This window comes from Ahaetulla prasina, chromosome 3 (genome assembly GCF_028640845.1).
Source record: "Ahaetulla prasina isolate Xishuangbanna chromosome 3, ASM2864084v1, whole genome shotgun sequence".
NCBI classification, from domain to species: Eukaryota; Metazoa; Chordata; class Lepidosauria; order Squamata; family Colubridae; genus Ahaetulla; species Ahaetulla prasina.
In genome coordinates, this window is record NC_080541.1 from 78,247,730 (window position 1) to 78,366,152 (window position 118,423).

Sequence of the window (118,423 nt, forward strand, 5' to 3'; positions counted from 1 at the left end):
GCTCCCTCAGCCAAGTATATGTGATTACCGACCCCTAGAGTCAGACACGACTGGACAGGACCTACATATATATATGTAAGTCTTGGCATTTCCGGGTCTTTTTCCGTATAAGGTTGAGAGTAACTTGATGACGTTTCGACGAGGTCTCACTCATCATCTTCAGGCTGGTGTCTTCGGCTTCGTGCTTCTCGAGCAAAGAGTGGTCGGAGCTGCCGTCTCTCTATAAATACTGGTGGGGAGGTGGGGACTGTTGCTGTGAGCGGGTTGGTTGGCTCTGTGGTTGCATCCTGATTGGTAGATGGAGTGGGTGTTTACAGATTGGTTGGCTGTTTCATAGCATCCTGTGTGGGTGTGGTCCTGGTCTTTTGTTCCTGAGCTTTGGTGTTGTGGCCTCTGAAGTTCTGTGATGTGATGTCTTGAGCAGATGGCTGTGATGCAGCACCCCGGGCCCTGGTTTGGTTCTGAGTCCGAGGTCCTGTCAGAAGCAACTTACACAAAGAAGAACAAAAAGCACTCACTAACTTGAGGAAAGACAATAACATAATCATTCTCCCAGCAGACAAAGGCAACGCCACAGTGGTGATGAACACATCTGACTACCAATCCAAACTATCCAACCTACTCTAAAACCCGGCTTACAAACCTCTAAACATGGACCCCATCACCTACCTGGAAAAAACCATCAAATCCAAAATAAAAGCCTCCCCCATCAGTGAAGAGATCCAGCAAAGAATCATCCCCAGAGAGAAATCATCCAGATGCCCCAAGCTTTATGGTCTCCCCAAGATACACAAAAAAGGAACACCACTCAGACCCTACGAAAACACACACACACACACACACACACACACACACACACACATACATAGGTCTTTGGTTGTTCGGGTTTTCTCCTGCGTAAAATTGGAAGTGTCTTGGCGACGTTTCGATGAAGTCTCATTCGTCATCTTCAGGCTTCAGCTTCGTGCTTCTGGGAGCAATGTGTGATCGCAGCTGTTTCTTCCTTTTAACTGCTAGTGGGGGTTTGAACTGATTGGGTGGGAGTTTGGCTGTGCTCTGATTGGCTGGGGGTGTGTCCTGTTTGGGTGGGGGCTTGGTTGTGCTCAGATTAGTCTAAATTGCAGGGGGATTTGAGCTGGTGAGCTGCATTGCTGTTGTTTGGCTTCGTGTTTGTGGTCGTGCTACATCTTCATAGTAGGTGTTAGTCTGCTGCATGTATGGATTGGAGGGGTTTGAAATGGCTAATGTTGCAGCTGCAGTCTGGCTTCTGGTCCTTGGTCGTGCTTCATCATCAGTGTGGGTTTGGGTCTGCTTTCTGGGTGGATGTGTGGTGGTGACATCCTGTGTGGACCTCGTGAGTGTGGGTCTGGTGTCATTCCTCGTGTTAGGGACTCGTTTGTCAATAAGGGCGGGTTTCCAAATGGCTGGTAGGCGGGAGGTATCATCTCGTTTGTTCATGCTGTGTGGGCGTTTTTCTATCTCGATGGCTTCTCTGATTATTCTGTTGTTAAAGTGTTCAGTTTTGGCGATAGTTCTGGTCTTTTTAAAGTCAATATCATGTCCTGTGACTTTAAAGTGTTGGACCAGGGAAGAAGTTGGTTCCTCTTTTTTGAATGAGTTCTTGTGTTCTTCAATGCGTGCACTTATTCTTCTGTTGGTTTGTCCAATGTATGTGGTGGGGCAGGCGGTGCATGGGATTTCATATACTCCTTGATTTTCTAACTCAATTTTGTCTTTGGGGTTTCTTAGGATGGTGGATATTTTTTGGTTTGTGCAGAATGTTGTCTTGATGTTGTGTTTGTGGAGGATCTTGCTGATTCTGTCTGTGGTGCCTTTTATATATGGGAGGAGGGCTGTGCCGTTTTCTTGTTCTCTGTCTTGGATTTTAGTGGGGGGTTCTTTTTGGATTAGATTGGTAATCTTATTTCTTTGGAATCCATTGGATGTTAGTACGTTAGTGAGAGTGTGTAGTTCGGTTTTTAGGTGTTGTTCGTCAGCTAAGCGTTTTGTTCTAGAGATGAGTGTCTTGGCTACGGAGTTGATCTGTGCTGGGTGGTGGTGTGAGAGTGCATGCAGATAGCGGTTTGTGTGTGTTTTCTTCTGGTAGATGGTGTGTCCTAGGGAGCCATTGGGTTTCCTGTAGACTAAGACCTCCAGGAAGGGAAGTTGGTTGTTATCTTCTGTTTCCATGGTGAACTGTATTTTGGGGTGTAGGCTATTGAGGTGTGTGAGGAAGTTGTCAAGTTTTTCTTTCCCATGTGGCCAGATTATGAAGGTGTCGTCTACGTTTCTGAGCCAGAGTTTGGGTTTGTGATCAGATTTTTCTAGAGCTTGGGTTTCAAAGTGTTCCATGTAGAGGTTGGCAATGACAGGTGAGAGGGGTGATCCCATGGATGCTCCTTCTATTTGTTTGTATTTTTGTCCATTATGGATGAAGTATGTGTTGGATAGGCAGTGGTTGATCAGATCTAGGATGTGCTTGGGGGGTTATATTTGTTTTGGATAGCTGTCAAGGCTTCTTTGATTGGCACTTGGGTGAAGAGGGATATGACATCAAAGCTCACGAGTAGGTCGCTGGGCTGTAAGTTTTGTTTCTTTATGATATCTATGAACTGGAATGAGTTTTTTACGTGTGAGGTGATGGATTCTGCATAGGGCTGTAGTTAATTACCATTAATTCTCTGAAAGGATCCTCAGTTTTTCAATAGCAGGCTTTCCAACTTTAACCGATCACCAGCATTGTATCATCCATCACTTTACAGGTAGTTCACGAGTTGTGACAGCAATTGAGACTGGAATATCCATCACTAAGCGATGAGCTCATAAAAGAACCATATCATTTAGCATCGGAAATCCTTGTAACCATGGTTGTCAGCATTAACTGAATTTCACAGTGGTTAGGCAAGGCAACTTTCTGCCAGCGTCCCACAAAGGTAAGTGGGTGCTGCTGAGTTGAGGAAGGAGCGGGGTGGGTGGGTGGGTAAATGAGGGTGTTGCAGAAGTGCAGGTTGGGTTGGGAGCACAAGAGACATAGGCAAGAAGGATCAACAATGGGGTGATGTGGGTCAAAGACATTCAAGCCCCCACCCAAACAGGACACACACCCAGTCAATCAGAGCACAAAAAAAACCCCATCCAATCAGAGCACAGCCAAACTCCCACCCAATCAGTTCAAACCCCCACTAGCAGTTAAAAGGAAGAAACAGCTGTGATCACACATTGTTCCCAGAAGCACGAAGCTGAAGCCTGAAGATGACGAATGAGACTTTGTTGAAACCTCGCCAAGACACTTCCAATTTTACGAGGGAGAAAACCCGAATAACCAAAGACCTACATACAAACACCCGCGAAAACCTCAGAAAACACATACACATATACATATACATACACTGAACTGGACAACAAAGTGGAGAAGATATTGAAACAGCAAAGTTGTGAAAATAGTTATTGGATAATACACATCCAGGACAATTTAAAATTTTGCACAAAACCAATTTCTGTAAGGGTTTTCCAATTGATCTTCAAATCAGAAAGTATAGTATAAATTCATCCACATCTTTGAAAAGGATATAAAAAAACAAATACACCCTTTTATTCCTCAGTCGGTACTGATTTATGAGCCTGTATATACATCTTCTTACGTGAAAACTAGGTTTGGAATAAAGTGTGAGCGAAGCCACTAGCATTAGGTAGCCAGCAGATGGCAGAAAGATACTGAAATGAAAATAATTTCTAAATCTTCTCTGGTTAAGACAGGAATATTATCCAGAAAACTGTACTAGTCCTGTATTAAAAGACATGCTAAATTATTGAAAGGTTACTTGCTAAACTGTGACATGTCTATCCCCTGAATATTCATTTGAACTTTAAATTTCAACTAGCTAGTTCCTTAATTACTAACTGTACATCTCTCAAAGTCACAGTGAAAGTCATGTGAGATACACAGCTATATAAATTTATTTTATAAATAAACAAATCCCCACCTGGTCAAATTGGAGCTGAAAGAACAAGAGAAAACTGTGTGCATGTGTGTGCATGCATGTTAAAAAGGATTTTAAATAATGTGTTTTTTCGCTTTCCTGCAACAAAAATTTCCAGTGTTCTCCGAGATGTAAAACCTATGGCAGCCTGAAACCTCACCAGTTAATTAGGTAACCCAGTGCTGTTTCAGTTGAACACAATTCCCAAGGCTGGCATGACAGCTGCCCAGCAACTCCTTCACGAATTCCTGGCAGAGGCCATGTGTGTGTCGGAATCCTGTTTGGCTCTTGGTTCCCACTTTTCTGCCTGCCTTTGTAGCTGACATGCTTATTTTACAACAGGGGCCTCCAAGCTACAGGTAGTCCTTGACTTACGACCACAGTTGAGCCCAAAATTTACGTTACTGAGACATTTGTTAAGTGAGTTTTGCCACATTTTATGACCCTTTTTGTCACAGTTGTTAAGTGAACCACCGCAGTTAAGTTAGTAGTAACCCAGTGATTAAGTGAATCCGGCTTCTCCATTGACTTTGGTTGTCAAAGTCACAAAAGGGGATCACATGTTTTTGGGACACAGCAACGGTCATAAATATGAACCAGTTGCCAAGCATCTGAATTTGGATCACATGATCATGGAGATGCTGCAAAGGTCCTAACTGAAAAACAGTCGTAAGTCACATTTTTCAGAGCTGTTGTAACTTTGAACGTTGCTTGCAGGACAATTTGTCAAGGCCAACTTTGCCGCGGGACAACTCATTGCGGGTCGATTTATAACAACTGTGTTTAATTGTTTAAAATAAATAAAAATTATTTTAATTTTTGCCATTCACATTTCATTCTGTCCATCCTCTTGCATCCTTTCTTTAATGATACCACCATTTCTTTGATATTAGTGTAACTTTTGTCCCGCAGCAAGTTTTCCCTGTGTCGAACTGTCATAAATCTGACACTAAACGAGCTGTTGTAAGTCGAGGACTACTTGTAATCAATTTTAAGAGTTGTAGAATTCAACTCCCTGATTTTAGTTTTTGGAGACCCCCCTTTTATAAAAACAGCTGCTGGCGAAAATACCAGTTCTAGTCCAGGTTAGGAGCACGTACGAAAGGAACGCTAAGTTGTTGAAAAACCGACCCAACGTTATGTAAAAGGCCCGCGCAAGAATCGTGCCCGAGGATTTCCTCACGGCGGCGGCCAAGAAAGTATCACAACGCCCGAAGTCTGGGCCGACAACTTGCACAGCCTCTTTTACACCCAATTGGGAATCTTGAGTAAAATAAACCGCTCGTAATACCGCCCCCCCCCCACAGCCCTTTCTCTTTCAGATAGCGGCCGAAGGAGGAAAGTCGGGGGGAAGGATTGTCTGTAAGGGTCGGGGCCCGGGAAAGACACCGGCTGAGATGGTTCCGGCGCCCCGCCTGCCACCGCGGCCAGTGACGTTCGCGTTGCGGGGAGAAGGCCGTTCCGGGCGGCGGCCTGTCCTCCGCCTTCGAGCGAGGGCAAAGACAATTTGCTGACGGGCTTGCGCCTGCGCAGTGCAAAAGGCAAGGCCGCCACAAGCACGGCGCAGAAGGCTTTTGGGCCGGGCCATGGCAGAAGCCAGGGAGGCCCCGAGAGAGGATGGCGGCGGCGGGGGGAGCGTCCCCCGGACCCAAGAAGAACAAGAAGAAGAAGGAAAAGAGGCGATGAGCGCGGGGGAATACTCCAGGCGCGTGCACCAATGGCTCTGGGACTCGTACTGCGGTTACCTCAGCTGGCAGAGCGGCCTGGCCGCGCTCATGGCCGGAGCAGCGAACGCGGCGGCTTCGGCCCCGCCCCCCGGCGCTTATTACCACAGCAGCGGCAACCCCTGCTACTACCTCTTGGCCACCTCCGTTGCCCCCGACGCCGGCTCGGCTCCGGCCCGCGCGGGCCCGGCTTGGCCCCCGGCCGCAGTTCGAAATGGGCCCCCGGCCCTGCGCCCCGCTCCTCCCACCGCCGCTTCCCCCGCTGGCAGTTCCCAACGGGAGCCTGGCCGACCGGCAGGTGAGTCGCCCTTCCAGATGAAGAAGTGGTTGGGGGCTGGGGAAGGGGAGGGAGACTCGGCCGAAGAGCTTGAGGGTAGAAAGGATGGTGCGAAGGTGAGCAGTTGGATGCCTCAGGTGGGTTTGGAGCTCATTTCCGTGTTAACCGTGGCTGGATACAGGTAGTCCTCGACTTACAACAGTTCGTTCAATGACAGTTCGAAGTTACCATGGCGCTGAAAAAAGGGACTTAACGGCCGTTTTTCACACTTCACAACTGTCATAGCAGCCCTATGGTCACGTGATTAGACTTCAGATGCTTTGCCCCCTGGACTTGTATTTTATGACAGTTGCGGTGGCCCCCAAAGGTCGCGTGATCCCCTTTTGCGACCTCCTGACAAGCAGAGTCAATGGGGAAGCCGCATTCACTTAACAATCAGCTGACTAACTTGACAACTGCAATGATTCACTGAACAACCATGGCAAGAAAAGTTGTGAAATGGGGCAAACTCACTTAACGGATGTTTTGTTTAGCACCATCAATTTTGGTCTCGGTTATGGTCATAAGTGAAGGACTACCTGTATGGTTGACGTGTGTTTGAAGTCTTAACCCCATCTGGAAACACCAGTGACTTCCTTCCAACCACTAGTCTGGGGTTGAAGTAGAAAGAAGTCTGCAGAAGGGAGAGGTGTGTTTACTGCATAATGGGGTGACTTTCATAGAAGAAGTTTGTGGTATCTTAAAAGACTCATTTACTTTTTCTATAGCAAAAGGTTCTGCAGATTAGGATCCATCTTATCAGATACTGTGCACAGTACTTAAGATGTCCTAATTTTGGAGTGCATGAACCCAGATGGGCACAGCGACAAGGTGAACCCACTGAGATTGGGTGGAAAGAATACAGGTAGTCCTCAATTTAAACAACAATTCATTTAGTGACTGTTCGAAGTTACAATGGCACTGAAAATAGTGATTTATAACTGTTTTTCATTTATGACAGTTGCAGCATCCCTACGGTGAGGTGATCAAAATTCAGCTGCTTGGCAACTGTCTCATATTTATGATGGTTGCAGTATTCAGGAGTCATTTTGTGACCTTCTGACAATTGAGAACCCAGATTCACTTAACAACCTTGTTACTAATTTAATAACTGCGGTGATTCACTTAAATGTGACAAGAAAAGTCATAAAATGGGACAAATTCACTTAATAGGTTTCTCACTTAACATACATTTTGGGCTGAATTGTGATCATAAGTTAAGGACTACCTGTAATTAAGACTGTATTAGGACTACAAATGCTGCAAATCCCATTATCATAATGCAGCACCACTGCTCTTCCGTGTAATAGATTTATGCATTAACCCTGCAACATAAGGCCAGGTTAAACAGGAAGCAGTCATCCTCCTATCTTAGCCTCTTGCTAAAATGAAATGGCTCTTTTTGTTTGTTTTCTATGGATGTAATGGAAAGGAAGATAAAAAAAAATAATAGGGTTGCTCTTAAACTTCTGTCTCTTTTCAAAGGTTGGACTAGCCGGTTAGTCCCAATTCACTCTCTTGACCTTTGATTAACAAAAAGAGCACACCTAAATCATGTCATTCAATCTTCGGCAGGTTAAAATTATTGGGGCCGCTCTAGAAATATCTGGTAAAAGTTTGTGGAAGAATGATAGATGGATCAATAGCAATATGAAATGAATGCACCCTAAATATAGAAAATGAAATACAATGCTGCATATATGCATATAACTGCACTGATACATTTACTTCTGCCCTTAGAGCAGCCCTACTTTCCATCTCTCACTGAATTTTCTCAGGAGAAGCTTTTGGCCATATCCTCTTTCATAAAATAGGGAAGATGCTTGTTATGATATGCTGTTTTTCAGTTGTTGCTCTGTTCTTGTAGACTATTTTTTCCTTCAGGTTGAGACTTTTTCCATTTCTTCCAACCTTCCAGAAATGAATAAAGATAGAACTTTTTCAAAGATCATTTGGTTGAAATGTTTGTTATTGCTAACTTCAGTGTACATCATTATGATTATTTATTTGCTTTTGTGGGGGGGGTATGACTTGTTTTATTTTTCATTATTTATCCTTGTAGTAGCTTTTTATTACTTTACCATATTTGTGTTTATTGTGGATACCTGAAATATTGCAGATGTTTTTGTTGTAGATTGTGGACAGCCTGTATTGATTCCGTGGTATATAAACAGAATAAATAAGTGAAATAAAATTACAGCTTAGAGAGACAAAGGAACTTACATGATAAGAAAGTTACAATGAGCATAAGACAATCTTTGAAAATTGGGTTGAGGAATCTTTTGGGCTGGTGCTTGGAGGTACATCTGATGAGTTTCGAAAGATTTTATCCTACTGCTCCAGACTCTTATCCAGCAGTCTATCTATTAATGAGTTGTTTTCCCCACCTAATATCATTTTCGGTTATCTTGAAAGATTGCAGTGGGAATACTGTAGTGAAGAAGTCTCCTTCCATCAGTCCAGTTATATGAAACTGGATTCATTCCTCAATTTTGAATTTTTAAAAAATAACAGCAGAGAAATGAGCAGAGGTTTTTTCCTGTAGTTACCTCTATCTTGATCTATGACTGTAATAAAAATTTGATATGATATAGCTAACTCATTAGCCTTAGCAATTGGACAGTGGAGAACAGTTCCTGGTTTGCTGCTGAGAATGGTAGCCAGGAACTGGTACTTACTGAAATGCTTTAATAGGAGTAGTAGAGTAGCTTGATTATGGCTCTGCATGCCTGGTAACAGCATTATTATTGCTTAAGAAAATTAGGTAACAATACTATCGAGTCTTGAATTTTTCATTTCTGTATCTCTGGAATGAGAGATTCAACATCAGCTTCTCTTATCAGTCCCTGATACAAGGGCCTCTTAGTGTAAGGTGCTCTGCTACTCTTTTAAAGAGCATGGCTATGGATCAGATCGTCAATTAACATCAAGAGTCTCATGGTTCTCTATTTACAGTGATCAAATCCTGGCATAAACCCAACCCACTACACAGGGTGGTTGTTGTTATGGGGAAAATAGGAGGAGGAACAAGGCATGTTGGATAAGTTCACCATCTTGAGTTATTTGTTAAAATAAAGGCAGGGAACAAATTAAATAAAGGAGCAAGATCAGTCCTATAGTTGATAGAGAAAGGTTTATGGTGTCTCACGAGAGAGTGCTTGGTATTTCAGGTCAGGCATTAAGTCTCAATTGTCTAACAACAGCATGGCACAGCAGAATATGGCTAATCCTTTGTGAAAGTCCTTCTGTACATTGCAGCTACCTTTGGAAGGGCAGAATTATATGAAAAGATCTCATAATGATATATAGTAAAATGTATAACCTAATGCAATTTTCAGTTGTGTCCCTATCTTAAGCATGAGTTTATTGTATTATTGCTTGAAGTGTAAAATAGTGTGCAAAATGAAATGTTTAATTATCTGACCTTACTGATATTACAGAGTTCTATGATATTTAATGCAAAATAAATTATCTGTTTTTTTTCAGGTCGTGAATACATAATCCCGTCTTTGGCTCATCGATTTATAGCAGAGATGGTAGATTTCTTTATTCTTTTCTTTATCAAGGCATCAATAGTTTTGAGTATTATGCACTTAAGTGGAATAAAGTAAGTTGCACAGTACATAATCTATTTAATCAGTTTCATTATATCTACTGCTTGCTATGTTATATATTTAGTTCTAAGTTCAGTAAACTATTTCATTTTAAAGTGCAGGCATGGATCATATGAAATGAGTATATATTTCCTTCTTAAAGAATTTTAAAAGTAAAGGGTGTTTCATGGCAGCTTTAGCTATTTGTCTCCTGTGTTCAAACAGGTTAGAATAAAAGTTTTTAAAAAATATTGTTTCCATGTTTCTATCTGTTCTTGTTTTGGCAGTGATGCTGTCTAGATGTTTTGTTGGGATAACAATTGCCATGGGTCCCATTGATAAATTTCCCCGTTTCTGTACTTTCTCCAAAGAAAATACCACAAAAAATATGGACTTCCTCCTTTAAGCTGCAAAGGGAAATTAGCAGAAGTCTTGTTAATTTCACCCAATCTTAAAAAGAAACAGAAAGGTCTACCAGTATATTAGTTCACCTTAAAAAGATAGTCAAGTCTTTCTTCATGCCATCAATGAACCTATTAAAAGAAAAATGTTCAGCCAGCATTTCACCAGTTCACCTCAGAGAGGGGAAGAGCTCATCAATTCATTTTTCCACTGTGGAAAGGTCCCTTCAGAAGGGAGCAGGCAAACCAGGAGCTCAGGACAAAATGGCCCTGAAAAACAGGAATCGATGACCAGAGAAGACATTTCTGCCACAGGACACACCTTAAACATTGGAGCAGAAACATTTGCCAGCAGCCAAATGAAACAAAGCAGCCATGTCTGCCATCTAAAATAAAAAAAACCCACTATCTTTAATGCAGTGGTAAAATCCAATTTTTTTTACTATTGGTTCTGTGGGCATGGCTTGGTGGGCGTGGCAGGGGAAGGATATGGCAAAATCTCCATTCCCACCCCACTCGGGGGCCAACCAGAGGTGGTATTTACCGGTTCTCCGAACTACTCAGAATTTCCACTACCGGTTCTCCGGAACCTGTCAGAACCTGCTGGATTTCACCCCTGCTTTAATGCAGATCAAGAAAATATGGCAAAAGTTAATCATATGTGTTGAGGATGGTGTCATGTTTCTGTCCTCAAGAAACAATTGGTGAGCCATTATCTAGATACAAGCAAAATGTATAAAAGAGCTCTCAGATGCCACCTTCTTTGACAGTGTTTTATTATTAGTGCTTCCAAATTTAAAATACATATCTTTTGTACTCTGAATATTCTTCTGAAACAAAAAAAGTCCACTAAATAAAAATATTTCCATTTACAGTTTATATTACCTCTAAACTATACATAGAATAATATTGCTTATTCATAGTATTGTATTATACTTTTGATGCAGGGATATCTCAAAGTTTGCTATGCACTACATTATAGAAGAAATAGATGATGAAACTTCCATGGAAGACTTGCAAAAGATGATGATAGTGGCCCTTATCTACAGATTGCTGGTCTGCATCTATGAGGTACACAAATTTTACTTGTACAAACAATAGAGTATATTTTGGAGACTTATCTAAACCCATATGTTTTATGAACTTAATTTAATTTTTAGTTAGGTTAATGAGATTATATTAACCTAATAAATATTCAGAATATTTATAAAAGCCATTGACATCCAATACTGCCAACCATAAATAAGCGTAAATAACCTAAAATTTTCATTTCACCGAGAATTCACGATGACAGAAAATAAGCTATCCCTCCCATTACACAGGTAGTCCTTAACCACCATTTGTTCAGTGACCATTCAAAGATATGATGGCACTGAATGAAGGGACTTACAACTGGTACTGAAAGTTTAGACCATTGCAATGCCCCCACAATCACATGAACAAAATTCAGGTCCCTTGTACTTGCGCCCAGTTGCAGTGTCCCACAGTCATATGACCACCACTTTCAATCTTTCCTGCCATCTTCCTACACGCAAAGTCAATGAAGTGTGCAGGGAAGGTCACAAATCTTCTCCCACCTTTCTATGCTTGCATGCATTATGTACACTTCCCCTTTTACTTGCAAACACCTGCACCCTCTTTCTGCCTCCCTGCACTAACACACGTGTGCACACACCCCATTCCCTCTTTCCCCATCCTCCTTGCAATCATACACTCCACATGCCCTCTTTCCAAGGCCTATTACAAACACCCCACACCCTCTTTGCTCAACCTCTCTCTGCTTGCACATATCTCACCCCATTTCTTTGGCCTCCCTGTGAAAACATGCACCCTGCGCCCTCTTTCCTTGGCTGCCTTGTGCTTGCCCACACGTGTGCATCCCAGCCTCCCTGCAGTTGCTTTTGTCTTGCACCTCATTCCCTGTGGCTTTTCTAAGCTCATACTGCACCAAGCACCACCTCCTCAAATTTCTGCTTATCCTGGCCAGGCCTCCCGGGGCCCTCACATACCCCTCCAGCAGCCCTGCTCTTTACCCGAGTCTCCTACTTCACATTTGATGACTCACGCATCTCGAATTATGGTGACAACAGGGACTGCCTGGGTTGCCATTACAAAGCAATGTGATCACATAATGTTGCACTTTAGAGTCACATGGCAGTCTCGGTCCCAGTTGCAGTCATAATTTGAGTACAACCTTTAGTCATCTCTGTCATTATTTCAAATGTGTATTATATTTGGTTGATCTTGCCTCAAGATATCTTCATATCACGCATGGTAAAACATGTAATTTTAGTAATGAGATTTTTTTTCTTTCAGATTATTTGTATTTGGGGAGCTGGTGGCGCAACTCCTGGAAAATTTCTGCTAGGCCTTCGAGTTGTGACATGTGATACATCAGTACTTATTGCACCAAGTCGTGTGTTGGTGATACCATCATCTAATGTGAGCATAACAACGTAAGTTTTATTTTTGTCACTGCAATATTAGAGCTATATCAATCCTTAGATGTTTTCAGTAATTTTGTATAATTTACATAATTTTTATTCCCTACTTCAGCTTTACGTTTAAATATATTTTACAGCCTGACTAAACTCAATGCAGACTTGGGAGTGGTTTTTTTTTTAAGTGAACCAAACTAACAAAGCATTGTTGGCAATAAAACATACGTAATAAATCTACCTTCAGCCATTTTTGAATTATATTAGCTGAATAAATTGGGGAAATTATTTATAGCATACGTATTAATCTGAATTATTTGCCCATTGTTGGGGGACAATACATAATTAAGTCATGGTTATCTCCCTCAAAGCATTTTTATATTATTTCATTATATCATGTTTCAGCTTCACCTGTGCTAAATTGATTCCCAATCATAAGATTTATATTTTCAGTAATTCAATTCTACTTTGAGGTTTGCCTAATTCAGTGGTATTAACATAATTATGTAGGACTCTAAATCACCTGGAATGCTATATCACAAGTTAAGCTTTATCACTAACAATCAGTGCAAAAATGTTGCTTGACATCCTGTCTTTGGGATTTGTAAGGTAATATTTCCTTTCAGAAAATTAATTAAATCTACAGATATATCATTTTTTAAATGGTATCTTTTTCATAATGGCAGGAGAATGGTGTTCATTACATAATGCTAGAAATTAAACTGTGCAAAAAGTAAAAATATGATTGCAGAAATGTTGGCTAATTCAAAGTAGAAAGGACTCATTAGAAGAGTAGAAATAGAAAAAAAAACATGTTTATCGATGTATTTGACAATATTTTGAGCATTTTTATTTTTAACATGTAAATCTGTCTATAGTCTTCAGTTCAGGCAACAAATTCTAGAGATATGTCTGCTTTTTCCTTACAGGTCTACAATACGAGCTTTGATCAAGAATTTTTCTATTGCTTCCTTCTTTCCAGCATTCATTACTCTCTTATTCTTTCAACATAACAGAACAGCCTACGATATTGTAGCAGGGACTATAGTAGTAAAAAGACATGGTCTCAGATGATACTCAAGGACACCTTCATTCCACTGTTCAAATATACTGGAGCCACTTTGCTGGATTTCTGAATCTCACTCAAGAACAGTGCCAATTACAACACTGAGTCAAAACATGAGTGCAATGAGTCTTGGGGACCCGTGCTGAATGAATTTGAGAATATTTGAACAGAGCCAGAACACTCAAAATCTTCAAAAGTCATTGGCAGTTTTAAAGGAATAGTATTTCTCTTATGTGAGGAATATTAATTCTGTATCAAAAGATAATTTATTTTTTATGAAAACTAAACCATTGTCATTATTGGAGCAACCAAAGCAATTACAGTGTTTTTGAGAGAAATTTACAACAGAGAATTGTATGCTTTTGTTTTGGTGGATTTGTAAGTGTTTGCTACTCATATAGAAGCCTTATTAATTGCTCATACAACCATTGTATTTTAAATACTGAAGAAATTTCTGTATGTGTTAAATGTCTTGCATGATATGAGTATCTTGAAAAAATTACAAATTCAACGTATCAGATATTAAGAAGGCAAGTAAAACTAGTATTAATTAACAGGTAAATACTGAGAGCTTTGACAGTACTGCTGTAGACAACCAAGACAAATTCAATTTAACCTCTGCTTTGGATGGTTTAAATTGTTTTCCCATAAACTTTTCCATAAACTTAAACTTTCAAGTTTTCTATAAAAGCATAGAAAATTTAAATCTGTATTTTATTGCATAAAACACTTATTTCAGATGTATTTAACAATAGCCAAACTAAACTTTGAATAAACCAGAGAAAATTTATGCATAACCTTTTGCACCATTTTATAAGAAAACGAGGTTTCTTATTTTAAAATAAATCATACAATTGCTAATGCAATACAAAGAGTGTAAAAATGTAAATTAGTACTCTTATTTTATCTGCCTGTGTGCCTGGATCACTTAAATTATACTTACAAAATAAAGCCTATTTATTTTGCATGGTTTATTTTTATATATTTATGTGAAATAGCTATGTTCTTAATTTTTTACATCTGACATACTGATTTAACAGTGATAATTCTTTGTTAGTTTTCTGTTCATTTAGAATTGAATAAAGTTAGAGGGGAGAAAAGACTAAGTAGTCCTTGACTTAGAACCATTTATGATGGTTGCAGTGTCCTGGGGTCATGTGACCATCTTTTGCTGATAAGCGGAGTCAATGGGGAAGCCAGATCCACTTAACAGGAAAGTATGTGGCTGAGCTCTCACTCCTATCCCTTTGGTGTTCCTATTTCACTTCCTGAGATCAGTGGAAATGCTGAGACTTAAATGGCCCTGAGTAGCTTCATCTAAAACGGGGGTGTCAAACTCGTGGGCCACACCCACCCGTGGAAGGGGGAAAAAGTCTACATCATGTGAGGACATGACGCCATGAGTTTGACACCACTGATCTAAAGCATGGGTATCCAACCTTTTGGCCTGCCTGGGCTGTATTGAGCGAAAAGTAATTATCTTGGGACACATATAAAATGTATAATATTGTTAATGTATATAAATGACATAATAATGTTAAAAATTTAGTATCTTGTGGGGCTGCATTACTAGCTATCCAAGGCTGCATGCAGCCCATAAATCATGGGTTGGACACGACTGATCTAGTGGCTAGAAGAGTTGAGATGGCCCCACGATTAGAGTAAGTCAGCTTAAAACAAATTGGATGCAACCGTATCTAAGGAACTTTGTGACTCCCTATGAATCATAATTCAAGGCATAGAATGGTCTAAGCTTCCTATTACACTAATTGCAGTTGCATCATGTCTTAATATGTTACTCAGACTATATCCCAGAGAAATAAACAGGTGAAAAAAAATATTAAGTCCCTGGTCTAGAGAATAGAAGAAAACAGGTTAGGAATGGATTTAGCTTGCCTTTATGCTTCCACTGTCTCTGCCATCTGTTGTTATTATTTAAAAGGCGTAGTTTGTGCCTTGCTATCCAGTGCCACATTTCTACAAATTTAGCAAGTTTTATGGCTTACTATGTCTTTCCAAGCATAATCACTGTAGAGAAAAGATTAAACAAATACTTCGATTACTGATACTTTTGATAATGATTAACACTAGTAATTTTGTCACTAGCACAGAGGTCAACTAACACAGCAATTAAAGTACAAATTTGACATTTATGATGGACTGGATTTCCAGGAAGGAGGGGCTGATTTCCAGAGGTCAAAGAAGCAGTGGAGCTTGGAAAATTTGCTGGCAGGAGGAGGGTTAAAATGACTTTTCTCTAGCACTTCACACAGTATATCTATAGTTATGCAAAGAGTTGCTTTAGCCTGGCAAGATTCTTTTATAGGTGAAAAACAATAAAGGAAACTCTTCAGAAATAAATCCACAATATAGTTCTTGGGGCCTTTCAACATTACAGTATTACTTATTGCCCTCATTTTTGGCATTATACTACAGCATTTCCTGTATATATTGCCTAGTATGAATACATTCATAAATCTAAATCAAAAAGTTGGGAAAACCAAGACAATTTCATTTGAATGTATTAAACAAAACCTATCACCAATTGTTCTACAATTACAGCTTTGTGAAAAATGTATTTCCTTCATAAGTATACAGTTGCAAGTGTTCTTTTTAAAGAAAATTAAATTCAAACACTTTGTCAATTTGCTCATTTAATACATCAACTGGATATTTCTATTTTCCTTTTTTGAAGTTGGCTTTTAATTATAGAAAATTGGAAGTTTTTGGAAGACTTTACTATAAAATCTCTCCTCTAAAGGATATCTCTCTTGTATTAACAAGTTGGCTTGAATAAAGGTTCACTTTTACATTCATGTGCCTTGTTATATTTCTTATATACCTCTCTTGAAAAATATAACTAAATTTGTGTTGTAGTAAATGGCAAAAAGTGAGAGCTAGTTAGGTGTAATTAAAGCATCAGCCTAGAACCTGGGAGACCATGAATTCTAATCGAATTAAATACAAGGCCAGGGAATGAGGGGGCGGGGTGGGGTGTAGAGTGGGGTGGCCTTAGGCCAGTCACTCTCTCAACCTAGGGCACGAACAATGGTTAGCCACTTCTGAAAATTCTTTCCAAGAAAACAGCAGGGACTGGTCCAGGCAGTTGCCAGGAAACAAGACTGGCACAAAAATACCATTAAATGACAAGCAGAAACTGCAGAATGCCCATCTGGCAGCAGTACCAATTTGTCAAGCATCTCAGACAGCAAGTCCCAAGTAGTATACTTATTCAAATCACTATAGCAACAGCCACAAAACAACAGCAGTATAAAGAGCAAATGGACAAAATGGAATCAAACTAAAATGTCAGATGAGTTATCCATTAAGATTACAATCCTCTGGGGCCTTGAAGAGATGAGAAGTGAAATGTTTCACCAGCAAAAGTACAGCATGGAGAGTTATTGATTTCCCATTGCCTTAGGACATTAGGGAGAAAGTGGTTGAGGTGAGGATTGTTGGAATGATATGAGTGGAGTGAGTGGAATGGATATGAGCGGTAGTGGTAGGTTCCAGACTCTTCCTCCATAGGGTTGGAATTTATTGAGAGGGCTAATTGCTCTAAGTGGAATATAAAAGGTGGGCCATGGAGCTTTGAGATCAAATGTGGTGTGGGGTGGTTATATTTCCCTGTCCATGAACTGTGGGAGATGTGATGAGAGGTGGTTGGTTAGTCGTTCCAGAGAAACAAAGACTTGTAATTTGGTGCTGGTTCTCACTGGTGATTTTCTTAATGACAGGATGGGAAGTTATGTAAGCTTGTCATGATCATGTGGTTTTCCACCTAGCGATCACAGAACTTAATGATGGAGTTGCCTTTTCCAATTGTGATTGATAAATGAGGACAACCTATAGCAGCAAAGTATGCTCACATTCCTGTGTTTAATATATCTGCATGCTTATCCAGTGGTTCTGTTAAAGATTACCTGTTCCCTTTAAGAAAAGGAAAAAATATAGAGATTATTCTGCAGGCATGTGTAACGTGTCATGTTGGTAAAATTTTTCACAGCAAAAATGGTCAACTTGTTCAGAATTGGATACTACATGGGGTGCGGCTTAGTGAGATGAGTTGGGCAAGAGCTATAGACAGAGCCGACTGTGGCATATTTTGTCCCGTGAGCTGGATTCATGCTTTATCAGCCCAATTTGTGTGCTTGAGAAAACACCTCTGAATGATGGGGGTGATACCAACTGGCTTGTAATAGGCAGTGGTGAACCTCTTTTCTACATGCATTGTCTATCTTAGATAAATGCTGGCCAATTGCCAACTTCTTAGGTTTTGAAAAAGGTGGCAGGGATTTAATTATAGAGGATCTTGGAGGAAATGGACTTTTTTAGTTGTTTCATTTCAGTTCAGGGCATGGACAATTTTTGTTTTATTAATATTTATATGCTGCCTGACTCTGAGCAGTTCACAAATAAACATTGAAAATGAAATATATACAAAAATTAAGAACAAAAGATTGGGATAAACAAAGATCTTTACAGGAATGAAAGAATCCATCCAATTCAAAGGGAATATCATTCATCTTCACCAAAGGCCTGAGCAAAAGAACTAGGTCTTCAACCATATAGATCTTGGGAGGGAATCTCATTCCAGAGGTAAGGCTCTCTTGAAGAGAAGGGAAGGGAAATAGCTAGACAACTTTATTTCATTTAACCAAACCTGTTAGATCTACTCAGCTGGGAAAGATACTACAAGACAGGCAGTTCCTCAAATAATCAGGTCCTATGTACTATTTTGGGCTTTAACAACCAGCAGCTTCAATCACACTTAGAAACAAATTGGCAATCAGTGCAGCTTGCGAAGCAAATGGGTTACATGGACATACTGCTGCTTTCTGTACCAGTTGAAGTTTCTGGGTGGTCTTCAAAGGCAACCCTAAGTCGAGTGCATTGAAGTAGTCAAGACATGAGGTATTCAGATATTGAGGAACTGTATGAAGAGCTGCTTGATTTAGGCTTTTTTCCATTAGAAAAAGCTGCAACTGATGCATTAGTTTGTTGAGATTTTGAAGGACATATCATATCTTGTTTGATCACAGTATTCTCTTGGACCACTTTCAAGGGTTGAGGATTAGAGTGGTGGTGGTTCCTATGAAGACAGTTCCACTTGGTGTGCCAGGCAGAGAAAACAGTTGAGCTAGTCTAACCCTCTGGTTATTAACTTTCACATAAAACTGCTGGGAGAGATAATCCATGGTTTGGGGAGGGAATGAGTGAGTTTCCAATGCGCTGATTATATTTACTGATACATTATAATCCAAGACTGAACAGGACATGGTGCAGAAGTGTTGATGAGGTGCTTGGAGGCTGTGTCAGCCCAGATTTGTTAAACAAGCTCAGATTACAAGCCCCGTAATAGAATTGCTGTTTGCTGGCAATAGATTAGGCTCTATGCCAGCTCCAATTTTAAGTCTGGATAATATCACATTCTCCCTAAAGGATCAAATTTACTATTTTGGAGGGGTTGTTTTGTGTGCCAGCACTACTGGCTGCCAGCCATTAAGATAGCAGTCTGCTACAGTCCAATGAGATGCAAGCTCAGAGACAGTATCTACAGATGGCAACCACTTGCATAGTAAAAGTGGTTGCCTGCAATGCTCTCTACATGGGGCTCCCCTTGAAGAGCACCCGGAAGCTCCAACTGGTCCAGAATGCGGCCACGCGGGTGATAGAGGGAGCACCTCGTGGCTCCCATATAACACGTCTCCTGCGCGGACTGCACTGGCTCCCGGTGGTCTTTCGGGTGCAATTCAAGGTGCTGGTTACCACCTTTAAAGCGCTCCATGGCTTAGGACCGGGCTATTTACGGGACCGCCTACTGCCACAAACAGTCTCCTTCTATTTGACTTGGGATATTCTGACAACAGTGACATGTTCTCATCATTTCCCCTCTAAGCTATTCTCTTTGAAGAGGACCTGTTTCAGTTGGCCCCTAGTGCAGTGACCAATTGCTAACCTGTGATATCAAATGGAAATGTTGCAGTCACTACGCTGGTGGCCAATTTGTTTTGGGCTCCATTCAAAGTCCTGGGTATTATCTTTTGAGGCCCATATTACTCCTTACAGGCTTATCTCTCCTAATTACATTTGGCTGGCCCAAATTCTTGGAAAGAAATTAGGAGAGTTCCGTAGGATTCCCAACCCAAGGAGGTGAAAGTAGAAAGAGATAAAATGATGCATCCCTTTGGCTGCCCTACACTTTCCAACACTTTGCCAACTAAGATATAGGACACCATGAACCTCTTGACCTTCAGAAAAATCTGGATATCCCAGAGGGCATTTGGCAACCATCAATGCGTAGGTTGCCCTTTAATTGGCTAATTAGTGTGTCTTTGCTCCTTTTGCATTTTGTATATTCATGTATTTTGCTGTTTGTAAGCTGCCTTTAGTCTACAGAAGGAATACAATAAACTGTTAAATAAATAATGAATAAATGACTTTGAGAATGAAATATCCACGTCCTACTTCCAGGATCTTCCATAACTGACTGTATAGATTTTGTGTAGAAATAAAAAAATTACAATCCTTTTATTAATCAATCATCCACATCTTTTAAAATTTTACTGAGTTCTCGGCATCAACAATTATTGTATGCCACCCAGAATCACGAATTGTGAGATAGTCAGCGATATAAATTTGATTAATAAACAAAACAATAAATAAAACGTAATATTTCTATTGTTATTTGTAAGCCTTTAAACAATAAGATTTAGCCACTGATTAGTAATTAATAATGTTCAACCCTCTGGCTCAGAAAATTTGGCACTGCCTTATTTACAAGTATATCAGTAGCAAAAAAAACCAAATATACATTGCTTTGCATTACTTAAACAAATTATCAGGATTTTGCAATCTTCACTGGTTGCAAGTGTCTGTTAAAGAATATATCCGGAAAGTGGGTATAGCCACAACTCAATATGGTAGCACTTTTTTTTCCAGTATCACCGTAACCACTATTTTTTTAAAGGAGCAACTTTGTTTTGTTTTCCACAATGAGCAAACAACCCCCCCCCCCAAAAAAAATCAAATTGCAGTTTTTGGCGTGTTGAGCAGTTGGCTAGGCTGGGAAAAATAATCTGGGGCAGGGGGCAGTGTATTGGGGGATAATGCGAGAACAGACTGGAAAACATCTTAGTGCACAGTGCTGACAGGTGAAAATAATGGAGTGGTGGTGGTCAAGCACTAGATAGAACCATGTAGCTGGATGGCTGTGGAATGGGACAACTCGCCACAGCCAACACCCTGTGGGACAACTCACCACAGGACAATTAAACAAATACAAAAATTAATTTCAACAGAGCTGTGGCCAATAGTAAAGAAAGTCAATCCAGAAATATAAGAGTTACAATAATTTTGACCAAAACGTGGTCACCAATAATAAAAGTAACTGAATGAAATGATTAGTACAGCGTTGAATTGTCTTGCGGTGAGTTGTGCCATGGAAAGTTGTCCTGCGGCAAGTTGATCGTGGTGAGTTGTTCTAGACCCAGGAAGTGCTTAGCTGGAAATGGAAATTGGCAAAGGGGGGAGCTAGTATGGGCTCTGTGTGGGGATGCCAGAAACATTTCTACACCACAGACATCAATCTATCTACTGAGAAATATAAACATTACTGATTGACTTAGACAATATGTGTCTGCATTAAAATTCAGACCAGTGTATTTCTTAAATTTTATTGATGGCATTTATCCCATGGTTTTAACATGTTAATTATACTGTAATAAACATGGCTTTAATATTAAACTTTTCCTTATTATCCAAAGTCACCAGAGTCCATTTCTGTAAATATAAAAATATATACTTAACACTTTGTACAATACTGGTTTTTGGTCCAAACAAAAATGGATCAGAAAAGCCAATAAATTTACTTTAAGAATTCCCAATTTTAAATGTCTTTAATGGATTTAGGCAACTTTGAATAATGAGATTTACATAATAAAATCTGAGACAATACTAAACAAAAATTTGCAGTAACACACAAAATTAAAATTTCAAGTTCACAGATTTGTTATGTCAAAGTACATAGAGAAACAGAATAGTATTTACAGATTTGTATCATAATAAAATAATGAAAAGGCGAGACAGGTGATAAGAAGAATGAAAATAGAAAGAGCATATAATTATTGAATGAAATACTACTGATCTAACTAGTCCTTAGCATGGACTATTCTTTAACCATTCTTCCTCTATCAGAAAATTTTAGTGCACTATACACACAACTCGCTCACTTCACACATACATCAGCACAAACTCGGCAAAGAAAATTCATTATCCACATTCTCTATTCTATATAGACTCCCCTCTCTAATATAATTACAATTTTGAACTGTCCATAAACGCAGAAGAGCGCACAAAGTGGGTGCAAACAGAGGTATTATATAAAGCCATTCGCTGTGCAGGCTATATTTATATCTATAGCCCGACCATGCCAAGTCAGGGAAGAAAAATTGCTGGATTCTAAAGTAGTTTTGCTCAAGATCCTCCCTACCACCAATTCTAATTCTAATTATTATTATTATTAAAAAAAACTGAATGGGAAGAAAAAAGCGAGCAGAGTTTAGGCAGACCTGGCTTCAGCTAAACCCAACATGAGGTACAATTCAGGAACTGAACAATGCAGGGCAACCAACTGTGGTAAGAGAGTTGCTGTCTGTAACAATCATTAATATTTTTATTTTCTACGTCTAACAGCCGTCTTTATCTTCCGACCAGGCACTGAAGATCCCGTGGGGAATATACTTTTCCCATTATTCCTGCTTTGGGGGGTGGAAAAATCAAGAGTAAGGAACGTAGAATAATATATCTGAAAGTTTTTTAGTACTGCTAAAGAAACATAAACAAGTATACTGTAAAATAAAATAGATAAAAACATTTGTTTTACCAAAGAAATACTTTTCTAAAGGTTAAATGAATTGTATAATTTCCAGATAATGAATCTGATTCTCAACCTTTCTATTTCAAAAATTGCATTTATCTTTTGGGCTCTATGTGATCAGTTTAAAATACTAATATTCTAAGCATGACATTAACAATGTATTTCTAATATCAGCAAATATAATAATATCTAAAGCTGAAGCTAATTTCATTTATTTCATACAAATTGCATGTTCATTTCTCAAGCCATTTGCTCATTGCTCTCCATTGTATAAAAGCATTTCATAGAAAATAATTTCCATACCAAATAAATACAAATAACCCAAGAGTATGCAAATCTGCTTTAACACTTTTCTTACCCCAAATTAAATGATGAAGCCTGAGAAAATGCAAATCCCGAAGAACCAGTTGGCTGTGCTGGTGCAGTTGAACTTGCACCGAAGGTAAATATTCCTGGATTGCTGCTTGAAAAGTTGAAATTAGCAGTACTACTTCCAAACTGGAATACTTGACCTAAAAGAGTAAACACTGAGATTTAATAATATATCCAAAAAGTGGTTTTCTTGAAACAATTAGCTCTCTTGACAGAAAATATTTTTTAGTATCTTCCACAACATCACATCCATCACAACAAACAAATCTTTATTATATGAACTTCAGCATGTAATTCAATCTTTCCTGCAAAACTTTGTTTTGGAAGTCAATATGAAACTTAGCTGTAAATCACATTTCTGATTTTAATATATTTGAAAAGAACATTCAAAGGGAATTAATGTTCAACTTAAGGAATGTTGCCAAAGAGTCCTGACATTATATGCCTCAGCATTCTTTTGCTCATAGAAATAATTTTTTCCAAACTAATAATCTGAAATTTGGCATTCGTAATCTGTATTTTGTTACAGTTTGAACCGATCTAATAATAATCGCCACATATGGATGAAGCAACCATGTAGAAGACAAGGGCAAAGAGGATGAGGCATCAGCCATGCATGGATGAAGAAAGCAGCTGGAAATAATGAGAGGAATAAAAAGGATTTCCGCATCCAAAAATACTCAGATATAAGGGAAACATGCCATCATGTCTGACTCAAATCTTAGCATCTGGAAATTAAAACAGATATACTAACTCTGACCTTCACCTATTGGGAGTTTTGGATATGGAAGTTGAAAACCAAACATAGAGTTTTTTCAAAGAAGATAAACTAGTTACAGAATGAAAATTGTAGTTTGAACTTACCAGTACTGGGAGCTGTACCTGAACCAAAACCAGGTGGTTGGTTAGCTTGTTGTCCAAAGACAGAAGGCTGGGCGCTACTTGAAACAGTCCCAAAAGCTGGAGGAGCAGGCAGAGAACTAGCAGGAAATAATGAAGATGAGGAAAGTGATCCAAAGGTTGGAGTACTGGTCTGATTGGAGGCTTGGCTTTGACCAAATGTTGGTGTCTGGCTTGCACCAAAAGCTGGACCAGCTGTAGAAACTGAAGATCCAGAGCCAAACACAAAGGAAGAAGAGGAGCCTAGAAAAACAAATGAGCAGAATAAACATGGGAACTGCACATACATTTAAGCCTATCAACCATTCCCTTTCAGGATTTAGAGTTATGCAAAGGGCAGAAGTGCAAACCATTCAGACAAACAAATTGAAAGCAAAAGATAATAATCTCTAACAATACAGTCTGACATCATCCAACCATGACTTTGTTTTTCCTCACCCTTCTTCTTGACCTATCCATTTTTTCTTCGTATTTTCCTTCCTTCCGTTTTGCAATTTCAACCACCTCACTTAACGTGCCTGATATTCACATTTGAATTCAGTCCATATTCATTCAACACCCATTCAGCCTTGACCCTATTTCTTCTGACATCTTCCAACACTCAGTTCCATATAATTAGTGCACTCTTACACCCAGCCAGGTTTTCTATTTTTGACATTAATTCTTCATAATGAACTACTTCTTTCCATCAGCATTTGTACATTTTACAATTTATCAATTTCCCCATCTTTAAATGTTTTACTAAAATATACATTAAACAATATCCCTTCCTCAATGTTCAACCATCTACTAAATATCCTCAATGTTAAATCATTTTTTACAATGTTGAATACAACGTTACACACAATACAAAGTTGAACCATTTGCTAAATACTGTCACGCAAGCTCAAATTGCCCAAAGATCTGCTGATACAGTTCTACAGAGGAATGACCGATTTTGTCATTTGTACTTCTGTAACTGTCTGGTTTGGCACAGCAAACAGAACAGGTATAGACTTCAATGAATAATTAGGACTGCAGAGGAAAAAAAAAAACAATTGCAACCAGCTTGCCTTCTATTGAGGACCTGTCTAGCGCACGAGCCAGAAAGAGGACTGAGAAAATAGCTACAGATCCCTCACAACCTGGACATAAAAAAAACTATTTCAACTTCTCCCCTCAGGATACTGCTATACAGCATTGCATGCCAAAACAACCAGACACAAAGACATTTCCCCCCCAATGTCATCACTGTGCTAAACACCTAAATCTCATATCTCAATGTCTTATGCCTAAAGATACCTACCCATGTACTGTAATAGGGCTCATCTTTCTCACCTACTCTTCTCATCTTTCCTACTTACTACCTTCTCTTATTGGTATCTTATGATTTATCATTTGCTGTTTGTATTTTAGGATTTTTGATTGTATCTTATGATTTATGATCTATGATTTATCACTTTGTGATTTGTATATACACTGAGAACTTATGCAATGGAGACAAATTCCTTATGTGTCCAATCACACTTGGCCAATAAAGAATATTCCTACTTCTTACTTTGCTTCCATAATACACAGCTAGTTTTTCCTTTAGTAACTAATTTTCAGCTCCATATTCATTTAAAACATACCATAATTCACGCTTATTCATTTTATCATAGATTTTATAAAGTCACCAAAGATATAACATCAGTCTCACATTCACATTTAACTCACTGATCTGCTAAGAGCAAATATTTTATCTAAACATTATTCCATCCATTATTGAAAAATGCATAAATATGTTAATTATTGTAATACTGTAATTCATTTCTATGATTAGACCAACAGAGCAATAGTAAGTGCAACAGAGCAATTGGAAAAAAATAAACATGCTGTTAAAGAACATACAGCTAGTTGGAAACAGGCATAATGCAAGACAGAAAAAAAAGCAAAAAAACCCTTAGTTAATAGAATAATTTCTAAATCCTAATGTAATTGATTAATGTAACAGCTACTGCAATAGCTCATGCCATTGTAATAGCTTTTACATAGATTCTTATGCCACCAATAGGATTTAAAAAGATGATATAACACTAAAGCAATAATTACTTATAATATTTTCACTAATAATTGTTTTAAATTGTTACCAAAAACAATTCAATCATCCCAGAGATAGTCTGTAAATTCAGCCTTTGCATATTTTAATAGAGTCTCAGAACTCTGCATGCATTTCTTATTTGGAAATCTAGTTTCTTCTATGGTCACTTTTCTAATGTTCAAGCATACCTGTAGGGGGTGCCGTTGTGGTAGGTGCTGAGAAACTGAAGCCAGTGTTAGCTGTGATGTTAGTGGGGGCGACTGAACCAAACAGGAATGGAACAGGAGTGTTTGTACTGGAAGTGGTTGTTGGCGGCTTGCTGTCTTGAGCGAACCCAAAAGACTGTGTGGTATTTGAATCAGAAGCATTGCCAAAAGCTGAATTGCTCACAGTGTTGTTGCCCTGTCCAAATAAAAAGGCCGGCGGGGGAGCTGAGGAAGAAGTGGTGCTGCTAAATATCGTGCTGCCGCCACCGCCGCTGCTGCTGCTGCTACTGCTGCCACCAAGAGAAACACTTGGCAGAGGAGTATTAGAAGAAGTAGAGCTCAGGAAGGTGAAAGCCTCCTTTGCTGGTGCTGGATCTAAAAAGTAAAACAAATTATGAGTTAGAAATAAACAATGAAGATTGCTAGTGATGCTGTGAAGAGATAAAGGGATCTAAGGGAAGAAAGGATTCCAGGGATTATACACCCCTTTGTGAACTCATTTAGTGAAGAATTCCAAACACATTTTATACAGAGTACTTCGCAATTGCGTAACTTAATGATACGGTTTAATTTTTAAAATCTCTATCCCAACCATGATTTACTATACTGAAAACATGCTGTACTTGCATGCTTGCTCGTCTTGTTTCTTAGTGTCAGGTTTAATAAAACATGCATTCCTCTTTTGTTTGAACCATGGTTTTTCAGTCAGGTAGGACCAGAAAATTGGTGTTATAGAACACAAGCATTTTTCATGAAAACGCAACAGGTGGTTCATTGTACTAGCATCCAGGGGACAATGTTGAGGTGAGAGACTGCAATGGCCTAGGTAGCTAAATCCACTTTCCAGCAAAACCTATTTACTTCATGTCCTTTATAAAACATTTATTTTTGATGTGTGTTATCCACACAACAGGACATAATCAAAACTCCAAAGTCTGAATCATTAAATTGCCCTCTCACTATGCACAACCATATTTCACACATTTTAATGCATTCTACTCCCACATACATTCAATGAGATGCAAAGACTTTTAGATGCCCAAATTACTTCTACCCTAGCAACTTCATATATTATTAGAAAAGGAAATATTATTTCCTTTTCAGCTCTTTTTAAATGCTTTGATGTAGTCAGATGCTCCCTAACAGCAAATTTAACCAAAGCCACATACAATAATTCCCTTCTCTTCAGTTTTTCATATTTTATTCTTGATCCATGATAGTATTTTTCATCTTACAGGTTATTTTTTCAGTTTTCTTCCCTACCTTCAAATCCAGCAACTAAATTTAAGCAGGAATTCATATTATGGATTACATCATGGCCAAAAGGGCAGCAAAACATTGTCCTTATTGTGTCTGTTGTTAGCTGACCAGCAGCTTTATGTAAGGTGACCCAGGAATGAGAAGCAGGACCACAAGCAGGGCTATTGTTTTGTTAATTCACAGTTGGTGCTTGGATTCATTCAGAGCTAGATTCCAGACAGGTTCACCTGAGAGTCCAAGGCAAGATCTTGTAGGGTTAACTGGAATTTAACATTGTGACTGGAGAGGATTCTCCTATCTGTTAGGTTGGGCTCCTGCCTGTTAGATACAGGCCCCTATTGGATGGTGAAAGCTGCCTGGGAAGTAACCTTGAATGAGGAAGTGTTTCCTCATCATTGAAGAATATTGTAGTGTAACTTCTCCTCAAGAAACCATTGATGGACACAGCAGTGCTGGACAACTATTGTCTAGTGTCCAATCTTCTCTTATTAGCAAAAAAGATCTTGATCATCCACTTATTAGAGAAGGTGGTAGAGAAAGTGATTGGGCTTCAGCTCCAGAATTGGTTCCTGTAAGGTTCCTTACTTCCTGTAAGAAGTGGTTGGTCTGGAACTGTTCTGGTTGGGTTTCAGGCCAGGACTTAGTACAGAGAAAACTCTGGTCATGCTTTTTGATGGCCTGTGATGAAGCTGGGATAAGAATGGTGCATCCATTCCTACTGCTTCTTGATCTCTTAGCGCTTTTTAATAGTGTCAATCACAGTAACTTTTTCAATCTGCATATGGAGTAGTGGGCATTGTTCAGTGGTAATTCTCCTTTCTTACGGCTGGTTTGAATCAATGTTGACAGGGGGAAGAGATCATGGCTAAAGCCCTTTAATTCCTATTTTAGCTCCTGCAGGGTTTGACATTCTCTCCCTTACTGGTTAAATCCACATGAAACCACCTGGGTGAAGCCATTTGTTAATTTGGGGTCCGGTATTATGCCGATTACATCCTGCTATACATCACTTGGTTGGCCAAGTGACTATAAAAGTACTAATCCAATGCCTGGAGGCTGAGTGGATATAGATGGGGTAGAACAGATTCAAGCTCAACCCTGAAAAGATGGAGCCCCCTATCTTCAGGGATTATTAATCTTCAATGGAGCTGCATTTTCTTATTGGGTCCTCTTGGCCTCTCAGCTTCTGACCAAAGAACAGATGGCAGTTGTGGTCAGGTTAGACTTTGCATAGGTACATCTAGATGGCCAGTTACGCCATTTTCCTGGATCAGGGTACCTTTAGATAAATCACTCATGCCCTGGTCACCTCACAATTGGAATACTGCAATGTGCTCTACATGGGGCTGTCCTTGAAGACCATCTAGAAGTTACAGCTAATTCAAAATGTAGTAGCAAAGGCAACATTGGGAAGGTCACATTATGTAAGCCACTCAGAATCATATACTTCAGATTGGTGGCCATATAATTCTATAAAAAATATAAATTAATGTGCTTATGAACCCACGCATTGCAAACTGCAGTAGTTACCATTTGGCTTCCAAGTGCAATTCAAGGTATTGGTTACCACGTTTTTTAAAAAAATATTTTTGTTAAATGTCTTCTAATCTTTTTTATAGCAGTTATAAATTAATTCAAATTTTAGCTTATTTCTCTAAGGTTATTCATAATTCCCTCTTTCCATTATCTATCTTTTCTAATCATTAAATTAATCTAATCACAAGGGCATTTTGTTCCAATTTCAGCAAAAAGTCCAAAAAATTCCTGTCTCTAACTACTGTAATTATTGTCTTTTCTCAAACTAAAAAGTCAATTTTGCATCTCTGCAAATTCTGTCACCTTCATCAACCATTCCTCTATTTTAGTATTTCAGTTATTTTAATAATCTCATTGCAATTATCATGCACAAAAACAATTATCCCTAAGTCTACAAGTCTTTTCCAGTTGTTTGTCCATTACTCCCAGCAAGTAAACTCTGGTTTTAGTTGAATATTCTTTAAAAAAATTTGTATTAATGTTTGTATTTGAATCCGGAGCACTACTTATCACTTTCCCTTCACTAACTCTTCATGACATAGGGCCTGGCTATCTGAAGGACTATCTCGAATTGTTTCTGCCCATCTCTTACCACAGGAATCACACCTTTTCTGCTGCAGGCCCTGGCCTCTGGAATGAAATCTCCCTGGAGGTGCTTAAAACATCTGGTTATTCTCTGGAGGCGTAGGATAGAGTGGTTGGGGAAACCATTTGTTATGTTTAATAAATGGCTTCGTGTACTGTTTTCTTAGTTGGCCAAGGTTTTTTTTACTTGTATCTCCATGTGTATTTTTTCTATTTGAAGCTGCCTTGACACATGGAGGAGTTGGGGCAGCCTCCTAATTAGCATAAATAAACAAATGCTCAAGATACACTGCTTATATTTATGTAACTCTTCTTTGTACCCTCCTGCCCACCCAGAAGTTCAAAAGCATACAAATGCAAGTAGATAAATAGATACCACTTTGGTGGGAAGGTAACAGCGCTCTGTAATGTCATGCTGGCCACACGAGCACAGAAATGTCTTTGGACAGCATTCTCTCAACGGTCTTGAAATGGAGATGAGCACCGCCCTCCGTAGTTTGCAACAAAAATTTTACCTTTACCTCTTAGTTCCCACATAATAGGAAACCTTTTCATTCACTAATTTGCAATCAGGACAATGTTGCATATGTCTTCCTGCTCCTTTGTTCTCAATTACACTATATGTTCTGCACATACTTGATCATGTTTTCCCCTTGTTGTTTCTACATTGAGTTCCTCTTCCATCTTTTATCTATTTTAAGTTGGGACTGAATTTTGTGTCTTCATTCTCTTGCTCCTTGCTATCTCTTTTTCCTTGTAATAAATAATAATAATGATGCTATAATTGCAACACCTCAGTTTTGCAAGTCATTTCCACTATAATTCCTTAAATAAGTTCAGCTCAAAAGAGGTAATTCATTCATTACCCAAGGATGACTAACTACACATTCTCATTCAACTCCAACATTCTGTTGCTTCTTTTGACTCTATACATGACTCCTATATATGACTCCAACAATAACAAAGGACAAAAGGAGTATTTACTATAAAAATGAAAGAATATCCATTTTTTAATATTATACAATGGTAAAAAGAACTCATATTCTCTTAACTGAACAAAAATTTACTACTAGGAGTCCTATATGGAGGGCAATTTAGGAATTTTAATTGCATATATAATATCTATTTATGCTTCATATCTCTTACTTTTTTTAAGAATAAAAATGATTCAAATGTCAATGATTTAATTTTATTTATTTATTTATTTATTATTTAAATTTGTATACCGCCCTTCTCCCGAAGGACTCAGGGCGGTTCACAGCCAAGTAAAAATACATAATACACTATAAATACAATTAAAATACTATTAAAAGACTTATTAAATTGGCCAGAATTAAAATTTAAAAATAAAACCCATTAAAAACCCATAAACTTAAAAAACTAACCCAGTCCAGCGCAGATGAATAAGTGAGTTTTAAGCTCACGGCGAAAGGTTCGGAGGTCGGGAAGTTGACGGAGTCCTGGGGGGAGTTCGTTCCAGAGGGCAGGAGCCCCCACAGAGAAGGCCCTTCCCCTGGGCGTCGCCAGACGACACTGTCGCGCCGACGGCACCCTGAGGAGTCCCTCTCTGTGAGAGCGCACGGGTCGGTGAGAGGTATTCGGTAGCAGCAGGCGGTCCCGTAAGTAACCCGGCCCTATGCCATGGAGCGCTTTAAAGACGTTCACCAACACCTTGAAGCGCACCCGGAAGGCCACAGGTAGCCAGTGCAGCCTGCGCAGGATAGGTGTCACTCGGGAGCCACGAGGGGCTCCCTCTATCACCCGCGCAGCTGCATTCTGGACTAACTGTAGCCTCCGGATGCCCCTCAAGGGGAGCCCCATGTAGAGAGCATTGCAGTAGTCCAATTGACATTGACATTTATTTACACATTTTGTTAATAAAATATGGATATTTGAGGGGGCTCGCTCCCCCTTCTTTTAAAAAAGGAAATTCAAACATTTTTCAATTATTCTCCCTGCTCCAATTTTATCAGTATCTGAGTACACTATTTTTAAAAGGTTTTGGATAAGGAATGAATATTAGTATTTTAATATAAAAAATATTTGGTTGTTTTTCTGATCAAACATTAATTACTTAAAGAATTACTTTACTAATGAAAATTAAAGCCTCAGTTGTAAGATTTCATTATGCACCTGTAAGGATGTGTCAATGAAGTTCAAAAGCTCATAATTATACTTAATTATTTTGAATTCTAGAATTACAATCCATTAATCCATTACTCTGGGAAAATAGTCAATGTTGATAGAAACTGTAAGAAACTAAATGGCAGTTGCAGCTGCATTAACGTTTAAATAGACAAACAATACCTTAATATTGTTATTTTATCACTTTAACATCTAGCTATTAAATTCCTTTTACTAAGTTGTTTTTTATTCTTAGCATTAAAATATTCCCCACTCTCTTATTTGGATTCCCCTTTCCGCTACATATGCTGTAAAGCACAGCATTCCTTCTTTGTTTATATATTTCTCTTTTCACTTCTTATCCTTGCTTCTGCTGTTTTTACCCTCCAGTCCATATAATAATCTTTACTTCCTCTGCTTTTTAACTGCCAATATCCCAACATCCCTTGTATTTTAAATTGTGTTTATCAACTGCCCCTCCCCTATTATTGTTTCATTCTTCCTTACTTTATTCTGGATTACCAACTTTTCTGATGGTTGGCCTCAGACTTATATTGATTATGATGTGAATGCTGATTGGTATTCAATTTCTATAATCATTTTGTTAAAGAAAAAAGGTAAGTTTCTCACCAACTTCAACATGTGTTCATTCTAATTTGTACTGGTGACAATTTTACCTCTTTTTAATCATTCAGTCTTACACAATTGATAGGAATGATAATCTTGTAATTATTGGTCTGTAGGAAAAAGGAGGATATGCAAGTCTAAAATAAAATGTTCACACTTTTTTTTTAAAAAAACTAGGAGGCTGAGATAAATTTCAAATCACTTTTTGAATTTTTATGTTGGGTGAACAAAAAGAAAAATCCACTCTTCTGTAGAATTCCAGATACCTATAGGCTATTAGGCTAGAACTTGAGCTTTGTTATCTGACTTCAGTTAGAAAATCAAAGCATCAGATTCTTATAATACCAAAGAACAAAACGCTTGAGACAGTGAACTATTACTATTACACACAAGTGAAGGAAAAACTTGTTTTTATAATTGTGTTACTGGTGCGCAACCTACCTTGGCAAATTTATATGGTACTGGTCCTTTCCAAAACAACAGTTTCTTCTTGGGTTTCAATGTCTATTTTACTAAAGGTTTATTATGATGCTGTTTCAAATAAGTCCTACCCTTTAATTTTAATACCGTGTTTCTCCAAAACGACAACCCACCTTGAAAAGAAGCCCTATCACGTTTTTGAGCACATGCGATCAAATTAAGCCCCATCCACAAAATTAGCCCTAATTAAGATTCCGCCCACCCAGGGTGCAGGGGGTAGGGCGAGGCACAAAGGTAAAAAATAAGCTAGGGTGGGAATGGTGTGGAGCTGCCGTATTTACCAGGCCTCACACATCTCGACAGCTGCCTTGCCTTCTTCTATAGCCACTTGCTGCCACTCGCATACATCGCCCTGGCCTCCATTTTGCCTTTAGATGCCTTCCGACAGGCATCTGAAGGCGAAATGAAGGCCGGGGCAATGCTTGCGAGTGGTGGCAAGCGGCCACAGAAGTGGGCCAGCAGCGGACTCCTGCTGGACGAGGCTGTTGGTGCCACTGCCACGAAGTGAGTCAATAATTAGAACCTCCAAAAAGAAGGCCTAGGTGTTTTTTTGGAGATCAACAGAAAATAAGACACGGCCTTCTTTCTGGAGAAACACAGTAGGTAACATTACATTTTTTTCTCAAGCCAGATAAGGAAAATCTATGCCTTCTAATCATGCAATTATTTCCTTTATCAATGTAGATGCTAACATTTTAACAGCATCTTTGACCCCTAGATTGCAGCTTCTTGTTCTGCCTATTGGAAATCCAGCTCAAGATGAATTTATTGAAAGTCATCAAATTCAGATGTACTATAGGAATCTGAAAAACTTGCCAATTTAAGAATTGGATTATTACTGCTCCAAACCATATTGTTCTGAGCAGTTTGAAAGTAAAACTTTTGAAACTAGGAGTTCAGTGTGTCCCAGATATGGTGTTTCAGACAAAAGTTCTCCAGAATATTCCAACTTCATATGAGTTTTGTACATTGCTACGGTATTCAGATACCATCAAGCATTAATGTAGTTGTTTTAATTCAAAACAAAATACAGCTTCTAAATGTTGGGAAAGCTTTCAAAATTTGCTTTCTTGGAAATTTTGGGGTACCATGATACTTCAACCTCTAAATAATAAGTAATCAATAAAGATATGCCTTCTCCTTAGGTTAAATTTATGTCATAGTATATCAAAAATACCCCTTCCCCTAATTTTTTAAAATTTGGCATTAGATTCTCTTGCCTACATTATTAAGAATTCTGAAAATAGTGCAATGTTTATGGTGAAAAACAAGCATGTTCTATTAAATGAAAACAGTCTTGCCAAGTATGGGCATCGTGCCTACACAGGGATCACTTTCAATTTTAATATTGCAACTGGAATGGAAAACAGTGGGTTGTAGATTTAATTTTAGTTCTTCCCCATTGGATAATTCATTTATTGGATAAATCTATTTTCTGGTTCAGTTAGGCTTTTCATTATAAGTACTGTACTTTGGTTCAACTCTGTTCTGCTGAAGTTCATCACTCTTTTAGTGATGAATTTGCAACTGTGAATCAATATGCTCAAGGTCTTTCTTTCAGAGGTAAATCTTCTAAATAATCAGCCAATTTAATATTACCCTTAATCAAAGTAATAAAAAGCATGAAATAAAAACTTGAGAATTCAATGAATTTTTGCACCTACCTGCAGAGCTTGCTTGTGCCCCAAATGCAAATGTTGTTTTTATTTGTTGTTCAGCTGGTTTCTCAGCAGGTTTTGCCAAGCCGAAATTAAACGCAGGTTTTACTGTGCCATTGTCTTTGGTTTGTTCTGTTTTCCCAAATGAAAACATGGATTGTGCCTTTGACTCTTCACTTTCTGCTTTCTTTCCAAACACTAATGGAGTAGAAGAGGCACCCACCTCCTTCTTTTCATCTGTCCTTCCCAAAGTAAGCGGTGGGGCATTCACAGGGTCTATATTACCAAAACTAAAGCCACCTTTTGCTGAAGGTGCTTCCTTTTTCTCCTCTGATTTCTTAGAGGAAAAGGGACTTTCTGCAATTTCCTTCTCCTCTACATTTCCAAATTTGAAAGTACTTATTCCAGTTTTTCTCTCAGATGGAGTTGTGGCTCCTATAGAACTTGTGCCAAAAGTAAAACTTCCTAGAACTGGCTTGTTAGCTCCATCTTTCTTCTCTTGTTGTCCAAGGTTAGCTATTCCAAATTGAAATGATGTAGTAGATGAACTGCTAGCTCCAGCAGGAAGACCAAAACTGAAAGTGGTGCTGTTCTTTCCTTCTTTCCCACTTTCCTCAGATTTAGACTCTGAAGAAAAGCTTCCTGGATTGGAGCCTTCATTTTTAGAAAATTTAAAGCCTCCTGAAGAACCCAGATCTGATGTAGTACCAAATTTGAATCCTGCTTGTTCTCCAAATTTGAAGTTTTTTCCTGCAGTCTGGGATAATTCTGATGATGATGATGATGATGATGACTGGATACCAAATTTAAATGAAGGAGCAGATGGCTCCGAAGTAGTTGTATTAAAACCTGCAATTAAATGGAATTTTAATTTAATTGTTTTAAATTTTTAATATAGTCTTAAACAATAGTCTTTTAAAATTTTTAATATAGTCTTGAACAATAGTCTTTTTAAAGTTTTAATATAGTCTTGAACAATCTGGTGTATTTTAAGGGCACAGATAATCCTTGCTTACCAACCACTCATTCAATGATCATTTGAAGTTATGATGGTGCTGAAAAGAGTTTTATGACCAGTCCACAAACTTCTAGGCTTTACAGCAGTGGTACCCAACCTTTGCAGCTTGGAGGCCTGGCTTGGGCGGGGGGACCAGCCCACAAGAGTGGCGGCCTTGTTCCGAATAGGCCATGGCCCGGTAGTGAGCCATGGCTCAGGGGTTGGGGACCCCAGATTTACTGTGTCCCCAGTCACATAATCACAATTCAGTCACTTGGCAACAGCACACATTTACAATGGTTGGAGCATCTGACAGTCATGTAATCACCATTTGTGATCTTCACAGCCAGCTTCCAACAAACTAACCCAATGGGAAGACCAACAGGGAGTTGTAAGTCATGGTAATGTAATGTCCCTTAAAAACTTGTGGTGATTCACTTAACTGCAAGTGGAACTAACAATATAAATTGGGTACAGTCACATGCCATTTCACTCTATAACCATGTCATTTAGCGATGGAGTTGCAATCTTCTTGGCATTTTTTGGCAATGGTTTCTCACTACTTTTTTCTATGAAAATATACATCTCTTTTATTCTCTTTTATTCAGAATCAATCCCCATTTGCTTAAATCACTCTCCCTCACAGCTGAAACACATAATAGTCAACTTAGACATTTATTTTTACTTCCCTCAGAATCAATTATCGCATTGTAGATTTATCTACACAACTGTCTTCTTCACCCTCCTTCTCTCATACACATACACCCAGGTCTGCAATCTTTTCTTTACTGACCTGACTCAGGAAAGACACCTGACCTTGTCCTCTATAGATCTTCAAACCTAACTCCCACAACTATTTACTTTAAACTGTATCCTTGACTCCCCAAGTCCATTTTACTCTCCTTTCTCCTCTTCTGCTATTATCTCTTAAGACTGTGAAATAAATATTCATTTGCAGAGGTTTTGACTGCAAGAAAGTTAATTTGAAGGGTTGAAGAGCAAAAAGATATTTGCTTACAATGGAAATCACACTGAAATGCTGATTTGAAAAGACTTTGCTTTTCTAGAAATAAATGCACACTGATTGAAATCCAACATTGCATTTTACTAGAAATAATACAATAAGGGCATCCAATATCTGAACTTATCTGACTTAAATTTATTATTTCTAGTGCAATAAATAACAAATAAAAAAGCTTACTTTATTTACATACCTTTGAATTCAGTCTTGTGGCCTGGTTTTGAACTCTCACAAGCTATACATTTAGTTGCATCTGCTTTGTTTTGTACTAAGCAGGTTTCACAGTCCCAGCTTCCCTCTGGTTTCTTGAATTTGTCTAAATTCAAAAATCCTCCAGAAAGAGTAGGTAAAGATGAAGTACTGCCACTGACCACAGGTATTGAACTCCCTAATAAAACAAAATGATATAAAGCAATGGTTAGCAAAAAGCACATTCCAGAAAACTGCTAATTTAAAATAAACAAGTTTAATAGCTGCTTCATAGGAAGAAATTACAAATATTGAGCATAGAATCAATATATAGAATATATATTGAGCATAGAATCAATATTCATAATTTTAAATGCTACATTTAAAATTTGTTACAATAAAATACATGAAAGCGGAGGAGAAAAGTTAGGAAAAATTATTTATATGAACTTAAACTCCTGCAGAATAGGTGGGGCCAAGCTATCAAATAAATAATAGATGTTTTGCTTTACTGTCAAAATAAAAATCCAGAGTGAATCTAGAATTCTTGAGAAACTGGCTAACATATTAACTAAGGAACTCTTAGAGAAGGAACAAGTCTTATGTCCAATTTCAACTGGGCAATGATTTCTAAATCATTTCAGTGGTGTCCTAGGCTTTATTTTTTAAATAAATTACTGAATAGTGTAGTCTTGTACAGGTTTTCAGAAGAAAGTTCCATATAACTCAGTGTTGTTTTACTTTCCAGTAACTGCGTTTAGGATTCTAACTTGGGGCAGATACTTTTTTCAGATACAATTTTCAAATACTGCAAACTCACCTGCTTTGTCTGATTGACAGGCCACACACTGGTTGTTCTCTTCCAGATTTGACACTAAGCACACAGAACACTCCCAAGCACCTTTCGGCTTTTTGAATTTGTCTCCAAATCCCAAAGTGTTTGTAACATTAGTAGAACTAGAAGAGGAAGACACTGTTGTGGTTGCATTGTCTGTGACAAAAGGCAACACCAGAGCTTGTTTTACTCCTGTTCCAGGTTTTGGTGTTTCACAGGCCACACATTTTGCACTTTCTGATTTGTTCTGGACCAAACAGGTATCACAGTCCCAAGTTCCAACTCCTGCCTTAAACTTATGTCCAAACCCCTGTGCTTCTGTTGAAGAAACTACTGATTTGATGGTGATGTTCTGAGTCAAAGTCTCAGTCTGTTTAGTACCACTGGATGTTGGCACTTTTGGAATTTGACAGGATATACATTTGTTTTCTGCCAACTTGTTCTGTGTAAGACATGTGTCATGTGGCCAATGTGTTGGCATTTGCTTCATAGGATCTCCTGAAACAGCTCCAGAAAAATTACTTATTGCAGGCCTTGTGTAAACTACTGTGCTTGTTTCAACATATGGTGTGATTGATGATGAGGATTTTGATTCACTCGTTGTGGAAGCAAAATCTAAGGGAAAAAACCCAGAAAAGAACCTTAAGTTTCCAGCAAAAATTCTTTTGAAACAAGCTACTTTAAAACTACCAACATTTTAGTAATAATATGTACTTATTAAATTCCCTAAGATTTCCTTTGCTAACCACTGTTCTGAAAATAAGATTTTATTAAAACCATGTCCCTAAAAATATGTGGTATGAGCCAGTGGTGAAATCCATTTTTTTTTACTACAGGTTCTGTGGGCGTAGCTTGGTGGGCATGGTGTGGCTTGGTGGGTATAGTAGGGGAAGGATACTGCAAAATCCCATTCCCTCCCCACTCCTGGGGAAAGGATATTGCAAAATCTCCATTTCCACCCCACTCTGGGGCCAGCCAGAGGTGGTATTTGCCAGTTCTCCGAACTACCCAAATTTCCACTACTGGTTCTCCAGAACCTGTCAGAACCTGCTGGATTTCACCCCTTTTATGAGCTTCTTTTAAAATACTTACCTGAGAAAAGAAACAAAACACATTTTAAATGAATAAACATATAAAATACATCCTGTATTATATAGGATGTGCTTGATTTAATCATCATCATTATCATCTTACAATCAGTACGCATTTATAGCTTATGTTAAATTCTTCTTTTTTCTTAAGAATTCTTAGAAGACAACGAGTTATTACTTCCATATAATTAAAATCTCATCTCTTGACTCACCAGGACTTTTTAAAATATCCAGAACACTCCCTTCTTTTAGGATTTTTGCAGGCTTAAAAGGACCATCATACTCATTTTCTTTCTTATTGCTTATGCTGTTGACAGCTGTTGATGGAAAAAGTTTGAACAGCATTTGCCTTGAGCAAATATACATCAGATAATGGAGTAATTATTACAAGAGATTTCATGAAGAAGCTTTTATAATTAGCAGTTTCATACTGTCATATAAGTTAAATAATCTTTCTTAGAAGATCATGAAAGCCTGGAATAAAGTTTTACCCAAACTGATTGTATGCTTAAAAAGCTATTTAAAATTGGAAGAGATTTTCAGTTTTGAAAAAATAGTTAATAAACTTTAACTATTATTTTTTCTCAATTTCTTTTGAACTAGCAACATTAGTACCTGATTTCCCAGTCAAGAAAAAAATTCTATATTAAATGCATAAAATTACCTGAATTAATTTGAGGTGATAATGAAGTATTCTTGGATCCTGAAAGATCAGATGATTTTGCAACAGGAGCACTAAATTTAAATCCACCAATCTGACAGAAATAAATATTAAATGTCAGAAGAGAAGTTGAATAGACCTATTCTATAAACAGGAATAGCAAGCAGACCTCTACTTCTGAACATTTTCTTTTCTATTACCATCTTCCCTTGCCATAAAATCACACATGCATTATTACTTACAGATACTGGAGGCAGCATTTCTGCTTCAGTAGATTTTACAATTGGAGATGAAAATCTGAATACGGGACTGCTAGCTGGCTGTACCTAATTTAAAAAAATCCAAATATTAAACAGCTACCCCAGTGATGGCTAACCTCTTCCGAACCGAGTGCCCAAAGCGTGCATGCATGCATGTGAATGTGCGCATGTGCACCCAAACTCCCAAAATGAAATGCGTGTGGCCCCTTTGCATGCACCCTGCCCGAGCCCCTGCGCATCCATGCACCCCCCGCGCATGCACGTGCCCCACGCATGTGCAGCAGAGAACCGACAACCAACTGGCCAGCTGGAGGCGCACGCACACGTGCAGTGGAGCTGAAGTGGAGTGACGGCTTGCGCGTCCACAGAGAGGACACTGTGTGCATCTGTGTGCCCTAAAGCAGAGGTCCCCAAACTTTGTGGCTTGGTGACCCAATTGGGGGGGGGAGGGAACTGGGCTGCGCAAGTGTGATGCAGCCTTTGCGCGAGTGGCGGGCCAGTGTGCATGCATACAGCTTGACTTGTGTGAGTGGCGGGCTGGCGCACATGCCCGATAGTGCTCACCAGTCCGCCACTTGTGCAAATTGAGCTGTGTGCACATGCTCGCGCACTCTAGCCAGCCACTCAAGTTGCCTAATTGCAAATAGGCCACGGACTGGTAGCGGATTGAGGCCCAGGTGTTGGGGCCCCTATTCTAAAGAACATAATTAGTCATTATTTGATTATATTAGAAATGAACACATACAAATAGGTTTTGTTGTGAAACAAATGATGCTCTGCATTTCCAAACAAAATGTATCCTTTTCTGGTGCATCAAAGGAGACTTTCAAAAGTAGTATATAATATGGAACAAACGATGTTTAATGTCAAATCTTTTTCAAAAACAGGTTGAAATGGTAGAAGTTACTATTTAAGGGAATGACAACAGGTAATGCTACCAGCATCTATTCTATTTCTGTCTTGCCTCCTAAGCTTTTGCAACTGTCAAAAAAAACATGAATTGGCAGGTTTTATAATAAAAAAGAAACGTATCTATGAATTTATCATCCTTTGATGCAATATAATCCTCACAACACCAATCCAGTTTTGTTATATTTCACAGAAATCAGTATGAATCTTCCAGCCGGGTTACAAGAGATACAAGAGATTTATTTCCAGGTCAACAATGCAGGACTGCAATCTATATGCATTCACACTAAGGTTTCATATCTTTCGAAAGAGGTTCGAAAGAGGCACTTATTTTCAAATACTGTAATTATAGCAGCCATGTTTTTCCAAGGCTAGCACCAGGCTGTCAGCCAGGAGCAGCTTCTGAAGCAACTATGTAAGTTTGGAAAAAGAATCAACTGCTTTTAGCAATCTGAAGAGCAAATTTTTGCAGGTATCCCTTCATAATTAAAGCAATTCTTTATACAGCCTTAATAGACATACAATGCTGAAAATATACAGTGTATCAGTTACTTAGAATAACACATCTTCATGAAGAATACAGTGGGGCAAAAATGTATTTAGTCAGCCACCAATTGTGCAAGTTCTCCCACTGAAAAAGATGAGAGAGGCCTGTAATTGTCATCATAGGTATACCTCAACTAGGAGAGACAACATGAGAAAACACATCCAGAAAATCACATTGTCTGATTTGTAACGAATTTATTTGCAAATTATGGTGGAAAATAAGTATTTGGTCACCAACAAACAAGCAAGATTTCTGGCTCTCACAGACCTGTAACTTCTACTTTAAGAGGCTCCTCTGTTCTCCACTCATTACCTGTATTAATGGTACCTGTTTGAACATGTTATCAGTATAAAAGACACCTGTCCACAACCTCAAACAGTCACACTCCAAACTCCACTATGGTGAAGACCAAAGAGCTGTCGAAGGACACCAGAAACAAAATTGTAGACCTGCACCAGGCTGGGAAGACTGAATCTGCAATAGGCAAGCAGCTTGGTGTGAAGAAATCAACTGTGGGAGGAATAATTAGAAAATGGAAGACATACAAGACCACTGATAATCTCCCTCGATCTGGGGCTCTATGCAAGATCTCACCCCGTGGGGTCAAAATGATCACAAGAACGGTGAGCAAATATCCCAGAACCACACGGGGGAACCTAGTGAATGACCTGCAGAGAGCTGGGACCAACGTAACAAAGGCTACCATCAGTAACACACTACACCGCCAGGGACTCAGATCCTGCAGTGCCAGACGTGTCCCCCTGCTTAAGCCAGTACATGTCTGGGCCCGTCTGAAGTTTGCTAGAGAGCATTTGGATGATCCAGAAGAGGATTGGGAGAATGTCATATGGTCAGATGAAACCAAAGTAGAACTGTTTGGTAGAAACTCAACTCATCATGTTTGGAGGAGAGAGAATGCTGAGTTGCATCCAAAGAACACCATACCTACTGTGAAGCATGGGAGTGGCAACATCATGCTGTGGGGCTGTTTCTCTGCAAAGGGACCAGGACGACTGATCCGTGTAAAGGAAAAAATGAATGGGGCCATGTATCGTGAGATTTTGAGTGCAAACCTCCTTCCATCAGCAAGGGCATTGAAGATGAAATGTGGCTGGGTCTTTCAGCATGACAATGATCCTAAACACACTGCCCGGGCAACGAAGGAGTGGCTCCATAAGAAGCATTTCAAGGTCCTGGAGTGGCCTAGCCAGTCACCAGATCTCAACACCACAAAAAACCTTTGGAGGGAGTTGAAAGTCTGTGTTGCCCAGCGACAGCCCCAAAACATCACTGCTCTTGAGGAGATCTGCATGGAGGAATGGGCCAACATACCAGCAACAGTATGTGAAAACTTTGTGAAGACGTACAGAAAACGTTTGACCTCTGCCATTGCCAACAAAGGATATATAACAAAGTATTGAGATGAACTTTTGATATTGACCAAATTTTCCACCATAATTTGCAAATAAATTCGTTACAAATCAGACAATGTGATTTTCTGGATGTGTTTTCTCATGTTGTCTCTCCTAGTTGAGGTATACCTATGAGGACAATTACAGGCCTCTCTCATCTTTTTCAGTGGGAGAACTTGCACAACTGGTGGCTGACTAAACACTTTTTTGCCCCACTGTATCTACCTCATACGTTATATAATATATACAGACACTTTTGTTAAACTCCTTGAATTAAAGCTGAAAGTCCTCACTTCACTCACATCTTGAATGTTTCATTTCAAATTCAATGTGTTGATGTACAGAGGCCAAATGACAACAAAATTACCATTCTGGCCAATATATATGAATATTATAAAGTAATCTATTATTTATTGAAATACTGACATAACTTTATTACTGTCATGAACTTAAAATCAAAATATAGGTAGTCCTCAACTTACGACCACAATTGAGCCCAAAATTTATTTTGCTAAGTGAGACATTTGTTAAGTGAGTTTTGCCCCATTTTATGACTTTTCTTGCCACATATGTTAAGTGAATCACTGTTGTTAAATTAGTAACATAGTTGTTAAGTGAATCTGATTTTCCCATTGATTTTGCTTGTCAGGTCACAAAAGAGATCACACTGCAACCATCATAAATGTGAGTCAGTTGTCATGCATCTGAATGTAAATCATGTGACCATGGGGATGCTGCAATGGTTGTGTGAAAAATAAGTCCACTTTTTCACTGAAGTTATAACTTTGAACAGTCACTAAGCGAACAGTTGTAAGTCGAGGACTATATATACATCACATACAAGTAGTCTATTTACTCTAGAACTAGGAAATCTGTTGTTTTCCTTTTGTTTGGGAACACAAGAGGCTCCAGCAACCAAAGCCAGTGTTCATAAATTATGGAATGGACATTTTTGCAGTGCACCAGTTACTTGCATTAATCTATACTGTTTATTATGGAAATATAAATCAGCTAGTCAAAGAAAATGTGAAATGACAAAACTCCAAAGCTTGATGAAGGTACAAATAAAATTAAGGTAGAAAGGATAGGCAGAAAATAACTACTTTATACACAATTTACCTTGTTAGTCACTGTTTTGGCAGCACTGGGAGTTAAGGATGAACCAGAAGAACTAGCCAGAGGGCCAAAGCTGAATTTTGGCAGTGATGATGTACTAATGGGCAGAGAAATTTCTGGTAGTGCTGGTATATCCATCTCCTAAAATTGAAAAGTCAAGTTGTTATTTTTCAAATTCCACAAAAATCTATATTTTAAGGTCGGGTTTGCTTATTTCTAAAGAAAAATTAAAGCAATTTAGCAAAGAATTGGAAAAAAAATGTTAATCTAAATGACGAAATAATTCAAATATTTAAAAAATATCTAAAAAGAATATATACATGACAGAAAATTTAAAAGAATAAAAGGTCTTACATGGGCCCATAATCTATGGAAAATTTAATATTTCACATAGCTTCTCCACTAAAAAAGTATATTGCAAAATAATGAATATTTTTACCTCATCTTGTGTGGATTTTGGTACATAGTGTATACCTCTTTCCTTTCTCATTTTGCCTCCACCACTTCCTATTGCAGGTGGTAATCCATTGGCTGTAGAAGTTGTGAATGTGGGGCTTGTGACACTATTGAGACAGAATCAATAGATGTTGCAAATATTTTCATGCACACTGCAACAGTTGGTATACCCTATAAATAACAAACGTAACTGTTTCTATTCCAGTTAAAAGTTAATAAAAAGTGTAAAATCCTCATGGTTTTATTTTCCACTGCCATCATTTTTTTTAAGGACAATCACCAAAAGACAGGGGCATCTTGTCTTGGATGGCAAAGTTTACAGAACTAATTTTTAGAAATTTTTAAAAAGTTATCTATAAAATTCCCTTTCATGTTTTTGACTACAAGGCATAAAACGTTAGCTTCTTAACAGAAAACAAGCAAGCAAGCAGGCAATAAATAGTGAGTCCTACATTCCTTTGAAACATGCAACTTCACTATTTCCTCTCTTCTACCTAAAGATTCAGAGGACCTTTGTGAAGGAGATTGGAACAGTTCCTTCCAGTTTCAAGATAGTTCTGTTACTTTCACCAGTGTTTTACAGGCCGATCTTATGCATTTCCAATTCAGTGTCTGTAATTAATAGCTCTTTTTCTTTTGCAATATCCAACAATGTGAGCAAAAACTAATTTCATGTAATCGATTTTCTCTTGCTCTCATCCATTGTCTTCTACACATCTTTGCCCAGAAAAATTTAATGAGGGAACCGCCTGAATGTTACAGCTGTTTCCTGTTGGTCAGTTGTGGCAGAGAAAATCAACTAAAACTAGAAACATTGTAACAGATTTAGTCCTCCCCCAATGTGTATTAGGTCTTCTGAGAAGTTTTTCAGAAGACACATGGGCCTGAAGGCGAGTAAGGAAACTAGCAAACAAGTTGGAACATTACTAGAGGTAAATGGTGTTTTATAATTACAGATAGCTCTAGACTTAGAACTGTAATTGAACCCAAAATTGTGATCGTAGCTTGTTCTGGTTGTTAAATGGGTCACGTTGTGACGAAGCTAATTGCTGAGTGACAAAGTGTGATCATGTGACTGTGGGGATATTGACTGAAACCTTGAATCTGGGTTGTAAGTAGCCCTGGAGAGATATGTTGTAACTCTGAACAATTGCTAAGAGACTGGTCATAACTTGAGGACTTTTAGGTTGGTAATATATTCAATTTCTTGCTTTGAAGAATGAAAAACATAAGAAAATATTATTCGTAATAGGTCCTTCAGAACCACAGTGAACTTTACATACCTTTTTGATTGATCACTTTGCAATTCCATTGTGAGCCTTTGCTCCTGCCCTGCCTGTAGAGAAATATTATGCTTAAAATTTTAGTCCATTTGTTTTCTGATTTATTGTTTTATAAAAAATGAAAATTGCATTAATAAATGAAAAACACAAATTTTGTTTACTCAAACATTTCTCAAATTCCCTTTTTTTGTTTATATGTGTTTCTTCAATAATACTTCCTTACTGCCTCCTGGTGTCCAGAATAATTCAAATAGTTCTCCTTTAGGCAGTAACATTAATCCATTTCCAAAAAACCTTGCCAAGAAAAAAACTACAACATCGACTTAAAGGCACCAAAACAAAAACAAAAGCAAAAATTATTTAACAATAATTTTTGTTAAATAATTATTATTAATTATTAATCATTATTAATTATTATTAATTATTAATAATTATTTAACAATAATTAATTCCACTAGTACACTAGCCAACATAGTTTTCAACAAAGAAACCAGATTCCCACTATTTATACTAATAACAACAACAAAACTTTAATCCATTTTGGTCACAAATCATCTCTCAAAAGACTTAAATAAGCAAGGTTGCCATTTCTATTTTGTCAGTCTCCAAAAGTTTTAACTATATGTGGCAAACTACTGGCAAAGCAATATTTAATAGACTTTTCCAAGAATGCTAATTCAAATTAAATCAGGGCATAAAATACTGGAGAGGAATGGAGTGTGTATAACAGTTAAATGTATGGTTAGATGCTTTGACATATACTTACTTTATGGTTGATCTCTAGCCTCTGTCGTACCCGGCTTGATTCAGCAGTAGATACGAGAGAAGGTTTAAAAAACTGTGAATGAGTCATTGACCGTGAAACAGGCTTGGGTGTCACAAGCTTCTGAACTGGTGGATAATGAGTTTCAACCTTTAAAATAAGAAATATTCACTAAACCAAAAGCAACCAGAAGAAAGCTAATTCATCACTACACATGTGAAAGCTTTTGCTGCAGTTTGTATATATTTAAAATAATTTTGAAATACTTAAAAAAATCCTTATGTCTATTATCAACCACCTCGAGACTCAGAAATAAGGAGTTTATAAAATGATAAAATACCTAGTTTGCAAAATCTAAAATTATATCTTTAATTCATTTGCATATTTATTTCAGACATTAGAAATGTACTCAAAGAAATAGATTAGTGCACCGAACCTAAACATTTTAATACTTAGAAAACCCAATTAAACTTAATAAGATTTACTCTAAAACAATGTGCTAGATTAATATAAAAGATTGATTAAATTTAAATATGATGCATAGAGTTATTTAGCCATCTGAGCTAGCCATTTCAGCCAATTTTATTAATAAATTATATCAATTTAGTTTTATACAAGAAATTATGGACAGTAGACAGCACATTTGCTTTGGCAACAAACCATTAACATACTGGTTCTGGCCAACAATTACTACTGCCAACGATTTATTATACTATGAATAGACAATTCCTTCTTTTTCCATTTAATGACAGGTGGCTGCATCTATCTGACATGTGCCAAAAGGAAAACAGCATCGGTTATCTATCTGACATCTCTTTCAGTTGTCAGTTAGCAAGGAATTAATGTTTCAACACAAAAATCTACAACCCAGAACTGAAAATAAAATTGTATTTGTTTATACAAGGCCAATGCAGCAAACAAATTGGAAAATTACAAAGTAGAAGATGAAATTTACTATACCACATATGTTAATCTAAAACCTAAATTTCAAACATGAACAAAAGGCAGTCTAATGTTGTTTGAGGAATAGAGTATTTGTGAGAATGCCGGAGTTTTCTGAGGGGCTTTTCCCTCTCTGGACCATATTGATCCGATTGTTCCAATTTTCCAGAACGGTCACTGATTCATGATGTTGGAGTGTGGTTGGTATCAAAAGAATTTTATATTTTCAGAAAATTGCTCGAGCATTATTTGAATGGCTGAATCAGTATAGTCCAAAGATACACATGGAAAACATCAGTGTTCCCTGGAGTTTTCATGCCAATTCAGAACATTCTTCTCCTTCCTAATTTTCACTGGAGCCCTATAAATCCTCTGTCAGATTCCGCATAACAGTTCCACATCAAAGAATTAAATAAATTCTGCACTGCTTAAAAATAATGGTAAGATTTTGTAAATTAACTCACTCTTTTCCTTGATGAATGGAAATTGGTAACATTCAGCATACTGTTTTCCAAAGGCTGAAATATAAAACACAAAAATTAAGTCTTGGGTTTTGAAACTAAGTTTGTCAGGAAATTTCAAAAGTTTGAAAATTAACTTACAGATGACAATGAAGTAGCAACTGAAGAGGGAATTCTTTTAGCATCCTGTTGAATAAGCATGACACTGTTAAATTGCAGGTATAGACACATTTATCAAATGCACATAGATAGTATTGTGTTAGACTGGAAATAACTTTTAAAAGAGAGTAATTTACTGCTAATGGACTTGATAACTTCTCCAGAGACTGCAAGATGCGCCTTGCAGTGGAACTTGTCACTCCATAGGATTGTGCGCTTGCTTGCTTGGCTTTCATTTGCCGTCTTATTGGTGTCTGAAAAATCAACACAATCAACATCATGATCCTTATTTTTAATTTTCCTATTATATCACACACAGTTATGGTCAGACTGTCTCCTGAATTTTTACAAGTTTGAGAAAAAGAATAATTATGTTCAGTATGGTATAACATAAGGAAAGAGAAACCTCTGGCATCTTGGCATAGTGAAAAAATATCAAGACCTATGGAGTGACGGAATGATGAGAGGGAAAGGAAGGGAAGGGAGGGAGGGAGGAAGGAGGAAGGATCTGGCACTGAAAAGAGAAGCATCAAAATAGGCAGTTACAGTAGTAACTTTCTACTTCACACAATTCTTGCTTTGCCACCATGTGGTAACATGATATTTTAAGGAGAAAAAGGCAACAACCACTGTAGCACTTTCCTTTTAGCTGACTCACTGTGGGGAGGAGACGTAGGATCATATTCCATAACCTTCTGCTGATTCTAGAATAACACTTTCAGTAAGATTGCTGAGAAGTATAGAATAAGTATCACTATGGGATGCTATTGTAACAAACCATAATTTGTAGCTTTCACTTTTGTTTTTACTAGGTTTAAACTGAAACATGTTTAACATTGGTAGGAAAACAATGAAGTTAGAAAACTTTTACTGACATTAAAGAAAATGAATCTTTGAATCTTGGCCAGAAGAGAGGAAAATGATGGGAATACATGAGCCTGAAGTTTATGCAATTAATACCAAATCATGATCCAAACAATCCAAAACTAATATATATCATGCTCCCAATGCTGAATTGTCATCGGAAATATTACATTTCTTAAATACATGTTAAGACAAGAATATGCAGAATTGGTACACAAAACATAGAAATTATTTCCTAACCCTTATGACTTCCTGAAATCACCAGCATTTATTTACCTGATATGGAGTAATTCGTAATTTAGACTGCCTTGTTGTTGCAGCTGCACCACCATATGTAGTTTTGCCAGGATAAAATGGAGAATTTCCTAGCTGACTTGCCTTAAGAAATGATGCATTACCAAGTGACTGGAAATACAGAAAGATATTTAATTAGGAAGCTAGAAACACAAGTAATAGGGCTAAAGCAGCTATTATGCAGTACTTACAGGAGAGAGTGCTCCAAAGGCAGATAGATTGAATCCAGGTTTTTTAGAACTATTTGCTAAATGTTGAGGAAGGGAAACAGGTCTTTCACTCTCTGCAGACCACAAAGGTGGCACTGAAGCATTTTTTGAAACGGTTATGTCTAAAAATATACATATAACTGCATCAATATCTTATTATAAAATGCATCTTAAAACAAATATAGTATAGAGAAAACTTTAACCTTGCCCTCTTGTTTCCTTTTTTATTTTAGATTATAATTATTATATTAAAAACATGAGGGTCTGGCACATTGTAAAAATAAAGCCTCTACCACTATTTTAATTTTCAAAAATGCTTCTGGAACCAGAGATATTATTAAAAAATAAACACAGTGCTTGACTGAATCTCAGCACTTTATTTTGAAGGTAGAAAAAGGTAAGCTAGGATAGTTGCTAGATATGAGTAAAAAGGGTTTTCCTGAGGTGCATATGCTGTTTTCCCATTTTTAATTAAGTAAAACAAAGAGCAAAAGAAAAAAACACCACATTTATATATACACACACAAAACACTATAGGTCCCAGATAATTTTTCAGTGTTAATTTAAAAAATGTGGTCAAGTTAGTTACCTTTATCAGATGCCCTTGAAGAGAAGCCACTTGTAGTTGAGATGTTATCGTCTTCATGCTGCGAGGTAGAATCTTTCATTTCTTTTCCAAGTGAAAGTCGAGAATTATTAACTGGAAATGCAGTTGATGTGGATGGTTGAGAGAATGGTGATGGGGAATCCAAAATGTTGCAGTTAATGTGACTCCGATGAAGAGAGGGACGTGTTAAAATATCTGTGAAATTTAAACTAGATCTACTTGTTGATGGCTCTAAAGAGAAAGAAAGAAAAATCACACAACTATCTGAAGTAGCAAGTATGTGTAGAAAAAGATTAATGACAATTTCATATCAGTAGCCAATCTTCTGTAAAAGTGATGTAGAGGGGGGAAAAGGAAAACCCAAGAAAATTTTAAATTATTTATAAAGGATACTAAATAATAAACATTGCCTACTTCATACTATACTTCAATTTTTCCATTCCTCTCTGGCTCCAAAAATTGAGGAAAGGAAATTTTATGAGAATAGCTATTATATTTGTGCCAAGAACTATACTATTATAACAAAACTATTGCATATATAAAGAAAAAATAAAGATTCTTTTTCAACACCACCCTGCACCATACAATTTAAATAATTTTAAAAGACTAATACGCAATATAAGCTATTCTAAATGCCCAGTAGGTTGTACATTCAATTAAGTTATTGAGTGATTAGATTTTTAAAAATATGAGTAATTCTAAACTTGCCTTTTCTCTTATATAAGCATTTAAAGCAGCTTACTAGCATTGCAATACAAATTATATAACATTTTTAAATTTTATTTATCGTATTTATATAGCTGCCCATCCCACATGAAAGTAAGTGACTCAGGGTATACTACAGTATATCATTATAATAGACACACAGACAAGACAAACAAATACATACAATCAGTCATAATTATAAAATAACTATAAAAAAGGCACACAAAACAGGAAGGGATATTAACCACAGAAAAATCACCCAGGTTCTACAAGACCAGATAACATCTAGGTTTTGAGGGACTTGCAGAATGCTGAGAGGAATGGAGCTGACCTTATTTTGGCTGTGGGAAGCTGGACTAAAGCTGCCTTGTCTAATGACAATTGGGACTGTAGGGATTGTTACATTTTACGAACACATTGCTTAACAACAAAAATTCTGGTTCTAGTTGTTGTTGTTGAGAACGCCTAATTTTCTCTTTCCAGTAATCTTAAGGTATATTAAAACATCCAAAGATATAATGGAAATAGGAAGGTCCATTATGCCTCATGTTGAAGCAAAGGACTATCAGATCCGACAACTGTTTAAATGAAAAATAGTTGAAATAGGCAATGATAAACAATTGTTGTTGCTTTTAAAATTTACATTCAAACCATTTATTTAACTGGAAGAGTAGAATAACAAGAAATAAAATTTCCAATTCAGTTCGGAATACAGATACCTTTTTGTATAAAAGGAAGATGAGCTAATTTCTTCTGTCACCTATCAACTTCAATTTTCTAGTAAGCTATTTTTTAAGTTTAGAGGACATTGTGTGTGCAGACTTCTGATAATGGCAATTAATGATTCTATTGGCAAGTATTGATATAGGAGTACATTTCTATTTAAAACTCAAGTCAACTAACGTATAGGCCAAATTTCTTTGTTCACTTCTTGGCATATAATGAATTGGGCACTTAAAATCTACCAAATAATTATTTTGATTAAATAATGAATACAAAAATGTACAAGTCAAGAAAAGATCTAAGCGGTCTTACTATCGTCTTCTGTTGCTTAATAAAATGGTCATAAAAAGTAGTTTATGGTAATGATTAAATTAAATTAAATTAGATCTGCCATTGAATTTAATCTGATCATCTTGGAAGGAATTTGTTAGAGTATAAAAATGCTAGCAATTATATAAAAAAGCATTCCATAATATAAGCCTGAAAATTTAGCAAAATCTTTATCATAATTCATAACGTTTAGAGAAAATTTGCAATGTTATTATTGATTATCCTTATTAATTAATTAATAAAATTAACAAACCCACCTCCTAAAGTAATTCTGGTTGGCTCAGGAGTGATTCGACCATCTATCTCAAGAGCATTTTCAGTGATATCATCTGCAAAGGCAGGATGGTAGTTTATATCCCCTTCCAGATTTCTTTGCTCATTTGGAGATGTCTCTTCATTTTGCGTAAAGTATCTTTGAAGCCAAGTTGGAACAATGTTTTTTATGGATTCCTTCACAATAGTCATAATTCCCTTAATTAATAAAGAAAACACAGTTGTAAATTGGAAGCTTTATTACAAAGTTCAGTCAACTAAACTACAAAAGTTCCTTTAGTTAACAGCTATTTGTAGTAGTGCCAAGAAATCTGAGGCAGCAAATCCAAAATTATTTCCTAAACATCTTTAGAAGTCTGTTATATTTTTTATCCAAATAATGTTTCAAATTCTGCCATATCTATAAAGATTTTTTAACAGAGAACATAGAAATACAGAACAATTCCTCATCATAATTATTATATTTATATTTGACCCTTCTTTCGGGAACTTAAGTTACCATATATAGCATTCCTTTTTATTTTACCTCCCAACTCTATGAGGTAGCATGACTGGTATAAATGCACCAGGTAACTTCCATGGTTCACTAAACATAAGTCTCCCTATTCCTAGTCTAATGCCTAACCCATACACTGTTAGATACATATTGTTATGTCTTCCTACTCTTTAACAAAAGTTAAAAAGCCATTTGTTTCCCCTCATTCTTAAGAATTGGGAAGAATAATAGTAGGATAACTTCAAACTCAATGATATTTTTATGGATTGTCTTTCTTCCTCTCTGTAATAGTATGGGGTGGGTAGATTTTTGCTTCTGCTTTTAATATGCCAAACGAAAAAACCTTGGAACTCTTTTGGGTTCAAGTTTGTGATAGGAGTTGAGATTCCTTTTGGGGATTCCATTTAGCCAGCACAATTTCAAAACTTATTTCCCACAGCCCTCCTCAGTATCTTGAAACCATGGCAATCTGCCTATATTTGAAAAAGACATAATACATGATCAAGAATGAGTCTGTGATTTACAGCAGAAACATGTTGAAATATTTTGCTGGCCATTATAGTAGATTGTGAAAAATGAATGCTGCATTTCTTAGTACACTACTGAATTTATGAATTTATTTAGTTCATGTAGATTTTAAATAATATTGCCCCCCCCCCACATAAAAAGCTATTTCATGACAAAAAGCCATTTTTGTTCACTGAAAAAATAAAACACACATCTTTATTTAAGTAACTGCTCTAAATGAAACTTTAAAAACATCAGAATATTTCTATATTTCTTTCCCTGACTTTATATGGGTAGGATACTTGTTTATCTGGTTTTGACTTATCTCTCAAGGAAAGCCTGCTTGATATCCCAGCTAATATCTCTTTTAGTAGCAAATGAAAATGTTTTTGTTTAAACAGTACATTTTGTTAATTAAAAACTTATCTAAGTTAACAGTTAATATATATTTAGCAGCTAATAACAATTAAAACCAAAGTGACCTTCGCATGATATTAAATATTAAAAGAGAAAGTGGGCCTCCACAGACAGGGAGTTACAGGTTCTCTCGCCTGTGTCCCCATTAATGGCATCTCAGATATTGACAGAATGAAATGGAGAGCATTTCAATTTAAGCATATTAAGAAGATGGTCCTCAAGGTATTTTATTCCTATTTATGGCTTTAGATGCATTAATTTTAGGAACTAACCAATCACATGCATATGTTGTCCAAAATCATCTCTAATAAAAATATTAAATTGAAAAACCTTTTGAAATAAGCATTTTACTGATCAGCGCAAATATAGCCTAAATAAGGTTCTTATGAGAAAGAGACAATGGCCAACCCACTCCTAAGAAGCACTCTCTTAACCCAGATGATTATAACAATTACTGCCCAGAAACAAATCACCACTTTTGGGTAATATGTTTGAGATGATGTTGTTTGTACAGTTATAGATTCTTTTTTAAAAAACATCAATCTTTTATAGTCTGGCTTTAGGCTTGGTTGATGGCCAGAATCAGTCATAGAACCCTCAGAGATGATCTTTTGTGGGAGAAAGAAAAAAGGAATACGGCCCTATTGATTCATGAAGTACATCTGATACCATCATTCTTTGCAGATTATCTGGAGGAAAGCAGTTTATCTTCAAGGGCAAGATTTAGAACAGATGATTTTAGTTGTGCTTGTAGATGAATTGTGGCAGAGCTAGGTTACAAATGATGATCACATGACCACTGTCAGGAATACATGCCAGTTGCTAAGCATCCAAATTTTGATCACATGACTATGGGGATGTTGCAATGGTTGCAAGTGTGAAAGGTCACTTTTTTCAGTGCTGTTGTAACTTTGAAGAGTTACTAAGCAAATGGTTGTAAGTCAAGGATTACCTATATTGCAACATGCTCTAGGTAGGTGCGCCCTTGAAACCCACCCATCCCCCAGAATGTAGCAATGCAAGCAGTGATGGGCATGCCTTGGAGTGCCTGTGTAACACTCCTACTTCCTAAGTTGCATGAGTGGAAGCTTGCTTTCAGGTTATTTTCTATAAGAATCTATGTGACATAGAGCCTGATAATTTGAGGAACCACCTATCTCCCTAATATCCATCTGGCCATTTGATATAGCAAAGTTGATGTGCTCTGTGTTCCTCTCTAAACAATGCCATCTATCAGAAGTACACCTTCTCTGTCACTGTACTTGTCCTCTGGAATGAGGTTCCCCCTGAGATTTGGATTTTGAGTAGACTTCCATCCTGCTGGTGTTTCAGAAAGATTTAAAGATCTACCACTTTGCCCAGGTTTTTGGCTAATGTGATCCAAGTCCTTCCAAGTAGCATATGAGTGTTTTAATTATTATTGCCTAGTTCCGTTACCTTTATGCTTCTTTGCTTTTATTAATATAATTATTTTTCCTGTGTTTTTACTATGTACAAATTTTAATAACAATCCTGGATAATTTGTTAGTTGGTGGCACCCTGCTACAACATACTTGACTTCTATTTCCAAGAAAAGTCTCTCATGGTGTCTAAGCCTTTGCACCATAGAGGCTTACTGGTACTATTTTATACCAAATACTATCTAACATCTATAAAAATTAGATGTTGGAGGGAGTTATCAAGAATTTTAGGGCTAGGTAAAATGAATCTATTGATGACACTCAGCTATCCTTCTCCAAAGTAATAGCAAAAGTGATGTACCTCCTGAACTAAGTATCTGATGAAATAATGAGCTGGGCACACAATAAATTGATATTGAATCTGAGAATGAGATCCTGTGCAGGTTATTCCAGGATAAGAGTTTTGGGAGTTTGTTTTAAATGTAATTGAAATTCCTACCAAAACGATAAATATGTAGTTTAGAGATGTTCTGGTAGTCAATGATGAAGTATCACTAGATACCTGAGGGATCCCCATGAACAGGAAGATCTTTTACTAATTTCAGATAATATGCCAACCACCACAGATCAGAGTACTTGACACATGTCCCTTCCTATTAGAGACTTGGTCAATCACTCATGGATAATAAGGAAGAGTCTACTACCTATAACAAGGTTGGTATGCTACTATCTTGTAGTTACCTGATAGCAGGTTTCCCTGAGATGATTTTAATATCCTGGAGTGAAATCCAAAAAATATTTTTAGATGTGTAAGGAACATACTGATGGCCTCTCTTCACCTAGGTTTTCTCAGCTGAATGCTGACCATTTTCAATACATTTTTAGTAAATATGTAAATATGTTACATGTACTTATAGGAAATGTTACATATACATGTAGGAAATAAATACCACTCTCAGTAAGTTAAAACCAACTGGCTTTAAAGAAATACATTGGATCTATATCAAAAGCAATCTAAACTTCCCATGAAGTAGATGCAAATCCATCAAACTCTATAAAATTGTATGTTCATATTTAATTTTGACTTTGAGTCCATTGGAACTGACTAATGTGTCCTACTATCTTCAAGAGACCTAAATTAAACCTCATAGGAGGAAACCAGTATTTGTAACCTTTGTGGCAGACTCTACATGGCATTTTTTTCTGCTATCTATATTTAATAATTAACAGGTAAGAAATATTTCTTATAACATGGTTATTGCCTATGTATTTCAAAAATATGCTATGTATTTCAAAATGATTTATTCTGAAAATCAGGTTATAATTCTATAAGAAATAATCTGAGTTTTTACTGGGACATTTTTCCTCTGGAAAGATGCAAAAATGTACAGGTAGTCCTCGACTTAAGACCACAATTGAGCCCAAATTTTCTGTTCCTAAGTGAGACATTTGCTAACTGACTTTTGTCCCATTTTTGTTGGCAGTTAAGTGAATCACTGCAATTGAGAAATTAGTAACAAGTAAAATTAATCTGGCTTCCACATTTATTTTGCTTATCAGAAGGTCGCAAAAGGTGATCACATGACCCCAGGACACTGCCACCATCATAAATATGAGTCAGTTGACAAGTGTTTGAATTGATCATGAGGGATGCACAACGGTTGTGTGAAAAATGTCAAAAGTCACTTTTTTCAATGTCGTAACTTTGAACAGTCATTAAATTAAACTGCTGTAAGTTGAGGACTATTATGTATTCATGAATTTGTTTTCTTCCCAATAAAGGTAACATCTAAATAATAATAAAGGTAACATTTGAAATTACAGTTCCTAAAGTTAAATTCATAGGAAAAAAATCCTACAGACTTCAAACCGAATATTAGTCTAGAACAGATTAATTAAGAAAACTGCATAATAATGAAACAGGCACACTGTTAATTGTTGTATAGAATAAAGATTTCAGAGATTGTAATGATGACCGGAAAACAGAAAGCTGTCTCATATCAAATCAAGCCAACAACTTGTCAATCTAGTTGATCCAGCACTTCTGAAAGGTCGTTATTAGCGCTCCAAGACTTTAGGTGAGATTTTTTCAGGCCTACTTAGAAACATCAGAAAACTGAATCTAGGACTTTGTATGCAAGCATGAATCATACTGTTGAGCTCTGGTACTCCCAATTATAATAAACAGCATGTGTGCGTTGACAAAATATATATAAAAAAGTAACACAATAATCAGATGCTGATGATAAAATACATTAAACAATCATAATAAAGCAAATAATTGCAATGGAAGAGATATGTTCCTCCTAGTAATTACATAATTGGAATCCTGGAAAAAAGACTCTCTTACCAAATTCTTCATAGTATATAGTTTTTAATCTTTTACATAATTATTTAATTTACTCATAACTTGTGTCACTGTCACATTTCTAAAAAAACAAAGTAGAAATTGGATAGACCAGGCCTGCCAATTAAATTCAAATGGACAACTCAATTATTTTTGTTAAATCAGGTTAAATGTTTCAATTTAGACCACACACACACAATAAATAGCTCTAGTTTACAAATCAGCATTATTCATTTATCAAGGCAATGAGTAAAAAAATGTCATGTTATCCATATATTTTAACACAATACATATAACTCAGAATCCTATAAACTTTACAAGATATTTATTTCAATTTAATTTGTTTTTGGATATGCAAAGCCCATTTAGTGGTTTATGCTCTCCAATCTTTTAAAAAAACGGCACAAAATCGGTTTGCTTTCATTAAAATCGAAAACCAAAACCTACTTCGCAGATTTACTAGGCTGTTTTTCTTCTTTTGCTAGAACTACCGTAATCGGATTTTTTTAAAAACAACAACAAAAAATCAAAACCCACCCTACCTACCCATGAAATCAAACCAATTCCGGCGATCAGTGTGTACTAACGCACACGTGTTTGTGTTTTTTGGTGCCCTATACCACGTGCAGGAAAGGCTTTTTTGCACAAACAAAAAAAGAAAGAAAAAAAGTGCCAAGGGGAAAAATGATGCCAGTTTCGACCGCCTTCTAAAAAGCGAGTCAAATCCGCAGAAAAGCGGGAAAAAGTGATCGCGGGCCAGCCTGTTCTCTCTCTCTCTCCTCCTCCGTGCTATCCCATCACCCCTGAGGGGAATCCCTTTGCCCGCAGGCTTCTCCATTCCCCGGCTTTTAACGTTCCACAGCAATGCGTGGAATTATTAACCATTCTAATTGTTTCCTTCACGATCTTTCTCTCTCTCTCACAGACACACGCTCGCTCGTTCGCTCCGGGCCTTTTTCTCCCGGTCCTCTCACTGAGGGGGGCAGGAAGAAAAAAAAGAGAGGGGGGGCCCGGCTCATTCGACTCCCGGCGCTCGTAGCCCATCCAGCCAGAACGTAGCCTGGCTCCCTCTCAGGCCGACTTCCACCCCCCCCACCTCCCTCACCCGGGCCGTGGGGGAAAAAGCGGGTGAGTGAGCTTCCCCGGCAGTTCCGGGGGCCGACGGTGCTTCCTCTTCCCTCCTCCTTTCGCCCCCCCTCCCTCCCTCGCTCCCTTCCCGCCGTCCCCACGGATTCCATTCTCCCGCGGGCGGCCTTCTCACCTGCTTGTTTCTTGGATAAGGCTTCGAGGAGGCCGCTGCCAGATGATACCGTCGCGTCCGGATCTTTCCGCCGCCCCCGCCGACTCCGCTCTCCTCTGAATCCATGTTGGTACTTGTTCCGAGTCTCCCACCCACCCACCCTCCCTCGGCGCGCGGCGCAAACACAGGCAAGGCCCGGCCTGGCCCGGCCTGCGCCCCCCCCTCCCCGCCGCCGCCGCGCGGGCTCCCCTCTCACACTCTCCCCCCCTCCTCCTCCTCCTCTTCTTCCTCTCGCCCCCAATCCTGTTCTGTGCTGTCACTGTCTCTATGGCGATGCCTCACACCACGCAGCCGGCCTCGCGCCCTCACAGGATGCCTCCCTTTAGGTTTGGCTGGCGCGCGCGCGCGCCGAATCCGTCCCTACCGCCCCACTTTCTCCTCCCTTTCCAACCCCCCCCCCTCCACCCCTTCCCGTCACCGTCTAGCTTGTTCGAGGTTTCCCCCTCCTTCCTTCTCTGCCGACCAACCAGAGGGCACGCATCGGCACCGATTTTCGTCACCAAGCAGCGACTCATCATGGTGCATCATCCCGCGTTGAACGCCAAGCTCTAGTGGGAAATGTAGTTTTTGAGAGGAGCTGCGCAGAAACAGAGTTATCGACCTGACTTCTGCGATTCCCAATGAAGCACTAGGCGCCGGTGACGCAATCTCGCGATACGTTCTGTAGGAGAGCTTGGCGCTTGATATTCTGAAACTAAAAGTCATTTTTGTTTCTTTTTGTTTCATCACCAGTCTAGTTCTCTTGTGCTGTTACTCTTGGGAATAGAGGCCCTAACTCTGAAGACATAATCGGTCGGACCTCTTTGAAACTATCCTTCCATTACACTGGAAGATCTTTATTATCCTAGTGGTTTACCTACCTGGTAGATAAAACCCGAGGGATCGTTTATCTAAAGGTTTTTGATTGCGATGCTGGGAGTTAGCAAGGCATTTCCTAGGGGGGTATGAAGTTCTCTAACTCTGAACTATTTTTCTAATGGTTAAGAGAAACTAAGGTAAAGGTTCCCCTCCCACATATGTGCTAGTCGTTCCCGACTCTAGGGGGCGGTGCTCTTACTTGTTACGCTGTTACCTTCCCACTAAAGGTGGTTCCTATTTTTCTACTTGCCTTTTTTACGTGCTTTCAAACTGCTAGATTGGCAGAAGCTGGGACAAGTAACGAGCTAGAGAGAAACTAAAGATGGGCAAATTATTCCTTCCACGAAGGTTCTTTGCATAGAACGCCTGGTCTGTGCATAGATGGTTATGTGTTTTTAATACCTTCCTGGAAATGAAATTGGGTTGTTTTGTGTTTGTCGGACTGAAAGGCATTAGAGCAGCGATTGTTGCGCCAGTAAGAGTGGAATAAAAGCAAAGGTTGATGGGGTTCCTTGATGATAAAACATGCAGACATAAACATAGAAGTGTTACCTAAATTTAGGCAACAACCAGTTTTGTTCCAGTTCCGCCTTTTTCTCCAGCTTTTTAAGTGTGCTGGATGGGCCTTATTCCTAAGGCAAGTAGCCCAAGCATACTACTGAATATCATGAGCTCTTTGCTCAACCTGAGCCTACTAACACATCCCAGGGATAATTTAACTTCTGATTCGCAAGAATCGGAGCAATGTGGTTGGTTACTTTAAACCACGGGGATAGCCCAAGTCAGCAGAATAGTTATGGGAACAATCATAGAACAAGGAAGCTGGGAAGGTAGCAGGGGTGGACAAAGCCAATTGATGAAATTCTACCATGTGAAGGTATTAATAGGCACAGTGAGGAAGGGAGAAAGGGAGGGAGAAAAGATTGTGGAATAGGTAGGCTGGCACAAAATGGCCCTATTTGCCCTGTAAATACACTTCGGAATCTTGTCTATGGACAAGAATTGAAGAAACTTCTTGGATAAGAAGTGAAACTTCTTTTAAAACAGAAAAAAATCCAGTTACTTTTGGGAAAAAGCAACTTTGGGACTCCCAAATCTTGTTTCAGTCAAAACCTGGGTCCCTGCAATGACTGCTTTGAATGAAATTTGTTTCAGAATGAAACATTTCCCATTTGTGTAGATTCCAATCTTCTATTGGAAGAATTGCTTAGATATATTTAAAGCGAGGAGGACGATAAATACCTTTTAAGAGTACCTTAGAAAGTGATAAATATCTTTATCAAATAATATCCATATTCTACTGATTTCTTCCAATATTATGATCACATTGAGCACATTTACTAATGTAATTTGTATAAATAGTACTGCAATAGGTAATTAGGAGGGATAATCTGATATCTAAATGTGTCCTGAAGATAATTACATATTAAACAACAAAACCACAATTAATTGAGATTTTATGAACCTTTTACAACTAGCCACAATTGTGTAGTACTATGATCTATAATATGATCTGAGGTTCATCCAATTACCGTAGTACTGAAATACTGGATAAATGGCATGTACTGTATCATTGCTTTATTGAACAGTCAACGTTTTTCTTTTAAGAGATAATTTCAAAGGTTTTCATAATTTGATCAGTCAGCGGTTAGTTTGGAGATATTTTGGGCCATCACTATTTACATAACTGCCTCAATTTATTGATACTTTAGGACTGCCTTGCATGAATTTCTCACTTTAGGTCATACCACATAGGTTAAAATCAGGACTTTAACACAGCCATTCCCAGCATGCTACATTTCTTCTGCTATTCTATAATTGTGCATACAGAAACATGATTTGTTTCATGATCTACCATACTTTTAGACTGTCTACATCAGTTAAACAACTATAAATGGATGGATAACATTTTCCTGTAAACTTGCCATTTGTACATTCCAACATTCCTTGTGCTTTTCATTTTCTCCAAATGTAACACATCTCATTAAAACCCAGAAGTTTCATTTTTGCCCCATTTATTCAGTTTGTTTCTGACAGCCTGCTGGATCATTCAGACCATGGGCAACATTGTTTTCTATAATAATGGTTTCTGCTTAGTATAATCCCAGGTACACTACTCTCGTTCAGGTTTTATGTGCACTCATGAACTCTTGGCACTGGAGAATACAAGAATGATCTAGAAATCTTTTGCTTTTAGTCTGGGGTGCCACCTCCCAGAATATTGCATTTCTTTTTTGGGGGAGCAATGTTGTCAGGTGAGCACTTATGGGAAGAGTTAGTCCGTCCCCCACCCCCATTTCTATACTAATTCAGTGTTACGTTGTTTTACAATTTGTAGATTTCCAGCTTTGTAGACTTTATCAGCATCAGAGAATCTTTTTATGGGGTCCACAAATTTTGGTTTTGATACTGGCATAATTTAGTTATACAAATCTGTGTTGCAAACAACAGATAACCAGCATTGTCACAGAAAGGGCATGCTTCCTAACTCACATAAGGCATAATTTAGGGAAAGGGACTAGGAACATGCTCACCCTATCTGACATGGTAGGATGGGTAGATGTCTTTAGAAAAAGGCAATTTGATAGATAACCTAGCCCTGTGCCACTTAGGGTTTGATTTGTACAATTTCTTCCAGCAGCTGAACATAGGGTAGCATTCCCTCTATTAATTCCACAACTCTTCCAAGGCCCCAAACTTAGTCTCTTAGCTACAAATACACACATACATACATTCACATAGAATCAGGTTGCACTATGCCTTATTGTGCATTATTTATAAATTAAAAATGGGTTTTGAGATACAGGTAAAATAGTAATTTTATACTTGATGTTTTCTACAGATTTAGATTTCTGGGTGAAACATAGTTACATCACTAGAAAAAATATAAAGTTTAGTTTCGAGGATTACTAACTCACTGTTAAAATTTGTAATGTTGCATGCTGAAACTGTTTATACCACCACTGCCATTTCTGCAACGTGTGAAAGTATAATCCAATAAAAGTGCATTTCCAGACACTAAACTTATTACCTCTTGAGTATTTTTAAAAAATACCATAAGCAAGACATCAGATACCAATAAATACATGGACTTTTTGTTCTGTATATTGTCTCACATGATGTCAACTTGCTAGATGAATCAAAAGTCCACCTAATCTAATTCCATCTCCACCAGAAATCAATTAGGTTAATGTGCCACTGTGGATCTAAGTACCAAGTAGGCATATCCTTTATGGTAAAAAAGAATAAGTTTTTACAAGTATGTTTGCAGAAACAAAGTTTTATTATTTACATAAGCAAGTCCATAGTTAACTCTTTACATTTCCAGAATATTTACATGATTTCAAGATACTGATGAACAAAATTACAAAGGCCATCAAAGCATTGCAAAAAAATAATAATCCAACACTGTGCTTTAAAATTTAGGATCTAAAGTAATGTAGAAGAAATGTCAATTTAGCACCTTGGTCAAAATAGTCATGCTATGGTGTTAACATAAGACACTTTTAGTAAGCAGTAGGGATCTCGGAAGTGACTGTGTCCAGAGGTTGCCAATGACAGCTCATAAGTGTGTCAAAAAGTTCTTCGCTTCTCACCATAAATTCTCTGTTCATTCTATGAACATCTATGTTGAGCTGCGGATCTGTTCAAATAAACAAAAGTCAGTAAGCAAATCACTGGCAGAACTGCTACATTAAAGAAAACCTTTAAATATAATGTAAATATTCTAATGCCCTTAAGATGTTATAAACAATAGACTCTAGTGAACATGACCAGTTATGAGAATTGTAGTCCAAAGCAATTGAAGATTACCAAATACCTTTTGTTCCATTTTAAGTACCAAAAATATTGGAATATATTCAACAAAGAAATTTGGGGCACCTGAAACAAATGTATTATCACTTAACCTTATTCACTTTTTAAGGCAGCAAAGCTGGCTGAGGAACTCTGAGAGTTGAAGTCCACAAGTCTTAAAGGGATCAAGGTTGGAGACCCCTGTTTTAAGGCATTGTTAGATTTTGTTGTTTTTGTTGCTAAAGTCTCTATCTGGCTATCTCCTTCTGAAAACAATGTATTTAGAAACCTTTTTTTTATTGTGAGTTCATGGAGAAAAGAATGCGAAATCTTAAAAAAGTTCTTGTGCCCTGAAAACATTCTGATCTAAAGTGATTTATAACTATAGTAGTTTGGGATGCAACAGATTCTTATCCTATTCGTCATGTTAACAATATGTAAAACATTTTGATCCAGGAACCAAATTTTCAATTTTCTTCTAATCATGAACTTCCAGAGGGTATTTTAGTAATTCTCAGAAATAAATCTTCAAACATGAAGTAGTTTAAGGTTCTTCAAAGCTGTTTCAGCCCTGAAATAACTTATTTCTTCCAATATTATGTGTAGAACATCTTAAGAGTGCTTCCCATTCAGAAGACTTATTTCTAGAAATCTAAAATTGGCTCCCACTGTCCCACGTGATTTGGAGGAGATTCGGCATGCACATATTTGACAGAAAATGAAAAGGCGGACTATAGCCAATAGAGTACAATAGCTGTCTCTCCTGCTGCAGTACAAATTTCAAAAATGTATTGGTTTTGATTATACTGTTACTACTTTTCTCCCCCCAAAATCTTTAGTGGGCTCAATGCAATGTTACTTGGCCCACTGTCATTCTGTATAGGATAATGAATCTTATTCTTGGAAACCTGAATTGTAAAACAAATTATGTAGCCAATGGAAAATGAAATGTTTCTGAAGTGTTTTTTTAATGTGCAAAATGAGATAGTTCCTCTAGAACTACATTTTTCCTCCATGTGTTAATTTATGCAACTGAGGATGTTTTATCACCTATTGGAAATATACTGCCTGTAGCAGAACATTACTTGTTCCAGAAGCACATGAACCAATAAAGAACACAGATTTTGCCCATCCTGAGACAAGCTAAGAGCCCTCGAGAAGAAAACAAAGCACACTGTTTATAAGTTCTTAATTGTTAATACAGTTTATATATTCTTTTAATTGTTAATACAGTTTATTAAGTAAAGAAAGTCTTGTAAGTAAAACAAGTAGTCCTTGCTTATGGATGGCAACCGGGATCAGGAAATCCATTACAAAGCAACATGGATATAAGGTATGTCATGTAATTATGCCAACCTATGATAGTTTTACCAGCCCCAGTTGTCATCATAAAGTGAATTCAACACGGTTGCAGCATTCCATGATCACATGATCATCATTTATGACTTTCCGCTGTTTTTCCCACTTTGCTTATTGGGAGATTGCAGTGAAGATCATAAATGGCAATCCCAGTATCATGGGACACTGCAACATTGTAATTGCAAGCTAGTTGCCAAGAATCTAAACTATGATCACGTGACAGCATGAATACTAGGATGGTTGTAACTACAAGGACCTAAGTCTCCCTCATTCAGTGCCATTGTAACTTTAAATGGCTGCATACAAAGACATTATTAAGTAAAACCTACCTGTAAGCACCAATTACCCAGAAAAATTAACGTTGGCTCATTCCAGGAGTAGATTGTTTTTATACTGCATTAAGCATAGTTCAACTACCCAAAATTTACTGAAGTAGGCTTATACAAGATAAACAATTATCTATGGCTTATGCTAAAATAATTCACATACAACAGTGAAATCAAGTAATTTTGTTAGCATGCCATGTAAACTCAGGCATCATGTGACAATCTACAACCTCTATTCAGTCTCATGCTCATTTTTATGCTATCAACAAGATTCAAATACATAAAACTTCAGTCGGATAGATTATAATGCAGTTAATTTTAAACACCGCAGACAGCTACCATATCAAACAATATTTGAAAGATATTCTTCCAGATTACATTTTCAAAGATCTTATCAGAGAAACTATTTGATGATCTAATTCTATGTGGAAATACTAATATAAACATTACCTTCTGTTACTAGATCATCATTTAAAATCATACCACAGGTATCCTGAAAAAAAAAAAAAGAATTATCATTTTTTTTCTTTTTGTAGTGAAGAAAAAAAACAAATCCCATACATATTCAAGAGAGGACAAATACACATATGCACATCTCTTGACATTTATGGTCTTCTTGTCTCCTACATATTCACAGGCATTTCACTTTTCAGTTTTATTTTCCACTAATTCTGGCTTGCCACTTTATAGAACCAGGGTGTAGATAGAAAAAAATATTATTTACTTCTTTAAAAGCTTTTGAGGAAAAGATTATGGATCTAACTTACTTTAAAAACCAACTCCAAATCATACTAACAAGAGAGCAAAACAGTAAGGTAGCAATCAATAAACCTATTTGGACGGGTGGGGGGAATATTCAAGAGACAATTTAGATTTGTAAATATACGTTGTGGATTTAAGTTCTGTTGTAGATTCTATCACATGAGAAAGTACTTCAGGTATCTTTGAAGTAGCCAAGGCATTTGGCCCCTATTGGGACCATCAAAACATGATGAAGTTGAAAGCGCTACAACAATGGTAAACTAGTCCAAAGATTAACATTTTTAAAGTGGATACTAATGAACTTAATCATGGACTAAATCTCCAATAATGCCACATTAAAATGGTTAAAAATGTTAAAGTGATGTTGACAGATTTGACACTAAAAATCAGTTTATCAAAAAATTGGAAAAGTGATAGCAAGAGAAATGTGTAATTTATACTCTTTGGAAAGGCAACATTTTCACATTATCGAGAGAATGAATGCAAGTTCTTTTTTGATAGAGATGTTATATTTTACAACAAGATAGTAGCATTCTTAGGTAATCTTTGTAGCCTTTCTATTGTTAACAATATAGTACAATGGGATTTTTTTGGTAAACCATCTATACATTTCAGAAGTTTTGTATTATTTCTGAGGGTTTTCTTATTTCTATTAGTTTTTGTTTAATTGCCTTTAGAGTTTGAAATTTGCTTATTTTTGTATTGTTTATTTTTCATAATCTTAATATAAAAACAGTGATTCTCGGAGAAATTTTCGCAAATGTAGTACTAAATCTAGACTTGTACACAGAATGCTCATAGAAACTCCCCTTGATTTTTGCCAAATTTCTTTCTCTTAATTTCTCCTGATTTTCCAAACATTTTTTAACTAAGAGAGGGAATGAGGGAAGCTGACATGTTCAAAAACTGAAGCACCACTTTTGAGGGGATTAGGATTAGAAAGAGTTTCAATGAATGAAGAAGCAATAGTGTGTGTGTTCTTTTTGTAGAAGATTCAACACCTTTTAGAAAGGCTTGTGTATTGGGTGGGACTGAAAATATCGTATAGGACAGGGGTCTCCAACCTGGGCAACTTTCAGCCTGGCGGACTTCAACTCCCAGAATCCCCCAGTCACCAAAGTTGGCTGGGGAATTCTGGGAGTTGAAATCTGCCAGGCTGAAAGTTGCCCAGGTTTGAGACCTCTGGTATAGGAAGTATTTTACCTAGATGAAGGAAAATGTTGAACAGTGTTTATTTATGAAGAGCTTATCTTTGATTTTCATCAATTTATCTTCAATTTGTTTAGCTGTTTCATACTCACTGTAACAGTTACACAAATGAGCAAAAACATCCTTTTTAAAGAAGTAATGGACATCACTATCTTAAATTCAAACATCTTACAGAATAGGCCTAACAACCATTGATCCAGAACCTTTTCAATGTCTCCATTTTAAATTACTGCAGTTGAAGACACTGAAAAGTAGCCAACACATTTAAAACATTAAAAAAATACTAATGAACCCTGGTGTTTCCAGAAATATTGAACTTCAGAACTTGTAATTGCCAACTAGTAAACTAGGAATCATGGGAGTTAAACACCAACAGCTCTGAAAGGCAAAGGGTCATGAAGGCACCCCTAAGAAAAATTGACTTTAATTTGATTTATGTGAATACCTGAAATAAACCTGGATTCATTGCTTGTTGTCCCATATTTCCAGTAGGCTGCATCCTTTCATAAGATGCGTAACTATAATTATAATCACTATAGTCAGCATTATAATCTGCATATTCAGGATAATCTCCATACTCGGGATATTCATAGCGTTCACCAAAACGAGAACCAAATCGCTCAGAGTAACGTTCAGGAAAACGATCACCAAAATGCTCAGGGTAACGTTCAGAAAAACGATCACCAAAACGGCTACCTCGATCAAAACGGTCAAAACGGTCATAGCGATCAAATCGGTCATAGCGTTCATTTCTATCATAATTGTACTGGCGGTAATAGTTTTGATAGTCTTGGTAATAGTCATTATAACTATAGGGCTGGTACCTTTGAAATTCTGCTTTCAGTCTAAAACGCAAAGGGAAAAGATTAAGTTAGAATTTCTTAAGAGCACTTTTTACAACTGAATAGTGAAAATCCTATTTTTAAAAAAGCTAACAGATAACGCTACTGTTACGTCAAATAGCAAAAATCCTATTTTCTCCTAAGTATTTCTTCTGTTTCCATTTAATTTCATCCAAGTTAACTTTGCTTGGCACACATATAAGCAAAACTATTTATGCAAATCAAATTACACATTTAAGAGAATACATTGTGAAAAAAACATTATACAAGAGATTCCCAAACTTTCTTGATCCACAGTACCTCTAAAGATTTCCAAATTGTGCATTGCAGCAACTTGTATGCCACAGCAAACTAACAATTCTGTTTATTAAGTACTGCATTAAAATATATGTACTCTTGGAATTTGCTGTGGTGCCCTGGAGTCAGTGGTGGGATTCAAATTTTTTAACAACCGGTTCTGTGGGCGTGGCTTTTTTTGGGTGTGGCTTGGTGGTCATGTGACTGGGTGGGCGAGCCTAACTGCTCATGTGACCGGGTGGCCCTGGCTATGGGCATAGAAACTACTCAGAGGGCTAAAAAAAGTCATTTCTGACTGGTCCTCGCACTTATGACCATCCTCACATTTATGCCCATTGTAGCATTTTTAACAACCATGTCACTCATTTCACAACTGCTTCTCTTCACCACGGTTACAAGATAGGGTGCAAAATGTAAAATGTGAGGACAGTCGTAGGTGTGAGGTCCGGTCAAAAGTGTGAGGACAGGTCAAAAATAACTTTTTCAGCCCTCTGAGTAGTCCCTATGCACAAAATGCTGCAACAGGCATAAATGATGACCGGTCGTAAGTGTGAGGACTGGTCAAAAGTGTGAGAATCTGTCAGAAATCCCTTTTTTCAGCCATCTGGGTAGTCCCTATGCTTGGATGGGGGTAGGTCAACCACCTTTCCCAGTCCCGCTTCCCCAGGGGCAGCACTCGGCTGTACTTGCCTTCTGCTGCTGGAGCAGTCGGGGCCGTCCGAGGTGGGCCGTCCGAGATGGGGAACAGAGTGGTAGGCGGCGGCAAAAGTAGGAAAAACTGGGCCATGAGGAAAGATAGGGATAGCTACAGCTATGCCTCAGTGTATCACTAAGGCAAATTGTGCAACTCTGCGAGTGAGGCCAATAAATAGTGGTGGGGCGGGGCGATAGGCGGGCAAGCCAGCAATTTAAAAAATGCTTCGGTGTGTTCCAAAGCCAATAAATAGTGGTGGTGCGGGACCAGGCATGGGGCAGCTTAGCCAGACATTTAACAAGTGGTTCTTCGGTGTGCTCCCAGGGGGGGAGGGAGACTGCGAGCCAGCAATTTAACAACAGTGCTGGGAGGCTGGTAAGTAATGGTGGAGAGGGGAGGGGCAAGGGGCGGGGCGAAACAGCAATTTAACAAACGGTTCTGCAGAACCGCTTAGAACCAGCAGAATCCTATCACTGCCTCGAGTGCAGCAGCAGAGTTTTAGAATTATAGTTATATGCTGTATTTTTCTTAAATGAAAAGTATTCGTTGAATTTTTGGGATAAAAATGGCTTTATGTTTTGTTTAGGTATATAGGTTTCTTTAATGTAAAAGGTAATTATATAATTAATTCTAAAATTATTGTGAACTTTAAAAGGAAATAACAAAGTTTGAAAATTTATATGAATTAATTAGGGCATCTTTCAGAAACTTCACAATATACATAAAAATATGACATTACAATTTTATTTTTATCCAATAAAAATAAGCAAGCAAAGAAATTCAAATATCATTAAGAAATATGAAAAGGGGATCCAAGTGGCAGTAGAACAACTTAAAACATCCAAAACCCTAGTGGAACAGGTTATGCACTCTGGTTACTCATATGCATGCTATGATACAATGTAATTTTGCAAAGAATTAAAGTATATTAATTCAATACTTTTTAAAGAAAACCAGAAACTGACCTGCTTATATATTGACTGTTTCATAACAACTGTATTATTAGAAAGGGAAAGCAAAACATTTTGAGAAACATTATTTTTAAGAAATTAAAATCCTTTCGTAATTAGATACGATGGCAATTTCATAAGAGATTTGAAACCCAAAAGATTTGTTAATTTCGCATCAAATACCTTTTAGAAATTCCTAAAGTCAATCGGATTCGTTTTCCGCCTAGACCAGGTGCATTCTGACAATCTTGCAGTGCTCTCATCATATCGCCTTCATCAGAAAATCTGACAAAACCATAACCTCTGAGGAGTTTTAAAAGACAAATTTTTATAATACTTTTAATAGCAAATACGCACACACAATATTTTATCATCAATTATATTTTCACTTCACTGCAAATGGTTATTTAGAATATCATTTAAATAACACATTAGGGCATGTTAACCCAACCTGAGTCTAAGAGTGCCCACATTTTCAACAGAGACATTAATTCTACTAAAGAAAATTATTTCATACCATCTATAAACAAAAATTTAATTGTACCTGATCCCGATTAACATGTACCCATTTCTATAATATATTCGAACCATTTCAAATATGAGAAACTATTCTCATGCATTTTGCATTGAGTTGTAAACTTATCTCGTCTTGAGTTTTAGCAGGCGAGCCTGTACTGCCATCAAAGGCTGAGTTGGGGGGGGGGGGACATCAGGGATGACAACAAATGGGCAATCAAACTGCATGTGTACGTGATGGAAAAATTGGGAGGGTGGAAAGAGCTTGATGAAGAGCAAGAGTTTGTGCCAGCACCCAAGGCCATGCACCCCGAGAAAAATGAGGATTATTCTAAACATCTCAGCTTTCTCAAATACCTAGGCAGACTCTTATTGGCTGAAGACATGGGGGAATGGCTGGGATATGGAGGAACTTTCTGTACTGTTTTGAGCGACTACGGGAAATTTAGTTCTAGCCTGACTTTACTACAGCCAGCATCTTTTAGTAAAAGAGCCTATCACTTCAACCAAATGGAGTCAAGGGTTTTTCTTTCCTAAGGAATTAGATTGGGGCAAGTGTGACAGAACCTCTTTCTAAAGCATTAACTGATGTAAAGCAGATATCCCAAAATATGTATTTCAATAAAATTATATCCTTCATTCATATATCAGTGTACCACATAACATTAAAAGACAAAAATACAGAACAATGGACAAGCTAAATCACAGGGCTATTTTAGAAGACATATAGTCAGAGAAACGTTATTAAATTGGGAAAAGATTAACAATATTTAGTTTTTGATGTGATTGAGAATCTGTATTGCATACGCATGCACACACACACATTTTAATTCATAATGGGCTACCTGGAATATCCCAGCAGATCTGTGGCCACTTTACAGTCTATACATGATGGATACTTTTTAAAAAAATAGTCATACAGCAAAAAGTCATCCACTTCAGGAGTTAACTCTCCTACAAATATTGCAAATTCAGGCCTGGAAAATTCTGCCCTAACAAATTCTTGCCTTACAAATTCTGGCCTAGAAGAAATTAGAAGAAAAAACATGATTAATCATCTTGCAATGTAAACCTCAGAACCCTGTCTCCACTAGATTACTTTCCAGTGAATATAACTCAATACCTACCTAGGATTGATCCAGCCAATACTTGTTTGTCCTTATTCATGGTACATCACTAGCACCATACACAGAAAAAAGTATCTTGATCATGTCTGAACAATATTCCTCTTTTTTTTAAAGCAACCAGACTGAAGAAATCCACTTAATCCTATGCAATAAATTTGGCTAGTGCTAATTTCAGTTATAAGCAGATCATGGATAATATGATTGGCTTTGCGCTTTCTGTAACTCAAAACAGCCTTCCTCAATGCACTTAATCCAAATACTATTACCAATATTTATGAGAGAAGGTACCATTTAAAAAACTTACTTCTCAACTATTACTTCAGAATGACCAAACACAACAAATTTAAAGGTTATTGGGGCACTTAATGAAATTGCATTTTCTTTTTATTTGCTCATTGGAGTTATGCCCTGGTAAATGGATTCATCTATGAAGTGTCTTAAAATTATACAAAAATAATTTGCCATTACCATTTTCTGGGAAATTTTTTGAATTTTCAAATTTAGCTACAGCTTGGGATTTTCTGATGGCTATATCATTAAAATAATAAACAGGTTCAACTTTCTCAGTTCAAAATTAGCAGGAAATTTATTTAATCTGAACCCCTTAAAATTAAAAAAGAAAACACCCTCCCTACATTTTAAGTTATCTACTAATTCTATTTTGTTTTGCTTATACAATTGGAACAGTTTGAAACTTTCTACTCCTATCAGCTTGTTAAATATTTTGATCTTTTTATGAGTTATTCAGCACTTGTATATCTAACACAAAGATGTATTTTTACATTCCCAATTCTAACTTTGTTAAATAGAAGACAAAGTGATCAAGTAATAGAAGCATATACAACAGAACTATGCCTTTTATATTTCAGATTAACCATTCTCCAAAACACTGTATTAAGTACTAGTGTTGTTTTGAACCAAACAGTAAACACACACACACACACACACACACACGTATACACATATATTTTAGCTTAATGTCAGCAAACATATTAAATAATGCCAATTAATAAATACATCCTATCTACATACTCCATTCAGTTGAAGGCTGAATAACAAGTAGCCTTCAAATAGCTTTATCATTAATTCTTCTGGGAAATAGAAAATTCAGTAACTAACTTGTGGTAGTTTGAATCTAACTAGAAACTATATTTCTTTGTTTCTATGACATTAAATAAAACTTCACAGCTTAATTTATGGAAACAAATGATGCTTGCCAATATCTTGCAATGACCTTCATTTGTAATTCAGATCCCAACTGTGATGCTATTAATAGGCTTCTTGGCTTTCTAACATTGGAAAGGCTGTTGTGAATTTTCAGCATGCATCCTCCAAAGTGAAGTTTATATAATGCAGAATGTAGCAAACCTTCAGCATCGAAGAAAAAACGTCCAACAGAAAATCACATTTTATGTAACACCAAGAAGGTAAAATTAAGAAACCTTCTGAGAAGCAGTAATCAACCCCAAAGGGCCAAATGCAGCCATCGCGCTGAGAAGTTCTCCAGATGCTTGTCGAACAATTGCCTAGTGCTTTTTTTGACTTACTTCATTTCACATTTTTTTCAGTTCGTATCCACTGAACCTTTGAAAGTTACTAACTAAATTTAACACTTCTGTACAACTGCCTTTTTATTTTTTGTTTTTTAGCTATGTGATGAGCAGCTTTTCAATTCACAAAGCTTTAAAAGAATCTGAGGACTATTGAGGGTGTTGGTTCTGATTAACTTCTCACTACTTGATTTAGGTATTATATACAGACAAGAGCCAGTTTTTTTCTTGTCAGTTTCAAGATTTCTTCACCTGCTTGGAATACTAGTAAAATCTGGTCTTCCTGCTCTTGCTTTACTCTTTTTCTTCCGTTTTTTGTGGGGGGATCTCCACCACAGAAGCAGGCTTTCTTTTTTGGCCTTTCCCACTGTATCCTGCTAGAATGAAAAACAGTTATACAGTATTTCATCTCAATTAAATGCCTCCCTCCCTCTCCCGATCACCACCTCGGTGATTTCCCCATATTCACCTTTCCCTTGACAGAAGCCTGGGGTCCCATCTCTCCCTCCGCCTCCCATGAGGGAAAGCAGCCTCTGGGGAAAATGCCTGGCAAAAATAACAGAGCCAAAGGATTGTATGAAAAGCCATATTCCCCTGACTTAGTCAAGCTGGCTATCGGAGTTACTGCTTTTCACACCAACATTTTGACTCCCTCGGCTTCCTTCATTTAAAAAAAAGGTTAATCATTAGAGGCTGACTGAGCATGTCATTTAAGATTTTTTTTTTTTTTTTTACAAAAGGACCCTGCTTCTTCATTCAGAAAAACTACAGCAGAATAAGTTGTAGAGCCGGGTCACTCTTTCTGTTTATTTAAATACAGAAAACGGACTTGGGGCTCTTCTGTAGTAGGCTGTTGGCCAGTATCTCAAGGAAATTGTCTGGAATAAGTCTACAGCACAGCCGAAGGAACTCATGTCTGGTTTTCACAACAGTAACATGCAAGTGACAAACGTGTCACATTCAAAAAAAGAAATAAATAAAAGCCAGCAGAGGCAACTATATGGGAAGGAAAAGGGAAGGAGGCCGTAACCAAAGGTAGACAGTGATCTCACCTCAGGGGTACAGATTCAACGTTTTTGTTAAGTTTTACTTACATGAATGGTAGTAGTTCCAATGAAGGCATCTTAAATAGTGAGTGTTATAGGAAAGTCCCACCACAAGAACTCACTGTGCAATAGTGCAGAAAGCAAAGTTTCGTGTTCTGTCCCCAAGCTGCTTCAGTTGGCGTGATTAAGGATTTCACAGCAGGGGAGAACAATTTGTCAGAAATTTATCTGAGGGAAATATATGGCTAAAAACCCATCATCCCTTCCCCAGGAGTACTGGGTTCAAGTCTGCCATTTGCCAAGAATTATGGACAAGGTTGTGCTTCCCCCAAATTAGCTAATAATGCATCCACATTTCTATTAAATTATCTTACCTGGCTAGCCATTGTAAAAAGCTATCTTCGCAAGAAGTCTGTAGTAGCTGTTCAGATACTGTATATATATATAAAAAAGATAAGATTTCATGTAAATAAGACATAGTATACACACTTTTGCAGATCAGCAGAGCAACCCTCAATGTTCATTATGTCACTGTACCAGAAACAACCACAATGCTCCATACCAGATGTCTGATTCCTCTGATTTTGTTGCCCTCAATAAAGAAAGGTTTTATTTTTACTATCTGTGGAATTCATTTTCCAAATTCATTAAAATGTGCCATAAAATAGAAGTTATTTTTGCAAATTATTGTCACTAGGAAGTAAAGACAGGGAGGAAATATTTAATGATGCTCTCCCTTAATACATTTAAAATAAGGGTATGCAAAATAGTGCTGTTCATAATGTACACTTTTTCCTTACAACAGGCCAATCTACACATTTGAGGATATGTACATTTCGGGAAGGAGACAGAACATTACAAAGACAGAATATTCCATGTTGTCCATAAGTAGTTAAAACAACTTTGAATACTGATTTTTCTTAAGATATAAAATATCTATCTATCTATCTATCTATCTATCTATCTATCTATCTATCTATCTATCTATCTATCTGATAGCCATTCATACATATTTTCTTTTTCCCTGCCCTTTGGGTCAATTGATTCCAAAAAATCTCCCCATCCTTCAAAGCAAATATAAAAATGGAAGGAGGGCAAATGGAAGAATATCAGTCAACATGTAGATGGCATCTTGATGACAAAGAGCAGGGATGCAACCCAAAAAAGTATACAGGAACTATACACTATTCAATTTTGAAGTCTTATACTTTGAACTGGTCTACTATAAACATTTATTTGTATCCCTCCTTTATTATTTTTACAAATAACTCACAGCAGTGAACATATCCAACATACCTTCCTCCTCCTATTTTCCCAACAACCCTTTAAAGTGAATGACTGGTGCAAAGTCACCCAGCTGGCTTTCATGGCTATAGCAGGATTTGAACTCAAGTTTTCTACTTTCTAGCCTGGTGCCTTAACCACTATCTCAAGGTAGTTTTCATAAACATAATGAATATTATGCAAACTACATCTTTTCTCCCTTATCTTTAATTGTTGTTAAATTATAATGTAATAAGCACTTATTACACGATAGCATTTGAATTCATGGAATGCAATCTGCATTCATTCTTTTTGGTAGAATTATTTAATCAGTTGAATTCATTCTAAACATGAATTATCAAAAATGATTCAATAAATATGAAGCTTGTAGATGATTAAAAACAATTTTAACATCATGGAAATTCTTATATATTACAACCAACGTGCTATGCTATCTTAGACTCCTTCTACATAATATAGCCTTGTCTTAATTTTTAAAATACTAAAATGCAATCATTATATATTTCAACATAAACATAACTATTATGTTAATATATCGTAATCTTTGGCATCAGTTATGCAATAAAACAAGTTATTGCCATTTTGGCACGATAAGCCACTATCAGCAAGTACTCCATTTTACAAAATTGTAGTGTAACTGGGCATTTTCCTTGTGTTGAAAAGAATCATGTAGTTTTTAATAAAAACACTCTCAACTGCTGCTGAGGATAATGCAGTTTGCTTGAACTATAACTGGCAAACTGCTAAAGATACAGGTAGTCCTCAACTCACAATCATAATTGAGCCCAAAATTTTTGTTAAGTGACACATTTAAGTGAGTTTTGCCCCATTTTACAACCTTTCTTGACACAGTTGTTAATATTAAGTGAATATAGCTTCCACATTGAATTCACAAAAGGGGATCACATGATTTTGGGACATTGCAATGGTCATGAGTCAATTGCCAAGCATCTGAATTTTGATCATGTCACCATGGGGATGCCACAATAGTCATGTGAATAACAGCCATGTCACTTTTTCCAGTGCCATTGTAACTTTGAACAATCACTAAATGAACTGTGGTAAGTCAAGGACTATCTGTAATGCAGTTTGCTAGTTACAGTTGTAACTCACCAGTTACAACTGTCTATATAACTTATTGTTCTTTGTTGCAATGTTATTTAAAAATAAATAGTTTAAGAATTTAATAGCAGTCCTAATATCTCAATATCACTGCAGAGTCCTTTTTTAATGACCATTCATTTAGTGACCAAAGTTACAAAACTGAATAAATGGTAGTTAAAACTAATGTGCCATACTAAGAGTTTGGAATAAATATAAAACAAGGTTCTTTATGAGGTTGCCTCTTTTGGTGTCCCCCCCAAGAAGTTATTTTTTAAAAAGAAATGTGGCAAAGCCAGACTGGTGGACATATGGCAATATATTATCTTTCAACTCTGGTGAACCTACATTAAAATCGAGGTAAGAACATGTATTAGAAGGTTATGTTTGCCGTTGATTTACATATCAACAACTGAAAGAACGATTTAAATCAGATAAGAGTTGTGGGTTTGATTATGCTAAAAATGAATTGGAAATCTTACTGTGTGGTAGTAATGAGGACATTATTGCTAAGGTTTATAAAATGTTATTGAAATTGAATTTGGAAAGTGAACATGAAAAACATTGTATGATTTAGTGGACAAGGAATTTTGGATATAATGTAATGTTTGAACAATGGGAAAATGTGGATGAAAGGTTTAAAATGTACACTAAACTATAAAAGAAAAATTTTATAAGATGATGTAACACTGGTATGTAACACCAGATAAATTATCCAGAATATATAACGGTATTTCAAATGAACATTGGAAGTGTAAAAGCAAAGAAGGAACTTTTTACCATTTATGGTGGACATGTGATAAAGTAATTTTGGATTAAGATTCGTATTATAATATAGAAAATTCTTAAAAAGAAAATAAAAGTGAAACCAGAAACTTTTCTTTTGGGTTTAATGGAAAACTATTTAGGAGAAAAAAAGTTTATTAAGTTTACTCTTATATATGTTGATAGCAGAAAGACTTATATGCACAAAAATGGAAGGACACTTCGATTTCCACTATGGATGAATGGCTAAGAAGCTGATGGAGTTGGCAGAAATGGCTAAATTGACCGTTTTGGTTAAAGACTATAAGTACCTTTGTTTCCACATGAACTTTGTGCTTGAAGTGGAAAGAAATGTAATTCTGATTTTGGGTTTTACCAATTAGATTTTCTAGTTTTTATAGAAATGGCTAATTTATATTATTATGGAAAAACCAAAAGTTATGGTTTGATGTTAATGTTTTTGATATTTTTACTGCAACAGAGGGAGTTAGAAGTCAATTTTTTTTCTTTTCCTGTTTCTCACTTTTCTCTCCCCCCTCCACGGTCTTCCTATTTACTATTGTATTTTATCTAAAACATAATCAAAATGTTAAAACTGAAATGGTAGTCAAAACTGTTCCAGTGCCCTTGGGGTCATGTGATCAAAATTTAGGTTTGGCATTGGCAGCCCATGTGCATTTGCAACTGCACTTGACCTCTCCCCATGTCTGTCATACAATCTCTGCCCTTCCCTACACTCCCCCCCCCCCACCTTCAACTATATTCTTCCTACCACAGCTGAAAAGGTATGCTCAAAGTAGCTGCAGGCTTTATGCAGCTTCCCCTTCAGTAAGCAGTGAAGGTTAGGATTAGCCATCTGGGAAAGTAGCAGAATGCAGGGCTACCAAAAGACAAAGTTGGGGTGGGGAGAGATAAGGCAGTTGAGGGGAGTTTGAAGTGGAGGTGAGAGTTGCAGGGCAGAAGGATGAGGCCTGGACTAACAACTGCACCACCAGAACTGTCATCTCTAAGCAGTGCAGTCATGTTTCACTTAACAACTGCTTCATACAACGACAGAAATTCTAATCTCAATTGGGTCATTAAGAGTGAGGACTACCTGTACCCTACTTTCTATAAAAAACACTTAACTCTGAACCAAACTGTAATTCTATATTCATTGTCTTCATTTAATACACAATCCCCAAATAAGATATTTAATAATATCTAACCTAAATACATTAAAGCACACAAAAATTTGTTTACAATAAAACTGCAGTTTTTAAAATGTAAAATTATAACCGAGTTAGATCTATTTTCTCCATGTAAGGGCAGTTTGGTATTGGTTCATTGGATAGAAATAGTAAAAGCCATCAGTTTCACATTTTATAAATACGATTTCTGCTACTTTACTTACCGATGTGTCAAATATACAAACTTAAGAAATTAAAAAAATTTAACTGCAGAAGGTGGCAAGTACCAGAACAAGGTGAGATCTTGCCTCCAGTTAATCATCTAAACTGAAGTAACAGCAGTACTTTCTTCCACTAAGGTTGTTCAAGAACTTGTGATTTCACTACAATAAAAACAAATAGTATACGGATTAGGAAAAAATGTTTCATAATACAATCTATATAAAACTTAGTAGATAAAAATAGATTATAATAAATATTTGCACATTTGGTTCAAACATGCACCTTAATATGATTTGGTTTTGGTTTAGCAAAGGGGCAGACTTTTTTGTGATCATGTCCTAGCTTCCAATATCTGCAGAAAGTACAGCTGGTGGTACCACAGTATCACTGTAATGTGCCAACCCAAAATCCTTTTTCAAGGAAAAAGTGTGTCAATCTTTTTTTTAAATCTGCCAAATTTCAAATACATTTAAAGAATACAAATCCCAATGGCGCAAAAGTGGCAATTTTTCATTATTTTTAAAATAGAAAATAATTGGAGTATAATTTTTTTGCATTCTGAGAAAAACAGGCCTATCAAATGGTTGCTATTCATTTCTGTATTTATACTTTTAGTTTTAAAATATATTTTTATTCAAAACTAGGGAAAGTGGGTTTTTAGAGGGAAGTGTCATTTCTCTTTCTCTGTTCAAGCCCTGTTATTTTTAATCTGCCAACGTTTACTTTTGAACATATAATTAAGGGGGGGGGAACCTTCGCCACCAATGGAGCTTTTGGCTACTTAACACCAGCTGAAATTAAAAGGCTATTTTTAAACGTAGCACAGTTTTAATGCTAAACTTCGTTTGTTGGAAAATAAGCCTCAATCATGTCAATAACGGTCATTCCGAAAAACATGAAGATTACAATCGTTAAATGAGAAAACTCCCAAGTTGCAATCGTTTTTTTTTTTTAAAAAGGGGAATTCAAAAGGTAGAGAGGGCTGTGCGCACGTGTGGAGGTAGGCAGGAACATGTTAGCACATACGTACATGCGATCCTATTCATATGCTAACAGGCTCCTCACCCCGTTTATACCCCAGCTATCATTAAAAGCAGCTCCAGAAAGTCTATCCAGAGGCAGCTTAAACGCATTCCAAAGGGAATGGACGGGAAAAGAGGAGAGAAAAGGCACCAGCTCGTGCTAGGCCTCCCTATTGGGGGCGGGGCAGAACTCACGCTGTGCTTAGCGGAAAAAAAGCGGGATGAAGCGTTCGGAATCGGCAATATCTTAATACTACTTGCCCATGAGGGGAAAGACCCCGTCCCTTTCCTCTCAAACCCCGAATACTAACATCACCTTCCAGACAGCCGCCATCACCAACCGTTTGGAGATCGCAACGCTCTCTTCTTCCGCCGCCGTAGGCCTCCCCCCCTCCCCCGCCTTCCCTCCCCTCCACGGACTTCCGCCCGGGGTTGTCTTCGCGACTGCCTGTTTCCGTTTCTTCCTTTTTTTTTTTTTAAACGAATCGTTCCTGCCGCTCCGAAGCGATAAAAGAAATTCAAATATTCAGCCTGGAAACGGGGAGTGTCCACCACTTCGAGGCTGCTCGCTTCAGGCGGCGGAGTAGACACTTCCCGCCCTCCCGCTCCCCCCCCCGCAGGCAAAAACGGACAGGCGGCTAGGAGGCCGCGCTACAACTCAAGACAGAAAAGGACCCCGCGCTAAGTAGGCGTCGTTAAGGAAGGCCGAGAAATGGAGTTCCTGGGGGGATGTTACGAACAGATTCTATTCGGATTCTCCATACAACCGGCCGAGGTAAGTTTTTTAAATAAGGGAGAACGGGGGGGGGGAGGCACTGAAAAGGCGAGTTTTCAGTCGCTGACGGGTCTTTTATACTCACCACGAGGGCCGCACGCTGCGCGAGCGACGGCAAAATCGCGAGCTACCAAACGCGTGCGCGAGGACAGGGGAAGCGCGTGAGCTCGCCTTCCCCTTGCTCAGTTTCCTTCCCAGAAGCCTTGGCGGCGTGGCTCGCGCTCGGCTCCGCCTCGCGAGTTCCGACGTGTCTCGCGGGAGAAAAAAAAAAGGGGGGGGACGTTCCCGCCCAGTCGGCCTTACGCGTTTTTTCCCCCTCACGGCTCACCTTGCCTCTTGCCTTCCGGGCAGCGGGCGTTGTTGTCCGCGGCAGTTTTTGTTTTTTTTAAATAGGGCAACGTGATGTCAGCCTTTAGTCAGACCGGCTTCAAAGAGGGCGGTCTAAACAGGGTTTGATCGAGGGGTTAACGCCTCCGATCTTGGTGGTTGTAAGCAACGGGTTTTTCCAACTTCCATACCGGAAGAAACCTCAAAACGTGGGTTCCCAGTTTAAACATGGCCGGAGTTTTAAGGGACGCCTGCTGGGAAACAATAAAACGGGAGGGTTAGTTGTTTCCGCGGAGCTCTTGGTTGTCACCTGAAGGAAACAAGATCCCCCCCCCCCGCCTTTTTTTATCGTAGTGCTGTACATGCTAGTACATTGTATGATTTCAATGCTATTTAATTTTCTATAATAAAATTAAATTATTGGCGTTGTATTTTAAAAGCTTAAGATACTGAAAATAAAAAGAAAAGTAAAAATCATATCTGCTAACTGCCATTTAGAATCTCAAGTGTTTTAAAGCATCCAAAGTTCTATACTGTATGATTAAAAAAAAACACCACTGCAGTTCCCAGGAAAGTATTAGTTGTATTAGTTGTCTTGAACCAGGGATGAAATCCAGCAGCACCGGTAGCTGAAATTTTGAGCAGTTTGGAGAACTGGCAAATACCACTGGCTGGCCGCAGAGTGGGGTGGGAGTGGAGATTTTGCAATATCCTTCCCCCAGGAGTGGGGAGGGAATGGGGATTTTGCAGTATCCTTCCCCCAGGAGTGGGGAGGGAATGGGGATTTTGCAATATCCTTCCCCTGCCTCACCCACCAAGTCACAACACACCCACCAAGCCATGCCCACAGAACAGTAGTTAAAAAATTTGGATTTCACCACTGTCTTGAACTAATTTCTTAATAGCAAGACTTAATAGCATTATTTAATGTTTGTGTGTGTGTATCTAAAGGAAGCAAAATTTAACGTAACTTGGAGGACTTTTCCTATATTCCTCCTTTTCCTTTATTAGGTTTACATAGCCTCCAAAGTGGAAAGACTCAAGGCAGCTTACATTAAACTCAATAAAAGTAATCAATCAAAGAAATACAAACCTATTGATTTGCCATCACTACCACCATTACAAACCAAGAGTAGTGTAGCCTGAGGGAATCGGTTCATGTAATGGATACAAAAGAAATCAATGCACATGAAGCTTGCTAGTTAGTCTAGAAAAGCTGTTAGTATGCTTCATTTTTTGTTTATTTAAAAGTGCAATTTGATTGCCTGAAGTGAAATTAACAACTGAGCCTTTAAAAAGTAAATAACAAATTTTGTAAAAAAAAAAAAAAGGTTTGTGGGACAAGAATTTCAGTGGTCTACATGAAACAACATCCTTTAGTTATGGATGTTCATCCAGAAATCGCTAACAAAATTCAGTGTTCTTTTGGAAAATATGTGTCACAAGCTTTCATGTTGGGGAAATGTAGCTAGATTACATAGATATCTATTTCATGGCCTCTGGATTTTAGAATATGCAACTAATTTCAGTTAAAATGGTATCTATATAATCTAGCTATATTTCCATAACATGAAAACTTGTGACACATAGCTATAATGGCAGTAATTGACAATAATAACTGCTGCTAACTGAAGTAGATGGAATTGGTTTCTAATCAATGGGAAAAGACTGAAAGTATGGTTTGGTTCATGTGGTCTGTTTTTACTTTCAAACTGAAAAATGCCTGTCTCTGTAAGGTAGATAGTTTGTAATCACAGCTGTAACAATCTACTTCAAAGCATTTTCTAAAGATACAATTTCTATTTTAACAATTCTATTAATTTATACTGAGATAATCTGTCATCCTTTAAAGCTTAGTATTGAATGTTTCCATTCAAGCATTTGAGTCAGGTTATGTCATTCATCAAAACATTTGATGAGCATTTGGAAGATGTGATGCTAAGTATGCTAGATGAAGATCTGTGAAAATAAGTGATTTTCAAACAAGTTTTTACTTTGGTTTTTAAAAACAGTACACTGGAATGTAATAGGAAAATTAGGGTAGCTGATTCGACTGATTAGTAAACAAATTTTATTCCTAATATTTTTTATTTTCAGAACTGGGCAGTTGTTCCAGATTTTACTCATCATGCACACAGTGCTTCGCTATCAGCAGTAGCTGTGAATGAAAGATATGTAGTCACTGGGAGCAAGGATGAAACTATACAAATCTATGACATGAAAAAGAAGGTAGAACATGGAGCATTGGTACACCATAATGGTAAGAGAGTTCATACTTCTCATTTTAAGTTGGGTGAGTGAAGCACAGTTCACAGCAGGATTGCAGTATGATGGAAACTCATTTTGAGAAGTTTCTGTTTTTCACAAATGTGTGAAATTGAAGGGTATGTAACCTGTGGAGCTGTGTAATTTGCATAATCACATTATTAGAAAAATGTAAATTATCTTGCTTTTAATTTATGTCATTTGTCTAATATTATGCAGTTCCTATTAATTTCATTGGCAGACAGAACTATTGCCAGTATGTTAATTAACAGGAAAATCAGAAGGGGCAAAGACTCCATTTGTATATTATTATTTTTTATTAAGAAAAGAGTATAATCCAGTATTTGGTTAAATTGACAAACATTTGTTTCCTATTCTGAGATTTAAAAATGTCTTCCTTGATGCCAAGAACTGAGAAGTTTAACAACAAATATGCCTCTTCAAAATGGAAATGGAACCAAGTACCTCTTTATTAGACTTTCAAATAAAAATACCTATAGGAATCTCCTTAATGGATTCAAAAGGGGCAGTTGTTAAAGATCTCACTACCAAGAACATGTCCTATGCAGCAAAATAGTGAATCACGGATTGAGAGAAGCAGCAATCTCCTGAGGAAGCACTGCACATGAACATGTCCTAAAAGGGTGTCCTTGCCCATGCCAGAAAATAGAGCATGAAACAACTATCTATGCAGAGTGTGGCTAACTTGCTTTTTACCCCTGCTGGTAAAGGACTGTCATTTCAGGGACCCTTGTTGCTGATACCATAGATTTCTGTCTTTGCACCACTATGAGAGCTAGTTTGGGCTAGTGGTTAAAGTATCAGATTAGAAATCAGGAGGCCATGAGTTCTAGTGCTGCTTAGGTATGAAAACCAGCTGGGTGACTTTGGGCCTCTCTCTCAGCCCAACTCATCTCACAGGATTGTTGTTGTGGGAAAATAGGAGGAGGAAGGCGTATTAGGTATGTTCACCATCTTGAGTTATTTTTTTAAAATGATGAAGACAGGATAATAAATAAAAATTAAAAGCGTGCCAAGACATTCATTAAATTTTTAGGGATGTAAAAATTATGATTTTGCTATAAAACTATTCTTCATTTTAAACCAAAAGGCTTGAATAGTTCTTGTTGATTTTCAGGCACTGTAACATGCTTGGAATTCTATGGGAATGCTCATCTATTGAGTGGAGCTGAAGACGGTCTCATATGTATTTGGAATACAAAAAAATGGGAATGCTTGAAGTCAATTAATGCTCACAAGTATGTTCTCCTTTCTCTGATAATAATTATATAATAATTTGGAATCATAGCTATGTAACCAGAGTTCTATTTCCACAATACTGCTTGTTTGCTCCTGTCTGAAAAAGTGTTTTAAGAGATTTGGGATTCTCCAGAATGATATAGTATGCAGTAAGGAAACAAATGAAGTAGAAAACTAAATTCCCCATCTTTTGCTTTAAAACTCTTTTTCATTTACCGTATATACTCAAGTATAAGCCGAGTTTTTCAGCACGTTTTTTGTGCTGAAAAACGTCCCCTCGGCTTATACTCGGGTCTATACGGCTTATACTCGAGTTTTTTTTTTTTTTAAGCCCCTCGGCTTATACTCGAGTATATACGGCTTATACTCGAGTTTTTTTTCTTTTTCACATTTTACCGGACGGTGGGAAGCCCTGCCGGTGCAGTGAGAGGGCGGGCGGGGAGCCGCCAGCCTTCTCAGCTGAGGGAGGAGGTTTCCCCAACCGTAGGTGCCTCATTCCACCTCGGCTTATACTCGAGTCCCCAGTTTACCCCAGTTTTTGGGGTAAAATTGGGGACCTCGGCTTATACTCGGATCGGCTTATATTCGAGTATATACGGTATTTAATATTTCATATATATATATGTAAATCTTTGGTGATCTTTGCTCCCAGAAGCACGAAGCTGAAGCCTGAAGATGACGAATGAGACTTCGTCGAAACGTCGCCAAGACACTTCCAATTTTACGCGGGAGAAAACCCGAATAACCAAAGATCTACATACAAACACCCGCGAAAACCTCAGAAAACAAATATATATATATATATATATATATATATATATATATATATATATATATATATATATATATATATATATATATATTTATTTATTTATTTATTTATTTATTTATTTATTTATTTATTTATTTATTTATTTATTTGCATTTATATCCCGCCCTTCTCCGAAGACTCAGGGCGGCTTACATTATGTTAAGCAATAGTCTTCATCCATTTGTATATTATATACAAAGTCAATTTATTGACCCCAACAATCTGGATCCTCATTTTACCTACCTTATAAAGGATGGAAGGCTGAGTCAACCTTGGGTCTGGTGGGACCAGAACCTGCAGTAATTGCAAGCAGCTGTGTTAATAACAGACTATCTTAGCAGTCTGAGCCACCAGAACCCCCTCTGGATTTCTTTGCTTCTCCTTGACCAAAGTTTCTATTGAGCATGTATAATGTATGTATAAGTTCAGAAACAATAAAAAAATAGTATAAAACAGAACAGAGATAAAATGTAACAAAAATTTAAGGACCTAACCACTAATTTTTGTTAAAATCAAAACTGGTCTCTAAATATTGGAGAATATCTGTAATTACAATTGCTAGAAAATTTCCTAGTTTCTATCATCAGGACTGACACATAAGGTCTAACATAAGCTTCATATAATATTTATATTTACTTGGGAGGAGTCATATTATGATTGAATATATTGATAATGGTCTATTTGTATTAAAAAAATTCTTGATCCTTTTTATGTATTAGGGGCCATGTGACATCTCTTTCTATTCATCCTTCTGGAAAGTTGGCTTTATCAGTAGGAACAGACAGAACATTAAGGTATGTTATAAGACTGCAAATGGCCTTAGTTTTTTTATAACTTCAAAACAATTAGTTGTTCCAAGCTGTGAGAATATTGGAGGTGCATATAAAGTCCATTTACAAAGTTATTCCAGTTTGGTGGGATGGTAATCATACATATAGAAATGTTCAAGCTTTTCAGATCCAGGACCAATAGAGTCCTACATAATCTAAGATCTTATATCTGTTTTAGCTTAGTTCAGAAAAATAGGCATCTTATATCTCTATCTTTTTAATGGGCTCTCTAGTTATTTAATAGTCACCCTTTTTAACTGGCACTGACACTCCCAAATTACAGTAACATTACCTATGGAAAAAAGTAGTTCTTTTGTAGCTCAGGCTGACCAATAATCACTGTACCTCTCTTGATTATTATGCTACATATGATCAAAAGATATAACCCAGAACAGAGTTTTTAATATCAAAATATTGTGAATGCATTTATTTTTGAAAAACAAAATGCTAAGAATATGTTTCTTAAGCATAATCTTGCCAATTAAGTCTAGAATATATTCTAGAATCTAGACTTTTCACTCACTTTTACTAGCTCTCACAGTCAGAAAGTTCCTCCTTAGTTCAGGTTTGGATCTCTCACAGTAAAGCTTCCACCAGTTGGTTCTTGCCTTATCCTAGGTGCTACTTCTCTTCCTTGTTATAGCCCTTCATGTATCAGAAGGTTACTATCATAGCTCCCATTTCCTTTTTCCCCGTTAAAGCTAATACCAAGTTGCTTTAACCGCTCTTCATAGGATTGCTTATCATCTCTGTTTTCTGTGCTCTCAAATTTTCCTCAAAAGGAAACCATATTGCCAATAATTTGTACTATCATCTATGTTCTTCCATAACTACTAAAAATGAAAATGATTTACTTTCCTTATTGATGTACAACAACCTTGCTAATTAGGAAGAAGTAATGGACAAGTTAATATTATAGATTCAGATTCATGGATAAATATTTTATCAGCAGCTTTAACTCTTTAAATATTTCCCTTTAATATAGGGAAGTTAAAATTCAACGTTAAAAAAATTGTTTACTTTTAAACATTTCTTAAATTTTAAAATTACTATGTTGTCTTCAGTTCAAAAGATATCTATTGCTATTTTTTTTTTAGAACATGGAACCTTGTAGAAGGAAGATCTGCATTCATAAAAAACATAAAACAAAGTAAGTATATTCCTTTGCTATTTTTTTCAATTCTCCATTATTTAAATTTATCAAACCTTTAAGTTAGCTTTCACTATCCAGTGAAAGTAAAGCTTGGAAAATAGTTGTGTGTGTGTGTGCTTTTTTGCTACGATTTTAAGCCTCTGCGCATGCGCGAACGATGGCGTATGCACATTTGTGAACCAGTAGGGAAGGTAAATGAATTTCACCCCTGGGTTGGGGTAAAATTGTGCACTTTTTGTGATGTTTTTAGGGACTTTAATCATCCATTTTTTTATTTTATTGTTCTAGTTCTTTATTATGTAATGTGCTCAGAGTAAGTTGGAATCAGATATTCTTTAAATCGCTGTAAGTAATCAAATAAATAAATCATTGTCTTCTATTGTATTCTGTTAATTGAATATTTAATATCAAGCAATTTAATTTAGAACCGAAGTCTTATATAAAACAAATACCTTGATCTATGTTCTTTCATTTTTTAATTTCATTATATATATATATTTAACTTTGAAGAAAAAGTCAAGTAATTATAACATTTGTGACGACATCTGAAAGTATGATTAGTAGTGATAGACTATCATTACTTTCTTTTAATCACATCCTCTAACCTAAATAATATAATATTAAGAATCTTAAGTATGTTATATAAATACTACCTATTGAAACAACATATTGTACCAAAGTAACCAAACAGAGAAGATGGAGAAATTGATGGTCTGTAGATAAATCTACAAACTATATTTAATAATATGTTAAAGGATTGAGCTATATTAACATTTTATGAATATACTTTTAATTTCTTCAAATGTCAATCACTATTCTGTATATTTTCTTCTACTTTTATTTGCACTTATACTTTGGTTGAATTTCATCATACCTTCTGGTTGTTATATTTTACTAATCAAATGTTTTTTAAAAAGAAAAAAATATTTATTTTATTTTATTAATTATGCCATTAAGTTGTTTTCAACTCCTAGTAACCACATAGATTTTGTCCATGATGTTTCATCTTTAACCCTGTCCTTCAGATCTTACAACAGTATATTACCACTCTGAATCCTTTTTCTTTCTGCTTTTCGTTCTTTTCATTTTCTTTGCACCTTTCTTAGTATTAGGGCATTCTCCAGAGAACTCACATAAGTAGGATAATTTGAGACTCGTCATTTAGGCTTTGAATGAGAATTTTGAGTTGATTTGCTTCATTAGCTTGTTGTCTAGCCTCGTCATGGTATTCTCAAGGGTTTTCTCCAATACCAAAGTTTTCCTATTATGCTCTTCAAATTTCAGTTTTTAGTTTCTTAGCGCAGCAGTCTGCTTGGCCCAGTTGAGGAGGAGAGGAAAACTGGGCTGCACAAGAAGTGCACTAGTGTGCACACCCACTGCTTGACTTGCATGAGCAGCAGGGTAGCACACGCACATTCCCACCTCATGCAAATTGAGCTGCATCCATGCATTCCGGCCAACCAGTCACACAGCTCAATTCTGAATAGGCCACAGCCCGGTAGTGAGCCACGGGGACCCCCATAGTGTATCATAGGGAATACCATTGCTTGCACAATTCTAATCTTTGTAAGAATAGAGTCATCAAAGTCTTTGAATATCTTTTCCAAGGTTTTCATAGCTGTTCTATTACCAAGTGCTGGTGTATGATGTATTTCTTGAATTTTAATATTAAGATCCTTATTAATAGGTTATACATAGTAATCTATAAGTGGATTGTTACCATAATATTAATTTTAAGAATTTTTGTTTAACATCAGAAGAGAAATGGGCGAATAAATCTTGAATTCCAGGAGTATAAAAAGTGTAAAGGCATTAAATTCAAGACAGGTTTTTCTTAAATAGTAATAAATAAACATCTATTCGCTACTACGTAGAGCCAAATCTCATCTGCATTAGATGACACCTGTGATTTAATTGTTTTTTCTCAAAATCTATATGATTTATATTTCTTAGATGCTCATCTTGTTAAATGGTCACCAAGTGGTGAGATATACGTGGTGGCTATAGCTAACAAAGTTGATATATATGAGCTGGAAACGGCTTCTATCACTGGTACCATTGCTACAGAAAAGAGGATATCTTCAATAAAGTTTATCACTGTAAGTAGAAAAATAGTGTCAAATTATTTAGAATGTTGTAAATGAATCCAATCTCATATATGCAATTTTTTTCATGTTTTCTTAAAGGATTCCATACTTGCTATTGCAGGAGATGAAGAATTCATACGATTATTTGATTGTGAATCTCAAAAATGCCTTTGTGAATTTAAAGCTCATGAAATTAGGTATTTTTTGATAATTAAATAATTGCATGTTTTAAAAAAGTTTAATTTTTAGCATACTATTTATTTCTGAGTTTTGTTCAGTGATAGTACATATAATTGCCATAAGGTTAATATCAAAATTCAGTACTAAATTTTCAGTGTTGGAGTATTTGTATTTAGATCAGTTCACACTCTGAGCTCATCTTTGGATGAGTTGTATTATAGCTCTGGTGCTATATTATTTATGTTGACTATTGGTGAAAATGGATACCATTGGTAAGTCAGGCTCTCTGTTTCCTTTGCACTTTTTTCACATTTTAATCTATCAGATAGTATTTGGAAGACAGCAGAGAGGGATCAAAGTAAGATAGCATTGCATGATTCAAAGTTAATTGTTCTTCACATAGGGATAGAGTTGGTTAAGTAATAGTTAGCATTTTGCAATACTTTCTTGAATATTGTAAATGTTCTTATTTTTTAATTCATTTAAATTTAAAAATATATTATCTCTTGATCCTTAGAATCAAAGCACTGTACAATTTCAAAGTGGAAGACTTACATATTCTAGTAACAGCATCAAGTGATGGTTACATTAAGGCATGGAATCTGGATATTGATAAGGTTTGTGTATTATCAAATTATTCAAAATATTATGAAGAATAGTTAGGATTGTATGAAAAATGAGAGATGACATTCCATTAATAATTACATAAAGAGCAAATAGTCTAATAGAAGATAAATGGCTTATACAGCTTGCCTATATAAAAATATTGAATGTTCATAAAAGAATGTTTTTTTACAAGGGTGAGGGGAAGAACCCCACTGGATACAGAACCCTCTGGATATAGCCCTTAAAACTTAGAATTGTATCTAACTGATTTCATTATTTCCATGATACTTAAAGCTGCAGTTTTAAGTGAACTCAGTTGGCTTGCTTTAATGTCAAGAGACTTATTTCTGAATAAACATGGATAGGGTTATGTTGCACTTTGCTTAGATGTGATTGTCAAGATTTTACAATTAATATGATACATATTTCATCTGTCCTCCTCTGTTATATTATTACATTGTTGGTTGATTGTTTATTTGTTTAATAATAATAAATGTATATAGCAGTGGTGGGTTTCACTTACCTTTGCTACCGGTTTGCTCACACATACGCAGAGCGTATTTGATTATGGGTGGCCGGAGCCTCCCGCTGCTGCTACTGGTTCTTCCGAATCGGGATGAACCGGTAGCAACCCACCACTGGTATACAGGTAGCCTTCAATGTACAAGTGCAATTAAGCCCAAAATTTATGTTGCTAAGTGAGACATTTGTTAAGTCAGTTTTCCCCATTTTACGACCTTTCTTGCCAAAGTGGTTAAGTTAGTAACATGGTTGTTAAGTGAATCTGATTTCCCCGTTGACTTTGCTTATCAGAAGGTCACAAAAGATGATCACATGACCCCGAGACGCTGCAGCTGTCATGAACCAATCCCAAGTATCTGAATTTTGATCATGAGACCATGAGGATGCTACAGTGGTCATAAGTGTGAAAAATGATCATAGGTCACTTTTTCAGTGCCATTGTAACTTTGAACTGTCACTAAACGAACTGTTGTAAGTTGAGGATTACCTGTATACCACCTTACTCATAGTGATTCTGGCAGTTATTATTGTATATGGTATTTTAGGGTTGTGCAAAGCATTTGAGCAATGCTTTGAGAAAGTATTAGAATAAATAGAATACCCCTTCTCAGGGTGTTAAAGCAGCTGTGTCCAGTTCTGTACACAGATAGTCTGAAAGGGACTGCAGCAAACTTATGTGGCTATGTTTGTTCAGCTGGGGAAAACCTTTCACCATGCTGCTTTCATGCTTTTGAGGAAGATTGCCTTATTTTCACTAATGCATAAAGAGCTTCTTCCACTTGCTATACAAAAACATTCACATGAATTATTGTTTCTGCATCAGAGCGAACTTGCAACATAGGTAAGTCTGAAAATGGTGTTGTACTCAAACAGTGGAACTGTCATTTTAAAAGGTAAACATGCTAGGGTTTGAAGGTTTTGCTTTGCTTATTTTATTATTTATTTTATTGTTTAAATTTATATACCGCCCTATCTCCCAAAGGACTCAGGGCGGTTTACAGGCATTTAAAAAACAGGTAAATACAATCTAAAAACAGTTAAAAAACTTATTCTAAAAGCCTAAATTAAAAATATGAAAATAAAACCCAATTTAAAAAACCATAAATTAAAATCTAGCTCAGTTCTGCGCAATTAAATAAGTATGTTTTAAGCTCGCGGCGGAAGGTCCGAAGGTCCGGAAGCTGACAAAGTCCTGGGGGTAGTTCATTCCAGAGGGTGGGAGCCCCCACAGAGAAGGCCCTTCCCCTGGACGTCGCCAGACGACATTGCCTCGCTGACGGCACCCTGAGGAGTCCCTCTCTATGAGAGCGCACGGGTCGGTGAGAGGTATTCGGTAGCAGTAGGCGGTCCCGTAGATAACCTGGCCCTATGCCATGGAGCGCTTTAAAGGTGGTCACCAAAACCTTGAAGCGCACCCGGAAGGCCACAGGTAGCCAGTGCAGTCTGCGCAGGATGGGTGTTATGCGGGAGCCACGAGGGGTTCCCTCTATCACCCGCGCAGCCGCATTCTGGACTAACTGTAGCCTCCGGATGCCCTTCAAGGGGAGCCCCATGTAGAGAGCATTGCAGTAATCCAGGCGAGACGTCACGAGTGCGTGAGTGACCGTGCATAGGGCATCCCGGTCCAGAAAGGGGCGCAACTGGCGCACCAGGCAAACCTGGTAGAACGCTCTTCTGGAGACGGCCGTCAAATGATCTTCTAAAGACAGCCGTTCATCCAGGAGGACGCCTAAGTTGCGCACCCTCTCCATCGGGGCCAATGACTCGCCACCGATGGTCAGCCGCGGATTTAGCTGACTGTACCGGGATGCCGGCATCCACAGCCACTCTGTCTTGGAGGGATTGAGCTTGAGCCTGTTTCTCCCCATCCAGACCCATACGGCCTCCAGACACCGGGACAGCACTTCGATGGCTTCGTTGGGGTGGTCCGGCGTGGAAAAGTACAGCTGGGTGTCATCCGCATACAGCTGGTACCTCACGCCGAAACCACTGATGATCTCACCCAGCGGCTTCATATAGATGTTGAACAGAAGGGGCGAGAGGATCGACCCCTGCGGCACCCCACAAGTGAGGCGCCTCGGGGCCGACCTCTGCCCCCCTGTCAATACCGACTGCGACCGGTCGGAGAGATAGGAGGAGAACCACCGATAGACGGTGCCTCCACTCCCAATCCTCCAACCGCGCCGCAGGATACCATGGTCGATGGTATCGAAAGCCGCTGAGAGGTCTAATAGGACCAGGGCAGAGGAACAACCCCTATCCCTGGCCCTCCAGAGATCATCCACCAACGCGACCAAAGCCGTCTCCGTGCTGTAACCGGGCCGAAAACCGGACTGGAACGGGTCTAGATAGACGGTTTCATCCAGGTGTAAGGGAAACTGATATGCCACCATACTCTCTACAACCTTCGCCGAGCGGGTTGGAGACCGGACGGTAATTACCTAAAACAGCCGGGTCCAGGGAAGGCTTCTTAAGGAGGGGCCTCACCACCGCCTCTTTCAAGGCGGCCGGAAAGACACCCTCCACCAAAGAAGCGGTCGTAATCGCCTGGAGCCAGCCTCGTGTCACCTCCTGGTTTTTACAGTTTTACAGTTTTACAATTAATTTACAGTTAGTTCATTGTAATCATTCACAAATAATTCCTGGCTATAGTTTATAAATTAATTCAGGAGTCTCAAACTGAGGGGGATTGTAACCAGCTTAAGGTGTAGAGGAGATGGTATTGTAATTGTTCTTGTTTTTAAACAGGTCTGCATAGAGAGGAACATGATCATCAGAATTCAGTCTGGGCTTTGCTTTCCATTTTCTCTCAACAAGCCCATAGTGGGAAATGTTTATTAAACATTGTAAATTTATAAATAATTACCTATTTTATATTTTGTTGCCCTTTTTTTAACCTCAGAGAAATAATTAGTTTTATTTTGGGTTGGGAGATCATGATATCGCAAAGTTCAAAAATCACTGAATTAATCCTTATTCAGTAATCCAAATGAAATTCTGCAGGGATAATGGAAGCCTTCCCCTGTATTCACCTGTACAATCTGCCACTGAATAACAATCTAATTGAATTCATATCTTTCTAACTTTATACTACAGAAATACAGTTTTAGCTATAAGTACAATTTGGGTTGTTCACATTTATACTTCATCTAAGCATATTTCTTACATTGATCTTTCATTAGAAATATTGTAAATAAATTGTATCAAATGGTGAGACTTGTAATCAATTGTTAATCTATTCTTTTAGAAATGTTCAGTGCAATGGATCTTAGTCCTAAGTAAATAGGTATAGCATGGCTTATCCTTAAATCAACTTTCTAAGAAACAAGGTCAGTTTGCAAGCTAGTTCTTTTAAGATAAGGCTGCACAAGTGCATTTGGGATTTTTTTTGTCATTAGTGTCACCATATTTCTTCATATGCCATTCAGATTTCAAATTTACTACTTGAGTTCTTTGTAAAAAAATAATGGTGGGATATAAATAAACAAATACATAAATACTGATAGATTTGCATAACTGGTATAAAATATTGTCTGAAGAAGAGGAGGCTGCAGAACCTAATGATCTTCAATGTGATGAATATTGCCTTAGTGGTTATAAAATGGCATGGTTATTTTTCTGGAGTTTATGTAAATAAATGTTTTGGATTTTTTATTTTTTTTCAGATTGAGAATGCCCCATCACTGCTATGTGAAGTCAATACCAAAGCCAGGCTTACCTGCTTAGCAGTATGGCTCAAAAAAGATTTTGAAACAGGGCAGATCCCCGATGAAGCCACACCATCTTCATCTCAGGGTATTACTATAGTATTTTCTTAACATTTTGTCAGGTAAACCATAATTAAAATTATATAATTGTTTCATTGTTTTAATTATTTTGCAGTACATGAAGCAGAGCAGCTGCCACTTAAAAAAAAGAAAATTTGTTGGACCCATAGTAATAAATCTTCAGAGGGAAATGGCCAGAAAGCCGCTCTAAAAAGAAAATCAGGAAATCTGCAGCAAAAGAAGTTACAGAGATTAAAATAAATATACAGTCATTATCATATTCCATACTAAATATATAAAAAAGAACCAATTTGTTTTTCACTTTAAGACATTTTTCAATTTCAGTACACTCTTAAGAATATTTTATATATTAATATTTCTAGAAAATAGCTATTATATTTCAATGGTAACAATACCCAACACTTGTTTTTAAGTGTGAAAATATAAGTGTCAAATATCTTACAATGTATGTGAAATGTCCTATTGTTATTTAAATTTATTTCCAGGTTGCTAATATATTTTGATATTTACGCATACTTTTAGGTTTACTTAAAAGTCTCTTCATGGAGGCATTCATGTACAGCTAACATAAATTGTTACCTTACACATTAATTTCTTCAAAGTTGATTGATTGCATTTATAGGGCCACCTGTTTCATATACATAAAAGGTAAAGGTTCCCCTCGCACATATGTGCTAGTTGTTCCCGACTCTGGGGGTCAGTGCTCATCTCCATTTCAAAGCCAAAGAGCCATTGCTGTCCAAAGACCTCTTGTGGTTATGTGGCCGGCATGACTAAATGCCAAAGGCGCACGGAACGCTGTTATCTTCCCATCAAAGGTGGTCCCTATTTTTCTATTTGCATTTTTTACGTGCTTTCGAACTGCTAGGTTGGCAGAAGCTGGGACAAGTAACGGGAGCTTACCCCGTTACGCGGCACTAGGGATTCAAACTACCAAACTGCCAACCTTTGTGATTGACAAGCTCAGCATCTTAGCCACTGAGCCACCGCATCCCTATTCATATACATACTGTATATAAATATACATATACATACTGGGTGGCTAAAAATTGAAACAGAATATTGCCCTTAAATTAAAATTTTCATTTATGGATCCTATACTTTAGAAATTAGCAAGTGCTCATATTTTCAGACACATCAATAGGACGCATTTCAAGAAAGCCTGTCTATTTGTTTCAGTGAAGAGCAAACTTTTCATTTTATCCCAGTTCCTGTAAGTTTAAGTGACATTGTTTGAAATGTAGGATTCTTGGTTCTATTAACTCTGTCTAGGAATGTAATTGGTTGTAGGGTTTTCCTTTTTGGTGTGCCAAGGCCATTGAAGTAGAACAGAAGCAACCACTCTTTCTGCTTCCTTATTTTTTTCTTTTGCATATAATTTTTATTAAGGATTTTTATTTCCATAGTAAAAATGAATACAAACTAGGCTTAAAGAAAAAAGAATAAGAATAAAAAGTGCAAGGAAAAAATAAGAGAAAAAAGAACATAATTAAAAGAAATGATATAAAGAAGTGACTTCCAATTTTCATTACAACAAGCATTAACAAATTCAGTAACCCTTCTGACTCATATTTATGACTGCTGCAGTGTCCCTAAGTCATGGGATCAACTTTTATGACCTGACAAGCAAAGTCAATGAAAAAGCCAGTTTCACTTAATAACTGTTACTAACAACTGCAGTGATTTACTTAACAACTGTGGCAAGAAAGGTGGGTCAAATGGGACAAGACTCACTTAACTGTCTTGCTTAGCAACAGAAATGTTGGACTCAATTGTGGTCATAAATTAAGGACTACCTGTACTTCGTGTCCTTTAAAACCATTGCCATGGTTGCAAATACGATGGCTCATCCCTTGTCCCCCAGTGCTTAAACTCAAGGAAGAGCATTGACCTGCAATCTCTGCAAGGAGCAGCCATCTGGAGCACATGTGGATGATCTGCCCATTCCTGATCCAGAGAGGTTTTGAAGAACCAGTCTACTCACCAGTTCTTCCATCTTTGCCATGGTCATCGGCTCCACTTTTGCAGAGACATCTTCAATTCTCTATATCTTCCTAAGAAGTTCCCAAGCCCTTCTTTCTGCTTCCAACTCATGGTGTGTTGAAATTAAAGAGAGTTTATTTTAGCATCTGAGATAGAAAATAAGTAGAATCCTCCCCTGCCTATATCAACAGTTCAATAATACATGAAATAATAAAATGACCTCTTGGGGAAGCCAGTTTTCTTATTCTGCTATGTGGTAAAATTAGTGCTTTCAATGTTGAACCTGGAATAGGATAAATCTCAATAGCTTTATAAACACATATATCCCATTTTACTATGATTCTCTTGAAAATAAAAATAGAACAAGGTAAAGAATTTTTAATAGAAGTAACTAGGAGTTGCAGAAGAAAGATTTTAACTTATCCAAGTCTATGATCATTTGCTTCCAGTTAATATTACCTTTACTTGAAAATATATGTTTGAGGGATTATCAAGATACTTTGAATATAAAAAATGCTGATGTGATGAGTAGAGGGGTTGAATTTTTACCCATCTTATACTTTCCTACTCCTAATTGTTGACTACAGCACAGAATAAAAAGCTAAAAGTACTCCAAGGCAATAGAAAGAGTAGTCATACTTAGATGGTAGTGTATTCCACATGTCCATATGTGCAAAGATTAGTGGTAGAATTTGGATTTCCATTTGGATTTGTGGCTTCTAGTCAATACCGGGACTGAATTCTAGGGAAGTGGAATGTAACAAGTATGGTTAAATACACAGAATTTTTTAAAATTCAAGATTTAAAAAAATCTGAAAGGAGGAACTGTAAAATGGAATCCATTGAAAATTTGTTATCAAAGAATATTGTGGAATGCTGAATTAAAAGATACGAAAACGAGGAAAGCAAAACATTGAGACAGAAATATAGGCGAAATAAAATCTATGGAATAGAAAAGAGTTGAAAAGAATATCTGCTGTATGTGGACTCTTATGAACTGAAGGAAATATAATTCAGGGCTGTATTGTATAAACATGTATAAACATGTACTCTAGTAAGTAAATCCCATTATGCTGAATAATAACTTAATACATGTAATTGTAGATGTTCATATATTTTGGGCACTTGTGGATATTCATCCAGAATCGGACATGATTGACTGGATAGCATCATCAACAACAGTAGAGAGGATTCCAATTTTACTCCTGTCATAAATGTACAGGTAGTCCCCGACTTACAAAAGTTCATTTAGTGACCAAAGTTACGACAGTACTGAAGAAAAGTGACTTGATGACCGTTTTTCACACTTACGACCATTGCAGCATCCCCAGTCACAATTTACATTCGGATGCCTGGCAACCGACTCACATTTATGGCAGTTGCAGTGTCCCAGAGTCATATGATCCCCTTTTGCGACCTTCACAAATAAAGTCGATGGGGAAGCCAGACTCGCCTAACAACCGTGTTACTAACTTAATCCACTGCAGTGATTCACTTAACAAATGCGGCAAGAAAAGTCATAAAATGGGACAGAACTCACGTAACGAATTTCTCACTTAGCGACCATAAATTTTGGGTTCCATTGTGGTCGTTAAGTTGAGGACTACCTGTACTTGAAACTGCATCGCACTTCATCATCCCGGAAATAGTTTTTGATTTCTGAAACTAGAGAGCCAACCAGGGATTTTAGAATTACAAAATGATGGTCTCATATTGCAACATTTAGCATCCATTTTAAATCGCAGTGAGACATTTTTGCTATGTTTAAGTACTCAGGATGGACCCCCTACCCTCCCCCCCAAAAAAGCTAAAGGTTTTGTTCTGATAGTTGGAACGAGCTTCCCCCAGGACTTCGTCAATTTCCGGACCTCTGAACCTTTCGCCGCGAGCTTAAAACTCATCTATTCATCTGTGCAGGACTGGACTAGATTTTAGATTTTAAATTTAAACTGGTTTTAATGGGTTTTATTATGTATATTGTTATTTTTAATTATTCGGCTATTTGGAATAAGTTTTTTAATTGATGTTTTATTTTGTATTTATATGTATTTTTTATCTGCCTGTAAACCGCCCTGAGTCCCTAGGGAGATAGGGCGGTATAAAAATACGAAAAATAAATAAATAAAATAAATAAATAAATAAATAGTTTATGGAGATTCTCAGACATCTAGGTCAGTGGTGAAATTCCATTTTTTTTACTACCGGTTCTGTGTGCGTGGCTTGGGGGGCATGGTGTACCTTGGAGGGGCATGGCAGGAGAAGGTTACTGTAAAATCTCCATTCCCACCCGACTCCAGGGGAAGGATACTGCAAAATCCCCATTCCCTCCCTAGTCCTGTGGGAAGGATATTGCAAAATCTCCATTCCCACCCCACTCTGGGTCCAGCCAGAGGTGGTATTTGCTGGTTCTCCGAACTACCCAAAATTTCCGCTACCGGTTCTCCAGAACCTGTCAGAACCTGCTGAATTTCACCCCTGATTTTATGGGAAAAGTTAATTTGCTTTCAATATCTCTGTGGTGCTTTTTCAGGAGGCAACTGGACTTTCTTGGGAGGGAAGGGGTTTGGATGCAAATGACCAGCTGTCTTCAAGGAATATAAATCCTTCCATTCCCCACCATCCAGTCAGAGCTGAAGAACCTTTTTGGATGAGAAGTGAAACGTCTTCAAAGAAAAAAACGAAGTCCAATTACCTCCTGAAAAAAGCACCTTTGGGGCTGTGTTCTGATGTTTGACTCAGCTTCTGACAGACAGTTGTATTCAGTGGTGGGATTCAAGTAATTTAACAACTGGTTCTCTGCCCTAATGAGTTCTTCCAACAACCAGTTTGCCAAACAGCTCAGAAAGTTAACAACCGGTTCTCCCGAAGTGGCACGAACTGGCTGAATGAGACGACTGGTTGTATTTCATTCAGTCAGACATCCTTGTGCATAAGAGCACAAACGTGCCTACTGTTCCTGTCCTATTATTCCCTTTCATTATATCTAATTAATATAGTTATTACATACTTATGCTCATATATATGCTTATATATTATATAGTTGTTACATGTCAATGCTTACATATACTGTTGTGACAAAATAAATAAATAAAAATAAATAAATCCTGACACTGAACACCCTGGAATAAGGCAATGGCAACACTGCCGAGAAACTCTTAAAGATGTGATCTCCAATACTTGAGATCTTGCTGAAAGAGTCTTAATTTATTGTAATTTATCTGCTTCCTGCAATTCTTGTAAGATACGGGCTGAAAACTCTGGGCAATCTGCCGTTTGGCCATAGCTTTTGCAAAAAGGAAAAAAAAATCCCAGTCAGCAACTCCGGGCGTTTTACTGATCGGCCCGTGTCACGTGTGTTTGCTCTCCTGCAGTTGTTGAACTCCCGGGTTAGTTCGATAGTAAAAGGATCGTTTGACAGCAGGCTTGTTTTTCTTGCTCTGCAGCCCTCTGCAATTGTTCCTGCACCAGAGAGTAAGTAGCCACATTTGCATTCATGACTCATTAATGCATTTGCATTTGACTCGTATTATATAGTACGGCAAAGGACAAGAGTAAGAGGCTTTCAGGTTGCGTATATTATTACACTGTATCCCCGGGTAAGTATAGTTTGATAGATGATGCACTTTTGAGGCAATGCATGCCTGCAGCTATAAATCAGATATTATTTAAAGGAAATGTCTATGGAGATTCTCAGTCATCCAGGTTATGGTTGTCCCAAAGGTGCTTTTTCAAGAGGCAACTGGACTTTATGGGTCTTTCTTTCTTTCTTTCTTTCTTTCTTTCTTTCTTTCTTTCTCTCTCTCTCTCTCTCCTTCCTCCCTCCCTCCCTCCCTCCCTCCGTCTTGAAAAAGCACCTTTGAGATATTGAAAGCAAATTAACTGTGACCATAAAATATCACAGGATCGGCAGAGTTACATTTAGCCAGTTTGCTCTAGTGGTTTAAAGGCTACAAACTAGAAATTGGGAGAGATTGAGTTGAAGCCAGTTTTTAGGGTTTGACTTTGGGCCAGTCACTGTCTTTCAGACCACCTTACAGGGTTGTTGTTGTAGGGAAAATAGGAGGAGGAAAGAGTTTTAGGTATGTTTACTACCTTGAATTATTTAAAAAAAACAAGGCAGAGTATAAATAAATAAATAAAATAAGAATAAGGTATCTGATTATATTCTCTTGATTTATGTAGCACTTTTCCTCAGATTACCTATACAGTACATATAGTACATACAGCTTAACATAGAGATTGTATGAGATGCACAATATGAGATGCATGTTTCATCCATTGATGATCTCTGGAATGAATATGTTTTCCCCCCATTTGTATTCATCCTTCCTCCCTGAACTGCAGAATTTAGCTCAATGTAACTTAATAAGGTAATACAGGCTGAGAATCTTGTTTTCCTGACATCTATTTCTTATTCTGTTTCTCTTTTATTGTACCTGTTTCTTTCTCAGCCCAAAAGTTAGGAAAAACAATTGGCTAAAAGAATATAATTCCAGTGTTTTGTATTTAATCAAGCATATACTTGATTAAACATAGTTTAATATTCAAAACATAGTTACACGATTTATTCTGCTTTTTCATCATACAAAATTTATTTCTCTCCACAGAAACCATGTACAATATGGCAAAAACGCTAACTCAAACTGACTGATATTTTTTTCAAGAATAATTAGTGAATCTGAGATTGTCCAAAGACTTTACCCTCAAGTAGGGAAGCAGCAAGAAAAGACATACAGACTGGCATTTATATATCCATCTTAAAGCATGGAAGCATTTCTAGAAAGAATTTTTTTAAGGTTTTCTAAATGCTATATACCAGGGGTCTCCAACCTTGGCCACTTTAAGACTTGTGGACAGCAAAGCTGGCTGAGGAATTCTGGGAATTGACATCCACAAATCTTAAAGTAGACAAGGTTGGAGACCCCTGCTATAGACAATTAAAAGGCAGAGCAATAACTTAAGTAATCTTAGCTGCAAAGGTAAATTTTCAGGGGATAATTGTAAGAGCTAAGAAGATGAGAGATAATATAATTTAGCTCTGACGATTTCCACTAATTAAAGCATGTCTAACTTGAGCATTTGTCTCAGTAGGATTTAGTCAGTTATTTATTCAGTTTAGTTATTCAGGGGGGTGCCGCGGACTTTATAGGCATTACGGAGACCTGGTTGGGCGCAGAAGGGGGCGTGCCCCTGGTGCAGATGTGCCCGCCAGGTTTCCGTGCATTCCATCAGCCGAGAGCCCAGGGTAGGGGTGGGGGGGGTGGCGGTTGTGATTAGAGAGAGTCTGGAGCCGAGGGAGACCACTGTACCTCAGATTGCCGGGTGTGAATCCCTCTTTGTGAAGTGGGGCCATAGATGTCAGATGGGCTTGCTGGTCACGTACCTGGCTCCTTGCTGCGTGACAGCTGCCCTGCCCGAGCTCCTGGAGGTGCTTGCTGGGGTGGCAGTTGAGACCCCCAGACTTTTAGTCATGGGGGACCTTAACTTGCCATCTTCCGGCTCGTCATCGACAGCAGCTCGGGAGTTCACGGCTTCCATGACGGCCTTGGACCTGACTCAAGTAGTTGATGGCCCTACCCACACTGGGGGTGGTACACTCGATTTGATTTTTGTCTCTGGTCAGTGGTTGAGAGATCTGGACTTAAAGGAAATAGTCATTGAACCTTTGTCATGGTCAGATCACTCTCTCCTTCGCCTGGACTTTCTGACCGCCATCCAACACCGCAGGGAGACGGAGCCGATGCGTTGGTTCCGTCCCAGGCGCCTGATGGACCCGGAGAGGTTCCGGACGGAGCTTGGGCCATTTCCTGAGGGTCTGGCTCACGGCACGTCTGAGGAACTTGTTGCGGCCTGGGAACGGGCCGTGGCGGGGGCCTTAGATCGTGTCGTGCCTCTGCGGCCTCTGACCCGGCGCAGGTCCCAACTGGCTCCTTGGTTCTCCGAGGAGCTGAGGGGGATGAAGCGCCGGAGAAGATGCCTAGAGAGCTCCTGGAGGTCTAGCCATTCAGAGGCTGATCGGACACTAGTGAAGTCCTATACTAGGACTTACCTAGTGGCATTGAGGGAAGCGAGGCGTTGCTACGCCTCCTCCCTCATTGCGTCGGCAGATAACCGCCCAGCCACCCTGTTTCGGGTGACTCGTTCCCTCCTTCACCAGGGGGAGCGGGATGACCCGTTGCAGGGACGTGCTGAGGAGTTTAACGGTTATCTATACGATAAAATCGTTCAGCTTAGGGACGGGTTGGACCAAAATTGCGGTGACTCAGGTGAGACGCCCGAGGGTGGTCTTGGTGACATTGTTTGGGATGAGTTTGACCCTGTGGCTCCCGAGGACATGGACAGGTTGTTGGGTAGGTTGAATGCCACCACGTGTTTACTGGACCCGTGCCCCTCCTGGCTGGTGCTGGCCACTCAGGAGGTGACACGAGGCTGGCTCCAGGCGATTACGACCGCTTCTTTGGTGGAGGGTGTCTTTCTGGCCGCCTTGAAAGAGGCGGTGGTGAGGCCCCTCCTTAAGAAGCCTTCCCTGGACCCGGCTGTTTTAGGTAATTATCGTCCGGTCTCCAACCCGCTTGGCGAAGGTTGTAGAGAGTATGGTGGCATATCAGTTTCCCTTACACCTGGATGAAACTGTCTATCTAGACCCGTTCCAGTCCGGTTTCCGGCCCGGTTACAGCACGGAGACGGCTTTGGTCGCGTTGGTGGATGATCTCTGGAGGGCCAGGGATAGGGGTTGTTCCTCTGCCCTGGTCCTATTAGACCTCTCAGCGGCTTTCGATACCATCGACCATGGTATCCTGCTGCGCCGGTTGGAGGGATTGGGAGTGGGAGGCACCGTTTATCGGTGGTTCTCCTCCTATCTCTCCGACCGGTCGCAGTCGGTGTTGACAGGGGGGCAGAGGTCGGCCCCGAGGCGCCTCGCTTGTGGGGTGCCGCAGGGGTCGATCCTCTCGCCCCTTCTGTTTAACATCTACATGAAGCCGCTGGGTGAGATCATCAGTGGTTTCGGTGTGAGGTACCAGCTGTATGCGGATGACACCCAGCTGTACTTTTCCACACCGGACCACCCCAACGGTTATCAAGTGCTGTCCCGGTGTCTGGAGGCCGTACGGGTCTGGATGGGGAGAAACAGGCCCAAGCTCAATCCCTCCAAGACAGAGTGGCTGTGGATGCCGGCATCCCGGTACAGTCAGCTAAATCCGCGGCTGACCATCGGTGGCGAGTCATTGGCCCCGATGGAGAGGGTGCGCAACTTAGGCATCCTCCTGGATGAACGGCTGTCTCTAGAAGATCATTTGACGGCCGTCTCCAGGAGAGCATTCTACCAGGTTCGCCTGGTGCGCCAGTTGCGCCCCTTTCTGGACCGGGATGCCCTATGCACGGTCACTCACGCACTCGTGACGTCTCGCCTGGATTACTGCAATGCTCTCTACATGGGGCTCCCCTTGAAGGGCATCCGGAGGCTACAGTTAGTCCAGAATGCGGCTGCGCGGGTGATAGATGGAGCCCCTCGTGGCTCCCGCATAACACCCATCCTGCGCAGACTGCACTGGCTACCTGTGGCCTTCCGGGTGCGCTTCAAGGTGTTGGTGACAATCTTTAAAGCGCTCCATGGCATAGGGCCGGGCTATTTACGGGACCGCCTACTGCTACCGAATACCTCTCACCGACCCGTGCGCTCTCATAGAGAAGGACTCCTCAGGGTGCCGTCAGCGAGGCAATGTCGTCTGGCGACGCCCAGGGGAAGGGCCTTCTCTGTGGGGGCTCCCACCCTCTGGAACGAACTACCCCCCAGACTTCGTCAGCTTCCGGACCTTCGGACCTTCCGCCGCGAGCTTAAAACATACTTATTTAATTGCGCAGGACTGAGTTAGATTTTAAATTTATTGGTTTTAAATTGGGTTTTATTCCTATATTTTTAATTATTGGGCTTTTAGAATAAGTTTTTAAATTGTTTTTATATTGTATTTATGTGTTTTTTAAGTGCCTGTAAACCGCCCTCAGTCCTTCGGGAGATAGGGCGGTATATAAATATGATCAAATAAATAAATAAATAAATAAATAAATAGTCTGTGATCACCATCAATATGATCCAGCTTAAATGTTGTGTTTTGTTCCAGGATGGGATTGGACTGGATTGGCTTCGGCTACGCAGCTTTAGTAGCTTCTGGTGGAATAATTGGCTACGCAAAAGCAGGTAAGAGTATCGGTGTCTCCTTGATCATAGAGTTCTTAAAATGAAAAGTTGTGAAGTAAGAAGGTTTTTTTTCTTCCCAACGTGCATTTTTCAACCTGCTTTCTGATAATAAGCTGCCGTTATTATTCTTGTGATAAAATAGTGTTTAACTGTTGCAGGGAATAGATTCCTCCTACTTGAGATACTCCTTTTGGGATGATAATCTCACAAAACAGCCTCTGCTGCTACATACTGATATCTTATTGTACCACCCAATTTTGTATGGTACAAGTGACATTGCTTTTGTCTTTATCAATGTATTGTTTTGTTTCTGTCTTGCATTTTGATCTACTGAAGAGTTAAAAGCAAGCCAAAAGCTCTCTGGATAAGTAGTGCTAAGGACAAGCACTACAATTTATTGCTTTAATTAATGTTTGAAAGATCCATATTCTGTCTAAGATTCATGAAGTTTAAAAAAAAGATATTTTTTCATCAATTAATGGCATACTTTCAATTTCAAAACTGATCTAAGAAGTATGACTGATGGTTTCTTGAAAATCAATAAAGCTAATGTATTTTAAGTTTGAAAGAGAAAAAAATAACATGGTTTTTAAGTGAAATTTCTTCCTTTCCTGGAGTGCTTTTGAAGGAAATGCAACATTTTTTCCAGGTCTTTACACTGATCTAATAGAAGATTCTATGAAGATGGCAACTTTGATGTATGTGTTCTTGGAAGAAAACTATATGTTTTCCAATGACTAGCACAAGGGCATTTTTAATAAATAATTAAGAATCACGTTATTACTAATAAATAATATGGAACTGTGAAAATCAGAGTATTGCAACAAAAATTCCCTTGACCTATCTTCTTTTCTGAATTTATCTGTATAAATTCCATCTGCCTCCCAAACCTGTTATGTGTACATTTGCAGTATGGTAAGACGTTTTCATATCATATACAGTTTTGCCTCTGGCAGGATGCTAATTGTTCATCCTAGTCCTGTGATGGCAAACATTTTCCAGATTGAGTGCCCGTGGCCGAACCGCCAAAATGCAATGTGCACATGCCCCTGAATATGCGACCTGCCCCCTGGGCATGTGTGCGTGGCCCACTGCATGCCCCCTGCCCTCTGCGCGGTGCAGCCCTCCGTACATGTCCTATCCCCATGCATGTGTGCATGACCCACACATATACACGTGACCCCCCCCATGCAATCCACGCATGCAGAAGCGCCAACCCCCCTGCACATGCACGGCAGAGACCCGCGACCGGCTGCCTGGTGGGAGGCATGTGCGCATGCGCTGCAGATCTGAATTGGGGCGATGGCTTGCGTGCCCACAGAGAGGGCACTGTGTGCCACCTGTGGCACGCGTGCCATAGGTTCGCCATCACAATCCTAGCCTCTGAGGATAAGTGTGAATGGGGGACACATATTCAAATACTGTTTTGTTGTTCTTGTCATTCATCTGAATTCCATTGTGGGTTAGAGATCCTATGGATAAAAATAAAAGGAATGATATCAGTCTTTTTGCAACTTCATAAGAGTAAAGATGGATGAGAAAGGGCTCCATAAAAGGCAATCTTAAGGTTTTTTAATAGAGTTTATGATGGTTCAGTTCATGTAAATAGAATAGGAAATATTAACAATCAATATTGAAAGCTCCTGCAATTTGATTTAACAGGACTGTTAAACAGTAATTCAAAATATTGATGTTTCCTCAGTTTTTTAAGGTCACCTCTCTCCATATATAAACTCCTAATAGAACTAAAAATAGTCTCTTTGGCCATTTTCATAGAATAACGCAGGATAATCCTCTCCGAAAGCAATGCTCGCCAAGGGTTTGTTTTAATGACATCAAAGTCAGTGTGAAGTTTTATGAAGAGAATGTTGCATTAGAGGAAAACTGGAATATATTTTAAACTGATTACCATGTCTTTTTTTTTTTTGGCAAGCAATTAATATTCTAGATTAGTTTTTGAGAGCAAGCTTGGTGTAGTGATTAAGGCACCGGGCTAGAAATTGGGAGACAATGAGTTCTAGTTCCATGTTAGGTACAAAGCCAATTGATTGAACTTGGGCCAGTCATTCATCTTTGGGAAACAGGCAGTGGCAAACCATTCCAAAAATCTTGCCAAAAAATTTACAGGGACTAGTCCAGGCAGTTGTATGGGGTCAAGACACTTTGAAGGCACACACACAAAAATATAAGACCGTACTCTTTATATTTTCATTACTTTAATTAGTTTTCCACTATTCCTTTCCTTTCTGCTCTGTTCTATTGTTCTCCATGCTATCCTCCTTTCCTTTTCTCCCTCTATTTATAATTCTTTGGGTACAACATCTTTTAAAATATGATGTAAATGATTCCTTCCGACTAGTGGTACTTAATGATTCCTGTTTAATAGATTTTACAAGGAAACTAATGCCCCAATGAAACCTAAAAAAAAATCCCAACCAAGGGTTATAACAACAACAAAATGCTATTGCCTGTCCAATGTCCATTTCTCCTTAACAATCACAGTTCATTTTGTTTATTGAAGGTAGTGTCCCATCTTTAGCGGCTGGTCTTCTGTTTGGTGGGATAGCTGGACTTGGAGCATATCAACTGTCTCAAGACCCAAAGAACATTTGGCTTTCTCTGAGTAAGTCTGCCTTAAACAAATAGATATGTAAGACGCATAAATATAATTGTTACAAGCCTTTGAGTTAATGTGTTTGTTCATAAGAGTACAGTTGATTTTGCTCAGTAGCAGCAAAATCCTCCAATAGGATTCCTTCCATAGGAAATTGCAAAAATCTTATGCCTTTTTTTAAAATGAGCACTAATTTGTAGTAAATTAGGGCAGATATCAAAAACTGGTACAAGATACTATTTTGGAAACCATTTGATGGATGAAAATTACATTATAAAGGTGCTAAAAAAGGGAAAAATTTGTCTTTGAAATAAACATAATTTTAAAAACAAGATAAAAAAGAGGACTGTTGGGATCTGTTTGAGATGGAAGTGCAAGTATTCTTAAAAATTGTTCAGTTGAGAATGTTGAGATGTAGGGAGTGCATCTTCTGACTCAGAGAGTTTTTACAGATAAGATATTAAGTGAACATTGTTGGCTTTTCATTATCATCCTTTTCAGGTTGGCAATCCCTTACAGAAACACCCATGAGATAATAATGCATCGCATGTATTCTGGTTTTTTTTAAAAATATATAATTTTTTATTATTAGTTGCTTCTGGAACCTTAGCTGGCATTATGGGAATGAGATTCTACAACTCGGGGAAATTCATGCCTGCAGGATTGATTGCTGGGGCAAGGTATTAAGCTGCATGCTTTTATGTTCTCACTGTTGCATTAAGGGTGTGATCTTGTGTTAACTTTTGAGGGAGTTTTATTAAAGGTACTGAGATTTATGTCTAAGGATACAGCACCATGTTACAACTGTGTTTTTCAAAAACTGACAATTAGTAAAAAATAGTCTTTTAAAATTTTAATAGTTTTAGATTAAATAACATGTTTATCAAATAGGACCAAAATGATATTGAGCAATCCCATAATTTTGGAAACTGTAGGACTGAACTACAGTATATCCAAAATGTTTCTCTTTCTCTTTCTTCCACCTACTCTGACCACAAGTATGTACATTATTTTCAGACTGAGGACCATGCTTGACCATTAAATGATGTATCAGCATGTGAACAGAAATAGGAGAAGGAAGTGGAGCAGAAACTAAGTTAAGCTTAGGTTAGCTTTAAATTAGCTTTCAGATAGCACTATTAATACCATTCATCTGATTCCATGTATTTGATAATTTTTTTCTCCTCTGTCACATTAAAAATGAGAATTTAGCAGGGGTGAAATTTACTTACCTTCGCTACTGGTTTGCAATGTGAGCGCGTGGACCTCGTCCACGCATGTGCAGAGGGTCAAAAATGGGACGTGATGATATCCGGGTGGGTGGGTGGAGCCTCCTGCTGCCGGTGCTACCGGTTCGCCCGAGACGGATAGAACTGGCTGAATTTCACCACTGGTCTGCCTCCCTTTTTCCACCCAACTTCCTTACTTTAAGCCATTGGTGTCAAACCCGCGGTGTCATGTTGCCCTCATGTGACATATTGTGATGTTTTTTCCTTTCATGGAGCTGGGGTAGGAGTGGCCTGTGCATGACCCATCTGGCCCGCAGGCTGCCAGTTTGACACCCCTGCTCTAAGTCATGTTTTTCAATTTCGACAACTTGGAAATATGCTGGCTGGGGAATTCTGGGAGTTGAAGTCCCACATCTTAAAGTTACTAACATTGAGGAACACTGCTCTAGAGTATAGTGACCACAATGATTGCATGTCAGTATCTCTATCAAGAACATTTCTTGTTTGTATCTGCAGCAAGCTACAGTGACACCAAAACTATGTCTTCTTGCAGTACCGTTATTATGTGTTCCTACCTGATGTCTGGTAGCAATGTGGCATTTCCATGATTTTATTTATTTACTTAATTATTTTTACTAATAACTCAAGGTAGTGAACATACCCACCATGCCTTCCTCCTCCTATATTCCTCAGCAACAATCCTGTGAGGTGGTTGGGCTGAGAAAGAGAATAACTGGCCCAAGGTCACCCAGCTGCCTTTTATGACTAAGGCAGGACTAGAATTCACAGTCTCCCAGTTTATAGCCTGATACCTTAACCATTAGACAAAGTTCTCCCCCAGCAATGTATTTGCTTTCCCTTTTCTGTCTCTAATTAAATCCAAAACCAAACTGTTTGGGATAGGACATTACTGTCAAAAATATCCCATTTCCTTTTATTTCCTATAAACTGTGTTTTTGTTTCCTTTCAAGTCTGGTGATGGTTGGAAGACTTGGGCTGAAGATGTATGACAAACCGCACAATGGATAACAGGGCATTCTCTGCGGCGAAGAAGACAGATCACACGTCAGCTCAAATACGCCGTGCTAAACTCAGCAAAGCACATATCCTGATTTTCTAAGTGACCAGATTAAAAGTAAATGTGTTTGTGAATATAGACACTCTTTTCTATACAAGCATTTCTTTCTCCATTCCAATAGGAACTATTGATTAGTATGGTAAATTCTTTGTCATATTCCTCAAAGTAGTAACAAGAGAAGTAGCTGGAAAAAGACAAAGAAGTAGGTTGGCTGGGCTAAGAGAGAGAGAAAATAGGGTCGGTCAATATTCCTTTCTATTCCTGTGTCTTTTATAGAGTTGTGTGGGCAGGTGCTGACGCTGTTTGCTGGCGCCACATCTCACCCAACTCAGGGAGCAAAACGACTTGCGTATACATTTCCACTGTGAAGGAACCAATAATTTTTCTTGCCTGCTGTGCTCCAGATGCCTCTGCAGTTGCTTAAGCCAACTTACTGTAACCTGGTGTTGATCTGATTTATAGGAAATACACCATTTCATCATTTTCAAGCAGGATGGTCAGTTGCTGGAAATGAAGGGGTTTCCAGATCCATATGCAGGGAAGGTATCAGGATGAAGGAACAATAGATTGAATTTTGAGCTCTTGGTTTGTCCCTGAAGAAATGGAGATCCTTCCCCCCCCCCCTCTAAAATGCTCCTAAAATAAATTGTGTTTTGTGAGTGAGTCTATGATACATTGTACTCTTGTCTTCCTTCTCAAGCTGTTGTTTATTAACTGTTTACAAGAAGGGGTTGAAATACAATCTTTAATCATGAATCTGTGCCTTGTCAAAACCACTCAATTTGTACTTATCTGTGACATTGGTGGGTTTCAGCAGGTTCTGACCAGAACCGGTAGTGAAAATTTTGAGTAGTTCAGAGAACCGGTAGTAAAAATTCTGACTGGCCACACCCCCATCTATTCTCTGCCTCCTGAGTCCTAGCTGATTTGGAGGAAATGGGGATTTTACAGTAACCTTCCCCTGGAGTGAGGTGGGAAAAGAGATTTTACAGTATCCTTCCCTTGCCATGCCTAGCAAGCCACGCCCACAACCAGTAGTAAAAAAATTTGAAACCCACCACTGATCTGTGAGTTATTCATGAAATTAAAACCTTCCTAAATTACATAAATTTCTATGTGATTTCTTCAAAGAAAGTTTCTGATATGGTCTAGAAATTGTAGGACTTTGCTGTAACATGTACAACTACTTTGCAGTCTGCAAGATCAAAACTTGTTTTGCAATCCACTTCAGATTGGTCTTCTTCTACAGAATGCTTCAGAAATCCTTCAAGCCCAGAAAAGAGGATTTCTGTCAGCTCAGAATAGGCTTGGGTACTCCTCAGTTTACAACAGTTCATTTAGTGACCATTAGAAGTTACAAGAGTACTTTAAAAAAGAACTTATGACTGTTTTTCACCCTTATGACTATTGCAGCAGCCCCATGGTCTTATGATCAAAATTCAGATGCTTGGCACCTGTTCCATATTTATGACCATTGCAGTGTCCCAGGATCATGTGATCACCTTTTGTGACCCAATAAGCAAAGTCAATGGGGAAGCCAAATTCATTTAGCAACTGTGTTACTAACTTAAAAACTGCAGTGATGCGCTTAACAACTGTGTCAAGAAAGGACGTAAAATGGGGCAAAACTCATTTAACAACTGTCTTGCTTAGCAACAAAAATTTTAGGCTCAATTGTGGTTATAAATTAACATCATCATCATCATCATTATTATTATTATTATTATTATTACTCTATTCATTAAACATGAAACTCAGTCAATTGAACATTCAAAAAGGCATCACAAATACCATTGACTGGTGCTAATGGTTGATACGGGTTGCTGCCAGCATCCTAGGTATCAACTAAGTACCTTCTTAAGATGTATGATGTTCCAAGTAGTGTAGCTTTTTGGAGTTCTGCTGGTGTTATTGCAGGAAGCTGCAATTTGTTGATGTATCGTATAAAATTCTTGGACATGGTACCAAGTGCTCCGATGACAATGGGTATCACTGTTACATGTTTCATCCATAGCCGTGTAGTTTTGATGGCCAGGTCACAATATTTCATGATTTTTTCCAGTTCTTTTTCTTCGACTCTGGTATCCTGGTACCGCAATGTCAATAAATTGTACGTTTCGGTTTTCAACAGCTGTGATATCTGGTGTGTTGTGTTCCAAGTGACGATCCTTCTGTATTTGAAAGTCCCACAAGATCTTCACCTTCTCATTTTCTATAACTTTTTCCACTTTATGTTCCCATGACTTTTTGGATACAAGCAAGTTGTATTTTTTTACATAATGACCAATGGGTTAATTTAGCAACTTGGTCGTATCTAGCTTTGTAATCAGTTTGTGTGATTTTTTGATGATGATGATGATGAAATTTATTTGCCACCCATTTCGTGATTTGAGGAAACTCAGGTTATATTACAGTGAGGCAGAGCCTGTTAACCTCCCTCCAGATATTTCAGATTCAGTTCTCAAAACTTTCCCACAACATGAATAATGCATCTAGAAGGCAGTCACTTTGGAAATGCTAATACAGAGGTGGTGACCACTTCTTAACTTTATCCTTGACTAAGCGAAGACATGGAATGTATTGTATTCTGGACTAGACTTTGAATTTAAGACATGCAAGTAGAGAGCTTGGATTATAGTGTGATTCCCCTCAAAAGTCATGACCGCATTTCACATCAAGCTGAGATCATCAATGGCTTTGGGGTGAGGTACCAACTGTACGCTGACGACATGCAGCTGTACTTTTCCACCCCAGGCCATCCCAACGAAGCCATCAAAGTGCTGTCCCGGTGTTTGGAAGCTGTACGGGTCTGGATGGGGAGAAACAGGCTCAAACTCAATCCCTCCAAGACGGAGTGGCTGTGGATGCCGGCACCCCGGTACAGTCAGCTGCAACCGCGGCTGACTGTTGGGGGTGAATCATTGGCCCCAGTGGAAAGGGTGCGCAACTTGGGCGTCCTCCTGGATGGACGGTTGTCTTTCGAAGATCATTTGACGACCGTCCCCAGGAGGGCTTTTTACCAGGTTCGCCTGGTTCGCGCCCCTTCCTCGACCGGGATGCCTTATGCACGGTCACTCATGCTCTGGTTACCTCTCACTTGGACTACTGTAACGCTCTCTACATGGGGCTCCCCTTGAAGAGTACCCGGAGGCTCCAGTTGGTTCAGAACGCAGCTGCACGGGTGATAGTGGGAGCCACACGTTGCTCCCATGTAACACCTCTCCTGCGCAGTCTGCACTGGCTACCTGTGGTCTTTTGGATACACTTCAAGGTGTTGGTGACTACCTTTAAAGCGCTCCATGGCTTAGGGCCAGGGTACTTACGGGACCGCCTGCTGTTACCGAATGCCTCCCACCGACCTGTACGCTCGCACAGAGAGGGACTCCTTAGGGTGCCGTCCGCCAAGCAATGTCGGCTGGCGGCCCCCAGGGGGAGGGCCTTCTCTGTGGGGGCTCCCACCCTTTGGAACGAACTTCCCCCTGGACTTCGGCAATTGCCGGACCTTCGGACTTTCCGCCGAGAGCTGAAGACCTATTTGTTTGTTCGCGCAGGACTGGCATAGGATTTTAATAGGATTTTAATTAGTTTTAATGTTTTAACATTTTAAAATTTGGGGTTTTATTCTAAATGTTTTAATTCGGCCATTTGTATAATAAGTTTTTTAAATTATGGTTTTATGTGTATCCTGTTGTTATTTTTTATCATGGCTGTAAACCGCCCTGAGTCCTTCGGGAGAAGGGCAGTATAAAAATTTAATAAATAATAAATAAAATAAATAAAATAAATTGCAAAACATTCAAACATTATCCTAAAGCAACAAAAATGCTAACTTTAATTTGTAGGGTGTCCACAACAATGCTTTTGTGTAGGAACGATGAACCTAGCAAAGTAACAATACTTTTTAAAGATATTGTTATTGCTGTCTTGAACATTTAGAGGACAAGATTTTTGGTTGACAAAGCTACCACACAAAGTGGTTAATTTTCAGAAGAGTTACCATGCAGTCAGTCCTAATTGCCTCTCCACTATGAACCCCGGCCAGATTTTACAGGAAGCAGGGTTGAGCATAGTGTATGTTTGCTTGACCTCAAGAATTCCAGATAATGCATACAGACATTAACACGTACAAGTCACTTTTATTAGCATTGTTTGATGTTAATTAAATAATTGACTTAGGCTACGCTGTTACATTGTAAGCAATTTCATACTTGTTTCCCCTTTTCACAGATGGTTAGGCTGAACACATCACAAACACATTTGGAATTAGTCCTCTGGTCAGAATCCCTGGATCAGATGGATAGATCAGGGGCGTCAAACTTGATTTCACTGAGGGCCTCATTAGCATTGTGTTTGACCTTGGGGGGGTGGCCATGGCTGTAGTGGGTGTGGCCAGCTCGATGTCACTTGTGTTGGGGGTACCTATGGTGGCCTGAGCGCTCTGCCAGGGAAAAAGGGCTCCCAAGCTCCGTTTCCAACTGCGATGGCCTCCTGCAACCCTCTGCCAGCGAAAACTCTGCTATCCACAGCCCTCCCGAGCTTTGTTTTTGCTGGCAGAGGCACTGCAGGCCAGTCCTTCGCTGTTTCAGGGGCAGCCCTGTGGGCCCGACTTAAGCACCCAATGGGCTGGATCTGGCCCCCGGGCCTTGAGTTTGACACCCCTGAGATAGATTCTCTTTCAAATGCAACTGGTTGCAGTCTTGAATAATGTTATGACTCATCTGTAAGTACTAAAAAGCAGAAAAAAATTGTGGAATGCAAACAGCACCCCCCACCCCCAAAATATTCCAGTGGGTCCTCTTAAATCAAATCTGCCTGGAGGCTACAAAAACTGTATGAAACCAGGATCTCCCATGGTTCAACCAAATTCTAGGTCAACCTTTGCTTTTTAATTATTTTTATATTGGATTTTTATCTTTTTAAGCCCCCACGTGGAGTCACTGAGACTGAGTTGGGCAACCATACAGTCCTCAATTTATGACCACAATTGAGACCAGAATTTCTGTTATTAAGTGAGTCATGCTCAATTTTATGACCTTTTTGCCATGATCGTTAAGCAAATCATTGCGGTGGTTAAATGACTCGTCATTAAGCAAATCCAGCTTTCCCCATTGACTTTGCTTGCCAGAAGCTGGCTGAGAAGATTGCAGATAGTGTTCACATGATCCTGGTATTCTGCAATCATCGTAAATACATGCTAGTTGCCAATCATCCAAATTTTGATCATGCAACCATAAAGATGCTTGTGTTGGTTGTAAGTGCTAGGACCAGTTGTAAGTCACTTGTTTTCAGAGCCATTGTAACTTTGAACAGTCATTCAATGAATGATTGTAAATTGAGGGCTACCTGTATAAAAATAAATAAATACCTTAGCCACAAGGAAGCTAAGCAGGTATCTTCAGACCAGCCACTCTCATTCAGCCAACAAGCTATCTTAAAGGAGAAGAATTGGACAAGAGAGTTTTATGTAGTGTATGCTTTTGGAAAAAAAGCAACATGATGAGTTTAACTGCCTGGTGTTTAATTGACTAGATTAGTTTTGTTTTTTTCATAATACTTTACTACACCTTAGAGTATCCGCAAGATTCAAGGTTCGTTCAAAATGATGAAAGTTTTTTGTTGTCATGAGACATGTTCTATTCCTTTCATCTGTGTGTACAATGTCACTTGCAAAAAGCAGCATAGCTGGCATTGCAATGCTGCTTTCATCACTTAATGCCTCTAAATTGCACACCCAGTTGTGACAACCAGACCTTCGTGTTAAGCTCTCTATGGTTAGATTGACAGAGTAACTCAGGGAAAAGTAAATCCAGTGATTAATTTGTTCTTCTCAACATGACACCTTTGCTGTTCTTACAATCTGTAAGAGCAACTGCTGAGCAATGCCTTGACATCCTATGAACTGCAGACAGCTGAAATAAACTGTTTGCAAAAATATCTTCAGCTGTTATGGAATTCAAAGGATTGACAAGGAATTCCGGGATCAAACAGAAAAGGTTTAATCATGCGCAGGATCAGTGGTTTTGTGCAAATATAACCCACTGAACAAAAAGGTGTTCTGATGTACATATCTTTATACTTGAGACAATACAGGAAACAGGAAAACGAAAAAAAAAACATCTTTCTCTATATGGTTGTACAAGCATATATCAGAGCATGATTGGCTTATTGACAGCCCACTATCTCAGTTGCCCCCCTAAATGTTGCTATAAGCTTATTTCATGTGTCCTTCTGCTAACTAAGGCACAGGTGTCTTACAAAGCGATCTAAGTTCAGTTACCTGTCAAGCTGTTTGTGGTTTCGGCTATGAACTTCCTGTAGTTATAATTGTGGTTAAGCACTTTAACGTTTCTTGACTTGTCTGTATAATATGAATCTTTTAACACCAAGAGTGGAATTTGAACACAATTCATTAGGATTCTAATGAATCCCTTTTCCCATTTTATTCCATGTTATTCCATGTTATTCCATCTTACAGCCACTTAATTTTTTAGCAAAACGTTGCATGTCTTCTCTCCAAGAAATCATAGCATAGGGAACATATTGATGTGCAAACATTGTAGGCCTGATTTTTTGGATTCGTTTCATTAAAAAAGGACAGTGAACTTGGATTGCAACGTAATTTTAACACAAGCAAGAAATATTGTGTGTATGTATGTGTGCAGAGAGATTTAAGTACAAGTAGATTAGGCCGATACTCTTCCTAGGTGTGCAGCCAGGAAAAAATGATGAAACTCTTTCTTCAAAAATGCAGGAATCTTATAAGAAAAAGTTATCTTAAAGGTACACAGTATCAGAAATTGGGGATTGCAGGAAGAATAAAAAAAACTCAATTAAAGCCCCGCCCCTTTTTACAGGTGTTCTCCCTGATCAGAGCTGCTGAATGTGCCAGTTTTATTGGTCCCTTCATCCTGGCCCATTACAGCTTGATGAATGCTTTCCATATTCCTGTGAATTAATATTCAGAGTAAAGACTGAAAAAGAAGAGAAAAAGAATGTTCTTTGTACACTAACACAGAAATTAGAGGCCAAACGAGCCCCATGCTGTTCAGGCATTATAAGCCAGCCCAGTAAAGCTACATCTGTCTTGCAATGAGTATTGGAAGAATATTCTACATTCAGAACTATTTTTGTTTTATAGATACAAAAACAGTTACATCAATAGAATAATGGAGGTTGCTTCCATTCCAGTGTTTGAACCACATAGACATTAGCCCGGTGGTGGGATTCAGCTGGTTCTGGCCGGTTCAGGCAAACTGGTTGTTAAATTGCTGGCTGGCCCTGCCCCTCCCAGGAATCCCCACACATCCCGTTTTGGTTCCCAGGTAAGTGCAGGGAGGCCTTCTAGGCCCAAAATGGGGCACTTGGGTGGGTGGGTGCAGAGCGGGCCACCTGTGGCCTGTTTTTGCGCTCAGGGAGCTACAGGGAGGCCTACTAGGGCCAAAACGGGGCATGGGGGTGTGGTATGCCCCCCCCCCCGCAGCCCCATTTTGCTCTCAGGAGGCTGCAGGGAGGCCCAAAAGGGGACGTGGGGGGTGCAGCGTTCCCCCCACAGCCCGTTTTTGTTCCCAGGGGCATACAGGAGGCCAAGTTCTGCCTGTCACACACCCCTGGCCATGCCCAACATGGCCACGCCCACCCAGCTGGTCACTGGGGCAGAGAACCAGTTGTTAAAATTATTTGAATCCTACCACTGCATTAGCCCATCAGAGATACAGCAGGGCAGAAGAGAAAAACTATTCCTCCTTGCATTATTTTTTGATCTCTAGAATTTGCTGGTCACCTCTCTTTGCTTATCCAAATGTTCTTCCCTGGCCTCAAGTCAAACACTGGTATTGCTCAGATCAAAAGTGGTCTCTCTACTACAACATAGGTTTATTTTGATTGTAAAGACCTTGAGGAAATCTCAGCGTGATACCCCTGAACTTTAAATAAACAAACCAGCATTTTCAGCAATCCATCATTGATGCAACTCAAGCAAAACTCTCACTCAATTGTAATTGACAGTAACCAGATTAGAAATTGCTGAGTGATACATGAAAAGCTGGCTCAAATGTGTAAGCAGCTTATAACTGTGTAAAAGAAAACTAGGCTATTGTACTGTGGTATAATAACAAATCTCGATTATAAAGAGCAAACAGAGATCTGCAACATGCAGGTCATTATCTATTGAATAATATCTGGAAAATTCAGAAGCCAAGAATTGCTCTTTCGTTCTGCATCTGATAAACAGGAATACATGGTTTCTTTATTTAATTCATTTATATTTATTGAGAGTTTTGCATACGGTAAAAGTCAAATACAAACAAAAAATAGAAAAGAAAGAAAAAGGTGCAAGAAAAAAAGGCTGTTTTCCCGCCAGATCAAACAAATCAACTTTGCCATCTCAGCAAAAGTTCTGACATTTTCACAATCCATTTCTCCACTGTGACAGTTTCATTATTATTTCATTGTTGAGCATATAGTCTTGCTGCAGTTACCATACCAGGGGTGTCAAACTCAATTTCATTGAGGGCTGCATTAGGGTTGTGTTTGACCTTGGGAGGTGGGCGTGGCCAGCTTGATGTCACTTGTGTCAGGGGCGTCTGTGGTGGCCTGAGTACTCTGCCAGCAAAAATGGAGCTTGGGAGGGCCGGTTTCTTCAGAATATTTCTCTTTAAAATCCTTTGTGTCATCAGACGATTCTTAGCTTACTCACACTTGCATCATGCCTGGTAAAATGTCCCCTCATGTTTTTCCCATTGCCAACATTGGTTTGAAATACCATTGTACACTTTTCATAATTTTTATCTTGTGCTACATACTAGATACATCTTATTTTTTAAAAATTCTCTTAAAAATGATACTGACTTCCGGTTGGCGCCACCTTTCTCGCTGGGTGCTAATTTATGGCACTCCGCACTGAATATGGTAAAAGCCGGTGAAAACAGCAACGAACAGCTGTTCCCGGCTTCAATTTCCCTCTCTGGTTGAAAGAGAGAGAAAGAGCAAGGGGGGGGATAATGGTAGATTCCCCTAGGGGCTTTGTTTTTGTTATGCAAAGTCCCGAAAGGTCGAATCCCTTTGAATCCTCTCTTAATCTCCAGTATTCACTGCGCTCCTGCAAAAGCAGGAAAAGAGGAAGGTGTCCACTTCTGCTAACAACTGATTTCTTTTTGTGGATTTCTAAAAGCAGACGGAAGAAGCATGAGTGAACAATTATTGGTTTGCAAGTATTTTTGATTTCCTGACTTCCACCTAAAAAGAGAAATCCCCCCCCTTCTTTTAATTGTTTAAAATGGCGTTTGAGAGCAACTGAAAGCAGAGCGATACATCAAAGGGAGCCTTGCTGCGGAATCGAAACTGAATGGAGATTTTATCTTATTGTGTTGGACTGTGGATTGTTGGATTATATTACGTTGTTTAAGTATTTTACAATATTACAAGTATTTCTCAGCAGGAACTTTGTCATGAAGGTTCTTTCAGAAGAATGGATTCGTGACTTTATACAGGATTACACAGAAAGTATGTATTTAATTATTCAAAAATACGAATTGATAAAAAATGGGGACATTTTGGATGAGAGCTTGGAGGAAATTAACCAGTGCAATCACTTGGAAAATGGAATGGAGGAGATACAAACAAAAGTGGATAAATATGAAGATATGATCGTGAATAAACAAGTTGATGTAAAGAAGTTTTCTTTAAATAGTTTGGATGAAATGCCTGAATTTGTGCTACAGGAGGCTGTCTCCCGAACCAAAAAAACTCACAGGGTTAATGTTTTCCAAGAGTTCTCCTTTTGGACTGATGGAATATACGGCAGTAATTTGTGGATTCTTGGACATAAGGAACTACTAGGAAATATTGTGACTGACTTTTCAAAAGGAGTAATGAAGGAAAGACAGAGATTAATGCATCAAAAAAAATGGCAAGAGACAAAAGTATTATCCTTGAAACAAGGTTTTTTTGAAATATTAACAGACAAAAATATTAGTGTCCCGGAAAGACAATTTGTGAGGAAGATCTGGAAGAAATTGGTTGATTATATGTTTTATATCTATCATA

At 38.2% G+C, this 118,423-nt stretch overlaps 5 protein-coding genes across 17 annotated transcripts; 3 read left to right on the forward strand and 2 right to left on the reverse strand.

Moving 5' to 3' along the window:
• Window positions 1-5,320: 5,320 nt before the first annotated feature.
• On the forward strand, window positions 5,321-14,490 carry FAM8A1 (family with sequence similarity 8 member A1). 4 transcript variants are annotated; one of them, XM_058175755.1, is made up of 5 exons: window positions 5,321-6,002; window positions 9,507-9,627; window positions 10,962-11,085; window positions 12,331-12,456; window positions 13,435-14,490. In XM_058175755.1, exons 1-5 carry the CDS (start codon window positions 5,567-5,569, stop codon window positions 13,486-13,488), a joined length of 861 nt encoding a protein of 286 aa, XP_058031738.1. In that variant the 5' UTR covers window positions 5,321-5,566; the 3' UTR covers window positions 13,489-14,490. The 4 variants fall into 4 exon arrangements, with proteins under 4 accessions (XP_058031738.1, XP_058031739.1, XP_058031737.1 ...); XM_058175756.1 differs by having other exon boundaries at window positions 5,322-6,002; window positions 12,331-12,470; XM_058175754.1 differs by having other exon boundaries at window positions 5,322-6,002; window positions 13,382-14,490.
• Window positions 14,491-21,181: 6,691 nt separating this feature from the next.
• On the reverse strand, window positions 21,182-57,863 carry NUP153 (nucleoporin 153). Of its 2 annotated transcripts, none has more exons than XM_058175740.1 (22): window positions 57,742-57,863; window positions 51,298-51,511; window positions 49,265-49,513; window positions 48,658-48,797; window positions 48,449-48,577; window positions 47,446-47,562; window positions 47,291-47,335; window positions 47,153-47,206; window positions 45,750-45,896; window positions 44,984-45,036; window positions 43,684-43,807; window positions 43,248-43,385; window positions 39,243-39,326; window positions 39,004-39,094; window positions 38,552-38,656; window positions 37,234-37,863; window positions 36,418-36,612; window positions 34,213-35,055; window positions 25,919-26,311; window positions 23,636-23,914; window positions 22,758-22,911; window positions 21,182-22,277 (listed from the first exon to the last, which is right to left on the reverse strand). In XM_058175740.1, exons 1-22 carry the CDS (start codon window positions 57,844-57,846, stop codon window positions 22,196-22,198), a joined length of 4,371 nt encoding a protein of 1,456 aa, XP_058031723.1. In that variant the 5' UTR covers window positions 57,847-57,863; the 3' UTR covers window positions 21,182-22,195. The 2 variants fall into 2 exon arrangements, with proteins under 2 accessions (XP_058031723.1, XP_058031722.1); XM_058175739.1 differs by having other exon boundaries at window positions 21,182-22,280.
• A 4,039-nt stretch (window positions 57,864-61,902) lies between these two features.
• LOC131194590 (tRNA selenocysteine 1-associated protein 1-like) lies at window positions 61,903-79,682 on the reverse strand. 7 transcript variants are annotated; one of them, XM_058175746.1, is made up of 10 exons: window positions 78,991-79,068; window positions 77,655-77,813; window positions 73,486-73,543; window positions 72,535-73,277; window positions 72,318-72,442; window positions 70,234-70,410; window positions 69,056-69,175; window positions 66,535-66,934; window positions 64,569-64,611; window positions 61,903-62,281 (listed from the first exon to the last, which is right to left on the reverse strand). In XM_058175746.1, exons 4-10 carry the CDS (start codon window positions 72,562-72,564, stop codon window positions 62,145-62,147), a joined length of 1,032 nt encoding a protein of 343 aa, XP_058031729.1. In that variant the 5' UTR covers window positions 72,565-73,277; window positions 73,486-73,543; window positions 77,655-77,813; window positions 78,991-79,068; the 3' UTR covers window positions 61,903-62,144. The 7 variants fall into 7 exon arrangements, with proteins under 7 accessions (XP_058031729.1, XP_058031732.1, XP_058031734.1 ...); XM_058175749.1 differs by lacking the exons at window positions 72,535-73,277; window positions 78,991-79,068 and adding an exon at window positions 79,535-79,682 and having other exon boundaries at window positions 72,318-72,439; XM_058175751.1 differs by lacking the exons at window positions 72,318-72,442; window positions 78,991-79,068 and adding an exon at window positions 79,535-79,682 and having other exon boundaries at window positions 72,535-72,611.
• Window positions 79,181-93,572, forward strand: PAK1IP1 (PAK1 interacting protein 1). Of its 2 annotated transcripts, none has more exons than XM_058175743.1 (10): window positions 79,181-79,449; window positions 81,874-82,036; window positions 83,180-83,300; window positions 84,832-84,906; window positions 86,040-86,092; window positions 88,049-88,194; window positions 88,282-88,379; window positions 88,880-88,979; window positions 93,156-93,285; window positions 93,373-93,572. In XM_058175743.1, the coding sequence occupies exons 1-10, from the start codon at window positions 79,387-79,389 to the stop codon at window positions 93,516-93,518; spliced, it is 1,095 nt and encodes a 364-aa protein (XP_058031726.1). In that variant the 5' UTR covers window positions 79,181-79,386; the 3' UTR covers window positions 93,519-93,572. The 2 variants fall into 2 exon arrangements, with proteins under 2 accessions (XP_058031726.1, XP_058031728.1); XM_058175745.1 differs by lacking the exon at window positions 79,181-79,449 and adding an exon at window positions 79,821-79,985.
• A 5,036-nt stretch (window positions 93,573-98,608) lies between these two features.
• LOC131194594 (transmembrane protein 14C-like) lies at window positions 98,609-109,050 on the forward strand. Of its 2 annotated transcripts, none has more exons than XM_058175760.1 (5): window positions 98,609-98,732; window positions 103,382-103,458; window positions 105,980-106,081; window positions 106,665-106,752; window positions 108,273-109,050. In XM_058175760.1, the coding sequence occupies exons 2-5, from the start codon at window positions 103,383-103,385 to the stop codon at window positions 108,328-108,330; spliced, it is 324 nt and encodes a 107-aa protein (XP_058031743.1). In that variant the 5' UTR covers window positions 98,609-98,732; window position 103,382; the 3' UTR covers window positions 108,331-109,050. The 2 variants fall into 2 exon arrangements, with proteins under 2 accessions (XP_058031743.1, XP_058031744.1); XM_058175761.1 differs by lacking the exon at window positions 98,609-98,732 and adding an exon at window positions 98,782-98,857.
• Window positions 109,051-118,423: the final 9,373 nt, after the last annotated feature.

Excerpts from the sequence above, each read along its gene's own strand:
- FAM8A1 (XM_058175753.1), top strand. The coding sequence starts at position 5,567 with ATGGCAGAAGCCAGGGAGGCCCCGAGAGAGGATGGCGGCGGCGGGGGG. Across the intron at positions 9,628-10,961 it reads ATGCACTTAAGTGGAATAAA|GGATATCTCAAAGTTTGCTA; the intron begins GTAAGTTGCACA and ends CTTTTGATGCAG. Across the intron at positions 11,086-12,330 it reads TGCTGGTCTGCATCTATGAG|ATTATTTGTATTTGGGGAGC; the intron begins GTACACAAATTT and ends TTTTTCTTTCAG.
- PAK1IP1 (XM_058175743.1), top strand. The coding sequence starts at position 79,387 with ATGGAGTTCCTGGGGGGATGTTACGAACAGATTCTATTCGGATTCTCC. Across the intron at positions 83,301-84,831 it reads AAGTCAATTAATGCTCACAA|GGGCCATGTGACATCTCTTT; the intron begins GTATGTTCTCCT and ends TTTATGTATTAG. Across the intron at positions 88,380-88,879 it reads TTTAAAGCTCATGAAATTAG|AATCAAAGCACTGTACAATT; the intron begins GTATTTTTTGAT and ends CTTGATCCTTAG.
- NUP153 (XM_058175739.1), bottom strand. The coding sequence starts at position 57,846 with ATGGATTCAGAGGAGAGCGGAGTCGGCGGGGGCGGCGGAAAGATCCGG. Across the intron at positions 49,514-51,297 it reads AACCAGAATTACTTTAGGAG|AGCCATCAACAAGTAGATCT; the intron begins GTGGGTTTGTTA and ends CTTTCTCTTTAG. Across the intron at positions 39,095-39,242 it reads AAATGCTGCCTCCAGTATCT|ATTGGTGGATTTAAATTTAG; the intron begins GTAAGTAATAAT and ends TATTTCTGTCAG.
- LOC131194590 (XM_058175746.1), bottom strand. The coding sequence starts at position 72,564 with ATGGGACCCCAGGCTTCTGTCAAGGGAAAG. Across the intron at positions 64,612-66,534 it reads TGAATCCAGGTTTATTTCAG|GATACCTGTGGTATGATTTT; the intron begins GTATTCACATAA and ends TTTTTTTTTCAG. Across the intron at positions 62,282-64,568 it reads TGATGATCTAGTAACAGAAG|ATCCGCAGCTCAACATAGAT; the intron begins GTAATGTTTATA and ends TTATTTGAACAG.
- LOC131194594 (XM_058175760.1), top strand. The coding sequence starts at position 103,383 with ATGGGATTGGACTGGATTGGCTTCGGCTACGCAGCTTTAGTAGCTTCT. Across the intron at positions 106,082-106,664 it reads GAACATTTGGCTTTCTCTGA|TTGCTTCTGGAACCTTAGCT; the intron begins GTAAGTCTGCCT and ends TTTTATTATTAG. Across the intron at positions 106,753-108,272 it reads GGATTGATTGCTGGGGCAAG|TCTGGTGATGGTTGGAAGAC; the intron begins GTATTAAGCTGC and ends TTTCCTTTCAAG.